At 32.8% G+C, this 132,645-nt stretch overlaps 10 protein-coding genes across 13 annotated transcripts; 7 read left to right on the top strand and 3 right to left on the bottom strand.

Moving 5' to 3' along the window:
* Window positions 1-8,461: 8,461 nt before the first annotated feature.
* LOC122581241 (methylcrotonoyl-CoA carboxylase subunit alpha, mitochondrial) lies at window positions 8,462-18,203 on the bottom strand. Of its 2 annotated transcripts, none has more exons than XM_043753422.1 (16): window positions 17,809-18,203; window positions 15,204-15,325; window positions 14,523-14,670; window positions 14,290-14,427; window positions 13,997-14,092; window positions 13,855-13,914; window positions 13,471-13,563; window positions 13,279-13,390; window positions 12,641-12,745; window positions 12,266-12,402; window positions 11,713-11,947; window positions 11,469-11,626; window positions 10,712-10,828; window positions 9,756-9,998; window positions 9,549-9,644; window positions 8,462-8,670 (listed from the first exon to the last, which is right to left on the bottom strand). In XM_043753422.1, the coding sequence occupies exons 1-16, from the start codon at window positions 18,148-18,150 to the stop codon at window positions 8,662-8,664; spliced, it is 2,211 nt and encodes a 736-aa protein (XP_043609357.1). In that variant the 5' UTR covers window positions 18,151-18,203; the 3' UTR covers window positions 8,462-8,661. The 2 variants fall into 2 exon arrangements, with proteins under 2 accessions (XP_043609357.1, XP_043609358.1); XM_043753423.1 differs by lacking the exon at window positions 17,809-18,203 and adding an exon at window positions 16,255-16,357.
* A 2,887-nt stretch (window positions 18,204-21,090) lies between these two features.
* On the top strand, window positions 21,091-23,484 carry LOC122583125. Its single transcript, XM_043755558.1, has 4 exons — window positions 21,091-21,556; window positions 21,700-22,220; window positions 22,301-22,550; window positions 22,631-23,484. Exons 1-4 carry the CDS (start codon window positions 21,091-21,093, stop codon window positions 23,482-23,484), a joined length of 2,091 nt encoding a protein of 696 aa, XP_043611493.1.
* Window positions 23,485-39,042: 15,558 nt separating this feature from the next.
* LOC122582914 (protein NETWORKED 1D) lies at window positions 39,043-47,791 on the top strand. The gene is made up of 4 exons (XM_043755344.1): window positions 39,043-39,331; window positions 40,152-40,367; window positions 41,018-44,892; window positions 46,436-47,791. The coding sequence occupies exons 2-4, from the start codon at window positions 40,265-40,267 to the stop codon at window positions 47,423-47,425; spliced, it is 4,968 nt and encodes a 1,655-aa protein (XP_043611279.1). The 5' UTR covers window positions 39,043-39,331; window positions 40,152-40,264; the 3' UTR covers window positions 47,426-47,791.
* Window positions 47,792-59,735: 11,944 nt separating this feature from the next.
* On the top strand, window positions 59,736-65,268 carry LOC122582613 (serine/threonine-protein kinase Nek2-like). 2 transcript variants are annotated; one of them, XM_043755031.1, is made up of 15 exons: window positions 59,736-59,849; window positions 61,033-61,156; window positions 61,246-61,312; window positions 61,556-61,621; window positions 61,714-61,760; window positions 61,849-61,894; window positions 62,013-62,093; window positions 62,190-62,232; window positions 62,311-62,360; window positions 62,459-62,540; window positions 62,613-62,662; window positions 62,837-62,910; window positions 62,993-63,044; window positions 63,138-63,557; window positions 64,401-65,268. In XM_043755031.1, exons 2-15 carry the CDS (start codon window positions 61,071-61,073, stop codon window positions 65,016-65,018), a joined length of 1,782 nt encoding a protein of 593 aa, XP_043610966.1. In that variant the 5' UTR covers window positions 59,736-59,849; window positions 61,033-61,070; the 3' UTR covers window positions 65,019-65,268. The 2 variants fall into 2 exon arrangements, with proteins under 2 accessions (XP_043610966.1, XP_043610965.1); XM_043755030.1 differs by having other exon boundaries at window positions 60,972-61,156.
* Window positions 65,269-72,008: 6,740 nt separating this feature from the next.
* On the top strand, window positions 72,009-76,180 carry LOC122581905 (VAN3-binding protein-like). The gene is made up of 6 exons (XM_043754222.1): window positions 72,009-72,383; window positions 72,893-73,015; window positions 74,574-75,006; window positions 75,119-75,334; window positions 75,403-75,510; window positions 75,832-76,180. The coding sequence occupies exons 1-6, from the start codon at window positions 72,075-72,077 to the stop codon at window positions 76,038-76,040; spliced, it is 1,398 nt and encodes a 465-aa protein (XP_043610157.1). The 5' UTR covers window positions 72,009-72,074; the 3' UTR covers window positions 76,041-76,180.
* A 456-nt stretch (window positions 76,181-76,636) lies between these two features.
* Window positions 76,637-82,356, bottom strand: LOC122581875 (protein LIFEGUARD 2-like). The gene is made up of 4 exons (XM_043754190.1): window positions 81,980-82,356; window positions 81,486-81,599; window positions 77,514-77,671; window positions 76,637-77,149 (listed from the first exon to the last, which is right to left on the bottom strand). The coding sequence occupies exons 1-4, from the start codon at window positions 82,233-82,235 to the stop codon at window positions 76,943-76,945; spliced, it is 735 nt and encodes a 244-aa protein (XP_043610125.1). The 5' UTR covers window positions 82,236-82,356; the 3' UTR covers window positions 76,637-76,942.
* A 2,051-nt stretch (window positions 82,357-84,407) lies between these two features.
* LOC122583982 (protein TIFY 4B-like) lies at window positions 84,408-91,628 on the bottom strand. Of its 2 annotated transcripts, XM_043756350.1 has the most exons (9): window positions 91,337-91,628; window positions 91,081-91,223; window positions 90,560-90,702; window positions 88,590-88,680; window positions 88,386-88,524; window positions 87,458-87,523; window positions 86,743-86,803; window positions 86,447-86,655; window positions 84,408-84,742 (listed from the first exon to the last, which is right to left on the bottom strand). In XM_043756350.1, exons 1-8 carry the CDS (start codon window positions 91,497-91,499, stop codon window positions 86,502-86,504), a joined length of 960 nt encoding a protein of 319 aa, XP_043612285.1. In that variant the 5' UTR covers window positions 91,500-91,628; the 3' UTR covers window positions 84,408-84,742; window positions 86,447-86,501. The 2 variants fall into 2 exon arrangements, with proteins under 2 accessions (XP_043612285.1, XP_043612286.1); XM_043756351.1 differs by lacking the exon at window positions 84,408-84,742 and having other exon boundaries at window positions 86,572-86,661.
* Window positions 91,629-100,337: 8,709 nt separating this feature from the next.
* Window positions 100,338-100,901, top strand: LOC122583123. The gene has a single exon (XM_043755557.1). It carries the CDS (start codon window positions 100,338-100,340, stop codon window positions 100,899-100,901), a length of 564 nt encoding a protein of 187 aa, XP_043611492.1.
* A 1,865-nt stretch (window positions 100,902-102,766) lies between these two features.
* LOC122581207 (ETO1-like protein 1) lies at window positions 102,767-109,514 on the top strand. The gene is made up of 5 exons (XM_043753379.1): window positions 102,767-102,989; window positions 103,425-105,143; window positions 106,020-106,311; window positions 107,249-107,558; window positions 109,013-109,514. The coding sequence occupies exons 1-5, from the start codon at window positions 102,865-102,867 to the stop codon at window positions 109,231-109,233; spliced, it is 2,667 nt and encodes an 888-aa protein (XP_043609314.1). The 5' UTR covers window positions 102,767-102,864; the 3' UTR covers window positions 109,234-109,514.
* Window positions 109,515-121,392: 11,878 nt separating this feature from the next.
* On the top strand, window positions 121,393-124,924 carry LOC122580843 (heat stress transcription factor A-7a-like). The gene is made up of 3 exons (XM_043752997.1): window positions 121,393-121,707; window positions 122,939-124,058; window positions 124,523-124,924. Exons 1-2 carry the CDS (start codon window positions 121,393-121,395, stop codon window positions 123,659-123,661), a joined length of 1,038 nt encoding a protein of 345 aa, XP_043608932.1. The 3' UTR covers window positions 123,662-124,058; window positions 124,523-124,924.
* Window positions 124,925-132,645: the final 7,721 nt, after the last annotated feature.

The following is a 132,645-nucleotide window of genomic DNA, read 5'->3' as shown; positions in this document are numbered from 1 at the left end:
AATATTGATTTACACATATAATATCAATGTTGACTACATAACTAAAGATAAATATTAGCTTATAAGAAAATATTATAAAATGATATATTTAAATGTCGTACATTGGTATCCCAATGCGATATTTATATGTCGTCCAGATTAATAATATATTAAATTAGAGATTTATAAATTATAAATATTAATGTTTAATTTAATATTTAATATGAACACAATATGAACATTAAATACATATCTCAAACATAATAACAAATAGTAACATCATTCTTATTCTAAACATAATAGCAATAACAGAATATGGGACAAAGCACGATTTATAACAGAGAGTTACTTGAATAATAAATCCAAATTAATATGAACTCCATTTAAGATTCATTTTTCTCTTAATAAAAAAGGTACAGAATTTTCTCTCTTTTAATATATTAGTTTTGCGTATTAATATTTAAAATTACAATTGTCACTCAAATTAGTAGTCCTAATTGTTATCAAAGAATATGAAAACAATCTTAATTGTAATCTAATTATCACAGGACATGTGATTGAAAATAAATCTATTCATGTTATGAGTCCGCATCAACTTGCAAAGTACAACACTTGAAAACATATAAATATCTAATATTGATAATATCATAACTCCCATGTCCAATATTGAACACTGCTAAAAATCTAGTTTCAAGGTATAAATCAATATCAATATCAATATCTCTAATCTTATAAAATATCAGAATGTGGTATGAAATATGAGGGATGTGGGTCGGCTACGACAACATTGGAGGACCCGTCTCAATGGGAACGACATTCAAATCTAAGTAAAACGTCAATTCAAAAAGTTGTACCTTGCGTACGTCCATACCCAAGATTCCAAATGTCAATGGCTTATTTTAGTTTTAAAACACCCCTCAATTATTCCTACTTTGTTTATGCATGTACTTTTTAATTTGATTTTATATATTTTTTAAATTAGGTTATTGCATCATATATGTATATAATATGAAATCATATTTATTAATTATATAGATTGAAATCTTAAAGTCAAGAAGAAAAAAATATATCTATCTTCAAAATCTACCAACGACCCCATTCATTACATAGTTTTCAGTCACTGTTCGATGTTAATTTTGACATGCAAGTTAGGATTTGAAAATCTTAGCTTGAGCAATGGTTATGTTTATTAATCTAAAAGGTAACTGCTCAGTGCCGCCTCTCGCGGGTTTTGAGCTCCAATACCTTGACAGTGTATGGGGGAGGTTAAGATGTAGGCAGACCTTACCTCTACCTAAGTAGAGAGGCTGCTTCCAGTTTCTACCTAAATGGTAGAAAAGGCCCTCCAACCTTTGCATGGGATGAGGATCGAACCCATGACCTCTGTCTCCAGAGGCAAGGATGTTTACCATTGATCCAACCATGCTGTAATACCTAATAAAAAAGACACCTTGCTAAAATGTTACATGTTTATAAACTATCCCTCCATATAATACATCATTAAAGTACCAATTATACCCTTTTAACAAATTAAGGTCTCATTACATCGATTCTTCACCCCACACACACACTAAATCATTGTTTCTAACTCTTTATAACGACTACTTTATAACAATACTGTCGCAACGTGATGTGTCATATTTTATACCATTTCCCACGTGACTTTAGAACCAATTATTCGTCATTTTGATAGTTTTATATCCAACTTTTGATGCTTTGAAGGTGTGTTGAGTGTTTTCAGGTTGGAAATTGATTAGACGAATGAATTGGTCGATTTTGATGAGTTAAGGAAGAAACGGGAGAAAGATTCGGGTGAAATCACGCGAAAGATGAAGAAAACGAAATCTGGAAGTTGTAACTGCCGTTAGCCCAGTAACGGCCGTTACATAGGCGGTTTGTGGTTTCTCCTGTAACTGGCAGTTAGGGAACTAACGGCCGTTAGTTATCAACTGAAGAGTAACGGCCGTTACCCCAGTAACCCCCGTTAGACCTCAAGTATAATGCTAACGACCGTTATCCCACTAACGGCCGTTAGACGCGTGTTTTGTACAAAGGATTAGTTAGGGTTCTGCACTTTTTGGACGAATTGATAACACAATTTCATTAGTTTTCATATTGTTTGGAATACTTTGGAGCAAACAAGTGATTAGGGTTTCACCTATTTTCAAATTGGGATTGTAATCATCATTGCTACCGGATTATCGTCATTCATTTGGTATAATATGATTTCCTTTCTATTTGTTTGTTCTTGTGTTTTTAATATGAATAGCTAAATCTTTAGCACCCGCTTGGGTAGTAAGCATGTCATAGGGTCGAATTGATGTTGCTTGTGAATGTTGAACAAGGTTTATATGTTTAATCGAAGATCCACATTTATTTGGATTTAAATATCGTTTTCAACTTTTATATTTATTGATTGATAATTGTAATTAGAAGTTCGGGAGAAATCTATGTCATTGTCAATTGATTTATGAAATGGTTAATCGGTCTATAATTAACCTGAAATCGTTGGAGTTCGGGAGAAATCAACGATAAAGATTAAAAACAATTAAATTCATTTTGAATGTGTAGACGTCTATGATAGAGGGATCTGATTAGGCGAATAAGCAGTTCGGGAGAAAGCTTTCAAAAGATTAAATCATAAAATCAACTCAGGAATTTAATGCTTAACTGTTTAGAGGAGAAATTAAGTGCGGGAGCAATAATTATCTTTGAGCAGTCAAAGTTTCAAGTATAACGGGAGTTCATCTTGTCTACTTTTTGAGTCGTTCAACAAAAGCAAGTAATATCTAGACCCGATGATTGGCATGTGAGCTGATCCAAGTAGGTGTTCATTTTTAAATCTGTGTTAAGATTCAATCAATCAAATACTCTTTGCGATTAATCCTACGGGATTACTGACTTTTCTCACTAACTTTGCAACGTGACAATTCGGTCACAAAAAACCCCCTTTTTAATCTGGATCATTTTATTGTAACAATTGCTTATTAAGTCCTTGTGTTCGACCTCGGTTTACCAAGTCAACTATATTGCATACGAACGGGTTCACTGCCCGCAAGTGTGTAGTAGTTAGTAGCTAGGTATTTCGTGTTCATAAATTTAAGACTAGAAAATACACATCACAACGCGCGGGTTATAGACTAGTATTACTTGAAATATAATACCTAATTTATTCATATATTTGTCTAGATAGTCTCATGTTTATTAAGAAAGTAAAATTCTATAATAGCCTTTGCGTAAAAGATCCTAGTTAGCATAAGTGCGTAAGTAACACTCAATACCGTCTTTCACGGATTTTAGATCCTTGCACCGTATTGAATGTGGAAGTCGCCTTCATGTTCTACCTAAAGTTGAAAAAAACTTCCTGACTGGATATGAAGATTAAACCCTAAACTTTTATCACCAAAAACAAATGAGCAATGGTGCAAGTTTCTTCCCTTTTGTGTGGAGAGGCATTAATGACATTTCACACTTATATATAGGAGACAAAGTTTGTAAAACTAAAAAAAGCTTTGACTCAGCCATTTTATTTGTTGTAAAGAAACACTCATTTTTCTTTCAATCTCGTTCTTACTGAGTCACTGTTTGTTAAAGTTAATCTTGACTTAAGGTTATTAGTTTGAAGTCTTGTTATTTGGATGCATGAAATAAGTTTAGATTTCAAGTTCACGTAGATGGTGCATGCTATGTGGCTGGAACATGAAGTCTAAAGTAGTTTGTTTTATGGTTTAATCTTTAGTCTAGTCAATTTGAATTGGTAAACTTTGACCGAGTATTATGGAAGTGTACGTGGATTTGACTGTACACGTATTAGGAGAGTGGGTCAGTAAACTAGTGCCTATTTTATAGGATTATGAGTAGTTTCAATTGGTTAAGTTGTTTTGTATGTTGGTTTTGTAAGGCTATATATATAGCCCAAGTACTTTATGAATGAATTTTTTTTTAGTCTTAGATTTTCTTTATTATCTTATATTGTCTTTCTTATAATAAATCACACTAAGTAGAACATCAAAAGGGGCTTGATATCCAACATTTGGTATCAGAGCTTCGGCTCAAAATAAGAATCGTGAAGGGGTTCTATGTGGCCAAAGGAGAGTTTAGAGAGGTCTGAACAAAGCTCTGAGTGAGCCGAGTTCATGTGAAGAAGCAGAAGTCGAGACAAAGCTGTGTGTTATAGGCGTGAGTGGGCTCATCAGTGTAGTCAGAAACGGAAAAGAGAAGCTGTGAAACTGATCTGTGTGATTCAACTCGAGTGAAGGGAGGTTGTGTGCGTGGACAAAAGTGAAAATTGTGAGAAAAGAGAGAATTTTGAGTGATCAGTGGGAGTTTTGAGAAAGAAAGAAGAAAAAAAAGGGTTTTGGTGGTGGTTTGTTGTGTGCAAGAAAAACGAACAACAATTTTTTGAGCATAATTTTTTTTTTGTTTGGTTGTGTTTATTTTGTGATCAGGTGGTAGAACAAGATGTCGGGTTCTAGTGGATTTGGTGCTATTGTACCCGTGAGCAATACAAGCGGTAGCATTCCATTGCAATGTCCCAGGTTGACGGCTACAAACTACACAAGTTGGTCAATTATGGTGGAGTCGATCCTACAAGCATATGGTTTGTGGAAGGCGGTTAAGCCGACGGAAGGAGCAACGGTTAATGCAAAGAATAACTTATTGGCGAGAGCATTCGTGTTTCAAACTCTACCCGAAGATGTGTTGATTCAAGTGTCAATACATAAATATGCAAAAGATGTGTGGGAAGCACTTCGTTCGCGGTATTTGGGAGTCGGAATAGTTCAAAAGGCGAGGCTCCAAACCCTTAGAACCGAACTAGACATGTTGAAGATGAAAGATGGCGAGACGCTTGATGATTTTTCGGGCAAACTAGGTGAAATTGCTACAAAGTACAAAAGTCTTGGGTTTAGTTTGGAAGATGAGGTGGTGGTAAGGAAATTTTTCAGTAGGGTTCCAAAGAAATACTTGCAAATTGTTGCATCCATTGAGCAATACTCAAAGTTAGATGAAATGACACTTGATGAAGCGGTGGGGAGGTTGAAAGCATATGAAGATAGAATTAAAGTTTTTGACGAGGAAGAAAATGATCAAGGAAAATTGTTGCTTACAAGGGAAGATTGGGAAGAAAGGGTTAGACGTGGTGATTTTGATCAAGGCCAAAGTGGACGAGGTCGTGGTTATGGAAGAGGTCACGGTTATGGTAGAGGTAGAGGAGGTCGTTTTCAGCCTAATGAAGATCGAGGTGGGTATAGAGATAAACGACACATCAAATGTTACAATTGTTAAGAGTATGGTCATTACGCGGCGGAGTGTACCAAGAAGAAAACGAAAGAAGAATAGGCGAACATGATCGAGGATGAGGAACCTTTGCTTTGATAAAGTGAAGTCAAGATTAAAGGGGTGTGTTGAAAGTTAACCTTGACTTAAGGTTATTAGTTTGAAGTCTAGTTATGTGGCTGGAACATGAAGTCTAAAGTACTTTGTTTTATGGTTTAATCTATAGTCTAGTCAATTTGAATTGGTAAACTTTGACCGAGTATTATGGAAGTGTACGTGGATTTGACAGTACACGTTTTAGGAGAATGGGTCAGTAAACTAGTGCTTATTTTATAGGAGTATGAGTAGTTTCAATTGGTTAAGTTGTTTTTCACGTTGGTTTTGTAAGGCCATATATATAGCCCAAATACTTTATGAATGAATGCATTTTTTTTTTCTTCAACAAAAATCTCTCTTAGATTTTCTTTATTATCTTATTTTGTTTTTCTTATAATAAAGCACACTAAGTAGAACATCAAAAGGGGCGTGATATCCAACACATTCGGACATGATAGGTATTTGACTTGGATATACAATTACACATAGCTTTACCGGGTTTCCATGATATATATATATATATAGGGGAAAGATAATTTGAGACCAACTAAAAAAAATTCAAAAAAGGACCATTGATTTTCGTAATTTACACACCACCACCATCATCTACTACGATATACAAGACTTTTTTGTAAAAACACTAAGACTTTTCAGCGACGGGCCCACAGAAAAATCATATGTAATTGAATTCCATTCCTTAGTGTGTTTGGTTGGTTAAAGATGGAGGAATCACATTCCCTCATTTGATGGAATCTCCATTGCTTGGGGATGGGGGAAGGAATCTCATTCCGTCCCTTACTTGAATTTTCAAAAAATCAAAAACATTCCGTCAAATTCTATTCCTTCAGATTCCAATTCCTTTGAAAGATTCCATTCCTTCCAAAAAACATTCCGCGAACCAAACGCGCCATTAGTGTTTTTACAAAAAAGTCTTGTATAATGATGGTGTATAAAAATCAATAGTTCTAGTTGGTCCTAAAATAAGAGGTGGTCTCAAAATATCTCATCCTTATATATATATATATATATTGCTAACCTTTTTCATTAGATTCTTTTAAAGTGTCATGACAAAATTTGATTGCAATTTGAAGAAATGGTTAGTGAGTGGTGAGGGTAAAGGAATTACGACGTACACCCACCAGCCACCATCCTTATTCTTTACTCCTTAGGGTATGTTCTTGAGTTTTGTTTTAAAAGGAAAGGAAAAGATTGTAAAGGATTTTAAGAATATTTGGGTTCTTGAGTTTTATTTGAGAGAAGAAGAGAAAAGAAGGGAAAAGATTTGGAAGGAGAATTCTATAGAATTTGTTAAAGATATTTTCCTCCCACTTTTGGGATGATTTGGAAGGAAGGAAACTCCACTCCTTCTCTTCCATTCATCCCTCTTCTAATCTTTCCTCTTCCTTTACATATAAACTCGAGAACACATGCTTAGTATTACTTGTTAGATTTATTAACGGCTGGGTTATTTTTGAAAGTACTGGTTGTTAGAATATTTGTGATTATTTTTGCATTTCAGATTGACAACATGATCTTAACGGAAATAAAACTCAACGGATAAATGCATGAAGTCACCTACAAGAACTTGTCAAACCTATTTGTTTGGTAAGATCCATGATGCAAGGTGTCAAATTACAGCTAACTAATTGTTATTATAAGAGAATTATCTAGTTTATTTATGGGGATAACTTATATGATGTAAAATCATATATAGTTATATAATGTTTTCTTCACAAACCTTAAATTCAGGAGTTGTTTAATATGTATAAATTAGTTAAAATTCAGTGGGTTGTTTAATATCTTAACGTCATTTAACATTTAAATTAGTTACACGACTTTATTTATTCGATATGAAGTAATTTAAAGACACTGTTTTATTTACAAGTACGACAAATTGAAGGTGTCTTATTTTTGCCCAAAGATTGAGAACAATAATTTCTTTAATAATCATTTCATCCTACTTTATGCCATTATGATTTAAGAGTAATGTATTTCTCTGTTTTTACTTTTATCATTTCTCCCTGCAAACATTCTCTTATAATGTTTGAACTATGGAAGTACTTGCTCTATGTTAGATTTAGGGATGTTTGAGATTGCTTATATTTCTATTTATCTGGTTATTGCTGAAAGGGTGTTTAGGACTGCTTATTTTTTCAGCTTAGTAACTTATCGCTAAGTTTTATAAGCAAAAACACGCACGCTACCAAAAACTACTTATCTGTTTAGTTTGGTAGAAATAAACGCTCAACTTGCTTAATTTTTAAAACATATAAAAGCTTATGAAAAGCAATTTCATACACCCCAAAATTTACAGTTAGCTCTATAGCATCCAAAAAGTATAGTTAAATATGTATTGTTATTTTCCTCTTATCAGACATGAAACATATTAGAGTAAAAGTTAGATATCACTATTTATTCTGAAACGTAAACAAAACATATTTTTCATATTCGAATTACAGGAAACACAGGTATTTGACTCTATGTGACTCGTTAGCATGGACAACACTAAAGTTGCATTTTAATGAAAAATGACTCCACAAGAAATCAATGGATGTAGCCTTTCAAAATAAAAGGTAAAAAAAAAACCAATGGATGCAGTTGACCTTACAGTAGAGCTTGTAGCATCTGTCACACGATTGTGACAGATAAAGCGACACATGCCTTATGCCGAAAGTGGGAGTGGGGACTGGGAGGCTAAGGAATTTTTTGCTTTCAAAACTCATCCTCGAGATTATAACAAGTAACAACTTCATAAGCCCCACAAAAAGCACAAAAGCCATAAATGGTTATTCAAGAATTTGGCTTATGATCAAAAGCTTTTATCAAAATGTGTGCATGAAGTCAAATGTTGTAACTGGCATGGGGAGAAGTTGAGTGACAATTCCGGATTTCCGGCCAATATACCTCTGAATAAGATTTGCCAATTTGGGTTATGTTTCAACAAAAATGAATAAGATTAGGATGCGTATGGGTTGGGACTTATAAGGCATCTAAGAGACTGGTTTTCATGAATATTATTCTTTGAATTGAATGGGACATGTTCAAACCCGACCTATTATCCAAAGCCACCTCCAAGGCAAATAAAGTTTGAACACATACAAGAAGTAAATGGATATATCAATAACCTTGGAATTAAGAGAAATTAAATAAGAATACATTATTCAGGTAGGAAATGTTGTTATTTGTTTGTAACTGTACTATGTATTACACTCTTTAATAATAATATACAGCCACGTAGGTCTTTACCTCCATAGTAATCGACTGCTGCATGGTCATCTTATGTTACAGTTATCTGGGTGATACTCAAGTTTATGCAGCCTGCCCAAAAAATATTGATAGGTTACGTTAGTTAAACCAAGTAACTGCATGTTTTTGCAAGAAAGCTTAATCTTTTATCCTGCTAAAAAGAGTTTAGAACCAACTATCAGGAAAGATGGACGGATAGCTAATACATTGACCACAGAAAATATATAGTTTTTAACCAAGGTATGCCACACATATTTTCAAAACATAATTTGAATATATGGTTTTTTTTAATGTATCGACAATACCTATATATTCTAACATAAATTTTAGAGGCGGCCATCAGACCTGGTTACTTATAAATGGGCCAATTTAGGTTATGTCTTCGTCTCTAACAGGTCAATAAGATTATCACAAAAAAAGTTGACTACTAATGAAACATGTCAAACAAGCAACATCAAGAAAATGGGCCATTCGGGAAATAGAATGCAAGTTCTCCAAAGTTAATTTTTCATGCTTCTAGATAATATAACTTAAATACAATTAATGAAATACTATGATCTTTGTATTCATACATGACACTATGATTTTTGTATTCATACATGACACGCAAACTATTAATAATACTTTTTTGGCAAGAGTGTGTGTTATGAACCAACCTATACTATCATATGTGAGGTAGAAGAATGGCCCAATGACCTCTGTCAACTAAACCAACATAGAAAGTTATATATGCAGCCCATTACTAACAACATACAACTCATACTGTACAAATTAAGTGGAATGGAATGACACTTGGACACGGGTGGATGCTCAAGATGGAAAACATTAGGTAGTCTGATTACTGTTAATGGAAGGGGGTTGATAAGAAATATTCTGAACATGACAATTCCAAATGAATCTTGATGCCTTGATTATAAGTACTGAAATAAAAAAGATAAGAACTGCCTGACCTTGATATTGAATAGAACACTATTGTCAGAAACTTGTTGGCCAGGAGTGACTTGAAGCCCACTTACGAGGCCAGAGGCTGGTGCCTTGATCACATGCTATTTGATAACCAAGAAAATAAATTTGAAAAATATTAGTGACATAATTAAAATTGAATTATTAATTCTTCTCTAGAGTTTTATTGCAAGTGGGATAAATTAATTTCGAACCTCCATTTTCATTGCTTCCATAACCAACATAGGTTGACCTTCTTCGACGTCCATTCCATCCTTGACCAGAACCTTAACCACTAAACCAGACATCGGGGCAACAACCGTCCCAGGAGGATGTGATGCCGATTCATGATTTCGATGTTGATGGGTTTCAAGGTTATCCAATAAATCAAGTCCTACTTTTTGCTTAAAGTGATGATGGTTTGAACCATGCCAAATGTGAATGTGCTCAGTCTTATCCTGCAAGTTGTAGGTGAGAAGAAAGTCAGATACTTGGTTAACAGACTTGTAAAGAACCCATCTAAAAAAAATAGAGTATCAGTTATTCAGTAATTCAGTTAACAAACCTGTAAAAATATCCATCTAACTTGCTTACCCCTTTAACTAGTATACCTTACTTTTGGTCTCACTCTACTAAAAAGGGTGTTTGGTGTGCCTTATAAAACTGATTAAGATATCAAATCATCAATAATCGCATAATCAGTTGCAACAAAACATGCTCAAAAAATAGTACTTGGATGTGCTTCTGCTGTTTAAAGTAGTATAACAATCACTTGTCTGTTTGGGAAATCCTGATTATCAAAGAAACTAATAGATAAATGACCGAGATTAAAGTATTAAAATCTAATGAGCTACACCAAAAAGAAAAGAAAAAAAAAATCTAATTCAACAGTGAACTTTATATAACAATGTTATTAACGAAGAAAATTTGGGTGAAAAGTCTTGATCAAATACTCAAATCAAACTTGGAATAGCTTGATTCAAACATGAAAACAGGTCTATTGACTAGAACTAGATAATCAGTTTCTTAAAGCTCATCCAAACACCCACTATTACTCAGACTCAAGCACTACATAATTGCTCTTTCAGTTACCTGACAATGCAAAATATAAGAATGAAATCCAGCAAAGAGACTTGTATTTATAAAAAGAATATAGAAAGAGGTAGTGCACCGTAATATAACTGGCCAGATTCACATTCTTGCTTAGACCATCAGCCTCAACTCTGAAATCATGGTCACCCATGTGTGTTACTGTGACTTCAAGAGCAGGAGAGCTGTGTTCGCCCATCTGTAAATACATGCATAGCAGTCTTGGTTAGAACTTACATGTACTTCAAGTTTAATATTTCAGATAAAGGTAGCAAATTAGAGTAGGCACCGTGCAAAAAGGAAAGGGAAAAGAAGCTTCGCCAAAGTTAAGACTGTAGGTCTTGGGTGATTATGACTTATCACTGAATAGATCAAGTTAAAGGATTTAAATCGAAAGCAAATGGGCCAACGGGTGTTGAAAGCTCTGAGGTGAATCAGGAGTACAAAAACACCAGCAGGAGTTTAACCTAGTGGTATCAAGGTTGCCCACCAACCAAGAGGTTGTGGGTTGAAATACAACTTGGGACATGGGGGCACGAGTATTTAGCATTGTAAACACCCTCATAAATCGTTTCATTATCATACATTATCATAAGTTAGATAGTGTTTTTTTTAATAACAAGTCTATAATAATAAGTAGCACATTTACTATCGTAAGTTTTGAACTACTTGATCATAAATTGTTTGAGGGCCGACCCACCACACAAGTTTTACCCCAATCCGTTTTGACCCCTTACAAAACCCATCTAGGCCTATCTGGTCCCACTAGATATAAAACTGGACAAAATACATATGTAGATAGATATTTATTATATTTAACACTAATCCTACGATATCACCTTTACGAGGTAATTTCCATTTGGCAGATGACTGATGGAAAGAGATAGGTGCTCTGAGTTGTTATCACGATATTCATTCTCCCACTCTAATTTTATTGTAGTTGTAGCATGATGATTGAGTCTATATGGAGGATGTGTATACCACAGAGACAATCCTCCTAAAGAACATGTAATAATGATAATTAGTATCACTTATTTAGCAACATGCACATCTTTCTGAAAAACAAAGGTCTATAAGTTTTACCAGGAGGGCTTTTTTTCAATAATGAATGCTCCTTTTCACAAATGCAAGCAGCTACTAAAGCTGCACTGTATGTAGCAGCATCATATGCTGCCTCTGCTGATACTGAATCATTTGGTGTCACGAATAAGTCATCTTTGAATTGATCAATAAAATGAGTTTCAAGTTCACCATTTGCAAATGCCTTGTGGTTAGCAAGTTTGTAGAGGAACTCAATATTTGTGGGCAAACCTGCAACCTACAAAAAAACAGTACATATGAAATTACAGAATTACAAAGAATCTCAGAGATATCATAAAATCCAAATGCTAATTGAAGGTCTCATGGGTCGGGATGGCTGCACAACCCAATCTAATTCAAACTGGACTATTTTGACCTGAAAACCCAACACAGTCTGCTGACAAGTTACCCTACACGCATATTTTGCTACCTGTAACTAACACCTTAATGATACACAAGTTCCAACCCCCACCAAAGTTGATACGTTGGAGAGTCGGGAGAAATGAACATTGTTTGAATTAATTTATTGTAGTAAAATTTCAGTAATACAGCATACCTGAAACTTGGATAAAGAATCCTTCAACTTAACTAATGCTGAAGCACGATTCTCTCCCCACACTACAAGCTTAGCAATCATAGGGTCATAATGCATGCTTACAGTGTCCCCTTCTTCAACTCCCGTTTCAACTCGAACTGAAATGTAGTTTTTATGAATATTAGTTTGCAAGTTTATGAATATTAACAAACTAAATAACTTATTCAGACAGATTGGCCTTTGATTTGTCAATATTAAACATCGGCAGAACCATTTAACTACTATTTTAACTTTTAAGAACTTCACAGACTTATCCACAAGTATAATGCTTTTCCTTCTTTACTATCATCCACGTCTTTAATGTTTTTTAAGCAGATTAATATCGGAGAAAAATACCGCTTTCTGAGACTGGAACGGGACGGTAGTGTTGAAGAACACCAGTTGCGGGCAGAAATCCTCTTGGCACATTTTCGGCATATATTCGGGCTTCGAAAGCATGGCCTGGAAAACGCAAATAGAGCAAAGTAACTATTAGACTGAAAGTCTTGGTGAAATGTTAAAGCTGAGATACAATACAGGTGGAAACACGGGCAGAGTGACTAACAGGTCAAAACAAAATCGGGTTGAAAAGGCCATATTTAGTATCGCTTAAAATGGGCAAAGCTTTGTTGTGTTGACTAGCGTCTAGCAATCACTTTTTTGGTCTTTTTTTTTAATAAAATTTCTTTAAATAAGCAATGTCTTAATTAGGATTGTAAAAACAATATTATTATGAATACATGAAGCACAAGAATAATCTGAATTTATGACGTGGTGGGTGGCTTTTTACCTGTTTGACCATTTTGCCTTTTAGCTGCTATTTTCATTTGATCCATTTGATATAGAAACAACCAAAATCAACACATTATTTTGTAAATGAATTTAAACTGGCAAAGTGCCACCCTAGTTGTAAAAAAAGGTAGACTTGAAACAAGTACTAGCAGCTATTTCCTAAAAAATATAAGAGCAAAAAATCGGCACAAGCACCAACTCACCTAATATAGGAATCTGTGCTTGATCAAGGGGGAGCGATTCTCCATTAGCAACACGAATTTGCCACTCTACAAGATCTTGACCAACAATCATCTCAGTCACAGGATGTTCAACCTGTAAATGAATGGAGATAACACCTGATTAGTTACCATACATCCTTCACTTGTGAATACGAAGTGATGGCCAGCAAGTACCTGAAGACGTGTGTTCATCTCCATAAAATAAAATTCCCCAGAGAGAGTATCAACAATGAACTCAACTGTGCCAGCATTGTGATAGCCAACTGCCTTACATAACCAAACACAAACTGATAAGTCAGTCAAATCACAGATCATATCTTGCTGTCCATTAATAAAAGCATTAATGATCGAGACTTCAAGAGTCGAAATAAAATGACAAATAAGACCACGCTGTTTTTGAGTTTTCCACAAAGTATACAGCCTTGCAAGCTACAATATCTTAGCAAAATCCAGATATCCATTTTAGTTGGAGATATTTAAAAGACTCCATTAAAGTAACTTGCTACTTGTACCAGCAACAATTATTGCCTCTCAGAGGAAATAATAAAAACTTCTTACCTTGGCAGCAGATACGGCAGCTTGACCCAAGCGAGATCGGAAGTCGCTAATGATATCTGGCTGAAGAATAAAGTTTTGTCACAATTCTAGATAAGAGATATACAGATACAATAATAATAATCTGAATATGAGTATGAATTACAGCTGGGGCTTCTTCAATTATCTTTTGGTGTCTTCTTTGCACACTGCAATCTCTCTCGTACAAGTATACAACATTGCCCTTCTTGTCCCCAAATACCTATCATTATAAAGTTATTTAGATAACAACATATTTGACATTATCACCGTAGTAAAATCAGTTAAAGCTTGCATGAAATTCAAAAAATGGAACTCCGTAGGAATGACTAACTCACTTGGATCTTACTTGCTAATTATGAACTTAACTTTTTATAAAGGTAGTTCTAAAAGTATCTTGTAACCAGGTAAGATTATTACCTGAACTTCTATGTGCCTTGGCCTTGTTATATATTTCTCCAACAAAATTGTGTTTACGCCAAAAGAAGCAGCAGCCTCTCGTTGTGCTCCTAAAAATGAGTCAACAAATTCTTTTGGATTTTCCACAATCCTCATACCCTAAAACTCAACCAAACAATTACACAGATATGAGATACGTTTTATCTATGTGAACTGATTTAAGTTAAAGCTGTTATCTTCGATTGAAAGAATACCTTTCCCCCACCTCCATGGGTGGGCTTTATTAAAATAGGGTATCCTATCTTGTCTGCTTCTGACTTCATGACATCGATATCTTGTTCATGACCATGATACCCAGGCACAAGTGGCACACCTGCTGCACCCATTATTCTCTTTGATGCACTAATGGATACATAAAATCATCTAATGAGAAGTGTTTAATAGAAGAAACCACATAATACATTTTGTAAAGAAAATGAAGTAAAGGAATACATGAATACAGAAATAGAGCTAAGTTTTTTTTTAGAACGGCATTCTAATCTACTCCTACTCCTAAATTACACACATGTCTGGGATGAGACCCGGGACTCTTGAAAATTCCCTATTAATCCACCCCCACAAACGTGGGAAGTGGGACTCGAACCCAAGTGAATCCCCCCAAAGTCAAAGACCTTACCGATGGGCCACCAACCCCATTATATACATAAACAATCAAAATCCCCCTAATTATATACATGACTATATAATTGTAAGGTGGCCTAATGACAGTAAGAAACATAGACTTTGGAATACAAAACTATGTTCGTAATTTAGCTCGATCTTATTTCTCCGCTTCTGTAAATCTTTTGCATGAACAGTGAGTGCCAAGAGATTAATGAACTAGATTAACATCCAGGAAAAATCCCTGAAAAAATAAAGTAGTAAATATGTGGTACCTTTTATCACCCATTTCACGTATTGCAGATGCAGGGGGTCCAACAAAAGTGAATCCCTCATTTTCACAAAGTTGAGCGAAGTCCGCATTTTCTGAAAGGAAACCGTAGCCTGGATGTATAGCCTATTATTAAAAGAGGATATCCACTCTGAGCTATGTCCTTAAATATGTAGAAACCAAAAAGTAAAGACTAACAAAACTTCTGATCAATGCATTCAAAATTTTCATCAACCATAACATCCATAATTTATAACCAGTTCATATATGGCTCTAACTATACCATCGTTAGAGTGAAGTTGTTGACAGTAATAGTACTCACAATGCATATTAAAATGACAAGACGGAACATACTTTTTTGCGATTACTTCAATAGTCTAATTATATCAGAAATTATGATAATTAATGAGTTAACTTGCTCAATAACATTAACCACACCAGAAATGCAGTCATAACTCATAACTGATCATAGTAGCCTAAGCATGAAATCATCAGAATTTTCAATACATTGCAGAGAGAGAACCAACACAGTATTCAATTGACAATGCACCATAACCTAGTAATCACAGATACATAATCCTTTGATTGCTGCGATATTTGTATAATCAACAATTGATGAAATACAAGAACACACAAATTGACAATAAGCCTCTTATGTAGAATCAATATCTAGACGTTACAATCATAAAAAGAAAGGAAACCCCATAGGTTTCAGCTCGTGACTCGTCATACTAACAATCGTCCTAGATATAACAGCTTATTATTTGAATTTTATTGCAGTCAACATATTTGATAGTAATCAAGATAGAAAATAACAGATTCTAAGAGGCTAACAGTATATTAGTGTATAAACTAGTGATAAAGTCATAAAACTTATCAATTTATATTAAATAAATAAATGTAGTATTTGATATGTAATGAAAAGACATAAGCAATAAAACTTTGTAGGAGTTTCAAGAGAAAAAAAAATGGCTGGTAAAGTTAGTATATAAAAGGATGCATTTATCTCGGTTTAATGGACAACTACTAACCTCAAACTCTCCAATAAGACTTACCATTGTTTTATTAGCACCAACCAATGCACCATAACACCGCTATACACTTGAATATTTTTATGGAAGCCACACAAAGATAACAGCCTTGATGATGAGGGAAGATTGCAGATGATTCCTGAATATAAATAACAGGAGACAAGGACCTTAAAGATGTAGTCATATATTGATATGGATGAATTATATGAGACCTCCTGATGGAATCCTACATTTGTGTATGTAACTGATTTTTTACCTTTTTATTTGATTTTATTATCTTTTTTATTAACAGCGAGTTAGTAGTTAGCAGTTAGCACTCGAAACACCACATCCAATTGGGCAGTATGTGGAGCTCGAACCACAGTTAGTAGTTATTTTACTTTTTATCCTCAAATCACACTCGAACCGAACCGTCAAACTTCTTCTAACAACCTGACTCGGACGTGTCTACTGAATTGGTGTGAGTCACTTCACAATTCGCGAGTCATTAACGAGTCACCATGTTTCAAGGGTAAATTAACTCGAATCCTACGAGTTGACTCGTGACTAGTACAAGTTTGACAACTATGAGAAAAACTCAGTAGAAATGTATCCAACTATATCATCTTTAACATTGTAGATATTGGAGTTTCAATTTTACATTTTGATGCAACAAACTTTCAGCTTTATACTATTGTAGGTGTCTGGCCGCTCATAACTTGTGATCCAATGATGTGACACCAATTTTGATGTTATATAGTTGCAAAGTTAGAAAAGAAAATTGAAATTTACCAGTTACTAAATACAAAGGTCACTGGATACATATGGCACATGACACATCACCTTCTGCTCCGCTATCTTCCTACACCACATTGTTGGACATCGTCTGCCAGCATCGACTATCAGTAACATTTGCTAAAAACTGTCGAAAACCGCCTAAAGAATTGATAAACTACTTGGAACTTTTCGCCCTCGTTCCATTGTGTGGGTACCATGTTTAGTATCATAACATTTGAAGGTTGGAACATATTAGAAATTTTAGGGAACCAAACAGCACCGCCATGAAATAGCAAGTACACCTCGCAAATCGGAACGAGTATATACATATTAGGAGAAACTCTGGCACCAAGTAACTACAAGGAATCTAATTCAACTTCGTGCCTAATACGCTTGTCAGTCATTTTTCTCACACTTGACCAATGGTCTTGAACCAAATCAATATAAAATTTTATCAATCCTAAAACTATGTAGTACGTCATAATAAAAATTCGCGTGTGTTCTATGCTCGCCGTGTCCTCTATATGTGTAACTTATATTTATCAACAATATGCAAGCAAATCCTATCCTACACATATATAAATAAACCTAACTCGACTTCTTGCCTAATACGTGTAACTTATTTTTCATAGTGTTCATCCAACTTCATAAAACTACATATATGTATTACATTATACGAGTATAGTACATTTATCAACAATATATAAGCAAATTCATATCCTATCCTATAGATATAGATATATAAATAATATATCTAACAATAACTGAATTTACATGCTAATAACAACAAATATACCAAAAATAGCCCTAAAATGACCATACCTGAGCGCCGGTACGAGCCGCAGCTTCAATAATCGAACTCGAACTCAAATAACTTAATCTCGCCGGCGCCGGACCAATACAGACAGCTTCATCAGCTGATTTAACATGAAGACTATATCTATCAGCATCACTATATACAGCAACTGTTTGTATACCTAACCGTTTGGCTGTCCGCATAATCCGGCACGCGATTTCGCCTCTATTTGCTATAAGTATTTTTTCGATTTTACGGCTGTTATGTGTGGCGGAAGATGCGGAGCGGATGTGTGTGAAAATGAAGGTGAAATTGTGGTGGTTAGAGGTCCGGCGAAGTTTCCGGTAAAGTAGGGAGGTTAGTGACATTTTTGATGGTTGTTGGAGTTGTCTGTGTGACTGTGTGTTGTGTGAGTGATGATTTGTTATAAAAGCTCGTGGTGTTCACGTGGCGATTTTATCATTCCACGTACCTTCTAAATGGATATATTTTGAACTTTGTCTTTGGATAAATTTGATTACTTGATTTTTGTTTTATGTATGTATGTATCCAACTCCAAATCAAATGAAACTCTCTCCAAATAACCAACTGGCCAACTAACCGGATATTATATGTATTAGTATTTTATTCGCGTAATGTCGTTATGGAAAGGTGATAGTGGTGACAGTAATGGCTGATAGTAGTGATGGCGTGATGAGTGGTGACTGTGTTGTTGTTGTTATAAAAATAATTGATGTAAAAGACATAATGTAGTTTTTTAGAAATTGAGAAATATATGTTGTAAATTATTTTATTAAGGATATTATAGGTATTATAAGTGAAGATATTTAAATCAATGAATAAAAAAAATAATTAATTTATTAAGAGTATAATGAACATTTCGCACAAAAATTTTTTCTAACATTTTGTATTAGTAGGGTGCAGGAATATGAATGCCTTTATTTGTTTTGTATAAACTAATTTGACTGAATTATAACTTCATTACTTAACTTGGTTAAAACTAATGTCTAAAGTTCCAACATAATTTTAATAGAATTAAGGTTGTTTCGATATTTAGCTTAAAATACAAGGGGAAAAAAGCATGAAGTCTTAGTTTTGATTGGAATAATACACCTGGACAATTATTCAAATGTTTATCTTGAAGTATCTCCCTTTCTTATTAAAGGAGCTTAGGTGATTGCATTACTTAAGCCTTATGTGTCAATTGCTTAAGCCACTTTCACTAGATTATACACATCTTATACACCTAATGGCTTATGTCACAATGTGTTTAGTGTATAAAATTTCGTATGTATATGTATATGTTTAATGTAGGATGCGTTTATCTATATGTATATACTTGAAATGGTATATTTGCATGAAAATATGTAGTTTCCTAGGTTTATTTTGCAGGGAATTGTAGTTAGTGGACGGTTATGTGTGTGAGCATTTAATGAATTTGGAGGGAAAGCCGAAAGCAAGTGTTACAGGGAGCATCTTTGCAGGGAAGTACAAGTTCACCACACAAATCACTTCCCTAATTAAATGCTTAATGGGATTCAAAATTTGATTTTAACTTTAATTGTCTCACATATAGAGTAAATCTATATATATATATACATATATTTTGAGCGGGATTAATTATGGTGCATAGGGATAAGGAATGGGAGATACATAACCCTGATTAGTATTATTCATACCTTATTATATCACAACCAAAAATCTGTAAACTCTCTCTCTCTACTTAATCTGTTTCTCTAAACCATGGCAAATGATAATAATAATAATGGCAAATGGTCCCTGTGGTTTACCCAAAACATCACCGTTCGTCCTTATGGTTCAATAACCTCACCGGCAGTCCTTTATAGGAGGATAAGGTTCACCTTTAGTCCTTTCGGATAACGATCGTTATACCTCTTCCGTTACCACCCCACGTGCGCTCCACATGAGGGGTAATCCAGACTTTTCCCCCTCCACTTGTGTCTACAGGCTCTTTCTTCTCTATATAAAAGTCACCGTTCGTCCCACTTATTTCTTTCTTTAATATTCCCAAAAAAAACTATCAAAAAACCCTTTCCATTCTTCCATTTCCAATGCTCTAAAAAAAACCCTAAAAAAGTATGAGTTGTCCATTGTATACTATTCGAGCTCGTGGAAAAGACCACTTATGGAACCTCGACCAAATATATCGTAAGTTTTTCACCATTTTCTTGTTTTTTGGGTTTGATTTCTTTTAGGGTTTATTTTTTTATTGTTGGTTTTTTTTTTCTTTTTAACTATTAAAGTAATTATTTTTTTCATTATATGTTTCATGTAGATTCTTATGCTGGGTTGTTCTCATTGATGATTCACCATGGAGGTTTCTTCACCGAATGGTCAGGTCTTTCATATGAGAAGGATAAGATTAACTATGCTGACTGCATAAATATTGATAACTTTTCGGTTCATGAAATGGACTCCATTATGGAGGATTTAGGTTACACTGGAGGACAAGTTATGTACTATCATTTTTTAAAACCAGGAAGTTCATTAGATGATGGTTTGCAACCCTTAGCAAGTGACCAAGATGTTAATAATTTGTCTAACTATGTAGAGAATGCCAATCTGATATATGTTTACATAGAACATGGCATGACAAACTTAGCAGATTATTTTGTGCCTAGAAAATCCAAAGTTGTGATTGAGGAAATCCCTGATGATGACACAGCTAGTTCATGTAGGCCCTTGCCAAAGCAAAAAACTGGACCTTATAGGAGATTATTAATTACTTGATTGGAATGAGCAACCTGATTTAACCCCTAACACTCAAGAAAACTTAGTCAGTGACAATGCCAAGGGCAATGTAGATAAAAAGGGCAAGGGTCAAGCAAATGTAGAAACTAGTGATAATGACAATGAAACTAGTGATGATGAGAGTGATAATAGTGAAGATGATGATAGTGATGACAGTGACTACATTGTGGATGAGGATAATGAGATAGAAGATGTGGAAGTGGTTATGAGACAGTTTAGATTGCATGTAGATGAAGATGTAGAGTTCATGGGGGGGAATGTAGGTAGACAGAAAGTACCAGAAGATGGTGAAGATGATCCAGAGATTGATGTAATACATAATGATCAATTTGAAAGTGCTTCAGATCCAGATGATAATGTCAATAAGATTAGGAACAGGCTGTTGAAGAAAATGGGAAAGAAACGACCAAGTGGGGATATGAACATATGTAAAACTGGATTTCCTTTATCTCAAACCTTTGGTTCATCTGCTGAGGTAAAAGAGTTGGTCAGAGCACATGCAATAGAGACTAGGAGATAGTTAAAGATAGTGAAAAATGACAAAAAAAAAAAGGGTAAGAGTAGTTTGTGAAGGGAAGCTACCAGTATTCAATCCAAATGGTGAGGTTAGGCCAAGTCAATTAGATGTTGGAGTTAGGCCACTCAATAATAACGCAGGTGGGCCTAAAGTTGGGACTAAAAAGAAAGTTACAAAATCAGTTGATGGGCCTAAAAAGAAAGTTACTACATCTGTTGATGGGCCTATTCAGTCCACTAGGTCAAAAAATAAGGCAAACACTGTGAAGGAATCATTAAATACAAGTGGATTGGCTAGTGAAGATTCCCCAATAAAAAATAAAGGAGGTAGAGGGAATAAGCCAGAAAAGAATGCATTTACTTGTCCCTGGACTTTACATGTGTCCAAATTGTATGGTTGTGAGACATGGATGGTGAAAACCTTGATAGAAGCACACAATTGCCTCCAATCCAGAACAAACAAGCATTTCACACATAAGTTCTTGGGTAAAACTATTCTGCAGTAGATTGAAGGTAATATATATATATATAAATATTTCAAGTATATTATATAATTGTTTTAAATATATGTAACTATTTAAAGTATTCTGCAACAGTTTAATGTTGTTGTTCTTCTTATATTGCTTTAGGAAATCCTGATATACCATCTGCAGCTCTACAAGGTGAACTACAAAGAAAATTTGCTTTAGGTTTGTCTCAACAGAAAGCACAAAGAGCTAAAAGGTGTGCCAAAGGGCAACTCAGAGGAGATTACACAAGGCAATACAACATGTTGAGAGAGTATCTACAAGAATTGCAGACCCAAAATCCTGGTACTACAGTGCATATAGAGGTTGAGCCACCCATGGATCCTGATTCCAATGAGAGGGTATTTAGAAGGGTTTATGTGTGTTTGGGTGCTATAAAAAGGGGGTTCAGAAGTGCTGGTAGGGAGTTGTTAGGTGTTGATGGTGCCTTTATGTCTGGTCCATTCCCTGGACAAGTGTTGACTGCTGTGAGTATTGACTCCAATAATGGAATCTACCCTGTTGCATATGCAATAGTGGAATCTGAGATAACAAGCTCATGGACATGGTTCCTAGAATGTTTGGGTGATGATTTAGAGATTGATGGGAGGTCTAACTATACTTTTGTAACTGACAGGCAAAAGGTAATATTTACTACATAATTACACTTCCAATATTTCATTACACTGCATCTTTTTAACTAATAAATATTGTAACTATGTAGGGCATTATCCAAGCTATAGCAAAAGTATTTCCTTGTGCTCAACACAGGTACTGTCTAAAACATATTCATGAGAATATGAAACAACAATGGAGGGGTACAGCTTACAAAAACCATTTGTGGAGGTGTGCCATAGCAAACATAGTTCAAGAATTTAACAAGTGTATGTTGGACTTTAAGAGTTATAATGAAGCTGCTTACAACTGGTTGGTGAAAATCCCACCTCAACATTGGGCAAGATCTCATTTCACAGGTATTTGACATGTTATATATATACAGTTATATTGTTTACCACATAAATTTGTCATTTATAGTACTCATTTGTGGAAACAGGAAGAGCCAAGTCTGATGTTTTGTTAAACAACATGTGTGAGGTTTTAAATAGCAAGTTAGTTAAGGGTAGGGCTATGCCTATAATTCACTACCTAGAGTTTATTATGGAATACTTAATGATAAGGATTGTGAATGTTGGAAAAGTTATAGCAAGATCCAAAGGGCCACTAACCCCAACTGCAACTAGGATGTTAGAATTGATCAAAACAGATGCAGAAGCTTACAAAGCTATATTCAATGGCACTGATAAGTATCAGGTTAGTGGGCCTTGGGGGGACCAGTGTGTGGTTAATATAGACAACAAGACTTGTTCTTGTAGAAAGTGGGAGATTACTGGAATGCCATGTAAACATGTTGTAGCTGTTAATTATGATATGGTTAATAATGGAAGACAAGTTGAAGTAGTTGAAGCATGGGTGGATCCTATATATAGGCTTGACACATGGAAGATGATGTACCAGTTCACCATTAACCCCATCACTGGTATGAGCATGTGGGCCAAATGTCCTGAAGAGTGGACAATCATAATTCCACCAAAATATCACACACCCATTGGAAGGCCTAGAAAGAAACGAAGAAAGATTGCAGAAGAGATTCAAATGAGCAAGAATGGTAAGCTATCTAGGAAACTTAGGTCTGTTGTTTGTAAAAGGTGTGGCACAATGGGTCATAACAAAAGGTCATGCAAACAAGGTGGTTCTAGTCAGAGTGCAGGGGGTCCTAGCCAGGCTAATTCAACTCCAAGTCAAGCTGCAGGTGGTTCAAGTCAGGCTAACCCAACTCCAACTCAAGCTGCAAGTGGTCCAAGTCATACTGCTACTGGTCCAAGTCAATCTGCTGCTGATCCAAGATAAGCTACTGCAAGTGTAAGAGCATCTACTAGCAATATTATTCGAAGTCCAAGTGGTAAAAGATGTAGGCTCAAAAGCAATGTCTCATCTACTAGCAATCAATAATGTCATGTAATTTGCTACTTATGTGGTTATGAAATGTCTCATCTTTTGGAACTTTAAGCTACTTATGTATTATGTCTTTGGCTACTTATGTATTATGTAATTTCATACTTTAGTCTTTTGGGTATGTAATTTGCTACATTGGTCACTTGGGTATGTAATCTGCTACATTGATCTTTTGGTTACGTAATCTGCTACTTATGTCCATTTTGTGTTGTTTATATTTGTCATGTTTATATTTGTCAAGTATATAGTTGTCATGTATATATTTGTCATGTATATCTTTGTCAAAAAACACAAATATGTCAACAAAATATTCTCAATTTATTGTCATCCAAACCATAAACTGACAATATCTTCCAAATACAAAAGACTACACACATTTGGTTTAAACCAACAACATAGACACGAGAAAGACAATTACAATTGTAGCAACCACCAACAGTGTCTTCAATTTCTTCACTTCCCAATCTTTTTCTTGGAGTTTTGCTTCTAATTTGTTCTTCGATTTTAGCAGGTCCTGGTATGATATCAGTGGATCGTTGACACATTGGTGGATCAAACCATCCTATGAATTTGCACTTAGAACCCTATTCAAGATAAAACCCCCAATTCAATTTTTGTTCATAGTAAAAACCTAATTGAAATGAACCGAAATCAAACCTGGTTAGGACAAGCATAGAATCGTCTTCCTGGGTTTTTGGGTGTCCATGATGTAATGATTATTTCTTGCTTTCCACACCCACAAAACACCATTCTTGAATTTGTTGTTGGGTTCGTATGAATGTGGGAGGGCGGGAGGGAAGAAATATTATTGCCAAAACTAATTTTGTTATGTAAAATGGTCGTTTGATTCTAATATGGGTGGAGTGGAGTATATATATATAAGACAAAAAAGAGCCTGTAGACACAAGTGGAGGGGGAAAAGTCTGGATTACCCCTCACATGGAGCGCACGTGGGGTGGTAATGGAGGAGGTATAACGATCATTATCCGAAAGGACTAAAGGTGAACCTTATCCTCCTATAAAGGACTGCCGGTGAGGTTATTGAACCATAAGGACGAACGGTGATGTTTTGGGTAAACCACAGGGACCATTTGTGTCGTTCTCTCTAGAATTAAGGTTGTTTCGATATTTAGCTTAAAATACAAGGGGAAAAAAGCATGAAGTCTTGGTTTTGATTGGAATAATACACCTGGACAATTATTCAAATGTTTATCTTGAAGTATCTCCCTTTCCTACTAAAGGAGCTTAGGTGATTGCATTACTTAAGCCTTATGTGTCAATTGCTTAAGCCACTTTCACTAGATTATACACATCTTATACACCTAATGGCTTATGTCACAATGTGTTTAGTGTATAAAATTTCGTATGTATATGTATATGTTTAATGTAGGATGCGTTTATCTATATGTATATACTTGAAATGGTATATTTGCAGGGAAATATGTAGTTTCCTAGGTTTATTTTGCAGGGAATTGTAGTTAGTGGAGGGTTATGTGTGTGAGGATTTAATGAATTTGGAGGGAAAGCCGAAAGCAAGTGTTACAGGGAGCATCTTTGCAGGGAAGTACAAGTTCACCACACAAATCACATCCCTAATTAAATGCTTAATGGGATTCAAAATTTGATTTTAACTTTAATTGTCTCACATATAGAGTAAATCTATATATATATATACATATATTTTGAGCGGGATTATGGTGCATAGGGATAAGGAATGGGAGATACATAACCCTGATTAGTATTATTCATACCTTATTATATCACAACCAAAAATCTGTAAACTTTCTCTCTCTCTCTACTTAATCTGTTTCTCTAAACCATGGCAAATGATAATAATAATAATGGCAATCTAAGCTTTGTTGAGCAACTTGATCCTGGGCAATCCTTTTGGAACATCAAAGTTAGATGTATTAAGAAGTGGAGACAAAGCTATAGGCAAGACTATATCTTCATCGACGAGAAGGTAACTTGATTTGTTCATATAATCTTGGTTGATGTATTCTTGGTTTAATATTCATAAAAATTCATTCTGTCTTATGCTTGATTTTAGGGACATCAAATTCAAGCGTGTGTCAGGAATGAATTAATTCCAAACTTTGAAGATCTTATTAAGGAAGATGGTGTTTATGTTCTTCGTAAATTTGGCGTGGGTGTCCAGGGTGATTTATATCCTGTTGTAGGTCTAAAGAAGAAGATCAACTTTTATCGTTGTACCTCTGTGACTCCTGTTGAAGCATTCAGTGGTGATCCTTATGGGTTTCACTTCTGGAAGTTTGATGACATTAACAAAGGCAAAACTGCAGAAGTTAAAATAGTTGGTTAGTGTTACTATTATAAATATTTCCAAATTAATTGTCTATATATATTTTGTTCAAGTTGTCATAATATGAACTACATTTCTGTATATATAGATGTTCTGGGTAGGCTTGCTTGGTGTGGTGATTTGGACATCTGGACAACTAAAGCTAAAGAGACTAAAAGACTCATATTCGATTTGCAGGACTTGGAGTAAGCTTTTTGATATTATTCTACATATGATTAGTATTTAATGCTACACATGATTAGTATATATGATGAGTATTTAATGAGTATAGATATGTATGATTAGTATTGAATGAGAAGTGTATTTATTGTCAATAGTATGATTAGTATTGAATGAAATAGATATGTATATGATTAGTATTCAGAAAAATTTGAGACCATCAATACTGGAGGATTACATATGCATATGATTCAGAAAAATTTTAGACCATCAATAGTATGATTAGTATTAAATGATTACATAGTTACTGAGTTGTGAAGTGTTTTCTGCATATTAACTCTAATTTTGTGTTGCTTAAATAGGGGTGTTGTGCTTAAATGTACTTTTTTGGGGGTGACTTTGCTGATGAATTTCATAAATATGTGTCTTCTAATACTCAAACTAATGAGATGGTGATTGTCATCCTGCAACATGTGAGGGTGAAACTGTGGAATGGTATGTGTACATAAATCTTTGTTACTTTTGAAGCCCTGTTTTTTTTTTTTGTCACTGATTGTTTTTTTTTGGTAAAATGTATGCAGAAATGCTTGGTGTTCAGAATGATAAGTTTGGTGCTCGAACTTTTTTCAATGAAGATCTTGATGAGGCAAACAAGTTAAGAAGGAGGTTAGTATCATGCTTTCTCAGTTAAACTTATACCATTAACATGCATTTTGTAGTTTAAAGCATCTGTTAATATTCTTATGTTGTTTTAGTCTGATAGCCAAAGGTGATAAAGAGGGTACATCAACAACTTTGACCCAATTGTCAACTCAAACTAATTACCCACTTCGCAATGATTTCTTGGTTGTCACTCCTAGAAAGTATGTGGAAGACATTCTTGAAACTGAAAAGGTAGTTACCTTTTCTAATAGACACACTCTTAGATTAAAGGTGGTTTTGATGCTAAATAATCAGGGTAGATATTTTAGGATTAGATTAGACAATATTTTCAGATTTAACCCACTACTTTCGGTGGTTTATAAAATCAGCACCAAATTTTAGTTTTCTAAAATTTTAATAAAACATATATTTGTTAATAATTTTTTGTTTTAATTATTTAAAATTTTTTCCAACTTTAGCCTGTGTTTTCACACGGGTTCTACATCTAGTAATCTAAGATAGACTTCACACGTCTAAGTGTCTAACTATATATAAGTGGGCCTAATATAATTTGAATATAAGTGGACCGACCCATGCAAGTCTTTAATTGGGCCTAGTCTAATTTGAGTTAGCTGGGCTGAACAAGAAATGAGAGCCTATCATGATTCATGACTCATGAATAATCATACTGTTCAAAAATCACAACCACACTTAACCATGCAAGTCTTGAATTGGGTCTACTCCAATTTTCATTATATTTTATGTTTAATTATTCTAGTTTCTTTAAAAAAAAAAAAAAAAACGTTAAAAAAGGAATTTATCTATCACACGACCCATCTTTGTAGATATAAACAATGAAGTTGGTGACCAAGGTTTTTGATTTTGAAAGTTTAAGGTTTGAGTCTCACCACAATTGTTGGGGTGGATTATTAAAAAAAATAAAAAATCTTTGGTAATAAAGATACAACGTATAATAATTAGTTTAATTTTTTTGAACAATGTTTTTTTACTTTTTTTTGTTCCCTTCAATTAATCAACTTTAAAACCACATAAAAATAATCTAGATAGCTTGATAAACAACTATATAACAACGTTTAAGGTGATTCATTATTCATTCAAGGCATAAAAGATACAATCTATAATGAATTTTGCATGACTTTTTGTTGATTTTTCTTTTGAGAAAGTAAAATATGTCACGTAATTTTAATAGACACTTGTATCGACGAAGGATAATGAAGGTCGCCTTCAAACTTTCACTGTCAAATAATCTGATTACCGTGACAATATATATAGATAAGATATATGCAATACGTCTACAAAAATTACCAGGTACATATCTATCACTGAAGTCTAAAGGTCTGAAGTATAGAGCAACCATTGGTTCACAAACTTTTACTAAATTTAATATAACTATTATACGTCATTTTTTATATATATCTTAGTCTTAGTAACAATGAGTCAATGATGGTGTACATGTTACGATTAAAATAAAATGTACGAATCAACTTTTATATTATGAAAAGTTAAGCATAAAAACATGAAAATGTTACTCATTATCCATGTCTCACATTCCTACAATTGCCTGATAGGCTGACCAACAGTATTAGCAATCTTACTAGACAACGTAAGCTAGATCTCCTGTTACGACCAATATTACCAGTTTTATATGCTGGAGGTCTCGAGTTCGAGACATGGGAAGGACATGTCTAGGAATTTCACAAATAAAATCCTCTAGTGAAGCATGTTTGAGTCATGCAGAGGGGCAGAATTTTATCCCAATTAAATGTCGTGTCTTCGGGTGGTTTAGTTGAGAGTTTCTCCTCCTACTAGGTATTGAGGGTGAAGGGGCTCTCTAGCGCGGACCCAATTAAGACAATGTTAGCTAAATCCCTGTTGCGAGCAAATGATTCACACCTTTCAAAAAAAAAAGTAATCTTACCAGACTTTAAGCAGCGACTTTTAGCAGCGATGTCGCTGCTTAAAGTCGAGTACGGACAAAATACATTGTTGAATATGACGGTCAACAGTATATTTTTTCTGTTATATACGATTTACGAGTTCGTTCATTTGCATTCTTGTATCGCTTTGTTCTATCGCTTTCATTGCTCTCAGTTTTTTCATTTGTTAATTTTGCTTCTTCATTCACTCACCAGGTATCCATACATACTTATAATATATATATTTACATATGGTAGGCACATATATGTTTATTAATATTGTTGATATAAATATATTGTAAACCTTTTACGTTTCGGATTAATTCTTTTGAGAATATGATTTGACTATGACATTAACGATTTCTATACCAAGGAGGTATAATTAAATGATGACGCTAGTAATTTGTACTTACATTTTTTAATATTTTTGTATAAATTTTCCTATTAATATTTTAAACCTTTTTATAGTTACTTTTATATAGACCTTTTTCTATTTATTTTTGTATATACTTTTTATACAAACTTGTTTATTTAGTTTTATACTTATTTGTATCTATATTTTTTTGACTTGTTTTTGTAATACTTTTTAGAACTTGTTTTTATACTTATTTTTATCTATATTATTTTACACTTATCTTTTATACATTTTTAATAATTTCTTTTTATCAAATTTTTACATAATCGTTCATTAAAAATACAAATATTCTAACAAAATTACTAAAACAATTATATGTTTTTACACTATTACCATATGGGCACTAACACTAACATATCGCTAACATAAAACACTACACTTTCCCAACGAAGTATTAGCAATGACCTATCTGGACTTTCAGCAACGACTTTTTCGGCCACCACACGTTTCCAGCCACGTACCACAGTTTGATTTTTCCGGCTCTCCCTGACTTTTCCGGCCATCCCATATTTTGGTATGTATTTTCAGGCTATTATCCCTTTTTGATTGTTATTATTTGTGTTTTTTATAGTTTTGTTAATTGATAATATTGATATGTTAGTATTGTTGTTGGTTTTTATTAGTTTTGTTATGGTTGATATGTTAATTTTTGGAATTTAATAGGTTTGTTAGTATTAGTTTTGTTGATAAATTAGTGACCTGATTGTAAAAATGGGAGAAAAAGGGTGATATGGCCGGATTTTTGCGGAAGAGGAGAGAAACAAGAATAAACTATAAGAAAGAGGATAAGTAATGGATGGATGGGGATGTCCCTTTATATTCGAATTTCGAAGAAAGTATTAGTAGCGACGTCGCTGCTTATACTTTGGTCAACAGGTCAAATAAATTAATGCAGTCGTTTGGTGGAAGATGACGTGACATAGAGTATTAGTAGCGATGTCGCTGCTAATGCTCTAGTCAAAGTGGTCACCGACGCGTGTGTTTGTCGTATGTGGAGACGTGTCAGTCACTTCCATGAGCGATGTCGCTGCTGAAAATGCCTAGTCGGGAATCTGAATATTTTCTGGTCAAGGCACGGGCGGCATATAATTAAAATCGCCAAAAGGGCGAAAATAAAAATTCAAAGAACTATACAAAACGGCTAAAAAAAGTATTCATCATAGTGGATGTTATGTTAAAGCATTTCGAGTACTATGAGATTTACCAAGCTTATGACATTGTCATGACTCATGTCATGTCATATAGGTTTCTATAAACCATCATTTTTGATGAATTTATCTGTCCAATTTTAATAACTTTTTCAAGTTTATAACCGGTTTCTCTAACTATTAATCATAGGGTAAATTACAAAAATCATACCTGATGTTTGTTTGAAACTACACTGGTCATACCTACAATTTAAAATATACGCGAGACATACCTATCGTTGTCAAAAACTTACACTGACCATACCTATCGCTGACGGTCGTCTATTTGACCGTTAAGTCAAGTCACCTGTCTTGCATGTGAGGTATCAAAATCGTAATTTTGCGTATACTTCAGGTATCATATGTGTAATTTACTCTAATAAAAAAAATTAAAATATTTATATTTATATTTCAATTATTAAAGTGGAATTTAAACTTCAATTGCCAATACACTACCATTCAAAGTTGTTTCAAGTACGACTAAAACTAACCATATCTGAATATTTCAAGTTAAATACAAGTTATTTTGACATAATGAGAATTTATGAGAAGTATAAAGTACATACATAACTATTAGTTTACCTAATTTTTTAACTATAATATATAGTTAAGAAAACTTTTTGAAGGCAGAGGAGGATAGTCATAGTTGTTTAAATGATGAGTACTTTTTAGGTGATTGACTTTATGGTTCACTTTTATCATGTTAGGGAAATCATATGTGTTTGTGTTAGAAATGTTGAATGAATACTAAAATGGTGATCAATTGTAGTTAGTGGACTAAACCATTGCATTTAAGACCATGAGATTGTTAGGAGTTAAGAGTACCCATCAATGAAGGGTACGTACACACAAGTCTCTATTAGGTGATTTGGCTCATCAATTTAAAGAAATTTGTTATATTGCATTAACCACTATAAAGTACTCATATAGTTATAGATCATCATATGTATTAGTTCAACTCAAGTCTATGTGACAATACATACCTTTATAGTTAAAAGTAACTAATCAAGTAATCCTGCTTATAATTTTGACGTATTTGGCTGTTTTATCCCTTCTACACTGGAGATAACACAATGTGAAAATATATATGACATATGACATATCCCTCTCGATCTGTTCGTTATATACTGTCATCCTGGATGTTACTACTTTTCACTCGATCCACCTGGTAAATTTTTTGGCTTTGCAATAGAATGCATATATCCATAAGTATGAGGTTATTGTGATCCTTGACTATGTGTTCAAGTATTCGCTCATTATGATAATCGAGAGCTTTGGGTAATCAAGTAAATATTGCCTTCAGATTCATCGTTCAACGCTTGTTTTTGTAACTTTTTTTTTTTTTTGGTAACCTTTTTTTCTTTAATTAGTAGAGAGTGAAGTTTGTCTCCTAAACACTAAAGATTATTAGTTTGTGTATGTATAGGAGAATACAATTTTGCTTTTAATATCCTAAACTATCCAAATATCATAAATTCATTCATCTCAAATATACAAGATCTTCTCTTTAAAAGACATCAGACTCTAACAAGTAGGCTAACCACACATTGACGAAAAGAAAAAATTGTATGCTTGATTGTTCGACACAAAACGTCCCATTACATTGTAACCTAATATACTGCCATTTTTAGACAACTAATTAATCGTCCACATCTAACATCCCAACTCCAAAAACATCCATCTAATAAACAAATGCACCAACCATTTTAGGAAATCATGTGAACACATAAATGATACTGATAATTTTTAAACAAAATAATGGACATGATAAAACTCATTAAAACATACACCTACAAACATATAGAAACTAAAACCAACTAAGAAAACATGCGATGTTTGGATCTGCATCTCCAATTATATCTAGATTCAATAAGTGTATATATAATCATTTATGTAAAGTAATAATAAATGTTTACAATAAAGTTTTTGAAATAATTAAATTTCAAACCATTCTTCTAAAAGATAAAACAGATAAATAACTAACAACATTTGCGCTGAACTTTAATAATGAAATTATAATGTTATGACAATGTCTGTTTTCCATTATTGACACGTTATTAGCCCTTTGTATAATTGAAAAGCTTAAAACATATTTAAAGTTACATTTTTCAAAGTCAGGATAATAATATATATTAAATTAGATCAAATCACAAATTATAATGTAATTTGTTTAATGTCAAAGAATGCTACCCAGCATCTGAATGTATTAAAGAAATGTAAAAGAAAAAACATGTGCATGCGAAAGAAAGATGCTATAGGCAGGCTGGGTTGAAGGGTACAATTGGAAAGTAATTATAGGAAAAAAAAAAGGATGGATGGACCTACCGGAAGAGTGTCGTATAGAGAAGGACGATGGTGGGACCACCGTCCACCCCACGCCACCCAGTCACTAACCACTTTTCCGACCGACCAACTCAATATTGGCCTAGCATTCCATTTTGTTTTCATTCATAAACTTAAATTATTTGATAGAAGATTACGTCGTTCATTCCTTTTTTTTTTTTTTGCCAATGAGTTACTATCTACATCAACGTCTTTTAACTCTACCGTATTTATAACGAGACTAGATATAGTTATTATGTTGTGTTGTTTATGTCTAATCACTTTATTTATTTATTTTGTGAAGAAAAACATTGTTAAAAATTAAAATTAATGCATGACTTAATGATTAACATACTGATATTTATAGAAGATTTCAACTGTCAAGTTACAATCTTGTTAGTTATACTATACGGATCTTGTAAAATGGTTTTTTTATATAAAATAAAGCTGTGAAAGGACTATATACAAAGAGGAAGAAATATAATAGAGGGATTAGTGCGCCGGAATGCAGTCAACTAATGCTCAAAAGTTATTGTGTGCACGAAGTCTAGGTCAACTTTATTGTGTTAAGGAAACTTGAAGTTATGGTTATTATAAACATAAAATGGGATTATGGATATTTGTAACCGGTTGACTCTCCACGTCATATGTTTTCTATGTATAACCTTTAAAAATATATACACCTATTCATAAAAATTATACACAAACAGATGATGATGCTGCTCTCTTCTATATATCTGCTATATATCCATCAATCAACGGTGGTGTCTCCGAAATCACAAATTCAATCTAACATCAACAAACCCATCAAACTGCATAAAATAAATCAAAGAGGGGAGCTGGTTTTTCCGGGGAAATCAAAACAAAAAAAGAGGGAAAGTTAGTGGCCGGGTGGTTGTAACAAATCCAAGAGGGGAGCTGGTTTTAAATCTTGATAACAAAAACATGATTACTAATCATCCAGAAACAACATTCAATATAATTAAGTACCGCCGCTACCATATAAGCTTTCACGAGGAATCAAGGGTTTTAAGTGGATCTTGGGTTTGGTTTGTTGTATCCTACCACCAACCACTGTTAGGGTCGCAGCTGCTGCTCCTCCTCCTTTCGTCTTTGGCTCACCTTCATTATCATCCTCCTAGTCATCCTCGTCGGCTCGCCGCCTTCGACGTCGTTTTGCATCGAATTATCTTGAAAATCATAAGGATTACTTCGCGAGAATATTCTGAACTTGGTGATATCTTCAATTTTTCTAATTGGTTGAAGGTTGTTGACGGTCACTGTTTCCGGCAAGAATCGTTTTTCCGGCAAGGATCTGATCGAGAATGTTTTCAGTTAGGATTTGTGCGACATCAATTTTGAGCAGTTTGGTGTTGGTTTCAAGTCGAAACTCGAAGAAACAACAAAGTTATGGTGATTTTAATTTTTCCGGCGAGTTGGTGAATTTTCCGGCGAGTCTCAATCGGTTTAACTTTTGTTGAGGGTTTGTTCGCGGTTGATTTTTAAGTTTTTTGGTGCGAATTTCGTGGTCTAATTCGAATAAACGAAGGTTTAATCGGATTTTTAAGTTTTCCGGCGAGTATTTGCAGTTTCCGGTGAGTTAAGTGAAAGTGGTGACTAGCTAACTTCTTACCCGGTCACTTTTGCATGCTATGGGACTGTTGAACAAGTTTCCTGGACACAATAAAGTTAACCTAGAGTTCGGACACACAATAACTTTTGAGCATGAGTTGACTGCATTCCGGAACACTTATCCCTATAATAAATACATTTTCTATCATAAAGCTATGACAAGTGTGTCACATGCTATACATGTGATAAATAAATCTTAGAAGAACCAAGTAGTAATTTAATAGGGAATACTACATTCTTCATCGTTGTCAAATTGATAATAATAAAAAATAAAATATATTTGCATCTAGAACAAGAATAACCCTCAATAACTAAACATATAATTATTCCCATATAACCATTTCAATTAAAAGCTTCCTATCGTTAAAGAAAAAAAAAAACCTTCTATTTGAACTACCAATAATGTGTTAAAAATATATATGTGAAAATTTTCAAACTATTAAGAGGTCAATAACTATAGTTCTTGTTATCTTTAGACATAATTAGTATCTTAGATAAGTCCCTATCTTTAACACATTTAAGTTATCAGATAATATCCTGTGTAGTATGTTGTAGAACATATATAAATAATCGCATAATAATGATTCACAATATTTTTTAAATCTAAACAAATCTACATATGGATTATATTTATACTAGATTAAACTCATGCGTAAGACAATTAGTAATGATAAAATTTTGTAAACAAACGACTCGCATTATATTGTCATACAAATAACAAATGCATCCATCAAATTTGAAGTATTAGATAACAATATATAATGACATTAATGACAATGTATAAAGAAAAAGAAAAGAAAAAACTGTTCATCGCCGCATTCCACGGGTTTTGAGTCTCAATATTTCGACGGTGTGTGGGGGAGATTAAGATGTAGGCATAGCCCTTACCTCTACCTAGGTAGAAAGACTATTTCCAGTATCTATCGAAATGGTAAAAAAGGACCTCTGGCCTTTGTATGGGATGAGGATTGAACCCATGACCTCTGTCTCTAGAAGCCATAGTGTTTACCACTGATCCAAATCACGTTACTTAATGTATACAAATATACAATTACATATTAAAATAATAATAGTTTTATATAAAATGTAGTTAATAATAGACTAATATAAAGGGAACTTCAATCCAAATGCATAAAGCTTAAACAAATTGGTTTTTTTATATAATTATAATAATAATTATTATTTTATTATCATTATTTCTTGATGTATCTAAGAATAACTATTATAATTAATTTAAACTGTTAAATATCTAACATATACAAATACAATATTTATGTTAGACCAAAAGACCAATAAATTACTTTTGCGATCAATACATTGATTTTTTTGACTAAATCGAGTAATAATAATATAAAGTTTAATAATAATATAAAGTTTAATAAACAACTAAAACTTAAGAAAAATTGACAACTAAGCTATAATCTGACGTGACAATCAACTAATAATGTCAACTAAGTTTAAAATTAATCTCTCTTAGTTTGATAGGGAGATTTATATACCTTTATACAATTATATAAAGCATCATCCTCTCTTTCTTTTCTCAAATTACATGTTTGATCTACCTAAAATACCTCTCGTCATTCAACACACCTACTTTCTAATATATTTGGTCTACCAATCATGTCTTTAATGAAAATTTTTACAACCTTCATACTTGAACTCTTAAAATAACTAAACTATAATAAAATAACCAAACTATCATTTTTAAATTGATTATCTTTACATTAATAACTTACACTAGTGGTTGTTGCCATCATTTGTTGTAGCAGATATCTGTCACCACCGCCACAACCTACAACTGCCACTATCGTGGTCGTATCGTGTGTTCATGAGTCCGTATGTCAAACACTTGTACCAAATAGTTGTTTGAATATACAATACCACTAAATTTAAAACTATACAAGACTTTATTTGAATGATTATCATGTTCGTATTTTGAACTTAACTGTTTAAACATTGATTTACGCATGAGTGGTGATTTGTATATCACGTAAATTTAGTCGTACACATATGGTGAATTTATTTTCAAGTGGGGTTATTTTTTTTAGAACGGCAATATATTATTAAAACATATAAGAATCTAGCAAAGTACTAGACATCAAATAGAAAATACAATTACAATTACAAAATCTAGGATGCTCAAAAATTAACAAAATCCTAGACACAAACTTGAGACTTGAACTACGATGAAAGCAAAAAGGGTCAAAAAACTTGTGGCAATTACGAAAATGAGAAACGAGAAAAACCCTCGCCAACAGAGGCCGAGCCACCGGTTTTCACTCTGTGATGTTCTTTATGCAAGCCCAAATAAGCCTTAAGAGAGCAAATCGATAAAAGACGCATCCAAATTACAAATAAACGAGTGGGTTTTTAAATCAAGTGGGGTTATAATGTTTTTACTATTTTCTTTTTGGGTAAAAGTTATTATCATCCAATGTAATTTCACTTTTGCTCTAACGTTTGCGTCGTATCATAGAATTTTGTTGTAGCAAAATTTTTTAAAAAAATATTATACATCGATTTTTTATACATATATTGTATGAATTGACTGTTGTAATTTTATTAAAATATTTTTCTTTTACTTATATCGAAATGAAAATGATACATCACACTATGGCTTTCGTACCAAATCATACATCACACTATGGCTTTCGTACCAAATCAAAATTCAGTAATCTAAAACAATAATGGTCAAATGATAACATGAATTCCAACTTTCTTAGCATGATTTAAAAATATAAAAATTTGAAACTTGATATCCAGTCAAACTTCATTAAAAAAGTAAAATATTGGTCCAAAAAACCGAACCATGATTTTATCACATGACCTAGTTAATGCTAACTACTATGAAAATTGGAAAGTCAATAGTTGACACGCTTTGTCATTGTAAGCTTAACATTACTTTTTTTTTTTAAAAGTGAATTTCATTCGAAATTTCGTGTCGTGATTTGATAGCGGAAGGTATAACATATGTTGTTTTAATCAGGTTCGCGCTAGAGAGCTTACTCGAAGTAGAAACACATATTTCAAATATCCGATGGGGGAAAACCCCATACTAATCCGCCCGAATGCACGATGATTAATATGGGTAAACCCTGTTCCCTCAGACTTGAACCTAGGTATACCCAAGCCAATGCTTCATAAAAGGACTTAATTAGTATGTCATCCCCAACTTGAACACAAGATCTCATACAAAATAGATTGTCTTTCAACAATTGAGCTAAAGGTCAAAAAATAAGCTTAACATTACTTAACCTTTGGGGTTGGTCAGGTTAGTGACTAAAGTGCGGCATCAGCTACTCCTTCTCAAACCCAGATTCTTGACTTCTTGTCATTATTGTACTAAACTTATTTAAGTTAAAATAATTTCTCTTTTAGCAACGCTTAATATTAAAAAATTTGTAAAGTGATTATATCTTTAATTGTAACATTTTTGTTTGTTTTTTTACGGCAAAAAAGAAACCATACTAAAATAAACATGTAAAATGCTAAATGAAACTCTTAGGCTTCACTTAACGTGCATAAAAAAGTTGTACCTTTTCATATTAAAAACTCACCCCTGAATTTTGTAGTAAATGTACAATTATATAATGCAGCTTAAGAAAAGCCCTTAGGTTAACCCAATAAACATTAGTAGAAAAAAATATAATTACAATTAGAAAATAAACAATTACACATTTAACCATGCTAAAATTTTAGGCCATTTTCTCAATATATGCATGTCATTTCTTTAGAGAAAATAGCCTAACTAACCAAAAATAATCTTTAATATACAAAAATATCCAACTTTTTTCGAATTCACTAAAAATACCCATAAAATCGCAAGACCGCAAGGAGGAGATGCATATCGCAAGAACTCCTTGCGGATCGCAAACGATTTTGACTTTTTTTTTACTAATGCATAAGTAAAAAATTCAAGTAAATCTCACAAAAAATCTTATCCATAAGTCTACAAACTCAAAATCGCAAGCATTCCTTGCGGATCGCAAGGCTTGCTTGAGAATCGCAAGGAGTTCTTACGATCCGCAAGCACTGCTTGCAATCCGCAAGGAGTTCTTGCGATCCGCATCTCCTCCTTACGGTCTTGCGATTTTATGGGTATTTTTGATGAATTGGAAAATTTTTTTGGGTATGTTCGTATATTGAAGATGATTTTTGGTTATTTAGGCTATTTTCTCTTTCTTTAAGTAGAGGTCATGTTAATTTTTCTCTTATCATTCCAACACAAATAGTAAATGGTTATTTCTTCATTATATAAAACAAATTCATCTATCTTTTTTTCAACATTCTATCTTTAAAATACTCAAAATTTTCATATTTTTAATGGTCTTTTTCTTTTTTAATTAACTCATATACTTAAAATATGTTTAATCAAATAATTTACAATTTCTATTTCTCATTTTCTAAAATAATTAAACTACCTCATTTTACATCAAGAACCAGGTCCCCCACCACCATCACCATCAGTCGCCACCGCTACCACTTATCATTGCCGTCACCGTTGCTACTATCATCACCGTCGCATCACGCTAACATTCGTCTAATAAACCATAAATATACATAGCTTTCTCAAACTCATCAAAAATCAGACCTATATAACATAGGAAAACACGACTACATATATCAAACATACAATTAATGTTGATAGTTTTACAAGAACACAAAAGAAAATTGTACTCGTAAATCAAGTCGAATAAAAAATAAAATAAAAAAGAAAGGAGTAAAAGTGTAAAACACAATAATACGGAGAGATAATTTGTCCTTTTTTATTGTACGTAGTAGTTTTAATTCATTTTGACACTTTATTTCTTTCTTTCTTGTCAAAGCCGACAGACAGCTCTCTTTTTCTTTCTCTCTCTCTCTCTTAACAACCAAAACCCACGCCAGCCAATCTTTGCCAAACAACAACAAAGAATCTAACAACAAAAAATACCAAACTCAAAAACAGTTTCACTTGTAATTATCAGATCACACATTTTGCTGGATTTAACAAATATACAAACAACAATATCATGGGCTGAATTCTAGGCCTTTCCACTTTTTATAAACCAAACACCTCTCCAAATAATATAAAAATTTAATTATAATTCCAGTATCTGAATCACTACTGAATTTCCATTTTCTTGTGAGTTTTTTTTTTTTTTTAATCTTTTTCTTTTCACAATTATATATATATATTTATATAAATATATATGTAACTATTTGTAATTTCTGTTACTTACATGTTAATTAATACTGTACTAGCTACTTGTTTAACTTTTTATTTTTTGGATTATGAGTTCTGTTATGATCACGTTTGATCAGATTAAGGTTTATAAATTATAACTTTGTAAGTTGTTTTTGATGATTTTTTGCTCATGATCTTAATGTTTTAGGGGTTGATCACTTTACTTTTTGTTTATTTTTTAAAAGTTAGGTGTGAATTTTGAAAAAAAAAAATGAATTATTAGTTTTAAGTTATAAATAATGGTCTTAACTGATGTTTTAGTGATTCAGATGTGTTTGATCCAAAACCAACGGGGTTGGATCAGTGGTCGGAGCCCTTGCCTCTAGATACAAAGGTCATGGGTTCGATCCTCATGCCCAACAAGGCCGGAGGTCCTTTTCTACCTTTGGTAAGCAGCCTCTCTACCTTAGTAGGGGTAAGGCTGTCTACATCTCAACCTCCCCAATACACCGTCAAAGACGGTATTTGGGACTCAAAATCCATGGAAGACGGCATTGGAAGTTACTTTACATTACTTTTAGATGTTTTTGATCCGCTTTCTATATCGAAAAATCTTGAGAATTCTTATCTATATATGTGTTTGTGTGTGTGTATATATATGCATATATATGTATAAGTACATCATATTCATATATATATATATATAGTGATCTGAAACTGATCATCCAAATGTGAACCTGCCAATGATGTTGTTATTGTCCTTTTTTGTGTTTTATAGGAAGGATACTGGGAAGTTAAGATTTATTGGTGCTGAATTGTGGTTTTCAGCTATACAATTTCCACATCTATCTTGAGTTTTGGGGAATTCAGCTGACTTGGAAGGTTGAAACCATGGCTTCGTTGTCAAAGGCAGACTCGAGGCGTATGTACTCTTGGTGGTGGAACAGCCACATTAGTCCCAAAAATTCAAAATGGCTTCAAGAAAATCTTACAGGTATATATATATATGTAGCTTTTTCTGACTCTACAACTATAGTTTTCCTTGCATACAAATTTCATTATATTTGCCTGTTGCCACATTAAAATTTCCTTCTACCTAAATACATATCGACTTTTTTTGTGACTCCTAGCTTTTCTTCTTGGCATTTAAGAAATGAACATTAATTTATTAAAGATCACTTGAAGTAAGCAGGATGAGGTATAATTAGCATGAAGAAATTAGTATACAGAATCCCTGGTTGTTTTTGTTACTAGACTTTTAACATCTTAGTTATTTATTATCTGAATCTTGTTAAGATTTTGAGAATCTTTCAGTTGATATCAAAGATAATATGGTAAGGCTACTTACGGCATCTTGTTAGTAATTACTCAGTTTAACTTGGTATTGAAATTGAGTTGGAGTTATGGTAACCTTAATTTCTATCTAGTGGTTGGATATTTTAGCATCTTAGGATACATTGAGAGTCGTTAATGCTATCAAATTGACCAAGTAGTATATAAGTTTTCTATTTTTTTTTTTGCATATTTACTCATGTACACTTGTTCTTTCTGTTATCATCTATTGGACGTAAGAACTGACTGTTTTCAAATCTGTCTTCATGCGATTTGGGTTTATTAACTTTTCCTCCTTGTGTTCATGAACAGATGTGGACATCAAAGTGAAGGCGATGATAAAGCTTATTGAAGAAGACGGGGATTCATTTGCTCGAAAGGCAGAAATGTACTATAAAAAGCGTCCTGAGCTTATGAAAATGGTGGAAGAGTTATACAGAGCGTATCGGGCCTTGGCAGAAAGATATGATCATGCAACCGGGGCACTCCGGCAGGCTCACAAAACAATGACAGAAGCCTTTCCAAATCAAGTCCCTGCAGGATGCGAGGACTCATCTCCTAATTCTCCCTATGATGTTGATCCTCAGACGCCAGACACAAGAACTACTTCAATTTCAGGTTTTAGTCCCGATGATTTACAGAAAAATGGGTTTACTGGAACAGCAAGAAAAGCCCTCAATTTTAGTGATTCACAAGATGGCAACAATAAACACAGGTCCCAGGACCGGAACTTATCTCAATTTGAGAGCGTGGGCACCAATGACACAGAAATATTACTTTTAAAAGAGGCCCTAGCCAAGTTAGAAGATGAAAAGGAAGCCGGCTTGAAGCAGTACCTTGAGTGTTTGGAGAGATTAGCCAAACTGGAATCTGAGATCGCAAATTCACAACAGAATTCCATAGAACTTGCTGACCGAGCTAGCAAAGCCGAGGCTGAAATTCAAAACTTGAAAGACGCTCTCCAAAGATTAGAATTTGAAAAGAACGAAAGTCTCGAGCTTTACCACCGAGCACAAGAGGATATAGTGAAACTCAATGAGAAAGCTCAAGAAAGTGAGAATGAAACTGAAAATCTGAAGGAAGAAATCTCAAGATTAAAAGAAGAACGGGATTTTGCTTATGATCAATACAAACAATCTATTAATATGCAGTCAGGTTTAGAGAAGAAATTAGTTGAAGCAGAGAAGGAAATTGAAAGGCTGAAGCTTGCAATCATTGCTTTAACTGAAGAGAAAGAAGCACAAACTCTTTCGTACCAGAAATGCCTGGAGACTATTTCGAGTCTTGAGCTTAGACTTGTTTGTGCCCAAGATGAGACCGAAAGGCTGAAAACTGAGATCGAGAATGGGCTTTCACTTTTAAAGGATGCAGAAGAACAACGTCTCATGCTAGAAAAATCAAACGGGACACTTCAGACAGAATTAGAATCCATGGGGGTGAAGATTGAGGCTCAAGATCAAGAACTTACAGAGAAACAGAAGGAATTGGGAAGATTATGGACTTGCATACAGGAAGAAAGATTGCGGTTTGTGGAGGCTGAAACCGCTTTTCAAACTCTACAGCAGTTACACTCCCAATCTCAAGAAGAATTAAGATCGTTGGCGGGAGAGTTACAAAACCGTGCTCAGATTTTGCTGGAAATCGAATCTCGTAACCAAGTTTTAGAGGGAGAGGTTCGGAAGCAACTCGAGGAGAACAAGAACCTCGCTGAGCTCAACTTGTCTTCCACCCTTTCATTAAAAGAGATGCAGTCCGAAATCTGTAGTCTAAAAGAGTCAAATGGGAAACTTGAGGAAGAGGTTGACCTGAGAGTTGACCAAAGAAATGCTCTTCAGCAAGAAATTTATTGCCTAAAGGAGGAACTAAACGATTTGAACAAGAATCATAGGTCGATTTTGGATCAAGTGGCTTATGTGGGGTTGAACCCTGAAAGCTTAGGATCATCTGTAAAGGCATTGCAGGATGAGAACTCTAATTTGAAAGAAGAATGGCAAACAGAAAAAGCCGCAAAAGCTGCTTTACTCCAGAAACTTGAAGTAATGGGTCAACTTCTTGAGAGAAATGTCGTTTTGGAGAATTCATTGTCAGATCTAGGTGCTGAGTTAGAAGGGGTACGAGGTAAATTAAAGTCACTTGAAGAATCTTATCAATCTCTTTCAGAAGAAAAGTCTAATCTTGCCGTTGAAAAAGCGAATTTATTAGGTCAGCTACAAGTAACTACTGATAACTTGAGTCAAGTTTCTGAGAAAAACACGCTTCTTGAGAATTCTCTTTTTGATGCCCATGTCAAACTTGAAGTGTTAAAGCAAAAGTCAAAGACTTTCGAAGATTCAGCTCAAGTTCTTGCCGATGAAAAGTCTGCACTTATTACTGAAAAGGGTACTCTAGTCTCTCAGATTGAAATTACCACAAAAACTTTGAAGGATCTGGAGGTAAAATATACAGATTTAGAAGAGAAGTACTCAGCAATGGAGAAAGAGAGAGAATCTACTCTTCGTAAAGTAGAAGAGCTGAATTTATCATTGGCTTTACAGAATCAAGAACACGTAACCTTTGCTCAGAAGAATGACAAACAATTGCATGCTTTGAGGAGCCAGATCCAGCTCCTACAAGAAGAGAGTCACAATAAAAGCAAAGACTTCGAAGAAAAGCTTGATAAATCTTTCAGTTCTGAAATCGAAATCTTCATCTTGCTGAAATGCGTACAAGATCTTGAAGAAAAGAACTTTTTTTTGTTAAATGATTGTCATAAACTCCAAGAGGCATCAAAGTTGTCTGAAAGTCTTGTTCATGTGTTGAAGCAAGAGAAAAGTGAAAACCAGTTAAAGATCAAATCTTTAGCTGATCAGAATGATAGGTTGAAGATTGGGATGCACCAGTTGCTGAAAGTTGCTGGGCTTTCCTTGCACCCTGGATTAGAAAGTGGTCAAGAACATAAATATTTCGATACTATACAGAGAAATTTTGAGGGAACAAAATGTGCCCTAGGTGAAAGTGAAGACAAAAACATGAAGTTTGTCCTCGAAATGTCGATTCTAGTTGCACTGTTGAAGCAATTGAAAACGGAAGTGGTGAATCTTGAAGTGGAAAGGAGTGGTTTACGACACGAGTTATGTGTCCAAACTGTGAAGATTCTTGAGTTGCAAAGTGAGGCCGGAAAACTTTCAGAAACAAACGAAGGGTTGAGATCGAAGGTGAGTGAAGGTGATATTACCGAACAAATGTTAAGAACTCAGCTGGGGAATTTACATTCAGAGTTGTCATTTGTTCAAGAAGCTTACACAACTTTACAAATGGACAATTCGGTGGTTCTTGAACAAAAGAAGTCTTTGTTGGACGATAACTCTCAGAAAAACGATAAGATTTGTCTTTTGGAAGAGGAAAACGACATCATACTTGGTGAGGTTTTAAGTCAAAGTTTTCTCTCACAAGCTTTAAAGAGTTATGTTGATGAGAAGCATGCAGAAATGTCAATGGTCGAAAAGAAATTAGAAGAGGCGAGAATGGAAAATCTTGATCTTAAAAAGACTCTGGAAAAATCCGAGCACGATTTGGAAGCAGTTATTTGTGTTCGTGATCAGTTGAATTCCGATTTAGTGAACAGGAATAATCTGTTGCAATTGAAAGAAAAGGAACATAAGGAGGCAGTTCAACGATTGATGATTTTAGAGAATGACAAAATGGAGTTATCTGAGATAGTAGCTGGTCTGCAGAGAGAAAACAATGAAGTTAAATTGACAAAAGATGAACAGCAGAAACAAAATGTAAAACTTATAGAAGAGAATGATCTTTTGAGCAAAGGAAACAGGATTTTGGAAGAGAAAATCCATCAGTTGACTAAAAATCAGGAAAAGGCAGAGGAAAAGGCTCAATTTTTGGAAACAGAGGGGTCATTAGTTTATGGTGATTTGGTGGCTTCTAATATATGTCAAGATTTATTAGAAGAAAAGATACGTGAGCTTACCAAAGTTTGTATGAGTCTGCAAGAAGAAATTACTTCCAAAGATGTGAATACTGAATTGCTCAAAGAAAAAACAAGCATTTTGGAAAGTGAAAACCGAGACCTTAAAGCTCATTTGGCTGCATATGGCCCAGCCCTTGAGTCTTTGAGGAATAGCATCATATCCTTAGAAAATCATACCTGTACCCGAATGACAGTCCCACAGTCTGAAAACGATGATGCAGAGGTAATGATTCATTAGCTTGTTGAATTCATGCTTACTATATGTGGCAAAAGGGTGGGGTAAAGCTCAAAACAGGTAATTTTGTTAAGTTCTTGATTTGGTTGGTTTGACCCAAAACTGCATCTTTCCAGTTCAGGATTTTTCGCATTGTTTTTGTCGTCGTGGTTGACGCGGATGGTTAGGTTGGATTGACGCAAAACACTTTTTGTCTAAAAATTTTATATGTTATATAAACAAATTTTGTGTCATATCTAATTAGAAAGACTTGGGAGGTTTAATGGATAAAAAATACGTATCTAGCAAGGCAGCAACTTCAACCAGGTTGACCCGTTTGACTTCTTTCCTTCATTTTGCATGTTTTTTGGGTTGAACATAACCTGAATTGACACATTTATAAGTAAATACGTCAAAACTCTTGCGTGTTATTAGTATAGTAAACATCACACCTTGTAATTGCATAAAGAACACGTGTACATGCTTATCCTTGTACGACAAGGATACAAAAGAATTTTTGTAGACAGGCCAAAATTCCCTCGCCGACCCTCTGAACATCTGGTACAATTCTAGAATTCTTAATGTTAGAGGTGGGAAAGTGGACGTGGTGGGTAACTTGTCATAAAACGGAAAAATTCTATGCCATTTGATACTGGTCAAGACCCTCGAATTGTCATAAAACTGGGTTGGATCAGTGATTGGAGCTCATGCCTCTAGAAACAGAGGTCATGGGTTCGATCCTCATGCCCAGGAAGGCTGGAGATCCTTTTCTACCTATGGTAGAACCTGGAAGCAACCTCTCTACCTTTGGTAGGGGTAAGGCTGTCTACATATCAACCTCCCCATACACCGTCGAAGACGGTATTGGGACCCAAAACCCGTGGAAGACGGCATTGGGAGTTACTTTACTTTTTAGTTATGCTATAAATAGTTAGTGTCTCAAATATGATCACAAATCACATTATTTCATCGATAAATAATTTAAGTAATAAAATTTACAACTTTTAGGAGGCATTAGTCATTAAAAGCATACCTTGGGTGACATCAAACTGTTTCCCTCTAACTATATTTCTATTATTCCCACTTGACCCGTTAGTGATGAAAAAACATAAGCTATATCAACCAAAAGTAAAGGGGGGCTGTCTCTTTCTCATTGGCATATTTCATACGGTTATCCAAGGTAGTAATTACCGATCTGTACACCACCAGATTTTGACAATACACCATCAAACATGCTTTACATTGTGGTACAGTACAACACTGTAAAGTATGTTTGGTGGTGCATTTCCAAAATCTAGTGGTGCACAGATCACCTCCGCTCTTTCGTATTACAAGTGAATCTATACTTTTGTATCGTGGCTCCCAAACTTGACTTTGTTTGAGCCTTTAAGGGGTACGTATAGTTTTAAGGCTATTTAGTTTGACAAGCATTTGCCATAAAAAACAAGTGGTCCATTGTAACCAACGCTTTTGGCGTTAAAAAAAAGTGAAAACTCTAAGAATGGCGTTTTCACATTATGTCAGAATTTAATGATTTGTACTGATTTTGCAGGGTGGCGAATCTGTAACCATGATCCAAGATCCATTTGCTGAGTTGCAGGATCTGCAAAGTAAGGTCAAAGTTATTGAAATGGCGGTAGTTGAGATGCAGATGCTTTCAACGAAAGAGAAGTTAGATGCAGATGCAAAGCTGGAATCCGCAATGAAGCAGATAGAAGAATTAAGTCATCTAAAGAATTTCCGCAGCAGATCAAACAGTAAACCAAAATCAACATCTGAAATCTTAGAAGCAGATCCAAAAGACATCATGCTAGATCAAGCCTCTGAAAGTTCATCATACGCTGTAAGCAAAAGAGGACTTATCGAAGGTGAGATTTGGGAAACTGCAGATGATCCCAAACTTATGTTCAGACATCACCCAACTGCTTCAGATGTGTCTCTTGATAGCGTGGTTGATAAACTGGAAGTATCTAAAAGATTTAAGGAGCCCAATGAAGACAGTAACAAAAGGAAGGTTCTTGAACGACTGAATTCCGATGTTTTAAAGTTGACCAACCTTCAAATAACCATCGAGGATTTAAAGAGGAAAGTCGAGATTACGTTACAAAGCAGAAGAGGAAAAGGTATGCTCGAGTGTGAGACATTGAAGGGGCAACTCATGGAAGCCGAATCCGCCATCCAAAAATTATACGAACTTAATGGGAAACTCGTAAAGCATATCGAAGGTAGCTCTGACAAGTCATCGGCATCAGAATCGGGGGAAAGTGAAAGTATGAGAAGGAAAAAGGTATCGGAACAAGCAAGAAGGGTTTCTGAAAAGATTGGTCGTTTGCAGTTAGAGATACAAAAGATACAGTTTGTGCTTTTGAAATTGGACGACGAGAATGAGCCTAAAGGAAAATCGAGGTTCATCGATACCAAAAAGCGAGTTCTTTTGAAAGATTATCTTTATGGTGGTGGAAGAACAAAGACAGCAATCAACAACAGGCGGAAGAAAAGCCCTTTCTGTGCTTGCGTCGAGCCTTCAACTAAAGGAGATTAATCAATTTCTTCATTTGTAAGTTACAAGTAATTTAGAGAGTGATTTTATGTACTTATGAATAACTTTGTGGTTTTTCAGTTTAGAGAGACTATAAGAGGCCTATATTCCCAAATGATCTTGAAAAGCTATTTTTAGAACTGGTTTCCTTTCAAATTTGGCATTAGAAGTTCTATGGGAGGTTGGTTGCACACTGTAAAATGCTTAAATAAGTGGTCGTTATTTTTGTTATTTACTTGGGTCACAGAGTTTGTGCACAACCCGAGCCTGATATGTTGGTTGTGCACTACTCCTTGAGTATGCGCTTGGCTCGTGAAAGAATGTGACTTCATACCATTTACAATGACACGTTACTATTTTCTCCGAATACATAAGAATGTAATACATTACTTTCATTCCTGCTCCTTTACACTACTATCATCCCCTCCACTACACCTTTACCATGAAAATCTCTTTGCATAACATTATTACCTTTGCTACATTTTCTTTGTATACGACATACGTTATTGTTTGGCCTGTCATTAGTTTCACAGTTTTCTTCATGAATCAACACTTTTTAACCCTCTGCTATTGGTACGGAAAATATAACATCCATGACTCCATACCAGATGCTATGTACTCTTTGTTTGCTTCCTTTATTTATAATGTTAGTGTAATCGTTTGGCTCCATCAGACGACATTGTTTGGCTTGTCATTTCAACACGTCTTGTGATAAGACATGCGCACAACATGGAGATAAGAGGGTTGAAGTTATAGAAGGGTTGGTCAGGAGTTGGCTGTTAACGTCTCACATTACGAAGATTGTTCTTCTCACAAATGGTGAAGTATCAAATCCATCATAAAATTTTGGCTTTCATGTATTGTATGAGAAATATAATCATCTTGAGTTTAGTAGCAGTTTACGTGAAATACAGATAATTTTTAAGAAAGCATTTGTTGTCTTAAAAGAGGGAAAATAACAAGAGAAATAATCAGATAACTTCTTTGTATACGTTATGGTTATGGGTCATACTCTAGAATTAGTCAAAAAACTGTTAAGACTGTTTCGAGCCCAATATCACCCAATTAAGGTTCCATTTCAAAACTATATGGTGATAGATGGATTACACGAGTCAAATGGGTTGGCATGAAAAACTTGGTCAGTAATTAGGCTCAAGTCGGGTCAAATATGAATATCCTATATGACTTGCAATCAGTTTCATGTTTTTTTTTTTTGTTTTTTTTTTTTTTCTAATACAATATTCCTTGTTTTCCCATGACACTTGAATGTCATTGATCAATCTGTATGGCATTGCAATGAAACCAATAACACCATCATGATCATCACTTTCACCAAAGCAGCCATCGAGTGTAACTTCTTTCGGGAGCAGCCATCGCCACGAGTCCTTTCAAGTTTAAACGGTCACCACCAAAAACAACCCCTAAAGACAATATGCTTGAAAAATATAATGATGGTGTTAATACAGTAAACTTGTGCAAAGTGACAAACACTATTTAACTCATAAAAATAGTGTTCAAGAGATGATATGGTGGTGGAGGAGGAGGCGGCGGCCAAAGATAATATGGTGGTGGCCGGAGAAAAAGGAGAGAGGAGAGAGGGTGTGGAAAAAAAATGAGTTATTGAGATTTGAAAAGGGAAGAAAAATGAATGGTTGATATTTGGTCTCAATGGTCCTAATTTAAAATTAGTCCTAAAATAACTTTTTCATATCTACCAATAAACTAAAACATGATTGATATGTTCTTGAACTGACACGTGGCGTAATCCTTGATCGACACGTGTCATTTTAATTTATTTATTCTGTTAAATTAGCATTTAATTTCTAGTTGTATATAAATTTAATTTTCTTATTAGACTTAGAACTAAAATCTAACTCTTGGCTTATTAATACAGATTAAAGATAATATAACTTTATTTGATTTTCTCATTAATAAATTGTCTCTTTTTCTTTTTTAATTTCTCAACTTTTATTACTTACGTTAATTATAATAAGTTATTAACATGAATACTTCAAAATTTTGAGTTTACAATTCGAAATCACAAGGCTATATATCCATTATGTTTACAAGTTCCGATTTTGAGACAACGGCAGAAAAGCCTAGGTATAGGTAGCGAAAGTCAAGGTACGAGACTGTGGTTTTAAAATTTTAAGGTAAATCCAAAACTCTAACTAAACATATATTATATTTATCATTACTTTTTATTATAATTTTGCTTCGCTCATCGATTTATTTTAACCACAATTTATTTCATACTCACGAATCATGTATGAGGCATATTCAAGTTTCTTTATGATACAATCTATATAACTACCGTACATCGTACGTGTATTAGGACTAGTTATATTATCTAATAGTATCTTATAAAACATTTTGTTTTTTTTTTTTTAAAAAAAAGATGATTTGAACTACCCAAAATACCATTATTCTTTATTCACTAATTTAAACATCTCTACCTAATATACCTATAATAACCTTAAATCTCAACCACTCATTTTTTCTCTCCTCAAATCTCAACCATCCATTTTTTTCCTCTGTCATCCATAAATCATTTTACTCCTTTAATTCATTCAAAATTATTTATCTCAAAAACCGTATATTGATAAATTATAAAAATTGTATGGGTGTTCTTAAAATTTCATGCTCTTTCATGAGAAATGTCATTTGATATACTTTCGACGAATTTTAAAATCCGAGGGTGGAGACCGTACAGCTAAGGCATTTGGCTATCATACTGTATGACTTGACCTATCACCCCACCATCTCACCACCGAAACGCACGGATACTGTATCTCGTAAACAAATAAAGCATGTTTGTGAGTTGTACGTTGGTTGCCTACTCATAAAAATCGCATGATCCCTCCGTTAACATTCATCTATATGGGCTATTTAAAGCATAGTGCAACTATTAAAATGATTAATATAAACTTAGGAGGATATAAAATATGCTATAGTAACTTTTCTTTTTTTATAAATAAAAATGGATTATTATAGTAAGATACACTAACTTGTTTATTTTGTGTATGTTTTATAGTTTTAGATAGCTGTTTTTTATCTTTTAAGATTAGAATGGCCGGGAGTGTGTAAATGTTGGATAGATTATACTTTAAGGGGTAGAGTTACAATACTCGGTAGATTGATGTGTGAATACATCATTTATGGTTCAAATGTGGATAACACATACTCGCTTTTTCCGTTCAATATTCTGTATATTACTATTCTCGATTTATATTTCTATGTTATGGGTGATTATATTTAATCATCCTATTGATCATTTTGATCAACTATTCACTGTTGTAATAATAAGATTAATAGCTCATTCATATAATAAAAGTATCACAGAAAATTGGATCAACTAATTAGTTTATATTTTTATTATATGAATGAGTTATTATACAATAGTTGATCAAGATGACCAATTATAATAAAAATAAAATAAATTTCAAGAAATATGAGAGCCGAATATATAGAAGATAACGAATAAATCGAACTGTGAGTTATTTGCAAATGATCCCTAATTGATGTATTAATACATTAATCTATGAAGTATTCTCACTCAAGCCTTTTGAAGTCTAATTTATCCAGCAACTAGCTAATTACTCGGGTTCAACCCGGGCTTATAAATAAAAGTTTTATAATATTAAGTTGCGTTGATGTTTAAGAAATATGGGATATTTCAACCATACTCATAACCTCGGAATAATATACCTTATATTTCGAATAAATATAATTAGCTGATTAATCCGCATAATATGCTGATAACTTAAAAATCTATTATGATAAAATTATTCAGATAATTGAAATTTAAAAGACCGTGTATAAAATATTATAGTGCTCAAAAGAAAATAAAATTTTAATTTTTTTTATAGAAAAAGACATCATAAGTAACAAAAAAAATGAAATAAATTTAAGAAAGTAAAATGCTTATGATATCATAAAAAAATTAAACCAAAAATATAAACTTTAAAAAAGAATTTAGAGATGAAAAATAAGTTATACTTGTGGGGCTCGGAGGTGAGTTTTTCCCAAGGTCTCGGGTTCGAGTCTTAGGTTTATCATCTCAAGATATTTTCCATGAGTAGAGGATTGGAGGTCCAGCAAATCGTTGGTTAAAATTGTCTTCAGCACGCCTGAATCAAAACTAACTTTACAAAAAAAATAAAAAAAATAAAATGATGATGTCATAACAGTTGTTTTTTATTTAATATATAACAAGGTTAATTGATAATATTTAGACGAAAAGATATGGTGATATTATTTTTGAAAACTTACAAATAATTTAGATAATTTCATTTTAATTTACATGATACTTAAGCGAGAAAAGATATCATAAATCAATTAAAAAATGATTTAAACTTTAAATAGGATGATGTCATAAATCAAGATAATAAAAAAATTAATTAATATGAAAAATTCTAATAATGACAAGTAAGCATTATTTAGAAAATAATGATGTTAGAAAAATTTTGTTTTATTTATTTAAGAGATGCATTATTTTAGCCTTCAATTCTTGAATGATATAAAACAGCTACCTAAAACTAAAAAACGGACACAAACAAAACAAGTTAGTATAACATAGTTTACTCCTAAGTTTTATCGATTACGAACCTGGATTTATGTCACAAAAATTATGTAATATATGCTAGAATTTAGATAATCTTATTTATATAAGAATTTATTATGTTATATGCAATAATAATCATGTTGAAAAATTGTCCCGATATTTTGTGGGATCTTACGATTTCAATCTTACAAAGTGAAAACAATCTTGGCTAAGATTTCGATCTTGATAACCTTGATCCAAATAAAGTTTTCCTAAAAATATACTTTCCTTTGAGGATCTCGAGTTTGGCTAGGGCATCAGAAACCTTATGACCAGGCACTGGTGAGGAGTCTATAAACTTTGGTTGAATTGAATGGCCTAATGCGGATGCAAATTAATTAAACCAACTTTTAATAGCCTAACTAGAAGGGGAAAGGCTCTATGATTTATAACTTACAAATTAAAATTCAAATTAAAATTAAAAAAGTAAGTCGTTATTCTAGATTAAAAATTTAAAAGAAAACCATTTGAATAATCAAACAAAACTTGTTAATTCATTGGCATTGTCTAAACTCACCGCGGGCTCTTTTTTGGAGTTGCAAAGTGTTGCCAGCCAGAAGTGCTATCGAAATAGTACTCTAGAATTTCACGTTCTTTGCAACTTAACAAATTCTAAGAATGTATGCCATTGCAGCGTATATCACAGCGTGTTCATGGTCATATATAGCAGGCGACAAAAGACTCGGTTTTAAATAGAAATGGATGAATTTCACAATGGAAATGTACAAGTTCTGCTCATAGGTGAATCACAATAAGTTAAACCTTAAAAAAAATTTTACCAACTAGTGAGCTACTAATTTGACAAACTTGGTCACTAAGTAATGAAACGTCGCAAGTTTTTCCAGATTTGAGGCTCCTAAATCAGTGAAGTTTATGCACCGAAAAGTTAGGAATTGGAACTCAACATTATATAAATATTGCATAGCACCCCGCAAAAAATTTGTTGTTAAAAAATGTCAGCCAAGTGTTCAAGTGAGGTTGTTGATCGAGGTTGTCTAACACTTTAGAATTTAGATGACCTTAAATTAAAGGTGACATTTTGGCCCATTATGGACAGTACTGGGTAAACTTGGGCATTTGTTTGATTGTTTCTGTATCTTGTTATGTTGTGTGGGTATTTGGGTAAATAACGGGGGTGAAATGGTTAAAAGGTAAAATAGCTTCTGCAAACTTGGCCGATGTAAATGGGTTGCATCGGGCCGTGTTGACCCGATAGCATTTATTTGTTTTATCGATTAAAATGTTTAGGATTACCAAAGTGTAGATATGATGAGTTTATGCCAAAACTATGTCATCTAATATAATTCCTTTGAAGCATAACCCATTACATCGCCATTGTAATTAGCTTAGTATGGTACAATTTAAATATGAAGTATTCATTCAGTAATTACTATATGAAAGTGCATATAATGTATTGCTAATTATTATAAATTTATAAAAAACACATATTATTACGAATAACCTTATACTTACATCACATATTGTGAAAAATATAAGTCTTATAGTATAGAAAGATGAAGTTTAGTATGCAATCGAGCATAATGTCGAAATAAACTTTTAACGCTTATATATTTTTTGGTATAACACATTGAGTCTATTAATACTTGATCCAACCCAAAAACTGCGCGAAAATAACCAGGTTATACTTGCATATTTTGGACCTTCTAACCCGCCAAATAGATTTTTTCGGACTGGTTGACCATTCCGATTAAAAGGTCAACCCGTCAACCCGAAAATATTTTAAACTTCTATAATCTTTTAATATGTCGACCCACGATCCCATATGACCCATAAACCCACAACTCGTTTAACCTAAAATCAATCCACTAACGTACGATCCCACCAACCCATATAACCTGTGTGAACTAAAATTAATCTACTAACCCATTTAACCCGCCATCAGGTCCTATTTGCTATAGTTTTTTTTTTATAAAAAAAATGAAACTCAGGCATTCGGGGAAAAAAAATTACTTATAAAATAATAAATGCTAAATATTTTCTTTCATAGTGTTGGGATCATTAGAAACAAAATCACAATAATTGATACGACTTTTGCACGGATTTCAGATTCTGTATGGATTGGTTTGTTACACCGACAAGGCGACAAGCGATAGCTGATAAATAGCTTAATTAATAAATTTGGAGAAAGATAAAAAGAATTTGGTTCTTGCAAATCACCGCATTATAAAATTAGTATAAGTATTGGTTGTACCAATAACTAAAGTTAAACAATTGAGAGAATTTTCTCGGGAAAAATTCATTAAAAAGTTATCCTTTTCTCCTAACGAATTGAATAATACACGAGACTTTTAGATGTGTAGAATTTTGACTCAAAAAGACCAAGATCATTTGAAAATGTAGTCATACAAAGGCATCAGAGTATTTAATTGTCATTTATTTACTAGTTCATGCTTTTTACGATGAATGTTATATTAGATGATAGATTGATAGCTAGTGGTGAACACGAAGCACAAAAACAAATATTAGAGATTCAAATCTTGGTTACATTTTCTTTAACTATAGTATTACTCGGTTAATATCCTCTTATCTATATTATGGAACTAGCGACAAGGAACCAAGCTAGGATGATTCAATTCTCCATTTTTGTAGTCTATGTTTTTATATTTAGTGAGAAAAAAAGAAAACAATCTCTTCTAACTAGGCATCGCCTTAAGACAACAAACCTAATTTAAAGAACACCAAAGTTGTTAACTTTAAAATAGGTAAAAAAATAAAATGATTGAATGGTTACTGGATTTGATACGTTCTTTCTTGTAGACCATTTTAGTGCTACGAAAGAATACCACTTTGCGTGTATTATGATATTATTATTATTATTATTATTATTATTATTATTATTATTATTATATTATTATTATTATTATTATTATTATTATTATTATTATTATTATTAATATTAAATGTAAAGCTTTAATAATTGATTTTTATTAAATAAAAATAAAAATAAAATTGCAACCCATACGTTAAGATAGGTAAAAACACATGTTATTTATAATTTATTTATTTAAATGTATATGTATTATATTAGAGCACTGCCTTCCTTTCTCATAATTAGCTTTTTTTTTTATGAAACTAAATATTTTATTCACTCACCCCGGCACAACACCGGTGGTATAATATACAACAATTTATATGAGTACAAAATTACACCAATTACTCCAAGAAATACCTCTATGTTTCGTTCTACTTCTAAACCACAAAAAACTGAGTGATCTAATATTTTGAATGATTTTCATGGTGCTCACTCTAATGTTATCAAATTTCAACTCATTTCTCGTTTTCCAAATACACCAGCAGTTGATTATGATCAAATCCTAATTAGCTCACCCACGAGTGAATCTGTGAATGAAAATATTATTTATAAAAGATAGCTCATATGTCATATCATGCGACCCCTTGTAATAATCATTGAATATTTATAAGGAAATAGTTAACTTATCCATAAGAATTGGGCGCGTTTGGTTCACAGAATGTTTTGGAAAGGAATGAAATCTTTCAAAGGAATTAGAATTTAAAGGAATGGAATTTGACGGAATGTTTTTGATTTTTTGAAAATTCAAGTGATGGAAGGAATGAAATTCCTTCCTCCATCCCCAAGGAATGTAGATTCCATCAAATGATGGAATGTTTACATTCCTATGGAATGAAATTCCCTCTTCTTTGTGCAACAAAACGTACTAAGGAATGAAATTCAATTCCAATTCCATCAAATTCTATCATATTCTGTAAACCAAACGCGAAGTATCTTTGTTTGGTAAACCTTATTCCAAATATTTCTTTTAGTAATATATAAGACTATCTATCTCTAATGGTTTTTCCAATTTGTAAACTGGTGAGCAAGTTGGACATTAATTTGCCATCATTGGAGTATCGGCTTGTTAATCATTTTCTAAACTTAATTTGCAAATTGAGATCAAGTAGTTATGAAGCGGGTCAGATCTTTTCCATCCTAGTTACGGAGTAATATAATATGCTTTTAGTTTAAGATGGTGTGTCACGTATAAACAAAATTTCAGTTTGTTAAATGAAGGCAAAATGAATTTAGTTTGCTGATCCATTGACGTGTTGCTAAGGTGACCAGTTTAACTTGACAAATTGATAATATCATTGAAGATGGCCAAATGTATATGAAGAAAAAAGTAAAATATTTATTTTCCAAGCTAGAAAACTTTACGCTTATACACTTGTATTTCAAATATCCTTTCCTACACCATTTTCGTTTTTGCTATAGTTTTTACATGGCTTCCGACATTTGTGCTTGAAGGAGGTCGTCCTCATTGATATCAGTGGTGGTAAGTGTCTTCATCTCATCGGCGGTCACACGGGGTTTGTAAACATTGTTTGAAAAAGAAGTCATTTAGGAAAATAAAATATATAGTGAAAGAATAAAGATGTTTGTGAAATTTTAGTGAAATGTATGGTGATATGCATTGTACATTTGTACTTATTGAGTGGAATCAAATTTTTGCATTTTGATCGTTTGAAGGACTAAAAGTGTAACTATTTTAAAATATATTCGCTCAGATTTAAGAGTGTAAAATTTATTTGCACATTTTGACCAGTGTTTTAAATATCGGTACGTACCGGCTGATATTACCCGGAATACCGGATACCGGGTGGTACCCCGGTATAACTATCCCGGTATTTTGTCCGATATTTTCACTATTCGATATCAGCCGGTATTTCAGGTATTTTCTGGCATTACCGGAATGGTAATACCGTTATTTTGATTTTTTTTTGATACTTTAATGTTATGTTTTGTTATTTGTAAACTTTAAAACTTATATTTTGTTATGAAATATCTATTTGGTATTATTTTTGAGTGGATTGTACTTGTATTTTGACTATTTTCGTTAAATTGTAACAAGTTTTGTAAAAATTCTATAAAAATAAAAATACAAAAATTAAATTACCGCCGTTATACCGGTACCGGGTACCCGGCCGATACGACCAAAATACTGGTATTTAAAATATTGATTTTTGACACTACATCATACTGGACACATTTTGGTTTTATTTAGGAAAAAAACGAAAGGACAAATTGTAAGTTACCGTTGGTAAAAACTTAAGCTAAAACTTACTAAATCGTTACCTCTATAAATCGTATAAACTGAAAGAATCTTTGGTAGACCAAAGTTGACCACACATAGGCACCTACGACCTACTGGCTATGGCTTTTTAATTTTGATTCGAAGGGTCCATCATTGTCAAGACTCAAGAAGATAATGACGATTATATCTTAACAATAATAAAATAAAATATAATATAATAATAATAAGACTAGCTATTTTATGTTATTACTAGTCCTGATACCCATACGATTTACGGTAGCTATATAAACTGTATCATAAAAAAAATTCAAATATGTCTTATGCATGATTCGTGATTATGAAATTAATTGTAGTTAAACTTAACCGATAATTGAAGCTAAGTTATAATTAAAGGTAATGATAAATACTATAATACATGCTTAGTTAAAGTTTCGAATTTACCTTAAAATTTTACAATCATATCAAAATCAGAACTTGTAAGCATTATAGATGACGACAAATAGCCTTATAATTTCAGATCGTACACTCAAATTTTTGGAGTTTTCATATTAATAACTTATTATTATAAGTAACAAAAGAAATTAAGAAATAAAAAAATTCAATGTTATTAATGAGAAAATGATTAATAAAATAAGGTTATAATGTGTTTTGTATTTATTATTAGAGTTAAAGTTTAGATCTTAGTCTAATAATGAAATTGAATCTATATACAATTAGAAAAACTAATTTAATAGAATTAAATAAATTAAAATGACACATGTCTATTAAGGATTACGTCATTTCGAGAACATTTTAATCTTGTTTTAATTTATTGGTAGATAAATTTTAAATAAATTAATAACTTCCAAAAAATTTATATACTCCGGTCATGAATTGGTCATTTGGTCGGGTCTGCAAAGTAGTCCTCCTATAATAATTAAGTATTTAAAGAATTCTAGGAGAGATGGCGTTATGTCTTTATAAACATTCAAGGATATTTAAATAAAAAAACTTTTAAAATTCAATGAAACTTTATTTTAGCTGTTAAAAGCTGGTAGCAATACGGTTACGAAACTTGTTAATTTGTTATATATTGTCTTCCTTATAACATGTTTGAGATTTCGAATAGGTATTTGTCTCTTTGGGGCGTCACATTCTTTTTCTCATGCTATCATGTATATAAATTGATATTTCTTCTTGTGTTATCTTTATTGGTTTTTGGTTATGGTTTGAGATATTATTTACTCGTTATTTAGTTTGTGTCTTTAAAGACTAGGGCGGTACCTATGTGTTGCAGCGGATACATTTGACATCACAAAATATCCGATGTACACCTATTCTCTCCCCCCCCCCCCCCCCCCCCGAATAGAGCGTTTAAATCTCAATGCTATACGTATACTAACAAGGGGTGAGTTGTGTTTTCAAGGGGTAAGGAATAGGGAGGGTATACGTGTAATTTCTCAATGTGTAACTATTAACGTTTAAGAAAGAGGGTAACTTTTTTTTTATAAACGTGTATAGATAAACTTGTGCATGGTGATGGTGAGGAGATATACCAGTGTTAATCCATAATTTCATATGATAAAGATCTAATGAAAAGGAGAAAAGAATTTGTGTATGTATGTAACTTGTTTTTGGCTACTATTGTAGGAAAAAAAACTTTGTTTTGATTCATTGTATGTAAGTTTGTCTCAAAACTGAACGAATGTTGTAAGAAATCGGCCGGATACTAATGTGGCACCATCAAACATCTGATATGTGGCCCAATAAGAGACCACCACATCAGCATTTAACAGATTATTTATGCGATTCATTCAGTTTAACAGGTTACTTACATACAATGAACCAAAACAAAGTTTCTATCCTACAATAGTAGCTGAAGACAAGTTATATATACATACAAATTATTTTCCATTTTTACAAGTACTTTTATAAGACTTGATATGAAGTGATATTTTCATAACACATTTTAGATGATTTCAACATTTTTATATGGATAATGATATAAATGTTTAAACATAGACCTAAAAACATTTCTAATACATTCTATAAGTGACATATAAGATTTCTTATTCTCTTTATTGATCTACACCTTTAATCATGTCAACACTAGATTTTTAGACACATCTTTATGCATATTATTTAGGCATATCAATCATTTTCCTTTTATATACGTATCAAAACATTAAACCGTGGTTAGAAATTTATCTAGCTCACACTTGTGAATAATTGCACTTCCTATAATTTGTGATTACATGTATGTAAACATGTAAGTTTAAAGCCTTCGAATAGTTTAATAACCAAGAATCACTACTTTATTTGTATCATCCTCAAACAGTTACTCAACATTATCTACTACGAATATATTAAGAAAAAAGTAACCACTTTTAATTTTTAAAAGTCTAATTTATTTAATTTTTAATAAAGGAAATTGATTCGGAAACTCCCTCTCAAGGCCTCAACGACAAACACTTAAATGACATATTTGACTTTGTTTATCCATATCACGAGATAAAATAATCTAAAATCTTAGGAAATACATAATCAACACACAAAAATATGTGCGCACGTTTTGAAGTTTGAAATACACATAAAATAAAATATTAAAATAATATATATTCCTTTTTATATAGATTTTTTCTTCCTTCAAAATTCCAAAAAATTTCTAACTCTTTTGCCGCCCCCCACACATCTCTCTATCTTTTCTCTCCCCACCTTCCACGGCGATCTTCACCGGCAAAACACACACACAATCATTTCTTTTTGTTTTCAGGTATCATTAAACACTATATTTACTACTTATTTCTTTTAAGTTTTTACATGCAATCTTTTTTTCTTTTTTTAAATTTTTTATTTTTTTTATTTTACAGTTCTTGGTATTTCACCATTTGACGGTGGATGGGTTTGTTTATTTTCAAAAGTCACATTTTAAATAAAAAAATAAGAAATTATGTTACTTTTAGTAACTTATATTGGACTAATTTTCAAATTTCAGCCAATTTATTGTTTTAAAGGTTAAATCTTTCCTTTTTGAAGTATATATATTTCTTGTTTTTTAAACTTTGAGTTGTTAAAAATTTGTGGGTATCTATTAAAATTTCATTTTAACTTCTTTTAGATAGAAAGTTGAAACCTTTAATTGACTGCACAATTAATTAGTCAACAAAAGATTGATAAAGATAATCATGGATTAATATATAATATTTTTTTTAAGGGGAAGTTTGGTAAAAGTTTAAGGGTGAAAATCGTGAAATTTTATTTAAACCAGTATATTATGAATGAGAAAATAATTAAATTTTATATTATTATTTTAATTTATATTATTATAGTACTAGTAAAGAAAGGTTTATGTGACACCACACATAAATTTATAACTTTTTCCACTTTTTGGACTGATTAAGAAGTGGGCTCTAGAGATAAATATAATCTTTTAGTTATAAGCTATAGTTTATACTTTTAATTTATTTTAATGTTCTTTGTGTATATGATAAAAAAATATATATATTAGTGGTAGTGGTAGTATTTTAGTAATTAGTCTTTATCAACTTATTGAATTTTATGTAGAAAAATATGAAAATCTTGAGTAGGGTCAGTGTTTTTTTTTGAGACCCTGAGTATGAATTGATTGAAGTAATTAGTCTCATGTATATGTGAGGTATACTTATTATTCTCTTGTATATTTATATGTATGTGATATAAATATATATGTGTATATATGTGTATTTATCAGTAGACAAGTGTGAAATAAGTTCTTGCCAACCTGAACTCTATAGTACTGTCTTTTTCTAGTTTTTTGTTATTGAGTGTAATGATCATCAACTACTTAAGTAGATGAGCTATTTGTATCATCAATTTTTTAGTACTTTAAAAAGTTTTATTTATTTTGAATTTGCAGGTTGGTTTGTTTTTATTGGTGACCAATTTTGAGTTTTTGATGTGTGTATGTGTATGCTTAGTGTATGTTAGGAGGGACTGATCGAAAAGTGTTCATAAAATGGAGAACTACGAAATACTTGAACAGATTGGGAGAGGTTCCTTTGCTTGTGCTTTCCTTGTGAGGCATAAACATGAAAAGAAAAGGTCAGTTTTTTGTTTGTTTGTATTGGGTTATCTTTTGGTATTTTGATTATTGTTGGTTGTATGTATTGATTCAAGTTTCATCTTTTCAGGTATGTTTTAAAGAAGATTCGACTTGCTCGGCAGTCTGATAGGACCCGTCGATCTGCTCTCCTTGAGGTTGATATTTCTTTCAATATATTGAAATTTTTTCGCTTTGTATGACTTATGAAGATATGCTTTAGTTAGTTCAAATGGTAACCATGTTTGCATTTGTTGTTAATTGTAGTGATTGCAAATCACGTAACATAATTAGGGGTCTAGTGTCTAGAGCTTAATTGATTTGAAAACATCATTTGAAGATCCACCTTGATAGAGTAACATAATTGAGTATACAAGCTAATATAGTTTTATTTTATGCAGGTGGAACTTATTTCCACTGTACAAAATCCTTATATAGTCGAGTACAAAGATTCATGGGTCGAAAAGGTTTGTGCTCTGTTGAGTTTTTTGTGCTTCACTTCAATTTTGATGTTTTGTCTGCATTTTAAATTAGTCTATCCAACTTTTTATTTTGTCAGGGTTGCTATGTATGCATTGTCATAGCATACTGTGAAGGAGGAGATATGTAAGTTATATTCTTCACCGTTTTAGCACTTGATAGTATGATGGTCCTTCCTCCAAACTATTACAGTACTAATTATATGTTCAACCAGGGCGGACGCGATAAAGAAAGCCAATGGTGCTCATTTTACAGAAGAGGTTTCAGTTTCTCCTATATTTTGTTGTTTATTAATTTCATTTGCTATGCCTTTTGCTAGGGTCTCGTTAAACTTCACATCACTGACCTTTATTTGAATACCTTTAATTGTGTGTGCAGAAACTCTGCAAATGGCTTGTTGAACTACTAGTGGCACTCGATTATCTGCATGTTAATCATATAATTCATCGTGATGTCAAGGTTAGTCACATCCCTAAAGTCTAAACAATATGATGGCCATATTTATCTTGTGTATCTAAATATGTATTAATATGACAAGTTCCCTTTTTGCTTCAGTGTTCAAATATATTCCTAACAAGAGATCAGGATATCCGGCTAGGTAACAATTGACCATCTTCTATCTAAATTCTTGAAACCGTAGAGTGATTTTAGTCTAAGTTTCTCTTTTTCTCTTCAGGTGATTTTGGTCTCGCAAAAATGTTGACTTCTGACGATCTTGCATCCTCGGTAATTAACGTTCTATCTGCATTTCATTTTCTAGATTGAATGGAGTTTTAAGTCTGAGCAATGGTCAAATATCTCTCTTATAACTTTTTCATTTTCAGGTTGTGGGAACTCCTAGTTATATGTGCCCTGAACTTCTAGCAGATATACCATATGGTTGTAAATCGGATATCTGGTCATTAGGTAATTTCTAAAACCTTTAGTTTTTGTTCTTGTGATGGTGTTTAATGTGAATTGTACATACAACTTGCGCAGGATGCTGTATGTATGAAATGGCCGCTTTCAAGAATGCATTTAAAGCTTTTGTAAGTTGATCATGTGCTTGCTAGAAACGAAGGAGTTGTCTTATTACCATATTAAAATTAACATCTTTCTATTGTGTAGTATATGACATGACATATGTGTCATCATTTTATTACATCTATATGTGAAATAGTCAAATAGTTAATGATCTACTTCTAAACTTCATTTTTGAGCAGGATATGCAATCTTTGATCAACAAAATAAACAAGTCTATAGTGTCTCCGCTTCCAACCATGTATTCTGGCACATTGTGAGTTATTTGATTTTTGTCATTTTGCTTAATTTCTGTCCTCGCCGATTGCTAAACTTCAACGTCTAATTTCTGTTTGTAGTCGAGGGCTTATTAAGAGCATGCTGCGTAAAAACCCAGAAATGAGACCAAGTGTATGTACAGTCTTTTTCTTAAAGGCCAAAAATCTTAAACTTTCTGCAACATCTACTTTTGTTATTGAACCTTATATGGGACTCAATTTCCAGGCTGCTGATTTGCTTAAACATTCTCATCTTCAACCTTATGTATATAAACTCCAACTTAACTTCAACGGGCCTAGACGCCAAACACTTCCAGGGCGATGGTCAGATTGCAACTATGAGAAGAAAACGACATTCATTGAGCCCGAGCCCCGTACTTTTCATCATTACAATGAGAAAAGGCGATCTATTAATGGTGACAGGGCTTTGAATCCTAGTATCTCTGAACATGATCAACACTCTTCTTTCTCTCAAAGTTCAACTAGAAAGCTATCCATTGGTAGTGTTGAAGAATATATACATACTGAGAAATTAGTTGCTGCGAAGATATCAAATGCTGTCAGAACTCCTAGATCGACTTTGGCAAAAACTTCTGTTACTACTCCTAGAAGACAAATAATCAGACGGAGTTCAAATCGCGATTTGGTATGTTCTTGTTAACCAAATAATCTCTTTTTATATTGAAATTAGTACATGTGCAATCAGTAAAGAGGCTGAATGATGGGTCAATATGGAGTCTTTTGGTAAATGCCAAAACGAGTCTTACAGGGTTGGCCTGAAACTTCTTTGTCCAGTTAATTCCGATAATTTTACCTTTGTATAGCTACATTCGAATCAGGCTTTTTGTATAAAACTATGGAGGATGTTGTATACATTTAAATCAACCTTTAGGCAACTTTTGAGTTTTGACCTAAATTGGCCCACTTGACTCGTTGAGGCTAAACGTAACCAAAAGTCCAAAAGCTATCCATTTACAAGTAAATTGGATGAAATCCCCACCTCTAGAAATTTGATTCACATGTAATCTTCTAGATATGGTCCAGACTGCAAAATCAGTTAACTAAACCAGGACCAGGCCAAATTGGGACAGAACCAGACACATTCAGTTGGTTATAGATTTTTCAAAATCAGCTTTTATTAGGTTATGGATTTAATATAAAGTTGGTTTTTGGTTAGGTCTAGTCCAAATCAAAACCTAACTGCTTTTGTTTTCAAACTTGAAATGATGTTAGATTTTACATTAAAACAAACTCATGCTGTCATGCATGCACTTATAGTTCATGTTACTGTTCTAAACCCAAACTAGTCGGATCAATTCAGCTGGTATAGTGGTATGGTCTAGTCCATCTTCACGCCCTTAGATACAATTAACTAATTAAGTCACACCCTAGTGGGTTTTGTTTTTCACCCAACTTGGGTGGGAGACAACACCACCTTCGCTTCCCCCATATATAATAGTCATTAAGCTCATTTATGTTATGTGTTCAGCTCCCAGTATCACAATCTCCTGCCAGCCAATCATCACAAACAACTCGTAGGACGTCGTTACCCTTGGCAGCAAGAGCCAGAAATCCCTACTTGGGTTTTGAATCCCCAGACGTATCGGTCAATGCTCCCCGCATGGACAAAATGACAGAGTTTCCTTTAACCTCTACACAAGAACCCTTAATCCTGCCTGTTTGTAGAACTTCTACAACATCAGCTCAGTGTTCTTCCAGTACTTCTCCAAGCCCCATCCTGGACCGATCAGTTACAATAGACATGTGTACAGTCAAGACCGTGAACCCCATTCAAAGTCACCAAACATCTGCTAGTGGGGCACATTCTACAAACAACAGGAGTGATGATACATCTTCAGATTCACGGGGGGATAGGCGTAGATTTGACATGTCATCATATCAACAACGTGCCGAAGCATTAGAGGGGTTGTTAGAGTTCAGTGCGCAGCTAATGCAACAAGAACGGATAGAAGAATTGGCAGTGCTATTGAAGCCATTCGGGCCTGAAAAGGTGTCTCCTAGAGAAACTGCTATTTGGTTGTCAAAGAGCTTCAAGGTCACCACAGCTGCAACAGGAAGTGGAGCTAGTGTTGTTGGGAATTCATAGTCCATATATGTATCTTGCCACGTTTTGGTTCTCGTTTTTGTTGTCGTGTAGAGCGGAGTTGGAGTAACGTTAGTTGTGGTGAACTGCTTGTTCATACAAACTATGCAAACTAGGAAGAGACTATGTAAGCTGACAATGTCGACCAATTTACTTGTGAATGAGTCAATTTGGGTCGTCTACTTTTGTTCCCTCTTAAGTTGGTCAAATAGACTCTTACAATGAAACTATTGTGTGCGTTAAGCCGTCTAAAGTCCAAAACCTATTTTTAAATTCTTTCAACATCCAAATTCATAAACGGGAAAATCCTATAAGCTGTTCTGGTGCTACCCTCACACTATCTTCTTTAATTTGACACATGATAGAAATAAATATCCTGCCCCCTTGAATGTGAGGTGCATCAGAAAGGTTAAATAATGTTAACAGTATTTAAGCTAACCCTTTCATAAATAGCTCTATCTAGAGATTCAAATTATTGATTAAGAAATAATATTGTTATTGTAATTAAAATATAAGTTACTCGGAGTATTTTTTCAGCATAGGGGGGAGGGTATGGCTGATCTATATAAGACCAGTAAGAGGACTAGATGTAACCTGAAAAACCAATCTATCATCTCCTTTGAGCTGAGTTTTGATTTTGGCGGAAATATCCATGTCAAGAAGAATTATTCGCCAGAAGCTATTGGGCTTGGTTTTGAACCATTCTTTACCCCTTGTGGGCTTATGGCCCTTGCGAACATCACACATTATAGTTATAATCGAACATGTTGATCAAGTGACACTATTGATCATTGGTCTAACCAACCTAGCAATCGTGTGCCTTTTGGTCCATTCGTATTAATACGACTTACCTTCTTCATAACATATTGGTCATGGGTTCAAGTCCGTATTTCAATGAAAAAGCTTCACGCTCCTATAAATACTTGACAGGTGTTTTTAAAAGTATGATTCGGTTAATTTCAAGTGGATATATATTCACATAAACATATTAAATTTTTTTTTGATGTTCCTGACTTAGTACGTAATATTACTCTTACAATACGTATACTGACTTGATGGTTCAATGCTTTATCATTTGTCCATAAGTACCTTATGATTTGATTGATGAAATTGGACAAGTTTTTCTCATTCCTTTTGATAAAGGAATGTCATTTTACCCCATGACAAAGTGAAAGGGAAATATGCTTTTGTTAGTGTTTCTTTTTCTCAAACAATTGAAAAATTATTATTATTCGAACTTCTATCACATTTGTGTTGTTATAAACTTCAAAGTTATCGGGGACAGACCAAGTGGTCGACTGTCTATTTTATATTATGTTAATTTGCTTTATAAAGTAAAACTAATTCGTTCCCGTATTATGTTAACGTTAATTTGCTTTGAATTATAAAGTAAAACTAAGTCGTTCCCATATTATTCGGATTTCTCAAAAATGAACCACAATAATTCATATGTAAAAAATCTTGTGTTTGAGATGTTTATAGGACTTGTATAGTACTCCTACAAAAATTATTGACTGAATACAACTTAGACATGGTCTAGGCATTAAATGACATATTTCGAACCATCATTTCAAACATAGGTAAATTTTGTTCTTTTTCAATTTTCAACTAGGTATACAGTTTGCTAAAGTTAAAACATATGAATTATGCCAATTTTTTTATATTCGACCAGTCTAAAGTCATTCAAATTCAAACTATTCTAACCTTACAAGTTACAAGTTAATCTATAAGTAAACTACATGATTGTTCCTGTGGTTTGCACGAATTTATTAATCATCCCTATTTTAAAGAAATTACATCGATAAACTTATAATCACCATTTGGCTTCATAAATGGTTCAAAATTGGATGGTCATTATTTCTGGTCCATTAAGTGCCCACATGAGTGGCACGCGATGAGTTTTTTTGTACCTTCGATACTTGCTCTTTGACACTATGTAGTTTGCATAAGTTTTACTTATGCACATTCAAAAACAACAGATCAAAAAGAAAAAGTAAAATGATCAATTTGTTTAATATGTAGGCCTAAAATTATGCCTAATAAAGAGAGATTAACATATGACCAATTTAATGGTAAAGATTATGAAAGAAAATATGTGGATTTCATGTGTCAAAACTTGAATGGATTATGCACACTTTTAAGCACATTTATATCATTATTCAAAAAAATATCATTGTATCTTTGTTATTTCTCTCTAGACATTTGGGAGTAGCTCAACATTTTTAGGCTACAAAATTTAAAGTGTTGTCTTAAATTCCAATTATTTATTGGTCATGTTATTTGAGTTCCAGTTTATTCACAATCTCAAGTTCTCAACTATGTACAAAACCTATTAAGAATAACACATGTTTTGGGTTGGATCAAGTTTAAGACCCGTTCACCCAAACTAATTTGCTTTCATCTTCCTTTTATCTCAAATAGGATTTGGGATTCATAAAAGGCTAAAATGTAATCATAAAAATTTATATAATTATAAGTCACCAAGATCTTTCCAAAAAAGTTAAAATGCATTTAGCACTTACATCCCTCCTTTACCTTTTCTCGAATCTAGACAAGTATGTAAATGATTTACGTTTGTGTAATAGTTAAGCTTTTTCTTTTTGGTATTTCTAAAATAAATGTTGAACATATTTAGAACGGCTAAACATAGCTGCAAGCCTTTAATTTTTTTTTAAAAGGTAACTATTGTATTCACATTCATCATGACAAAAACCGACGGTATAAATATACAAAGATTTACAAGTGTTTGAAATTACACCAATTGTTCCATGTAATACTTGTTTGCTTCATTCTACTTCTAAACCACAAAAACCCAAGTGATTTAATAGTTTGAATAATCCTCATTGTACTTACTCTAGTATTATCAAATTTGATATCATTTCTTGCTTTTTAAATGTACCAACAACTAAGTATAATGATACCCTTTAAAGTCTTTTTCTCTTCTTTTCTCTTTTCTCTTTTCTCTTCCTTGAATGCTCGTGAAACTTGAGTAGGTCTTTGATGTGGAAAACAAAGAATGGTGTAGTTTTGCACCACCGGCTGATGAAATGCCGCAAGCCTTTAACTAATATTAATGGTTATTAACCATACTAAAGACTATATTTATCAAAATGTTTTGTGTCATAGAGTTATCCAAATTGAGCCCGATCCAATTTATGATCAACGTTGTCGGGTATTTAAGCTTAGGCTTAAAACACTCATGCATTGTTTTTTTAATCCATAAAAATCATGGGGGCCCATGTATTTATTCATTAAACAAGAAAGAATAAAATATTAGTATGTGAGGGGTTCCACACATAAGCTTAAGTGTCGGGCATCCTTGTATTCCCGTTATATATCAATATATCAAATATATGCGTGAAGCGCAACCAAACAACATATCCAATCCAAAACCTAAATAAAGTAACACGAATTGTTTAAATCAAATACATTCAGGTCAAGTCATCTTTCAAGTGTGGATTTCTTTAGCACTTTTGCATTTTATCAGATTTTTTTAACAACAAATCTACTCTAATCTTAAACTATTAATAAAACTTTAAAATTTATCCTAAAAGGTAGTAATAGATTACCTCTACATTAACATTTGCACTAAATCACATGACATAACAAACATAGCTTGGAAATCACAAGTTTTCATAACATAAAACTTTGTGAACTAGTGGAATCGAATACCCCCTTTTTCACATATTTGCTTTTACCAAAAGAAAAAAAAAAGATCTAGATCACATTTTAGTGACCAAATTAGTGAGTACAGAAACACATGGCCAACCCCCTTTGAAGTCACAAATTTAGAGGTAAAAAATTTTTTTGCTTTTAATTTTGGGCAAAGAGAAAGTGAAAGTGTGATAGTGATGTTGTTCTGTAAATATTCTTGATTTCTCTTATTGGTCAGATTGATTCATTCGAGACTATGATCATGACGTCATTAGGCACGCCTTGTTTTACTTTTACTGACCATTTTTTTGGTTTTTGTTTATAGATCGAAACATAGTCAGTAATAACAGTCAGTAAATCAGAGATGGTCGTCAAAACAGGACATCGGAATCGTTGGTCGGCCGGTGGAAGATGTTTCCCTATCATTATTATTGTGTCTTTATGTTTAGTCTACAAAACTATACATATGCATAACAAGATCGTTGAGTGGAGCCAAGTAAAATAAAAATAAATGAATACATTTGTAAAAGGTTGAGTTGAATAAACATGTTAGTCTACTAAAATTATAAATCTTTTTATCATTGCTTCAGTCGATTAGCAACGAATATCACTATATTCATCAAGGAATTATAAGAATCATAGTAGGACGACTACTACTAAACCGAGAACCATGTTGTTCTAGGTGTGGTTTCAGACCAAAATCCGGCATGGTTTCATGGTGAAGTCGTTTTCTTTGGGACCAAATGAACCATTGTCTTAAGAAATCAAACCACATTGTTGATGGATATATGGACAAAAGTTTCCTTCAACAAATGTCCTATCTACTATCCTAGATAAAACTAATTATAACAATATCTTTGTTTCTCGTATAAGTATTATATTGATCTTTTGACTCCCAATTTAGATTATGCTAATATCATTATCTTAAACATAACGACAAATTTGTGTTTTTCATTCTGTTTTTATAATCTGAAAACCAATTAAAATCCATTAGGAAAAAGTTTGTTGGCAAGAAGAGATAGCCATTGAAAGTGTAATGTAGACCCATTTCCCGGAATGGTGTAAACATAAGACTAACAATAATATCAGATTATCAAACGCTTTATCATTGTTTAATCAAAAGTAGCCGCTATCATGACTTTAGTCAAGACCTTCAATTCACTTTTGTGATGTTAGAACGGCTATGGATTTTGTATGTTTCCACTTATATCAAAACAATGCTACTAGACATGCATTTATTTTTTTTAATATCTAAAAAGGCTCCTTAAAACTACTCTAGTATTTAACTCTTTATCTCAATTAAATAGATAAAATAATGAAATTTGTGTGAATATTTTGTAGTTAAAGTGAGAAAACACAAAACAACAACAATTTTGATGCATAGTTTGTTATATAATGATAACAATATCATCATATGTTGATATAAGTTGATTTTTGTTCCAATTTCTAGCAATGTAAAACATGAAACATAGAAGCACATGTCAATACTTTGAAAGTTGTTAACATGTGATCAATATGTCATTGTGTTACACAATTTAGCATTCTTGTATTACCAACAATTCGTATACAAAAATGTGAAACAAATGATTAAATAGTTATTATAGCTAGATAAAGGGAAGATGAGAAACAAATGATTAAGAAAGTTATTATGACTATATAAATGGAAGATGATGGAGCCAAAATTAGTAACAAAAGACATAATCGTGTTGTGTGTGTAATGATTACGCAACAACATGTGCCTTTAAAAATTATATCTTGCGAATGCCATGTAGATCTTACTTAAAAACTTCGGTCCCCTTCTCATTAACTAATCAAGAACAACCGTGCGTACAATAATGAAAATGCAATAATGCATATTCAATGTTCATAACTTTGAATAGATTTATAATTGGATGCTATATTTTAATAGATAGATAAACGGACTTTTTTTTTTCTTTTCAGGTTCGTCTGGAAATGTTAGTATTTGATTTGGATGTACGCATCTTCATGGTGAAACTTTAAGGGATCTTTTCGAACATTTTTCTTGACCATTGTGAAATTTTGCTAGCTACTCATTAAGATGCGAAATTGAGAGCTTTATTTGCATATCAAGTCACATGACAATGGTAATCATGTGATGGACTTGTGATGCATCACACCATTAACGTCGAGCACATATCATTGTCTGTGACTCGTGGTTGGATGGCTCGTGATACCTACCAGGCGAGATCAAAGCGTTAGTTCAAGATAAGAGCCCTTAATCTTTCCCCTTCTTCACGTGCACATTTGTCTCTTTGCTGAATTGCAAGGGGATGGAGGGCAGCCGTCCGGCAATTGAGGAGGCTACCACGAATGAAATTTGTTTCTTCTCTCTCAGTTGTTATACATAGAAAAAAAAAAAAAACTAAACCGATTAGTGATATATTGAGCCTATTGTATAAGATTAGTGGCTAAATGTGGTTAGGGAGAATCTTTTAGACCGTTAATGTAGCTCTGGCAATGATTAGTGGTAGTTAATGGTGGAAAACCGGCCTACTCTTGAATGCCCTAAAAATATATCATCAATAAAATCGTCTTAAATTCATACATAATGTGAGAGCCTAACAACATTACGGTACAAAGCAAAACAGACTTACTTAGATTATTTTACTTTTACAATAATGTTGTTTAAGAAAAATTACTAGACATCAAGTAATAAGATCATGCGTATAACATTTTTACTTAGAAATTAAAAATACGATGATATTGGTTTATGAAACCAATCTTTTTTAATATGATGGTTATTGTTGTACATTAAACAAATGGTTGGTGTGTGGTGACTCTGTTGAACGCTTCATCAAGGTGAATTTGTGAGGATTGAGGTAATTCATTGGTGATTCTCTTCCGGTAAAGACTTTGCTATGCCTCGAAATTGTTTGTACACGACTCGTTGTATATGTGTACTATGTTTATATAGATATCAGTACAAGTGTTTTAATTTGTAAGAAAATATGTTAGTTATTTGGAAAACTTTTATATTTCTACACAATGGAATTTTTCATCATGTTATTTTAAATAAGTAACCATAGTCCAACACTTATTTCCATGTCATTTTCATGTTGAAATTTGAAATTAGAACCAATCCATATAAACATAAAACCATATAAAGTAAAACCTTTTCTTACCGGATCCAAAAATCTGTAAAAGTAAAAAAAAGAGAGAGAGAGAGAAGAAATACAAAAGGAAAGAAATAGAGTAACTTTTACCTGATAAAAATGGTAGACCCGACCCGAATACCTAAAGTAGTGTTCCAACTTCCAAGCTTCTATTGTTAAATAGTGTCTATATAAAGTAACCAAAATAATAACATACACACATACACAGTCACACAAACTACCAAAAACAATCCAAGAAACAAACATAAACTTCAAAAAATAAAAATAAAAAATGGACAGTTTATGGCAGGAAAACAATCCAACAACAGGATTTCATCAATTACCTGAAAGTCCAAGAAAACCAATGGAATTCTTGTCAAGATCATGGAATGATGCCATGATTAATAAAACCATGCAGCATTCCCCTCCTTCTCCCTTGGTTTCAAAGGGTGCCAAAATTTCCAATGTTGCCCCGGAGACTAATGAGGCCCCCGATGAGCCGGTTTTGGCAATGGGGGCCTCATTGCTTTCGGGTCATACATTTTCTTTTGCTTCTTCGGCTACTTCACAACTTGTCCTCGAACGAATTATGTCTCAATCGGTAAGTAATTTGTTCCTTTGGTCTTTCTTGGGCTTAATTATATACTACTTATTATTTGGATTTTTCTTATCTTTGATATATTTTGTTTTTGTGGCTTATTTAATAAGTTTGTAACATGATAAAGATAAGTATATTGGAATTTTGAAATTTTAATATGCCCATCAGCTAAAATGAAAGAAAAAATTTATAATTATTACGAGAAATGTTGTTGAATCCAAATTTATGGTAATAATAATTTATTGATACTATAATAGATGTTGAGGCCACACGGTCGCATATCTTGCAAATGACATGTCTATAACGATATATTTTTGGGAAAGATACTAAAGAATGAAATAATGATAGTTATAATAATTGTATAGTTGGTGGATCATGTCATTATTATGTGGTGCTAACATAATCATGTGATATAGGTGGTGAATGTATAATGTATTTATTATTTTAGTTAATGTTTTCTTGTATGATATTTATTAAATTAAATGTAATGTAATGGGGACATATATATGCAGGATATATCACCATTAGCTTCAGGGAGGCTGTCACATAGTAGTGGACCACTGAACCCATCGCATATGGAAGAAACCGATAGTCCACATATTTCACCTTCCGATGAGTACGACGACGTCGTTAAGGTATTTTACTACTCTTAATTATTAGCTATCTCAACTTGTATATACATTTCATAGTTCAACTTCAATATATAAGATTTTTGACAGAAGTATTTTTAAAAACAGTCTTTCAATTATTCTGGAAACAGTTTCTCTACCTTTATATAAAAATAAAAATGTCTATATTTTAAATCCTCATGTAAAGATTGGATAAAGTTGTTTTTGAAATATATGAGATGTTCATAGATATATGTGTTGTAAAGTATGTGCTGTTGATACACAGTTAAATTACTTGTTCATTTTTTTTTTGAATTTTTACTGTACAAATATTGTTACAATAGGTGTGGTCTCAATCAATAGTGCAATGTTTGTTCGAGTAAAGTGGTTATCATTGACTATTGAGTAAAAAGAACTATTTTCTAGAGATAAGCAATTTTGTGATAGACTTATATACTTATATAAGACTAGAGTTTGATTATTGCTAAACAAAGTAACAAACATTACAGTAAAACTATAAGGAAGAACGAAAGGATAACATGCGACCATTGTGTGTCAAATTTTGAGTATATGATCCATCTTTCTTTTTTTCTTTTTTCTTTATATATATATATATATATATATATATATAAACGTGATGTATATACACACGTCAAATTTTAATGTGCGAGCGTGTCATGGTCTCTTACTTTCTTAGGTTGTATATAAATGATTGTATTACTTGAATTAATCTCAAAGTAACTATTACAACTTTAAGGATTTGTAATTAGTCTATATTTACACAATGACACCAAAAAATCCTATAAATGTTAAAATGTCATTAAACATCGTATGTTATATCACTTATATGGGAGGTGTTTTACACATAATGTGAATATCATGATTTCACATCTTAATCCAACCTTCAAACAGAGTAACATGTCAATAAAGAATGAATTTTTATTATACAAATATCACTTTTTCTTATGTATAAATCACTTTAGTTATTGGGTAATCATTAATCCCAAAATATATATATATATATAAGAAGAGAAGAAGATAAACTTTCAACTTTGTGTTGGGATGCTAATTATTATTCTTTGCTTTTTTCCTTTTAATATGGAATGAATAGTAACATAGAAGACAAAGAAATCATTTTTGCGATCTGTTTTTTCTGTTTAGAATCCGAATGAAGAAATATAAAATAAAAAGTGAGAGCTTACACTCACCTATAACTTTAACTTTATAATCCATATTCCATCCACCAGACAATATTTCTTCTTTTTGTTTTTGTGCAGCCTTTTCTTTTTGGTTTATTTTGACCATCAAACTTATTGTCATTGTCAAATTATTTGCCAAATATTTCCTTTTACATTGTATAATTACAATTTTTAATGACTAATTATTTTCAAGTCCAATGCATATAGCAGATTTATTAAACATTGATGTGGGCCAAGCTCATTGAAGTATTGAACTAATCTAAAATGACTTACAAAACATACTCTACAGTAATACAAGTACAGATTACTCATGATTTATATTGTACATTATTGTTTTATTGCTTGTTATATTCAGAATAATGTATAATTTAGTATGGTACATACAGTTTTTGCGTGCAAACAATACTCTACAACCACTGTTTGCCAATGGTCGGAGTGGATATGGTGCGGGCGGGTGTAGCACCACCCCTGCTGGAAAGACGGTAGGACGTTGGTTAAAGGAGAGAAGAGAGAAGAAGAAAGAAGAGACCCGAGCTCACAATGCACAGCTCCATGCAGCTGTTTCAGTTGCTGGAGTGGCTGCGGCTGTGGCCACCATTGCAGCTGCTACTGCAGCAGCATCAGCGTCTAGTAAAGATGAGCAAATGGCCAAGACCAATATGGCTGTTGCCTCGGCTGCCACTCTGGTTGCTGCTCAATGTGTGGAGGCTGCAGAAGCAATGGGAGCTGAACGTGAACACCTTGTTGCCGCTGTTAGCTCTGCTGTTAATGTCAAATCCCATGGCGATATATTAACTCTCACGGCTGCTGCTGCAACGGGTAAATTCTTAGCCAGTTCATTGTTGTAAACTTGTAATCATACGGAGTGTAAATTTTGACTCTTTTACCTTACTAGATGGTAAAATGTGCTATGTGTTTCTTGTCTTTTTAGCTCTACGTGGTGCAGCAACGTTAAAGGCGAGGGCGTTGAAGGAAGTATGGAATATTGCAGCAGTGATACCGGTGGACCGTGGGCTTAAAGAAAGCAAAAGCCAAGGAAAGAGCAGTGGCTATTCTGAACATCCTTCCCCTGAAGAGAATTTTCTGGGCATATGTAACCAAGAACTCCTAGCCAGGGGGAGTGAGCTTCTGAAACGGACCCGTAATGGTAAGAACAACTAACTTACCATTTCAACCAAGCCCATTTATTAACTACTGATTGGAATTGAAATGCAGGTGATCTTCACTGGAAAATTGTGTCGGTTTATATCCATCGAACAGGTCAAGTAATGCTAAAGATGAAGAGTAAACATGTTGGTTCTACCATCACGAAAAAGAAGAAAAGTAAGTGATAACACAAGTCTACAACGGGTTAAGCCAGGGTCAAAATGGTTAGACATTTATAAGAATCGGGTTGGGATGACACGCAGCACTTTTTGACTACATAAAAATTATATTGCAAATATCACTTTTTCTACACAACCCATGAGAATTGATAATTATAACAAGTAGTACATCCAAACACTAAATGCTATACAAAGTAGAATCATTAAATATCAGATAATAATCACTGTCCCTGAAAATGCAAATCTATAGTTCACCTAATATAACCCTGTACGCGATGAGATAGAAGTTGTAAATAATTTTACTTTTGGATGGTTGCAGATGTGGTATTGGAGGTGTGCAAAAACATGGCAGCATGGCCAGGTAGGCATCTGTTTGATGGTGGAGAGGAACGGCGCTATTTTGGGCTGAGGACTATTGGGCGTGGGTTGGTGGAATTCGAGTGCAGGACACAAAGAGAATATGATATGTGGACTCAAGGTGTCTCTAGGCTTCTTGCCATTGTAGATGAGAGGAAGTTCACCAAGTAAAAATAAGAACTAGAACAAGGTGTGGAGGTATATTGTCATAACCAATGTGTGCTAGGTAAATTATAAAGCATCCGTTTTGAATGGCAAAACTTAGCTTTGTATTCCTAGATCTTGTAATATAATGCTAGCTCACAATATTATATGTTAGTTTGTTTGGTACTGTTTATTCTCAAGTTCTAAAATGCAATCTGCTGTGACACATTTACAATCGGTTTATGTCAATTCGTCAAACTGCGTAAACAAAAGGAAATGCGCCAAACAGATTTATAGGCAGAAAACCTCAAGTGATTACAGAAAACGTTAGTCATTCACTTTTATAATCATCTATGATATAGTACTTATTTGCAAAACTGAAACATTGTGTTGACCCACTCATCATCCCACAAGTAAATGCGGCCATGGAAAGGCAAGAAAACAACATGTTATGGTCGAATGTAAATAGAAGGTAAGCAAGGATTTGATCACACATCTATGGAGAGTTGAAGGAGACAACAATATTAGGTAACAGCTTTTAGATAATGTATGAGGACAAATATCAATATCACTGAGACATTGACCTCACTTGATATGTATACACATATAACAATGACAAGAGGTAACCAAATCACATAACCTTATTTTTATTTCAATTCACATCATCAAAACAAGGGTTCATTAATGTACGAAAGTCACTTCCTATACAGTTATGGATTCTAAACAGTACCAATAGTATCACACTTAACCCACCTTGACACAAAAACACTTCACCTTAAAATAATGAACTATAGAGTGTTGATAAATGAATCTGGTAAGGATGAAATCCATTCAAAGATGTAACACCTAGGTATCAAACTCTTTAAGAAGAAAGTTCATGTACCTATGAAATATGACAGTATGAGCTGATGGTGAAGACCATGATCATTTCAACTGTCAGCAGCTCGTAAAATTGTAAGCAACGAAATGAAAAGGTTGATGATATCCAAGTATAGAGCAACAGCAGCCCATATGTACTCGTCATAGGTGTATCGCTTAATTAGATTGTCAGTATCATAGACAATGTAGCCACAAAAGACTATTGCTGATAAACCCCCATACACCATAACTGAAATTTTGCCCAGAGGAAAGAAAATCTGCAAATAGATGAACACAGATGAGCAGGACATCAGAGAGCAAACCAAGAATAGGTTATTACTTAAAGTGGGTCGCTTTGAGTTATGGGCAGCTTATAAATAAATAGCTTGAAAGTAAACAGGTTGGGTGAGGCTTAACCCAAAGTGTACCTTCAATGCATAAGATCATTTTATGATTTTATCAAAATATTATTACTACTTTTGATATAATATATCTTTTATAATCATGTTTGAGAAACTAACCATCCAGAAATAAAATATAAACTTAATAAAATTGGAAATGTTAGCATGGGTCAACCCCACCCACCCTAACCCTCTAAAATAAATGAATGAATGAGACCACTTAGAGTGGCAATTCACAAACCTGAATGAACGAAAAGACAATAAGCACCATAACAGCACCAAACAAAAAAGGCCCCAAGAAATTGAAGTCGTAGCCCCTCTTTGCAGCCCAGAATGTGAACAGAGTGAGACTCACGACTACCACGGCTGTCAATATAACTGCTTCCAATATGACTTTGCCTGCATAAATTTGATTAATAAGATGTTAACTCTAACCATTGAAGAAACTTATAGCATCCCCTTCATTAGATAGTTGATATCTATGTACAACCAAAAGATAAGTAACATATGCATAGCAATCAAACAACTGCCCTTAAATGAAATGCAGATTTTACTGACAATATTTTTCGAATTACTTAACAAAATTCTCATTGCTACAAAAGAGTAAGAACTAAACGTATGTCGTATGGGCTAAGGCAAGCAGAATCTTTCACTATGTGACTCTCTTCTTCATACTAAAAGCTAAACTAAACCCAACTTGTAAGCGAAACTTGTAAGTAATTTCAGATATAACAGTTAGGGGGGTGTTTGGGATTGCTTATTTATAAGTGCTTATCTGTTGGGAAAATAAGCAGGTACTTACCTGCTTATAAAAGTGCTTGTTCTTTATAAAATTAGCTTATAAGCAATTTTTTCAAGTGTGTTTGTTTTTGGCTATTGCTTATCTGCTTTATAAAACAAGCAACAAGCTGATAAGCTGCAAAATAAGAAATCGCAAACACCCCTTAAACTAATGGAAATAAGATACAAAGTGTTAGACCATCCCCATCGATAGTTTGTTCGTTTAAGTCGGTCACACATATAATGTAAAAAATTGAAAATATTCTTAAAACAACACCGAACAAGTCGGTCCAACGATCAGAAGTCGGATGATATTATAATAAAAGCTTTCTCCTAGCACATATGTAGTAGTATGACTTTTCTGACAGTAGCTATATATTTAATATATTTCTTAATTCTTTTTTAATATTTTAATGGTTTTGAGTGTAGTCAGTTTTGTTCGATGGAGTGTAAAAGTGAATTTATTTTAAAAATATATATATTTTGGTTGGGTTGTGAATGGGAGTATGAAAATTAAGTTTAGTTGGGTTGGATGAATATAATAGAGAGAAATTAATATTATAATGAATAGTATTGTTGGGTTGGGTTGGGTTATGAACGGGGATAGTATTATGGTCATAGATATGAACCATGAATTATATATAGCCTGGTTAAAGAAAAAAGAAAAAGATGACATCATAGTATCATACAGTAAACGTCTAGAAACAAAACCAATTGCGACTTCTATCAAAAAACAAAATAGAGTTAACTACAATTTTCGTCGACCCTTACTTGCAGGTTTCATCCCTAACTTTCATTTACTACAGTTTTAGTCCAAAATAGTTTGCTTCGTTTGCACTTTTGGTCCAAGTCACAAACCGACGTTAAAATACCCATCACATGACCTGCACATGATGGGTATATTAGTCTTTTCATTAATAAAAGACCAAAAAAAGTAATTACTTTTGCTAGTTTTCTTTTTCCACATTTTCCTTCATCACTAACAACAAATCAATCATACTTTTTTCAGATTTTCTCACCAATAACAAATCATTATACTTTTTCTAGATTTTATTTCATCACTATAAACAAATCAATAATACCTTTTCCATTTTTTCTTTCATCACCAGCAACAAATCTATAATTCATATTTTCTTTCAACACCAATAATAAATCAATAATACTTTTTTCAAAAAAAAATTTCATCACCAGTAACAAATCGAAAGTTCTTCTTCCAGATTTTCCTTCTTCATCACCAGTAACAAATCAATAAAAAAAATTTCCAGATTTCCTTCTTCATCAACTAGATATTCTAAACTACCAAATAAATCCAAATCCACTATTTGATTAAAAAGGCCTAGGTTCATGTGATGCATCACAGATCACAACACATAAAACTATGACAATAGTTTAGACACATGGTCATAAACTTGAAAGTTATTGTCTTCATGGGTAATCTTTCGTTGTAACAATATAATATTTGGTGGGGATGTCGTTCAAGAAGATTCGACACACGCATATAGTGTGTAGATCTAGAGATACATATAGAGATGGTAGTGGCGGCATTGGCAGTTGTGGTAGTGGTTACCATTCATGGTGGTTGTCGGCAAGGAAATGAAAAGACTAATATACCCATCATGTGCAGGTCATGTGATGGGTTTTTTTAACGTCAGTTAATGATTTGGACCAAAAGTGCAAACGGAGCAAACCATTTTGGACTAAAACTGTAATAAATGAAAGCTAGGGCAAGTAAGAGCCGACGACAGGGACGAAAATTGTAATTAACTCAACAAAATATATATCGGTTTTGGTAATTAACTAACAGCTCACTCAACATTTCCATGCTAGGGAATAACTGTTTTCATCCGAAACTTATACAGGATCCTATCGATTAAAGAACACTTGCCAGCAAACCACTATATTATCAATATTGTGAAGCTCACTGATTAAAAAAGAAATAAAAGTGTGTCAAAGATCGCTTTTTGCACGCTACAATGTATTTCATGCATTTTCAAGTAAATTGTTGTTAATTTGTAATAAAACGAAAGCCTTTTTTGACAAGTCATTAATGCTTTCCATGGTTTTGATCTTATGAAATTGATGAGATACACTTAACATACTCCAATTGACAGATGATAGTAATTCGGACTGCAAATGTGCCAAGCCAAGCTTGATCTAAGCTTGACAGTCTTAACTCTTAGGCTGAGCTCAAACTCGGTTTAATGGCTTAAGGTATGTTTAGGATTGCGTTTTCAAAATAAATTTTGAATTTTTAAATCCGAGTTTTGAAAACACATGTCCCAACCTGATATTTCAAAACTGTGTTATCTTAGAGAAGTTCACATTACAAATGTGTTTTGCTGATAATCAAATAATCTCTTCAAAAAGCACTCCCTCACATCCCCTTAGTGAGGGTTGTTGATGCAGTTTTTGTCAAACTCAGTTTTAGAGCTTCAATAGCTCAAAACATATATCAAAATATGTGTAATGGATGGAAGTATGAAACAAGCTTATTAAAAGCTCCACCCGAAAGCAATTACCAAAACTTTAGCATGTGTACATCCATATCTACATTATTATATAATTCATCTACTAGAGGGCCTACTCATGTGTAAGAATAGGGCCTTAAAATTGAGGGTAAGCCCTTGGATATCTTATTTCTCATCATTGTAACCAGAACACCACCACAATTTTTCGTTACATACTAAGTAGTTAAGGACCAAAATTTCGGTGTTTCGGTCAAGGACCGGTACAGGAAATTTTGGTAATTTCGGTGGTATTTCGGTAAGTTTAATATTATGTAAAATATTATATATAATTATATATATACCAAAAATATCACAATTATACACAAATAGCAGTTATATTAATTAAATACTTAATCTAAATATCAAAAGTCAAGCTTAAAAGTGTCAATACTTGATAGATTAGTGTTAATACTTGCAAAAATTAGTGTTTCTTATGTTGTATTTAAAGTTAGGACAAAAATAAAAAATAAAAAATAAATAAAATCTGAAAACCGGTATACCACCGAAATTTGACCGAAAATCCCGGTAGCGAAATTTTGGACAGAAATCTTGACTGGAATACCAGTGGAGGAACGAAAACCGAAATACCACTAGTATACCACTGGTATACCACTGAAATTGACTACATCGGTTATATATAAACAAACACAACTCAAACGTATCAGTTACTACATACCTATAATCACACACACTTTCACCATCGCATTGTGCAGCTACAATGCTAGTTATAATATTGTTCAGGAATCATTATACTCAGATAAAATTTTGAGCCTAAATATTATAAACTTTAATTATACTTCTTTTACATTTCGAGCTCAAATTTGTAGTCAGATTAGTTGGATCATAACCTAATTCATTTGCATCACTAAAGATAGTAATATCCAATACACAAACCATATAAGATTAACTTAAAATTAATTACTTACCACTAGTATATGCACATGTCAAACCAACCGCAAAAGCAAGAGAGACAGTAAATATCCCAAGTAGCAAGTAGTTAACCGGATGCCGCTGATAGTAATACGACAATGGGCACAAAGCTGCACAAAAAAAAAGCAACCAACAACACCAAAATCAATCGAAATTTATAAAACTAATAGTTAAGGAAGCTTAATGTTCAAATGTATCCACATATACACACTTTAGCATTGTATCGGTTTTCATAACTTAGGTGCATCCGTGTCGATCGTTTCTATAGCTTTACAAAAATCAAGCCTTCTACTTCATTACACATTTATCTCTAAGCCATAAAATTTAACAAATTCACTTATATATATATATATAAACGCATTCTAAGTTAAATACATACGATATATTTAGGGGTTATAATTAAATTCATTTCCAAACCTATACATACAATACAAATATAAATGATAACTAAGAATTGTAAAAACGACATCGTTTTAAGAAAAATTCATACTGATAAAGGGAGCAACAATCAAAAGTATATAACAAGCGAAACCGGCATTAGTAGTGGTTAAAAAAGTAACAATCGGATGATAAGAAATAACCACGGCGCCAACAACGGCGGTTAAAAGTAACTGTACGGCCACGATTGAATATATTTTACGGATGAAAGACCACCGGAGCTCCGGTGACTCCATCATCATCGGATATAGCTGGGCCGATGACCCGGATTCGATGTCTCCGGGTTTCATAAACGGTTGGTTAAACATTTTTTTGAATAATTTGTGTGATTTGGGGAAATAATTTGTTAAAAGGTTCTGGAGTTGTATTTATTTTTGGTTAACGGAGTTGACGATGCAAAAATTGGGGATGAGGTTTAGGATTGTTAAAACATATTTAATATTGGGATTAGTGCGCCGGAAATCCGGAATGCAACAAATTATGCCAAAAAGGTTATAGTGTGTACGAACTAACGTTTTTTTCTATTGTATGCATAAACTTAATAAAAATGTTCAAATTATGCAATGTGTATGAGCTGCCAAGTGTAAAAAAAAAAATTTTGAACAGGTCACATGTAAAGTTTTTATTGATCGGTTACAAAAAGTTGCATGATATAAACTTTTTTATTAAGTTTATGCATACAATAAAAAAAACGTTAGTTCGTGCACACTATAACCTTTTGGGCATAGTTTGTTGCATTCTGGCACACTAAACCCTTTAATATAATAACATGGTACTCACGTGATCAAGCCATTATGCGGCTATGTCCGCGATATGATAACCGTTGACCTGGCAGCATTGTCAAATGATAAAGGTGGTTTGGTAATTTCGCATATATCTCATTTTTTTTTAACTTTGAACATTAGGTTATAATTTTTATATAGTAGTATAAATAAGATATATAAAGAGAGATCAAATGAAAGTTTAGTTTAAAAATAGAAGGGAAAGAAGATTGATTTTTAATTTATTTTTCATTTTTAAATTATATTATTATTATCTTTTCGTTAAAATCCATTTTCAAAAAATAAAAAGATTAAAAATTCAAAGGGGAAAAAAAATTCCCTACATGTATAAGTTTTTATACCTTGCGTGTAGATATCTACACATGTGTAAGTTGTATTTATTATTTTTATTTTTTAAATTTTTTTGGTTTAAAATGGATTTGTGTCAAACACAATTATAAAAAAAAAAAATTTTAAAAAAACAAGCAAAAAAAATTAAAATCGATCATGTCTCTTTAAGTTATTTTCTTCCAGGATCCCTAACATACATATATATGGATTTGTTATCTACAGTTTATAATTCTATAAATTTATACTATATTATAAAGAAAATAACACTTTATTTATAGAAGTGTTGAAAAGTATGTAATATTTTCATTTAACACCTTTTGAAAAAAATCCTCCTATACTGTCATCTTAACATTAAAGATTAAATTACACTATCAATCTTTCATCTTTTAAAATATTTCCATTAACCATTTCCATCAATTATTTTTAAATCGATTATCTACATCACTCTACGCCTTATCTACCATTAACAATCTCCCCTGCCATCACATCGTCGCTGCCACGACTACCACCGCATTATGCGGGTAACATGCTTGTATATATGTAGTATAATAGAGTTCTAAATTTTTTATGAAGAAGCAAAAAACGTTATATGAATTCAGACTTTTAGTTACAACCTTATATCAATATAACTAGATTATTGTCCCGCGTAATACGCGAGTAAATATATTTTTATCTTTATATATAAAAACTGAAAGTTCAATTAAAAACTAAAAGTTCTGTGAAAATTCAGATAACGGTATGTTTCGATCAGTTTTCATTAAAATTTTAGTTTTCAATTGATTATAGCTCATGCCAACAATATAATTTAGTAACTAATTAGCAACCAGTTAAAATGTTCATTCACATAATTAACATTTATTTATATTTGACTTCAGGAAATCTTTTGAGTTATAACTAAATTCGTGGTCACATTTGACTCGAACAAGCAATTTTGGCTCAAAATATGTACACGATGCAAACTTTTAAATCTCGCATAAATATAATCTTCCTTAGCTCACAAAAAAGTGAAATTATATACTCCAGTTTCAATCTAAATAAATTGTTTTTAGTTTTCTGTAATAGATTTTACCCGCATCCACCTATGGGGTGTCGGTTCAATTAAACTGGGGTGTCCACTGCAGTACAGCACATTGGTAAACAATGACGGACCAGAAATAGAATTTGAAAATGTATTAAAATCAACTCATAACAATTCCGAGTTTCCGACCATCTATATAGGCTGTTTATAACTCTATACAGGGTTGTACTCCAATAGTCCGATCCACCAAATGAGGGCTAGAAAGATCAAAGCCTGGAGCATCTGTTGCGTGTAGGTCAAAAAATGATTGACCAGAAATGGAAATTCAGTTTGACCAATGATACACGCAATACAAAATATAAGATGACATGTTATAAAGATATTTACGGATTTACCCTTTGAGAACTCTATTGCTTGTGTTGCAGCACGACTCTCAAATGCCTTAAACAACCACCAACATTTTACAAAACCATTGCCGATGAACATAAACATACAACACTACGAAGCACCTCAAAATCCTAACATTCTCAAAAGCGTTATACTAAGAATCCTCCACTCTACTAACTAGAGAACTGCAACCGATGCCTACTATATCTTAAGTTGAATATACCTGCCTTCAATTAACACTTTATGTTTCTGGCATCCTTCGTCATCTTCAAAGAAATGGGTTCTTGCAAGTCCAAACCTGCAGACAGTCCAAAAATTGCCGGAGGCAAGCTGTCGACATTATCTTTCTATATTTAGTTTATGAAGAAGCCAAAAGAGGATAAAAAGCTTTGTGCTGTCAATCGACCGACCCATTTGAACCCGTACAAGAAGTTTTCCAAATGAATCTAGAACAGTAGAACTATTGTTAATTACCCTGAACGTTCAACCCAGCCACTGTTACAACTATCAAAATCTTGTCACCTTCTCATAACATTGAAGTATTTAACACTAGTTCTTCTATGAAGAAAGGAAAAAAAAAGGGGTGGGGGCACAAATCACCACATACCAAGTTTTAAACAAAAAAAATGATTAAAGATTTGTAGAGTGAGAGCCACGGTCCATGTAACAAAAACTGGGTTGTTTTGATTAATATATTTTATCACCAACAGGCAAATGGGCAAAATCTGTAGGTCATATGGGTTGGTTTATATTCTTTTATAACCTCCAAAATATAACATTTTAGAAATAGCTATATTATGGTGGTATTAATTTATTTACCAGATTTCATACATCAAATAATTATAATATTAAAAAAAATGGAGATTAAGTGTTGACAGGGAGTAGCAGCAACCCATACTTTATAAATTCTACCAGTTTGGCGTCCTTGACTAGTTTGCCTAATTTAGAGTTGTTTGGAGTAGGCATTAGTTAGGAATGCAGGTAAGGATGTCATTCATGTTCAAGAACCCCGAGGGGTTCAGCTAACTATCTTCGTTGTGTTCCATACTCTTTCATTAACTTCAGCCTATCCTAGCTTAACTTGAAATAGGATTTGTTGGATATTAACTATATTAATAATAGTAATAATGAACTTATAAGATAAAATCCCCATATAAGAAAATTATAGCATAAAACAAGCTTTTGTTGTATGAAACGAAGCTAACAAGGCCCCATCCAGCTATAGATCTCAGTTCTCAAATAAAAGATGACAAACATTCTATTGCTTTTGAATCAAGGATATTGTAAGGTAGGAGAATTAAGAATAGGACTTGTATAAAAAAGGTTGTTCAACATATGTTAACAACAAAGACCCTCAGATCAATGTGTCCAAGTCTCCAAGTTGTAAACTTTCTACTGGTGGGAGTTCAACGGGATGGTATTAAGAAGGATTTAAAGATCTATACATATGATGTGCAATAGTTCAGAATAGAAATACGATAAGACACCTAGGGAGAGTAAATGTTGGGTTCTCAAGAATATTGAGAGCACCTCTCTTTAAGTAACTAGCAAGTTGAGCAAGATTAGAATAGTTAAAGAAGTATAAGTTATATGGCAAGCCATATAATATCATGTTAATAACACTAGCAACGAAAGTGTGGATTAGAGATGGCAAAATACGTCGAATGGATTGGAAACAAATCAAACAGGGTTCAGGTATAAATAGGGTAATAATTTTGTACAGGCAGGTCAACGCAAAAACTTTGCCCGGTTTTCTATAAATAGTGTTAAATATGATTACAGAAATCACATAAGCTCAGCTGTACTATAACCTTTTCAAAAAATGATTTGGAAAGTTTTAAGCAATACAATTATACTTCATTACTTTGCACAATGATTTGAAGAGCTTTAAGCACTTCGAATCGTAGAGCAAGGTGTCAAAATTTTAAATTCTGAATATTAAAACATTCAAAATCATACATAAAAAGGGATGACGTGTAGAACATGCTAATTACTATGTTACCTTTAGTCAGCAAGGATGGCAGATAGACTTGAACTCTTCGATATATGGCTCAATCTTAGCTAAACCCATTAGGGGTGTTAGGTGGTCTGAGAGAAGGTGGTGAGCAAGTGGCACTCCTACTCGACTGAGCATGTAGGCTGTGATTCCCAATCTGATGGTTTGCATATACATCAAATCCTGCAGCTCCTGATTTTCTCTTGCTCTTAAACCTTCACCTAACATGAACGTGAGAAGCAAGACAAAGGAGCAATCCAAATGATGAATATGCTAACTATTGAAGGTTAAGGTGAAGATACCTGTCCTTCCGCTTCTCTAGGTATCTTTGAACTGACGCTTTTCTGCTTGCCGAACATTCAGCTTCAAAATACAGTTGCACAAGAAGATAGACTTGTTAAAGGAGAAGATGGTCATCATGAAATAAAATGCATAGCTCATTATACATCATTATACACAAGGAGATAACTTTGACATTTTAACTTGATATTAGAGGTAGCTAATCAGCTGGACAAGCAGGTTGGTTAATGGGTCAAAACTGGAAGCTTTTAGCATGCATCTAGAAAAGGTACGTTGGTTGACCCCCAACATTTTCCAGCCAAATTGTTTTTCTTGTAATAATTAGTTTGTAAATTGTAAAATATGAGTGCAAACATCTATTGTTTTATTAGTAAAAAATGCTGGTAACCAGGTACACGCTTAAAAAAACAGAAGCTCTAATACATTTTCCCTTTTACTTTAATGTACAGAGCATGGCCGTTGAGACTACCGATGAGAAGGGAAAATATTGACCCCATCATGTGAAAACTGGCCAACTTAGGTGACTCGACATTCATAATGTCTCAAATGATAACACAATATGTTTTAAGCTATGCAGAAACAAACAAGCCAAAACGGTGTTCGCATTTAACATGAAAATAAAAGAATCATGAGAAGAAAAACACATCAATGCTACAAAAATAGATTCTGAGGCATATAGACCCATAACAAATTTGGATATCAGATATGCATAATTACCAGAGTTCTCTTCACGTGATATGTAGCTTTCTTGTATGTGCAGTTGATGGTTATCTGCCATTCTCACTATAGACCATACATATAACACATCAGTATATTACATTTCCAATAGAATGCCCTATTAACAATATTGTTTACCAAGACATTAATTTCAGTTATTTGACTACTCAATCAAACAAGCTATCTGTTTACCAAAATCAAGATCAAGAAATAACAGACATCAACACAAAAAGGGAATTAGAATATGAATGTCCCAAAAACGTCTTAGGGAATCAGACTATCTCTGCCTAGCAGTTTATTGAGGTGACCCACCAGCCAAGAGGTTATGGATTCTAAACCCACTTGGAACAAATGTGCGGTAATAGTGTGAAATATCAGCCAAGAGTTAACATTCCAATTAAACCTCCCTGTTCCATTTTGAGCACTGGTTCTGCCTGAAAAGCCTACAAAGGTATTTTTAAGACCTATATTAATGAAGAGTTCCCCAATGCAGCCACTATGTATACTGCTACTGCTAAACCCACCAAAATGACTTATATCTGAACCAGCCAGATTATTCCAATCTTGGAAAATAAACAAGCATTTCTTTTGAAAACAGAAACCCTTGAAAGTCAATCCATCTCCTTTCACTAAGCTGTGTGATTATGAGCCAATGTCATTTGGTATAGAAAGCCACGAGAAGTAAAGGGTGACATATACTATATGCATTATTTCATGCATAAACTAGCAACAAAAGCAATTACAGGCTCTTAAGTAAAAGCAGAATGGGTTAATTTCTACTACAACCAACCTTAACTTAGCAATACTTATATGGCTTCCAAGAAAATGAACACTTCAATTACTGAATACCTATTGTTTCATTATTCATTAATTAAAAGTTCCACAATCCGCAATCTAACTATTGCATACATTTAATAAGTTGACCAACCTGTTTGCATGACTGGCGAGAGCCTGGCAGAGAAATCTGGGGACACATTGATGCTTGGAGCTTGCAACACGTTTCCATCAAATGGATCTTCCTGAGAAAACTGAAGTGGGCTTGCAGCAAGCTGCAATAGTGCCTGTGCCTGAAATTGCTCAGTTAGTGACATAAGAGTGTTAGAAGCTGAAATGTATAAGATATATCATATACCTTATCAGCTGGAATATCATCATAGACATTCACCTTGCCACTATAAAATATTGTCATTTGTCCTTTTGTTGCTTCTGACCCACCACCAATCCTGAAAGATTCAGGGAAATGGTAAGATAATTTGGAATACACATCTATAAGTGAGATCTTTAATCAGCGATTTTTGTGCTCCCTATGGTTAAAGTACTAACTTATCTGGCATATATCATTAGTGATGGTAACTGGATGCTGCAATTTGTAATTTTTGTAATTTTTAAGGTTATGTATATATTTGTGTATCTTAAGAAACTTGCTTACCATGTATAACAAGTCATTATTCCTTGAATAATATATGTGATATACAGTGTTCACATGCATTTGAATACAATGTGATAATCCTTTTCAAGTGATTTTGTTCTCTGCTCAACTTATATATAAACAAATCTAACATAGAAAGCAAAGAACCACATATAACATATCGAACAAAATTATGAAAACTGATACTCTCTAATATTTGATGCTCATACTCCACTACATGAATTACCAACCACTTAAATGTTCAGTGCAACCATCGAGTAAATAAAGTAAGATTCAAGTATAAACTTAACATAATCTAAATTCTTATTTTTACCAACTGCTTAATTTGCCTTGGCTGAAAGGTACATAAAACCCTTAATGGGTAACCAGTGGAAAAACTAGTAATATAGCACAACTTCTAACACGCGCTAACACCTCGATCTATATATACGAAACCCATCAAGCTACATAAAAAACATCTGTCATGGCAAAATGCCAAACGAAGATACTTTAGTTCTACTTTACCACAACATATGGCATTTTCATATGGAACCAACACACTATAGTACAATCCCTATAAGACTTGCCATGAATAACGAAGTTCCAAAAGTGAGGAAATAGCCTAACACCAGATACTAGTGTACTGTGTCACTAAAATCTCATATGTTTATAGAGTGCAAAATCGACCCACAAACTAAAATAGACTACAAAAACAGGAGCTGCAAATAGTGTTCATTAGATTCACTGAAATGATTGGGCACCAAAAACAGTAGGCGGTTTATGTATTGGCATTGAGTATGTAGAATCTGAAAACGCATCGACACCGACACTCAGGGATGCAATGGGCGGTGGACAGGAACGTGGTGGTATGTCTAAGACTTTAAGGAAATAAGAGTGGGTTTTGTAGCTCTATGTGGTGTGGTTTGGAAAAGAATAGAAAAGAGCTTCAAGTGGCATGTATATTCAATAATGAGTATGGAACTATAACTTATAACTCATTATGTTGTTAAAACTTATGCCACAGCTTTAAGTTCATTATAAACGGCATCATAAAGCGTAATAAAGTATCATTACGAGTTTACGACATCAACTGACGAGACTACGAATATGTGGGCAAAAGTAGCTAGAGTTGCAAGTGGTGGCTGGGGTTTTTTTTATTGTTAATTGCAGTACTTTCTGCTTAAAGGTGGGGGCTTTCGAGAGCTTCTTCCTAGAAGCTACATCCAAACATGGTTTTTTATTCAATAAGAGCTTCTTTTAAGGCCATGAGCTTTAAGCTGCTAGAACTTCCTTGACAACACACTCTATATAAGTAATTAAGATTCTTATCTCTCAGGTCTTAACTATGAGCCATAAAATTGGAAGCACAACTTCATAACGTAAGAAGCTGCTGAAGAATTTGACACATCATTTGATCCAATATTAGCATAGGGTTTAGAAGCATACTCTTCAAATTAAATACTTTATATAGCATTCCTTTCACTAACCAACAACCAAACGGATAAAAGAAAAAAAGAAAATGAATACACATTACTACAAAACAATGCACATGACATTCCATTGTATACGTAACCCAAATTCATACAATATGCACAAAACGATCAAATACAATATAGACTAGAGAGTACAAAAACTCCTCATTTTGAACAGGGGATAATAGCTTAACTAATGGTCATGATCCAAAAAAAAATTACCCATGTATAGGAGGAGGAGAAGGATCGGCATTAGCAGAATCATTATCACCCAAAATATCATTCTTGTCGGTATCATTTCGGTGACCTGGTGATTCCTCGGCTGAAAGAGAGATCTCTGTATCTGCACTTGTTCCTTTCTGGGCCTACATTTCACATTTTCTTATTACTTTAATATATAATACATCTTAATCAATATTATCTTCTAACACGGTGCTAGTAAACAAATCAAGTATCAAACACTATAGTATTATTATTATAATCATATATACTAAAAAAAAGCATAAAGTATAACTTTATTACATTATCTTATTACAGCTTTACCTAATTTCATTATCATAATAATAAAGAGTTTGCTAAACATAGCCCGATTCCGACACGCATAGAAACGCGGTGCTAAGCAGTTTAACCTTATAATTAGAGGGCTGCTAATTTCAGTAGCTAATTTATTTTATATATATATATATATATATATATATATATACAAAATTAAATAAATGAATCCAAATTAAATAAAATCGTACGGTTAGGGTTCGCTGTTGGTGGCGAGACGCAATGTACGATTTCCGGCCACTGTCATCGGTATCATGCGGCGGTTCAAGTAACGCTTTTAACATAATAACTTGCTGGATCGCCTGTGATTTGTTCCATGAAGGTCTTCTCATACCTATACATATAGATATAAATACACATATATATACATATATATCAGAATTTCATTTCATATAAATAAAATTAAGTATAGATAGATAGAGAAAGTCAAAAGGAGGTCAACGGGACCTTTGAGTTTAAGAAAGCGACGGCAATCTTCACGAGTGAGCTGAGAAATGTCGTCTTCAGTGAGCTGATGAAGAGGTTTATCAAGTGCGGCGGCAGCTGACGTGGCGGTGGTTGTTGACGACGACGGCGGCGGTGGTGGTTGTTGTGGTTCTGTTGTTGACATTTTGGGAAAAATTGTTGAAATTGAGGAGAAATCTAAAAATTTTATTTTATATAATTTGATGACCTGATTTCATGATTTTTAGAGAGAGTGGGAAAATTGGGGGTGGAAATGTGTGTGTGTGGCGTTTGGGGGAATTATTTTTGGTTAGGTGGTGAGTCGGTTTTTTTTTTATTTAAGGGGGGAGTGAGTGTGAACCAATAGGAAGGATGCAAGTTGACACCCCACCCCATACTGCCACGTACACTTTTTTTTCTTACGTAACTTTTTCTTATAATTTCTTTCATTCATTTTACATAATTATACTTGATAAAAAAATTTTTTTGAAGGGACTTAATTCATTTCGAAAGCACAACGATTAATAGGGATAAACCCTGCCCCGTCAAAGTTGAACCTGAGTATATCCAAGTCAAGTCATCATAAAGGGACTTAATTCTTATGTTATATATGATTATATGTGATTATATACATGCTACACATGATTATATGTGATCAAACATGATTGTATGTGATCAAGATGTATACTTATTCAAACACAAGTTGCATACACATGCTACGTACACATGATTATATATGCTTATCTTGTGTACACATGTTTTAGTTGTTTTACCTCTTGAATATTAGATTTTATTTTTTGATTAACTTTTAGATCTATATGATTTGATAACACTGATCTTTAATGACAGTTTAATGTCAATAACTTCATGACGTTTATGCCCCAGCACGAGTTCTGCTCCTTTTTTTGTTTAAGTTAATTACAATGTTGCCACCGTAATCATGGGTCGTAGATCATTAAATTTCAATGGGTGGGATTTATTTAGGGTTCTTCAAAATTCTTGTTATTTTTAAGGGTTCTCAAATTAACCTTTCCATATATATATATATATATATATATATATATATATAATAAAACTGCAGAATAGGATTTAGCTTTGCATTATGCAGTAACACACAAATCATGGAGAGTAAAATAACTCACGTGTAAATGTTAATTACACATAATTTTACAATTGTTGTGTAAAGCATTAACTTAATCCGCTGCAATTTCACTCAAACGTTTTCATTTGTGAAAAATCGGTATCTAATGGGTATAAAACCGAAAATCCCGTACCGAAACCGATACCGGGATTTCAGGACGGTATTCGGTAAAGAGTTTTAAGTTTTTTCGGTTTCGGTATTTTCGGTATCGGTACGGTATTGGTACCGATACCATCCCTATCTCCACCCACTTGTTACCTTTTCTTTCGTTTGTCCAGTCATGTTGGTGGGTTTTGTTTTTAGCAGGGTTCTTGATGTGTCATATTTTATATCATTTCCCAATAGATTTTTGAATCAGTTATTCGTTATTTTTATAGTTTTATATCCAATTTTCGATGCTTTGAGGTTGTGTCAAGTGTTTTCAGGTTGGAAATTGATTAAATGAATGAATTGGTTGATTCTGATGACATATGGAAGAAATGGGAGAAAGGTTCGGTCGAAATCAAGTGAAAGACGAAGAAAACGGAGCTTGGAGCATGTAACTCCCGTTTCCGGAGTCACACCCGTTACAAAGAGATATTCCAAAATCACCTGTAACTTGCAGATACTGATGTAACGGTAGTTAGAATTTCAAAGGAGGGTAACGGCCATCACTTGAGTAACAGGGGTTACACGCGTAGACAAACGTAACGGGAGTTAGCCAACTAACGGTCATTACACGCGTTTTTTGTATATATAGACGATTAGGGGTCTGCATTCAGGGACGAATCTCTTACATTATTTTCTTTAGTTTCTCATTATTATTAGCACTTTGGAGCAAACGAGTTGTTAGGGTTTTTCCATCTTTTCAACTTTGGATTGTAATCATCATTGCTACCGGATATTGTTCAATCGTTTGGTATAATATGATTTCTTCTCTATTCGTTTGTTCTTGTCTTTTTAATATGAGTAGCTAAATCTTTTGCACCCGCTTGGGTAGTAAGCATGTCATAGGGTCGATTTTAATGTTGCTTGCAAGTGTTGAACAAGATTTTTATGTTTAATCGTAGATCCACATTTATTTGGGTTTAAATATTGTTTTTATCTTTTATATTAATTGATTGATAATTTTAATTAGAAGTTCGGGAGAAATCTATGTCACTGTCAATTGGTTTATGAAACGGTTGATCGGTCTTTTATTAACCTAAAATCGTTGGAGTTCGGGAGAAACATAAAGATTTTAAACAATTAAATCCATTTTGAATGTGTAAACGTCTATGATAGAGGGATCTGATTAGGTGAATAAGCAGTTCGGGAGAAAGCTTTTAAAGATTAAATCATAAAATCAACTTAGGTTCTTAATGCTTAACTGTTTTGAGTAGAAATTAAGTGCAGGAGCAATAATTATGTTTCTAGCCGTTAAAGTTTCAAGTATAACGGGAGTCCATCTTGTCTACCTTTTGAGTCGTTCAATGAATGCAAATAATGTTTAGACCTGATGATTGACATTAAGGCTGATCCAAGCAGGTGTCCTTTTTAAATTATTGTTTCAATTCGACAAAAACTCATCTTTTTGATTAATCCTACGGGATTACTAACATTTTCTTGTAACTTTAGCAACGTGGCAATTCAGCCATAAAAACCCCCATTTTCTGAATCACTTTATTTTTAACAATTGCTTTACAAATTCCTTGTGTTCGACCTCGGATTTACTGAATTTACTATACTACATGCGATCAGGTTCACTGCCTGTGAGTGTGTTGTAGTCAGTCTTTTCGTAATTCGTGTTTATAAATTTTATTACTCGATTTAACACATCAGTTCCTTACATACAATAAAGGTTCTGTAAGTTCATACACACAATAATTTTTTGGGCATAATTTATTACATTTTTATGTACTAACCCAACATAAAAGTCAAAATGATAACCTGCTATTTATACAACTGGTCATTTTTGAACTCTTTAGCATTTTTTTTCCAAGTTAGTTACATACAATACAGGTTTTGTAAGTTCATGCACACAATAACTATAGGTCAGCTAGCATTTCGGAAAGTTGATTAGTTGAACTTGAAGTTTTTTATATTCGTTAGTGTTCGCAGTCTGATGTTGTAACACATATAACGCTAACTTTTTGTTTGATCGTTTTATTATCTATGACTTTATGATTTATGGATTGAGATTTTTTAAAGTTGTAGCAACTTTATTAGCAAAGTTAAGAGAATCTTGACTTTTGGATCAAAACCAAAGGCTAAGATTGAATCTAAACCATTAATTTTAATCTAAGAGTCAAGATTTCTTTAACTTTAGTTATACAGTTGTTATAACTTTAGAGGAACCTTATTCATGATTTATAATTTCAGTAACATGAAAATATTAAAATTTCTGGAATGTTAGCCTATTTTAACTCATGAGTTAAATTCTTTAATTTTCACTTATAATATCCTAATTAACTAACCTTATATGATTACATTCTATAAATACATAAAGTTTTAAAGCAAAAACTTTTTCTTTTTTTAGCATGATGTAATATAAAAGCACCTTTCTATGTTCATACCTACCTTGTCTCATGTCCAAACCATTTCTTATCTTATATTTCAAATATATCTTTTACGCATATTGTGTCATATTAGTGGATGATGTATGACCCTTCATAAGGATGGAACAACAAATGTTTTGAGAATTTAAATAAGAGTAAATTATCTCAATACCCAATTTTTTAAAAAAATAAACTAATTTACCTACTTTTTTTCGGATTTTCATAAAATACCCATAAAAATCGCAATAAATTTCTAGAATCGCAATGAGATTCAGAAGATCGCAATGAGATAGTAAGAATCGCAACGAGATTTAGTATAATCACAATGAGAGACTCAGAATCACAATGAGATTATCTTAATCGCAAGTTCTTTATGCGATTATATGTTCTGTATGCAATCACAAGTTCTTTACGAGATCATAGGTTCTTTATGCGATCACAGGTTCTTACGAGATTATAGGTTCTTTATGCGATCACAGGTTCTTTATGAGATCATATGTTCTTTACGCGAACATAGGTTCTTTCTGAGATCATATGTTCTCGTTGCGATTCTTAGTTTTCATTGCGATTCTTGGTTCTCATTGCAATTTCTTGCGAGATTATATGACAATGCAAGTACCTAGAGTTAATAGAACATCCATTTTCACTTTATAACATGATTATTTCAAAAAAAATTCATTTTTCTCCCAATTTTTAAAGTTCATTTATGATGTGACCAATTTATATAGATCGTCCACATCATTATTGGCCTTTTTCGTATGTGTTTTGAGTTAACTTTGTATGCATTGGGCGCGTTTATGGTGTTTGTTAGTAGGAAGGATGATGCCCCACTGCGCCGCAGTCACATGGTAGATGACAATGATTTCCAAGGTTATTGACTGCGCCGCAGTGGGAAAGATGATGCTCCACTGTGCCGCAGTCACAAGTAGAACAAAACAAATTCCGTGAATTGTCACTGCGATGCAGTGGAGGGAGCACAAGCTCACTGCGCCGCATTCAGAGGACGGGCAAAAGGAAGACGTCTCACTGCGCCTCAGTGAGAGTGTGCATGGCTCACTGCGCCGCAATGAGTGCACGGGAAACCCAACTCTTCAGTTTTTTAGCAGTCTCACTGCGCCGCAGTTCCGTTTTTGGAGGCATCAAGCTTTCTTTCTAGGAGCTGTTCTATAGAAATTCTTACAAGGATCATCTCTAATTTCATCACTGGATTCATTGAAGATTCAAGAACACCCATCTAGATCGTATCTACTTTTCTGTCTTGCAATTTTTATTCAAAACTCACTAGTACAATATGTTCTATTTCTATTTTGCTATTTACTTTCAATTTAGCATGAGTGACTAGATTTTTAATCATCCAATTTGATAAAACTTGACGAATGATATGATTGCAATATTTTAATTCATGAGTTGATTCAATTATCGTTGTGTCGTGATCTTTATCAATTAATTCCTTGTGATTTATTCTTTGATGTTAATGGTTTATGTGTTCATCGTTAGTGGTACTAGGTGAATATGTTTATCGTTTCAATTCGATTGTCTATGGTCGGTTGTCATAGGTTCATGGTATGACGGTGAATGTCAATTCTATAATAGGAATTAATCGGTAAACGTGTTTAGAAACGGTTGGTGGTACCACGTTTTAATTCATATAGGCACAATTGGTAATTGGATAATCAAGCAAACTAATTGTTGGGGAAATTTTCATGGCAGTACCGGCTTGGGTAATTAAACTAGCAATTTAAGTGTTTGGGTGTTTTGCGAGCGGTTGGTGGTACCACGTGAGCATTTTTATCCTTTCACGATTATCTTGTCAACTCTAAAGAATTTGTCCTTAAACGTGTGCAATCATAGCTGAAGTCAAGTGGATTCGAAGTGGATGATCTTTATCTGCATTGTTTGAAATTTCTTTACTTTTAATCGTCTTGTCATTTCAATTTCTCTAATTGCAAATTGTCAAAGTTAGATAGCAAATCGGCTACGGTTCCATCCTGTTTCTAAAACTACTTTAGCAACAATTACTTCAAAACCAATCCCTGCGAACGACCTCGGACTTACTTTTTAGCTATACTATATACGAACGGGTCCACTGCCCGAGAGTGTGTAATAGTCAGTTTTAGGGTATTTCGTGATTATAAATTTAAAACTCGATTTTGCACATCAATTTAATTATTCCAAATTAAAAATATATTTTTTATTTTAGTGGTAATTAATTTGTTATTTAATGTTTTTTTTTTTTGAAATAATCATGTTATAAAGTGAAAATGGATGTTCTGGTAACTTTAGGTACTTGCATTGTCATAGAATCTCGTAAAAAATCTTATCCTAATTGGATAAGATCGCAATAAATACAAATAATCGTAATGAGAACAAAGAATCACAATGAGAACCAAGAATCGCAACGAGAACTAATAATCGCATAAAGAACCTATGAACGCTTAAAGAACATATGATCTCATAAAGAGTATGTGATCGCATAAAGAACCTATGATCTCGTAAAGAACCTGTGATCGCATAAAAAACTTGCGATTATGATAATCTCATTGCGATTATACTAAATCTCGTTGCGATTCTTACTATCTCATTGCGATCTTCTGAATCTCATTGCGATCTTCTGAATCTCATTGCGATTTTTTGATATTTATTGCAATTCTTATGGGTATTTTATAAAAATCAGAAAAAACTTAGGTAAATTATTTTATTTTTTTTAAAAATTGAGTATTTAAGTAATTTTCTCTTTAAATAATGATAATGAATTCACTATAAATTACCCAATCCAAATATAGTGAGTATTTGAAAGTATCTTTTGTAATTATTTTGCTATAAGGCTGAATTTTGATGATGACTATTATATGATAAACGAATGTGCTTAGTTAATGTTGACTTACAAATCACTATATTAATATGCAATAAATTATTGTATTGTAGGTAGAAAGTTGATTAATATACTTGGGGATGGAAATATAAGGGTGTTAGGTATCTAAGTTAAGGTATGAAACATTCACATATTATTTTTTTAATCCATAAAATTCATGGAAGGCCATGTGATTTAATTAAAATTCAACAAATATTAAAAAATTAGTATGTGAGGAGTTCTACACCTAAGCTTGTGTGCCGGACAAGCTTATATTTACTTTTCCCAATATATTTTTAAGGAGCGATTATTTTTTATGTATGAGTTACATGCCTACACAAGGTGGTGATGGCGGCGGTGTCGGTAACAGATGACGACGAAGGTGTCAACATGTGGTGGCAGTGGTGTCAACAACGGTGGCGGTGACGGTTGTTAGAGGCGGCAATGATGATAAATGTAAAAGTAATTGATGTTAAAAGGAGGTAGTGTAGTTATTTTAAGGATTGAAAAATTTATGTTATAAATTATTTCATTAAAGGTATTATTGATATATTATGTAGAAATGTTTAGATTAACGAATAAAAAGAGAAGAATATTTTTGGTATATTAATTCATCTTTTGACTTTTTGGGGAAGAGGTTCTCTTTTTATAAAATAATAATAACAATAATAATAATTATAGATGTGTCGTTTAAAAGAGACAAGAGAAATTATGTAGTACCTAATATATAACTTTTATTATATGTTAATATTAATTATATTAGCTTTCAAGAATGTCTCAAATATATCTCTTTATATATAGCTATTATTATGAGAAATGATATTAATATCATATAATTTAATTAATTCATCGTAATTATATTAAAACTATGTGTATAATATGTTGTAATATTTATATCATATGGTAAGTTAATTAAATTGTGTGGCACTCGTATCATTTCTTAAACATAAATGAATTTCTTTATATTTGTATATATAACAAGTTTGAAATTAGTATTAGTATATTAGACGGATACCTGCACGATGCGATGGTGACAGTGGTAGCAACGAAGGTCTAGCGACATCGGCAGTGGCGGCGGCGATGTGTCACGGTGACGGTGGTGGCGGCAGCGTGGTGGTGAATGTAAATTAATTGGTATAAGAAGGGTTAATATGGTTCTTTAAGAGTTTGAGGATCTATGTTATAATTTATTTCATTAAGGGTATTATAGGTAAATAGGTGAAAATGTTTAAATTAGTGAAAATTGAATAGGGGTAATATGATCATTTCAAAATCTTAATTACTTGAATAGGAGTGGACATTTTACTTTATCTATAATATAACTAAAAGAGGAGGTTGAGGGTACACTTGACACCCCTAATCCCTCTTCTTTATCCTAATACTCCCTCTTTATTAATCATCTATTTTTTTAATATTTATTTAATAAAAAATGATCGACCTTTAATAAATAAAAAATCTTATAAGCCAACACATGTTAACCATCATCTACGACTCCGTGTTGTGAACAACTCGATGAAAGTTAAAACGTTCGAGATGGTCTTTGTTGATGAATTTTTATGTATTTTTCAAATTATATACTCTACGCTTTTTGTTTCTCTTTTTATTTAACTAAAGTTGGAAAAAAAAAAGGTAAACTGGAATCAATTTTTATATGGAGTTAATTTTCATATGTTTCTTCTTTATCTTTCGTATTAATTAAGTTGTGATATTAGTCATACACTTTTTGTTTCTCTTTTTATTTAACTAAAGTTGAAAAAAATGGGTAAACTAGAATCAATATTTATATAAAGTTAATTTTCATATGTTTCTTTTTTAACTTTCGTATTGATTAAGTTGTGATATTGGTCATACACTTCTTGTTTCACACTTATTATAAGATTTATATATCTTGAGACTACCCATCTAATGGACGGGTCTGAGCACTACTAGAGTAATATAGATAAATATAGATGTTACTTTGAGAATTTGTTAAATGTTACCTTTTTAACTCTTGGTCACAAGCATTAGGGGAGAGGAGTGGTCACGACATGGGTAACGGATTGACCATGCCGCTGAAGTAACATCGCCACCATCAATGCGGCATCAAACCGGGCTGGGGGCTGGCGGGCTTAAAGCCAGCTACGGCTTGGAGTGGTCGACCGTTGGGGGGAGCGTTTGGGTGTGTGGGAGTTTGTGAAATTTGACCGTTGAACACATTTATAAAAAAAAAATCCCCCCTACTCATCACCTATATATATACTTCATTTTTAACCAAAAAAATCACCAAACAAAAGCATATCTTCACACTTTCACCAACAAAAACACCACATTACTAAGAAAAATGGATTCCTCTTCCTCATCTTCTTCATTTTGTGTTCCACCGGAGTTAGACGATTCGTCTAACGAGAGTACTTTTGAGTTTTTAATCAAGTGTACGTCGGGCTTGAAGATACCGGCACCTGTTCCGACACTCATAGGTATATCGATCGAGACTGAGAAGAAGCTCACGCGATACTAATGTGTGACTACTTCGTTGAAGACTCAAAGTTCGACGAACCCATTTTTCGTCATCGTTTTCGCATGAGCAAGGGGTTGTTTTTGAAGATTGTTGGTGATATTAAAACTAGATTTAGTTACTTTCAAGAGGGGTACGACGCATGGGGTACTATTCAAAAGTGCACATTGGCGATCAAGCAACTGTCTACGGGTGAACCTTCAGATGCGTATGACGAGTATTTATGTATGGCTGCCCGAATGGGACGCGAGAGCATGGAATACTTTTGTGATGTGGTCATCAATTTATATCAAAAGGAGTTCTTACGTAGGCCGACATCTCATTACATTGCTCTCATGACAAAAGCTCATGAAGAAAGACACCACATTCCAGGAATGCTTGGTAGTCTTGATTGTACATACATCGAATGGAGGATGTGCCCTAAATACTTAAAAGGGCAATACATGATGGGTGATCACAATGTACCTACTATTATGATTGAATGTGTTGCTTCGTATGACTTGTGGATTTGGCATTCATTTTTCGGTCCTGCTGGATCGAACAACGATGCCAACGTTTTGCAGTAGTCGCCATTGTTTCAAAACGAGCGTAATGGATCTGCGCCAGATAGTCGTAAATGGACGGAATTACAAGCGTGGTTACTACCTTACCGATGGAATCTATCATAGGTGGGCTGCGTTTGTTAAAGCTTATCCGCATCCAGTGGAACAAAATGAAAAGAATTATAAAAGACTACAAAAGGCTGCAAGAAAGGATATTGAGCGGGCGTTTGATGTTCTCAAGGGAAAATGGAAGATTTTGGATCGTCCCCTCTGGCTATGGATTAAGGAAAAGATCGGAAAAGTCGTCACCGCGTGTACAATACTACACAACATGATCATAAAAGACAACGGGCGGGCAATATTACCAGTTTATATTATGAATCCACCGGTGCCAAGAGTTTATAACCCGGAAGCAAACTGTGAGTTACAGGTCGAGGACTTGTATCATTGGCTCTGATACGATCTCACGACGCATATATCGGCTTTAGATTTATCATACCTTGACGATCCAGCGTTGTAACCACCATCAGTTGCGAGTTTGATTTAGTTGTCTTTATTATCATGTAGAATTTAAATTTCGGGTTATGTTGTTATGTACTTTTTAATTTATGTTTATGTAATGTTTAGTTTAATTTTAGCGAAATATTTAAGTTTTTATTAAAAAAAAGTGTTTGGTTAAATTAAATAAAAAAAATAAAATAAAATTTAGGAGAGTTGTGAAAATGATGAATGTCATTAAAAATGGGGAGGACTGAAAAGGAAAATTAAATTGAATATATTTCATTCGAAGGATTTAATAGAGATGAGAACTTAAGCTACACCAATCCTCCCCCCTTGCATTTTATACCCCACCAATCACTAAAATGTTAAAAGGAGATGAGAATATAATGTTGTTAGGTACCTAAGCTTATATGTCGGACTCTCACATATTAATTTTTTAAACCATAAAATCATAAGCCCAGACATTATTCATTAAACAATAAATAATAAAATATTAATACGTGAGAGTTTCATACCTAAACTTAGATGTCGGACTGACTTATATTCTACTTTTCCATGTTAAAAACATACACTTTCAACAAAGGAGATCATTCTTGATATCATTAAAAACAAAAGTAGTTTTGTTTTGTCATTTCACAAACCCAATCTTGATTACTTCTTCAAGTTGTACAACACGCATCATCACTTGTACACATTGCTGGCACCAAATTACTTTATGATTCCCCTCAACACCAACAACATAGCATGAGCTGCAAAAATCTTTATGTTTTCCCAACGGGAAAAAAGGAAAGTGGGAAATTGAATAAAAAATAAAAGTGCAAACTTTTTCTTTTGCCAAGATAAAAAAAGCTGAAGATTGAATTTTTCTCAAAATTTAATCTTGTGGGTTTTTGTTCATTTAATCCACTAGATTAGTGGGAGTTTTTTATATATAAATAATTAATTAGGTGTAGAAATTTTATATCTTATTTGTGGATCTTCCTTATTCCAAACAAGGTTAGTACTTTTTTTTCTTTATTAATTTCTATTTTTTTAATTTTCAAATATTTGGTAAGTTTAATTGTGGTTTTGGTTGATTTTTGGCAGGGATCTTGTGGAATATATCTACTTTTTTTTTTTTTTTTTAATATAATTATCTTTTATGGTCTATTTAAGTGAAGATAAAAATTACATTTTTTTCGTATATTTTCTTGTACCTATATAAAAAAGCTTAGATCATCTTGATATTTAGATAGCCCATCTGAAAAAATGGGATCTTTTTAAGGTTCTTATGCTCAAAATTTAATAAAGTTGGAAACTTTGCTCAAAAATTATGATTTTATTATAAGTTGAAAAAAAGCCCATTTTGAAAAATTTGGGATTTTTGAGTGTGTGAATAATTTTGTTAATTTTTCAAAGGTGAAGAATTCATCAACCAAAAAAAAAAAAAAAGAAGGCTAATTGAGCTATTGTGGAGATCTGGGATATATTGCATTTGTTATGCCCAATGAGGACCTTTTTTCCATCTGAATCTTGTAAAGAAACACATTTAAATGCTTTGAATCCACAATCATGGCTGCAAGTTGAAAGAGGAAAGCTTTCGAAAGTCTTGCCTCACTCGCCATCTTCTTTGTAAGCTTCTCCTTTTGTTATTTTTGGAAGGTGTTTGGATATGTGTTTTGAAAGTGATATTTTAAATCATTACTCTCGTTTCTAGTGTTTGAATATAAGCTCTTTTTTTCTTTGCATATAGTTGTTGATTGGTTAGGTGTCAAAGATTCATGTCTTATACTAGCTGTGACGATGTTATGATTAGTTAGATGTCAAATTGTCAATTTTGAACAAGCTACAATTCGTTTAACTATTTTGTAATGTTATCCTTAGTTTATTTTGTTAATTGTTACAATTTGCCAAACACTCGAGTTTCAACCACAGCGAAATTTATTCTTACAACTTTAGTTTATAGATACAGTCTGAACATTGTTGAAAGGTGGTGTTTGAATGTCCATTTTGAAAGTGTTTACCACTTTACCGTTTTCTAACTGTTTATACCTGTATTGTTTGTAGAGAATCTTTAATCAAAGTGCCCGATCCACCTATTCTCCCTTTTTTTAAACCGGTTGATTATGTAGAAGTTTTAGCTCAAATTCACAAAGAACTTGAATCATGTCCCTCAAATGAGCGCCCAAATCTTTATTTGTTACAATTTCAAGTCTTCAAAGGTCTCGGTGATGTTAAATTAATGAGGAGAAGCCTTAGGCTGGCTTGGCTCAAAGCAAGTACGGTTCATGAAAAGCTCGTTTTCGGGGCATGGTTAAAGTATGAAAAACGAGGTGAAGAGCTGATATCCGATTTGCTCTCCTCTTGTGGTAAATGTGCAAAAGAGTTTGGAATGATTGACATCGGTTCTGAGCTTCCATCTATAGTAAACCCTTGTTTTTTTGATGGGGCAGTGATGAACCAAAATAGTTATTTATCGGGTACAGTCTCATTTCAAATAGGGGATGAAAAAATAACGTGTGATAGACAAAAGATGGCGGCCCTTTCACCTCCATTCTTTTCTATGCTTAATGGGTGTTTTCTAGAATCATCTTCCGAGGACATAGATTTGTCAAAAAATGATATTTCATCAGAAGGTATGAAGGTGATTCGTGATTTTACCTCAACAGGCATTTTACCAGATTTACACACAGATCTTTTACTAGAAATCATGGTGTTCTCAAGTAAATTTTGTTGTGAGAGCCTCAAAGATTCTTGTGATAGGAAGCTCGCGGGGCTTGTTTCTTCAAGAAACGATGCGGTTGAACTTCTGGAATATGCTCTTGAAGAAAATTGTCCAGTTCTTGCTGGTTCATGTTTGCAAGTTTTCCTCCAAGAACTTCCGGATTCTCTTAATGATGACCGCGTTGTTGACTTGTTAACTAGTGTTAACGGTTTGCATAGATCGATTATGGTGGGATCCGCGTCATTTTCACTTTTCTGTTTATTGAGTCAAGTTTCTATGGATCTTGATCCAGGATCTGATAAATCCGCTCTATTTTTGGAACAATTAGTGGACTCTTCAGAAAATAGTCGGCAGAAAATGGTGGCTTTTCACATGTTAGGATGTGTGAAGTTACTCAAAAAGGAATATGACGAGGCGGAAAGATATTTTGAGGCTGCATTGACCGAAGGGCACATTTATTCTGTCACGGGGTTGACAAGAATAGGTCAGATTAAGGGCAAAAAGCTCGAGTCTTACATGAAACTTAGCTCAGTTATTTCTACTTACACCCCCCTTGGTTGGATGTACCAAGAACGATCTTTATACTTGGAAAACGATGAAAAAAGATGGGAAGATCTTGAGAAAGCAAGCGAATTGGATCCTACGCTAACATACCCCTATATGTACCGTGCAGCTTCTTTAATGAAGAAACAAAATGATCAAGATGCAATGGCAGAAATAAACAAGATTCTTGGTTTTAAACTCGCTGTTGAATGTTTGGAATTGAGGTTTTGTTTTTATTTAGTTCTTGAAGATTATCAATCGGCCATTTGTGATGTTCAGGCAATTCTAACTATTAGTCCAGATTATCGGATGTTTGAAGGCCGGGTGCCTGCTACACAATTTCAAACTCTTGTTCAAGAGCACGTTCCAAGTTGGACAACTGCGGATTGTTGGTTACAGTTGTATGATAGGTGGTCTGCTGTCGATGATATTGGATCGCTTTCTGTAATATATCAAATGCTCGAGTCTGAAACGGCTAAAGGGGTTTTATATTTCAGACAGTCTTTGCTACTCCTCAGGTAACTGTTTTAACTATTTATATTGCTCTCTTCATTTACAAACTAAGTCTATGCTTCATTGCATAATTATGCTCTGTAAAAGAATTAGCATAAATCCATAAAATAAATAATACTCTCCCTCCCACCTCAATGACCAAGCATGAGTGGTTGTTATGAACAAAAAGGTAGACACTTGATCTTTGTTATTAATTTTGCAAATGCCAATTAACGAATTTAAAATGGATCTGGTGATAAGTTTACGCCAAAAATTAGAGGTTGCACAATTGGCTGGTGGGTAGCGTTTTTGGTGAAAACAAGGCAAGTCACGTTGATCCAAAAAAACACTTTTTCTTTTCCATTTCATGGTTATGCTTTTAAAACTACTCTATATCTTCAGAATAAGGATATATATATATATATAGAACGTCATTCTATCCTACTCCTACTCCTAAGTTACACGCATGCCTGGGATGAAACCCAGGACTTTCGAAAAAACCCCTATTAATCCACCCCACAAATGTGGGAAGCGGGACTGAAGCTAGGTGGATCCTCGCAAGCTCAAAGCCCTTACCAATAGGCCACCAACCCCATTAGCTAAGAATATATTGTTTTCAGTAAACATTACAAGAGGCTGTATGCATTAGAGAGTAGAAACACACTTTGGCCTAAAAAACATTGCAAAAGATTTTATTTTAGTTTATGTGCTTCTGGTCTTCTAAGGTTGCAAACTTTTGAAGCTTTTAAAGATGGGTGGTTTTTATGACGGTTTCCAGGGGCAGTGTATTTGGTTTTCAAAAGTCAAATTTTACATCTTCTTGTGGGACAGAGGGATTTAATACTTTGAGAATTGCATGCTTGCATTCATCATTAGTCATAACTAATCATTGGTAATTTCAGGTTAAATTGTCCGGAAGCAGCAATGCGAAGTTTACAGTTAGCTCGCCAGCATGCATCAACGGAACATGAACGGTTAGTTTATGAGGGGTGGATATTGTATGATACGGGCCATTGTGACGAAGGGTTAACGAAAGCTGAAGAGTCCATTAACCTGAATAGATCTTTTGAAGCCTTCTTTCTGAAAGCATATGCCTTGGCTGATTCTAGCCAGGATCCTACTTGTTCTTCCATGGTTGTAGCACTTCTTCAAGATGCCCTCAAGTGCCCTTCTGATAGGCTTCGTAAAGGCCAGGTGTGAACAAATTTTACCCTAAATTCATCCAAGTTACAAACATGTAAGAGTTGATTTCATTATGCTTTTGGAAAGTAGAGGTGGTAATTTTGACCCAATTATATTTACGGATTATGGTTAAATTTTACCTCTACTGGGCCAAATGCCTTGAGCTAAGGGCATCTCCAATGGTAGGTTGAAGAAAAGCTTTTTTTGAAAGAAAAAGTCTTTATAAAGGTTTATGTTATTGGAGTGAATAGCTTATTTGATGAATAGGTTGACAATCCTCAACCTTTTGATCGAAAGCTTTTTCCTTGTTTAGTGATAATAAAAGCTTTCCATTGGAGGAGATGACTTTTTAATAGGTTGAAGATGGTGCATTGATTATTTGTCAATATAAAAAGCTTTTTTGTAGATGCTGTAAGGAATTTAATCGAAAAGTAAATGTGTCAAGTAGATGTGGATTATGCTGGTTGAAATTTGGAAGTCATCCAAAGTGTATATTAATGTACAAAACTTCCTATATGGCTTTATTGGAAAATGGTTGGATTATAGCCCCTAGTTCCTAAGAACAATGATAATATTCTCCATACCTAAACACGGTGCCTATGCCCTTATTTAAATAACATAGACTTCTTAACCTAACTTGACCCACAAGTAATAATAATTATAATAATAACTAATAATACTATTAATAACAAATTCACAGCCGGCCCTTAATCTCCTGACCCATTCGGCCCATTAACCTCTTCAGCCTGATTCATATCACATTTATAGCACAATAAGTTTTTTAAAACTAATAAGAAACATTGGATAGTGTTTGTGGGTCGGCCCAACCTGAGCCAACTCTCTGTAACTGCACTAAGCCCCACTAAGTAGTTGTTTAACAAATTTGACAAGTAGCCAAACACTAGAAATGTGTATTTTTTTTTTTTGCTGATACTTGAAACTTTGGTAGGCATTGAACAATCTTGGAAGTGTTTATGTGGATTCTGGGAAACTAGACCTTGCAGCTGATTGTTACATTAACGCTCTTAAGATCAGACACACAAGGGCCCACCAGGGACTTGCTCGCGTCCATTATCTGAAAAATGACAAGCCTGCTGCCTATGAGGAAATGACAAAATTGATTCAAAAGGCACGGAATAATGCATCTGCTTATGAGAAGAGATCAGAATATTGTGAGCGTGAGCAGACAAAGATAGATCTTGAAATGGTTACTCGTTTAGATCCTCTTCGGGTTTACCCTTACAGATATCGTGCAGCAGGTTAGTTATAATTATTTCTAGTTCTGTTAAGATTTTCATAGGATCTGTTAGAGGTGACAATTTCGATCTGTTTACTTATGAATATATCAACTCTGGTTATGTTTTATAAATAATGGTTCAGACTGATTAAATACAAGTTTATAAAAAAAAACAGTCAAATGGGTGCCCCAAGAGTATAGTTTATTTAAAAAATTGATTACTGTATTTTTGAAGTAATATCTTTGTGAATCCTATTTGACATGATAAAAATTTATAAACAACGTTAATTTTTTTTTGGCAAAAGACCAAAAGTTGTTTCGGGTCTATCCATTGATATGATCTGTCACCTGACTGCCTGACCCACCCATTTTGCTGTATTTAGGATCTATAATCATTAATCACATACCCATTAATGGTTGGATTTAACAAGAAATAACAGTTAGTATCTGCATAGTTCAACAATTTCCCTACATCCTAAGCCGTTGCTAGACTTCAAGTTATCTAAAACCTACTTGTTCTGGATGAAATTATATGGTTAGGATGACTGTTTTTGTGTGTTATTTATCTTTTGATGGGTTCATTTTCTTTTTTCACATATACATAAGAAGTTGGGACCAGTCTTTCTTTGATATAATTGTACTACCGAAAGTTTATGAAGATAACTCACATTATATGTAACAAATGTATGTATAACCAAGGTCTTGAACATTGTGTCATAGTGTTTTGATTTTATTTAGATTTCTTAGTGATGGTTGTTTTCATAAGTTCTATATTATCCTATATACACACCATCCGAACATTAGCTAGCTGGCAAACGGGTAACCGGATGGAGCTTTCCTTGTTCAGGTTACCCGGGGAGGGCTATCTTTTTTACTCAAATGTAAACATTCTAACGGGGGTACCCTTGCGGCTGTTTTCAAGCTCTATCCGTAGCCACTCCAAGATTATTAGTAAGATTCGAACCTTAGACCTCTATTAGGTTTCCTGACCACTAGGACACCTTGGTGATGGTTAAAAAAACAGGGTGAATGGAGGGAACCCTAGCATCGGTACCACAATTGGATACTTATCGACTAACCCCGTATGAGCCATATGATGTCAGTACCTCCATCCTAATCCCCACATGATCTGGGCATCCTGAAGGATCGAACCCGCGTCTTTAGAACTTCACATGTAAGTCTAGGCTTCATTGATAACGGGTACGTTAAAGGATTTGTTTTTTGTGTCAAGCGGGGATCGAACTTGGGACCTTAAGGTCACCAAATGCTTCCCTAACATGGCATTTGTTAGGCCAACTGTATATATGTATATGCGTGCTAATATTATACTAACATGTCAGGTTTACCTTTTTAGCTTATTTTGTTTCTATCTTAATCCCTTGATCCAGCATTTAGTAAAAAATCCTTAAAACTGCTTAAAGATCCACTATATTCTTTTAAGGTTTACATCTCATTCGGTTTGTTGTCAAATATCAGTCTTGATGGACAATCACAAGGAGAAAGAAGCCATAGCAGAGCTTTCAAGAGCAATCGCATTCAAAGCAGACCTGCATCTATTGCATTTACGTGCAGCATTCCATGAACATATTGGGGATGTTGCAGGTGCCATGCGAGACTGTCGAGCTGCCCTCTCCTTTGACCCGAACCATCAAGAAATGCTTGAACTTCGAAGCCGTGTAAACAGCCAAGAACCCTAATTATGCAAGAATATTAGAAAAGATTAGATGCGAAGTGTTACACAAATGTTGAAGAAAAGTGATTTTTTGAGTTTGTGTCCGTTGCAATTGTAACACTTCATGACTATTGTAATCATTCAAGTTTGTGCCTTATTAACAGGTCCCTCGGATTCTTGTCAACTCATTAATCTTCCTAAAGTTGTAACTTTGTCCAAAATTTTGGAGGTACAATTCACAGCATGTGAATTAATTGTATGGTGTAATTTTATGAATATAATATGAAGCTTTGATATTTCAGGGTAGGTTTCAGATTCTTTACAAATGTAACTAGTAAAATTAGGCCCCGCTATGTGGGGCTTTAACAGTTCGGTTGAAACACCTATTATATTAATGTAATTAAGTTTAATCTTAAACCGTTTAATTAAAAAATATTATGTCATTGATGTGTTTGTTTCAAATATATTTATAAGGGTAAAACTACGTTAGCTTACTTATGTGCATTAAGTAGTATTAATTATTGTGGTGAGATTTTGTTATTGATAATGTGTCACTAGATATGCTAGTAAAAGCTTAGACATATGAAATACATATTTATCTAAAGTCAATAACACAAACGTTTCTAAAAGTTTATAGTAACGAATATATTAAATTTATATGTTGTCAATATATTAGTTAAAACCACAAAGAAGAAAAGTGCGATTGAAACAAAATAGTGGCACACAATGGTATTGACCAACAACTAAAAACATAAATATAAGAATATAAATATATGTTTATGTTTGTTATATCAAACATAAATAAATATAATAAACCCACTTAAAAGTTATAACTAAAAACATAAATATAAGAATATAAATATATGTTTATGTTTGTTATATCAAACATAAATAAATATAATAAACCCGCTTAAAAGTTAGCATATTAGATGCATATGTTTTATTTATTAAAAAAAAGCAGATTGACAGGCAGCTGCACAAGAAAAACCAAAAAGGGTTGCAACGTGGTAAAATCCGAACGGTAATATGGGGTGAGACAGAAACCATTATAAAAAAATATGGATAAGTCAAATCAAAAATAGAGATTGACGAAATCCTTTTTTTTTAACGGTGGGTGGGAAGGTCGTTCCATCGAGCCGAACAGTGACATCCAAATGGGCAGTATTCTCAGGGTTCGAAGCACTTTACACCGCTGGTACCCCCAAAGGGAGCCTATTTTGTTTTAATTTAAGATTTTTTAAGTTTGACGAAATCTTAAAAAATCTTAAATTAAAACAATATGATAAACCCACAAAAATGTTTGACATATTAAATATATACGTTTTTTAAAAAAAAATTAAACAGGCAATTGCGTACCTACCAGCCTGTTACATTGTTCATCAATTTTACTGTTCATAATTCGTTACCTCTTAATAGAGGTATATAATGGATGCCTTGTATAATTTGAGTTGTACACTTTATTTTTGGGCTAAGTGCGACGGAATGCAGTTAACTAATCCTGAAAAGTTATTGTGTGCACGAACTCTAGGTCGGCTTTATTGTATTCAGGAAACTTGTTCAAGAGTCCCATAGTAAACAAAAGTTACCGGGTAAGAAGTTAGTCGGTCACCACTTTCACGTTGACCCGTTGACTGCTTACGTGACATGCACACATTAACGTTTTGGGATTAGTTTATGCATACAATAAATAATATATGAAAATAATCAAGTTTTATGTGAAGTAACCGGTCCCACATCCGTTTTATGTTCACAATAAACATAATTTCAAGTTTATTAAATACAATAAAGCCGACTTAGAGTTCGTTCACATAATAAATTTTGGTGATTAGTTCATTGCATTCCGACGCACTTAGCCTTTTGTTTTTGTATATATATGTTTTAAATGTTATATGTTGTGGCACATGGGTCAACATAAGTAGTTTATATATATGTTGTGGCACATGGGTCAACATAAGTAGTTTATTTATCAGAGATGTTGTCTTGCTTTACACATCGACTCTATAAATAAGATATGGTGGTTCATTGGAAAAGTTTTGACCTTGAAAGATCTACTTAAGTTTGAGTCTCACTTTTTATATTTTTAGGATGAACTAGTAGAGGTTTTCAAGAGTCTTAGATTTCATTCTAAATATGCATATAATATAAAAACAAGAGTAAGATAGAATATCGATAATAAAAAAAAGGAAAAAAAAAATCCCATCAATAAGGTTGTCAAGAAATTTTTCTTGAATTTTCAATTCTCAAGAAATTAAAAAATGTCTTTTCATTTCTAAAAGAGTTAATTAAAAATGACTTCCACTTGCAGCTTTCGTCCTTAAGTTTGATAAATTACAGTTTTAGTTTAAAAATCTTTGCTCCATCAACACTTTTGGTCCTTACGTCCGTTAAAAAGGAGGTCACGTGTCTGACACGTGATGGGTAATCTCGTAATTTTGCTTAGAGTTAATAACAAAAATCGTCCCTATCGTGCACCACCACTTTCAACTTTGGTCCATAACTTTTACAGTAATAATTAACTTTAAGCCAAATTAGTTAAACTAATCTTAAATTCCAATATATTATCAACATATATTAAATTAAATTTTATATACATACTTCTAGATATAATATATACAAACTTTTAATGAAACTGCTCATGAGCCACGACAAATAAAAAGGAAATGAGATGTGAATATGTGAATGCTACTATAAAGACATGTGTGCGTGAGGAAACTAGGAAAACATGAAACAAACCAAAGTTCTCGTCTTCTAACAAGTAACAACTTTGAAATCGGATTCAAATGAGTGATGGGGTTATTATGGAAGTTATGACATATTCCGGGTTTAGGGGAGAGGGGGGAGTTACCGGGTTTGGACTCACCAGAATGGTTAAAAAACAATAAAAATAAGTTTTTAAAAGTATAGTTCTAAATTAGGAAACCAAATTTTCTATTTTCAAAAAAATTGTTTATAAGCTAGAAACACATTAATTTTTTTTTTCTTTCAGTTTTTAAGTTTCCAAAAAAAATCAATCATAGTCATAGTTTTCTACAACTAAATGCATGCTTTTTTTTCTTCTATAATTCTTGTAGTTAATTCCTTCTTCTCTTATACCAGGAGGTCGACTTCATTAACTTCTTCAGATTGGGTTTATGGAATCAAAGAATGAAAGAAATGTAAGGTTGTAAAGTAATTATCAGAGAGGTGTTTTCATGTCTTGTTGAATGATGATTAGTGATTGTTAATGGACAAGTTAAAAAAATAAAAATAAAATAAAATGGTATTTAACTTCGCTGACCATCGGCATGATGTTGGATGTAATTGTGGTACAAGAGAAATGAGATACAAGATGATATAAATGCTAAATTAGTTTATCTTTATCTTATCAGTACTTCACAATATATATATATATATATATATATATATATATATATATATATATATATATATATATATGGGACAATCAAATAAGAACAGTTTTAAAATAAGAACGGTGAGAAGACCTTAAAAACATCATTTTGATGCATTAAAAGTTCATAAAACTAATATAGTGCAGAACTAATTATCTTTATTTAAGTGTTTAACAACAATTTGATTCATCAAAATCGAAAAAATCACGTTTTTTGTTGGATGCATCATTTTGATGATTATGCATCCAAGATGGATGCACAAAACAAAAAACATGATTATTTCGATTTTGACGGATGAATGTGTTGTTAAACACTTAAATAAAGATAATTAGTTCTGCACTATGTTAGTTTTATGGACTTTTAATGCATCAAAATGATGTTTTTTAAGTGTTCTCACCGTTCTTATTTTAAGATTGTTCTCACTGGAATGTTACCCTATATATATATATATATATGGTAAAGTTATTTTGAGAACCTTTTTTTTGTGAGAACCTTTGAGAACTTTTCAAAATCAAGCCCAACCGATGATTGTTCTTTACATGAAAATTATTTTTTGATTATTTTATGAATAACTTATATGTAATTTTGATGTTTATAATTGTGTGAAGCATGAATTATCATCCGTTATACAATTATGTGGAGATTTGGATTCTTGATCACATGTACACGAATATTGTTATGATCACATGTATGCAAGTCGATCACATGTAATCATAGCAATATTCGTGCACATGTGATCAAGAATTCAAATCTCAACATAATTGTATAACGGATGATAATCCATGCCTCCACACAATTATAAACTTCAAAATTACACATAAGTTATTCAGAAAACAATCAAACAACAATTTTCATGTAAAGAATAATCATCGGTTGAGCTTGATTTGAAAAGTTCTCAAAGGATCTCGCAAAAAAAGGGTTCTCAAAATAACTTTTCACTATATATATATATATATATAGGTTTTAGGTAAAATAAAACAAGTATTAATGTAAAACAAATAAAACAATAGGTTTTTCTATAGTGATAATCACCATGCATCATAAAAATCATCGTACATCAATTGTTTCGTGAATCTTCGTGCATCAATTTAACCATGATCTAAGGGTCAAGATCTTGTCTTATTTGTTTTACTTTAATACTTATTTTACAATACTCAATATAGGGTAACACTTCGGTGAGAACAATATTAAAATAAGAACGGTGAGAACACTTAAAAAACATCATTTTGATGCATTAAAAGTCCATAAAACTAACATAGTGCATAACTAATTATCATTATTTAAGTGTTTAACAACACATTGATCCGTCAAAATCGAAAAAATCACGTTTTTTGGTGGATGCATCATTTTGAAGAATATGCATCCAAGATGGATGCACAAAACAAAAAACATGATATTCTTGATTTTGACATGCCAATGTGTTGTTATACACTTAAATAATGATAATTAGTTATTCACTATGTTAGTTTTATGGACTTTTAATGCATCAAAATGATGTTTTTTAAGTGTTCTCACCGTTCTTATTTTAAAACTGTTCTTATTTGATTGTATATATATATATATATATATATATAAACATTCTAAGCTGAGTTCTTACCATTATAGTAAAATTTATTCTTAAATTTTTTGTTAAATACATAACTATTTTATACACTTTAATTACCGTCCTTAAAGTTGTTTATAACAAGACCTTATCTATATATAAAATCCAACCCATGCAAAAACACATCTAATTGAAAATTTATAACGATATTGATTATTGATATTTTTAGTGTAAGGGTTTTATAAATTATTTGGATAAATTTTCATTTTGTTATGCAAGAATAGTTTTTAATATATAAAATCTTATTATTTTTCATGCGTGTAATAAAGTACTAATGATAACCCTTAAAGTTGTCGTTATTAGATGCCCTAATTTAAAGAGAGTTACAGATTATTTAATCATCCCGATAATATCTCACCATCCAATGAAATGTTAACAAGTTGAAAGATAAAACAAATATCTTACGCGTAAAATCTTACTCACATAAAATAAAATTAAATAAAATACATAACTAAATGGGCTAAGTGCACCGGAATGCACTCAACTAATCATCAAAAGTTATTGTATACACGAACTCTAGGTCGGCTTTATTGTATTCAGGAAACTTGAAATTATATTTATTGTGAACATAAAACGGATGTGGGACCGGTTACTTCACATAAAACTTGTTTATTTTAATATTTTTTTTTATTGTGTGCATAAATTAATCCTAAAAAGTTATTGTGTGCATGACACGTAAGCAGTCAATGGGTTAACGTGAAAGTGGTAACCGACTAACTTCTTACCCGGTAACTTTTGTTTACTATGAGACTCTTGAACAAGTTTTCTGAATACAATAAAGCCGACCTATAGTTCATGTACACTATAACTTTTCAGGATTAGTTAACTGCATTTCGACGAACTTAGCCCTAACTAAATATCTTAAAAATGAATTCAAAACAAACTGAAATTTTACACATAATAAGGTAAAGTCTATTTCTACAAAACTTCGATATTAAAAAACGTATTATGTTTTCTTCTTAGTGCTTCACTTCTTTGTGGCATTTCCGAGTATTTTGTATGCTTTGAGGACTTTTAGTAACCGGAACTTGACTCAAATTTGAAAAAACAAGGAGTTTTTATTGTATTGGATATTATAATAATCTCTAGGACCTTAAATGTTCGTATAAGAATTTGAAAATAAAGGATTTATAGAAAAAATGTGTAACGAAAGAATATTATAGATCTATAGATAGAGAAATGAAAAGGATATGAAAGTTTGCATATATAATGCAGTTTTTATAGATACCAAAGCTACAACCTTTGATTATGTTATTAATATGTAGTATAGTAATACATGACATATAAGATACACAAATAACTTTATATTTTTGTTTTGAATTGAAACTATGTCAATGTTCATAAAAGAAAGTTAAATAGCACGGAGTATCATGTTTAATACTTTTGTAAAAATTGATAATAAAATGTAAGATATCGATGAATAGCTAATAATATTTAAATTGATTATTGATTTGATAATATATAATAAAAAAAATTATAAATCGTTAACTAATACTCGTATGATGATCGTGGGTTGATTTGGCCGTTTGATTGTCCAATCGAATGATGTGTGTGTGCGTTTTTTTTTTCTAATTTAAAATGTGTAAAACTATTAAATGTGTCATCCTATCAACTAGTTGGAATTTTCTTATTCTCTATTGGTATAAAATCACTAGTTGCCTTAATAAAAAAATATTATTACTACATCTTCTATATAAAAGTGATGAAATGCGGTGGTTTGAAAACTATAGCCCAATGTATTTGTTGGGTTCAAGATAAACTAAAAATAATAATGTCACCTCTTCATCACTTGGCAGGAATCCAGCCCCACCATTTTGTTTCTATTTAATGACTTATTTAACCAATAACAAAATTTACATAAATAAAAAACATATGGGTGTTGTTTGAAAAATACATTCGTATCTAAATAAACTAAATTTTAGACCCGTGTCCAACACTGGACAACGGGTTTACGATATTATAGATATTACATCTTCATACATTTAAGTCATAAAAGCTTATAGTTTTGAAGATATAGGGTTTTAAGTGTTACACTTTGCAAGTAGTAGTACAATAATCATATGTATGTCACTGTCATTATTAGCTGAGACATATTGATGAAATTTGTTTGTCGTATTCATTTCACAAGGCACACGTTATAGTAAAATTTCTAATGTGATATTATTATGAAAGATAATTAAAAATTAAAATGCAAACATACTTTTGATCATGTATTTGACATTCAAGTATATGTATGTGATCATGATGCAGAACCATAACATGCATAGGTTTATTTTCAATCATCTCTCCTATGATAATTAGATAACAATTAAGATTGTTTTCATACTCTTTGATAACAATTAGGTCCCTTGATTTGAGTGACAATTGTAGCTTTAAACATTAATACGCAATCCTAATATATAAAAAAAGGGAAAATTATGTACCTTTTTGATTTGAAAGATGTAATGAATCTTGAATAGAGTTCATATTGAATTCGATTTAGTATTCAAGTAACCCTGTGTTGTAAATCGTGTTTTGTTCTATGACCATCGCATGTTTTGTGATTTCTATTGTGTTTAGGATAAGGATGTTGTATATCGTCATCTGTTATTATGTTTTGGATATGTATCTAGAGTTCAAATTGTGTTTATATTAAATATTAAACTAAATATTAATATTTATAATTTATAAAAATCTAATCTAATATGTTAATAAGTCATTAGGTTTTGAAATAATTTTTTGTAGACAATATTTAATATATTGAAATTTTTTTAACTAATTAAATGATTATAAAATTTAAAAAAATTTCTCTAAGTTGATTGTTAAAACTAAATATAAATTAAGTATTTAGGGTTAAAAAGTGTAAATCATTGATGAAAAACAAAAAAATATAAATTAATGAGACTTTTTCTATAAAATAATATAATACTAATATAATAATATATTTGGATAATGATTATTGGGATTTTTAATTTATAGTTAATCTAAATGATGATATAAGCGAAAGTCAATTTGATGAAATTAAACGATTTGATTGATTAATAAATCATTAATTCAGCTATCTTATAATATATATTAAGATTAAGATACATTTAGCATCGAATAAAGATTATACTTGGACATATACGACGACATACATGTCTATACTTGATATATATATATATATATATATATATATATATATATATATATATTAGTCTTAATACACATATGATGTACAGATTATATATATATATATATAACTAGGTGTTTTACCCGCACGATGTGCGGTTATTCAATTTATTTTTTGAAAATAATTTTGACACGGATAATAAAAAGAATTGGTTTAATGATAAAAAATTTATTTATAAATTACCGAGTATAATTTATATGTGTGAGTAATAAACAAACTTACATATTAATAATTTTATTGAACATGATTAAGTTGACTATACATGTAAAAATCTAAATAGTTTTTTTTTTTTGTCAAAATCAAACGATGACCATAACAAATTCCATAAACCCCAAAATAGTTTATTAATATTTATATTTGATGTGAACTTATTAAAATATCTTTGCCATATATAGAATTTTTAGAATTCATTAAATATGTTTAAATAAGATAATAATTGTTATAAAAATTTATAAAAATGACACATGGGATAAAAGGTTATGTGTCAATTTTTTAAAATAGCTTTAAATTGAAAGAAGTTTTAAAATATTAGGATAACTACTATTTTAATAGATATATAGATAGATAATACGTAGTCAAAAATCGAAAAAATTTTTTATGAGAGTATAGGTTAAAGTTTAATTTAATATTACTTATTATATTCGTAATGATACAATTTGATATATAATCATGATGATAAAACATGATTAATGTTGTCTTAAAATTTCTAACAACGTTTAGTTAGCTTAGTACAGGGAAAAAAATTACTTATTAGATAATAAATTTGAAACATACATATATAATATATTATTTATATATATAATTTAATTAATTTCAAACATGTTTTATAGATTAAAATAAATAAGTTTTATTTTTATATTTTACAATTAACATCATGCTGTAAATTACACTTTTTAACATATTTAAATTTTGATGATGGAAATTGATAATTATGATTACAATATAGATCGATAATAGTATTTTTAATATAAGAAATCTAATTAAATTAAAAAGCTAAGTTTATATATTAATTATATTATATTAAAAAGTAGGATTATTATATAAATTTAAACGATATGTGTCGGTTAAATAAAGTACTATGTGTCGATCAAAGGATACTACAATCATGTTTTACTATATTGGTAGACATCACAAACATTGGAAAATTAAATTAATATATTTTATTTATTAAATATTGCACAGTTATTTTTCTCCATCATGATCTAATTATACCATAATAACAGTCATGCTAATAATGTTTCATAAAGTTTCATAAAGTGGGTTAGAGAATATACCTTTATAAATTGATGTATAATTGTAGAGTGAAAAGTAATTCAATACTATGAATTCTTTGCGGATAATCCACATAATCACGCTTCATAAAACCCCAAAAATCGTCCGAAGATCAAATTCAAAAACTCATGTTTTTTGCTCTTGTCTGAATTGAACAAAGTTTTGTTTATTCCTTATTTTACCTACTAAGAAGTTCATCAAACCAAAATAATAAGTGTTTCTTTCTTATTACTGGTTTGATTTTATGAATAAAAATAATAGAACCAAAACTCTTATTTTTCTTTTCCGTCATGAAGAACTAAAAAGCTAATGGAAATCTTTCTATTAAAGTTTGGGTTATCATTATTGATGATATATTTGGGATTTGCTAACTAGTGCCCCTAATGCACTAGTTAAGAAGTATTTATTGAAGTTTAACTTTCCTAAAATATAAAAATATGTATTAATTATTCAATTAAAAATAGAAATTATTGAGTTAAATTAATACACATTAAATAAAATTTTTGATTAATAAGGAAATAACAAGTTCAATAAATGCTTGTTAACTAGTGCACTATGGGCACTAGTTAGCAAATCCCTTTCTATTTTTAAATGAATAATTAATACATATTTTTATATTTTAGAAAAGTTAGACTTCAATAAATACTTCATTAAGTTCTTCTTAACTAATGCACTAGGGGTATTAGTTAGCAAATCCCATATTTATTATAACTTTGGTAGATAGATATTACACACTTATTAGTTGGGATAGGAATAGGAATCCTACATTTAAGATTTATACATATTATAATTAGCAATATATATTTTCTAGTTATTATTATTTAAAAAGATATATTTTAATGTTTATAATTAAAAAAACATTTGTCACTAACTATAACGCCATGTGTCATTTAGTGGAGGCTACAATCTGTTTTAGTTTATTGGTATATATATATATATAGGGGTGGGTTATTTGTAGTACAAAGGTTTGAAAAAGTACAAAAGTACATGGTATTTCCTCATTCTTTTTCCTTCTTCCTTCCATTTCCGACCATCACCACCACCACCATCATCATTTCCGACAACCACCACGATCCTCCGGCGACGACGACCATCTCCGGCGAGACTTACACATGTGTAAGTACAACATACACATGTGTAGGTTGAATAAAAATTATGATTCGGAGCGGGCTTTGCCCTTAAGGATATTCATAAACCAAAGCTGGTGGGGGTGATAGGTCATTGAGGGTGATAGGTCATAGAGGGTGATAGGTCATAGGGGTGACCGGTGATGGGTGATCTACCTAAAAAAAATTGTACTTACACATGTGTAAGTCTCGCCGGAGATGGCCACCGTCGCCGGAGGATCATGGTGGTGGTCGGAGATGATCATGGTGGTGGTGGTCAGAGATGGAAGGAAGAAGCAAGAAAAAAAGATAAAATACCTTGTACTTTTGTACTTTTTCAAACACTTGTACTAAAAATAACTTTCTTATGCAAACGACCATAAAAATTATTTTTCATAAAAATATATAGGTTTTGCTAAACAAAGCCCTAAGGCTTTCGTTAAAGTGCATTAAATAATTGTACACTTGCCATAAAAATCAAGGGTGGGTTTTTGATATGAAAACCTACAACCTTCTTATGCATGTTAAGTAAAGCCCTAAAGACTTTGTTTAACATTTTCCATATATATATATATATATATATATATAATACGAGCATGATACCCACTCAATGCGGCGGCGGTAACGGCGACGACGGTATAGTGGGGTTGGTGATGCATGGTGATGACATCGATAATTGGTGTCGAGTGGTGTAAGTTGATGTTAAGATAATAGAACTATTTTATAATATAAGGACTTAGAATGTAAATTAACAAAATAAGGGTTTAGGATGTAAATTAATTCATTAAGGGCAAATTTGGTAATTTATAAAAACCCTTTCATGGTGGGGTGTTTATTAAAGACATTTTGATAATTTCGCATGTGACATTTTGGTAACACTTTCCATTTTGAGGAAGGTGTATAATTTTTAATAAGGAGTATATATATATATATATAAATAAATGAGGTGTATATAAATATACAATTGAGTAGGCACAAATATTTAATTAAGATTATTGAAGAGAAGGTTCTCTTAACTTCTTAAAGTAGTCTAGAAACTTCTTCCTTCTTTAGCCCTCAATTTCTTGCTTCATATAACATTTTGTTAAAATTAGAAAGCTTTCCTAAAGAAGATAGATCAGTGCCAGCAATGCTTCTGGCCAGCAATGCTTCTGGCAGGTGCCTAAATCTTTTCCTATATATAATTTTGTCCTTGTTTAGATTCCATTTTTGTCAACTGTAAATTTTACTTTACTAAGCTAGATTGGTCTTTTTGTCTCCGTGAGATAAATTTTTTTCTTTCTAAAAATAAACATTTATTGGTTTTGCTGCAAATAATGAATCTTCAGGAAAAATATTCTGTTTATTTTAAATTTTGCTATAGTTAATTAATTTGTTTGGTGTTAAATACAAACTCCATTTTCTTTTTCTTTTTAAATATCATTATTAATGGGTTTTGCTTTAAATCTTGATGAACTAGTTTGAGTTTTCAATTAAAAAAAAAATGTGGATTTTTTTTATTAATCTTAGTGTCAAGTTTATCAATTTTTTTCTGCATCTTCTAAAAAAAGAATATAATTTTTCACGGTCAAGTTAATTTTGAATGAATCCATATAAGTTTTCAAATATATGATTATCAATTTGTGAGAGAAAGAAGAAAAAAAGAAAAGAAAATTATAATATAATGAATCCTTTTTACTCAAATGTCAAAGAAGAGTATCCATCAAGTGATGCAAGTGGTAGTGGGGTTAATAATAACCAACCAATGGTGTTACAAGTTCCACAGCCAAGGGATGGTCTACATGATGTTGGGCCTCCACCTTTTTTGACAAAGATATATGATATGGTGGATGACAAAACTATTGACCATATTGTGTGTTGGAGTAGAGGAGGTCAAAGCTTTGTTGTTTTGGATCCACAAGCTTTCTCTACTAATCTACTTCCAAGATATTTTAAGCATAGTAACTTCTCTAGTTTTGTGAGGCAACTCAATACTTATGTAAGTCCCCTTTTTCTCTCTTTAGCTCATTATGGTTTATGTGTATGTATAGATGCCGTTAGATTGAATCAATCTGTAATAGGTAACCAGGTGGCCTAGTGTTTAACACCATATGTGATATGGCCTTCTTTACAACATATTGTTGGTTCAAATCCGGCCTATTGGGTACAATCTTGGAAATGAACAGGAAAAAGGTTCAGAAACGGTCACGGGATATCCCAGTTAGGCATCCTACGTTAAAATAAACCCGCCTTTCTCGATATCTGGAATAGAAAGAATCTCATCCGTTTCAATATCTAAATAGGTAGTTGATGAAGAATATGTTTTATGCCTAATAGATGCCTGTAGATTCGGTTTAACTATTAAATGATGTAAAACAGTGAAGTTCCATACAAAACATTTATGTAAAAAAAGTTCTTGAAAATTTGGGGAATTTAAAGTGATGGATTCAGGCTAGTCTCATTAGTATGAAATATTTGAAGCTTTATAAGTACATCTGTTATATGAGTGTTTGCTACCTTGATATAATGTGAATCCTTAGGTGCACTTACCTTCTGCTTATGGGAAATTTGGTCTTTAATGCATTTTAGGATTTACATGGACGATTTCATAGATTGAGGTTGATATATGTTAATAACCATAATGGATAGCCTGTTTCGATTTCTTCTGTCTGCCAATGCGATGCATACCTTGTTCCGAACTCAATCACTCATGTGTCCCTGTTTCCTGATATTAGATTTAATTGGTTGGAAAAGAGTTGTTTCTGTTATTAGTCGGTGAGAAGAAAAATAACTGCAATGAAAGTTAAACATGGTTGTTATTTGTTTACCTGTTATTAGGAAAAAAATATCAAATTATCAATTACTCTTCTTTGAAAATTAGTATCGGAGTATTATGAACATATATGTTTTGACCGCTTTACATTTCCATTTTACGAGTTTCATTATGCAATACATGAAGAAAAAGATGTGATAATGGGTTTGTAATTGGCAAGAGATGGCTATCAATTGTTGAATGAAGAATAGCTCAAGATGGTATGCGCGAATAAATTATATCTGCAACGGGTCATTTACACGGAAGTCAGGGTATACAGAAAGGAAATGATGTAAAAGATACTAAATATTACTATTGTTATGCACCCCCCTTTAAAACTTTTGCTATGGTAGTGCATACCCTTTGTCAAAAATTATAAAATCCGGAATTGTCTTAGTGGTTTGGTTTGTGAGTGCAGGGTTTTAGGAAGATTGATCCCGATATATGGGAGTTTGCAAATGAAGCGTTTGTGAGAGGCCAGAGGCATGTCTTGAAGAGCATCAAGAGAAGAAGGGCACCTAATTCTCAGCCTGCGGTTCCACAACAGAATGTCAATCCCGCTAGTGAACTTGGAACGTCCAGTTTAGATGACGTTGGTCGGTTGAAACACGAAAAACAAGTTCTCAAGTTGGAACTAGTGAATCTAAGACAACAACAACAAAACATGCGTGCGCAACTTCAAGCCATGGAACTAAGGTTACAAGGAACTGAGAAAAAGCAGCAAAAGATGATGAAGTTCTTGGCAAAAGCAATGCAAAATCCTGATTTCATCCAGAAATTAGTTGAACATGGTAAAAATAATGATCTTCAAGAAGCCATGATGAGCCAAAGGGGTGAATCAAGCCGAACTGGTGGTGGGTCAAAGCTTATTAAAGCCGAACCTGAAGACTATATAAATCAACCAGTACAGTTTCAAGTGTCTGAGCTGGAGGCACTGGCTTTGGAGATTCAAGGGTTTGGTAGATCTAAAAGAAACCTAGAAACAGAACGTAACGACCGTGGTGAATATGAGGGTGGGGAGAAAGACCTTGATGATGAATTCTGGGAAGAGTTATTTAGTGAAAGACCTGATGAACAAGCGGTTGATGATGTGAATTTCTTAGCTGATAAGTTGGATTTCTTGGGTTCAAGCCTGAAGTAAACGCTAACTGTTGTTAACGCATAAAATAACCATTTATTGATGTTCCATTGATTTTTATTTTTGATCTTTGTAGTTAGGTACTCTGGTCGTGGTCGAAGACATAACGATCTTTGACAGATTTAAAAGCTGGTTTCGGTTGGTTAATTTTATTTAATTCTGTGTGAAAGACTAGCACTTATTACAGTAGATCTTAATTTAAGATTCTATTGTCATTCTCAGGAGGAGATATCACAATCGCCACTGGTTCCCCAATTATCTGTCCAGAAAACTGTTCTTGTATAATTGTTTCTTTAAGTTTTGTACATCTGATTCTCTGATATAACTCTTACTTGATCATATCAGATTGGAAGCTTTTTCCTGGACTGAAATGAAGTCGCTTGTTCTGATAAATCTCAAGGTTACTGTTACTGTTTCTTGAATTGTTAATGCTGTTACTCGTAGAGGTGGCAAATGACATGGTGGGGGGCTTGGGTCAATATTCTAAACATTTATCTTTTCTTTCAAGGAGTCGAGCAGGGTTGATACCAAACACATTCTTTTCATCTATTTTTTTTTAAAAAAAAATGGGGGTCTCAATCATGGTCAAGTCAAGGATCAAGTCATTTCAAATTTTAATGATGACCCTTTTGTTTCAGAAAAAAAATTTAGGATCATATATGCAGTTCAAGTTCTGTTTCGTGCTTTGGCAACTTTTGGCCCGTTTGACGTGCTTCCCTTCGAGCTAATCCGTTTTAGTTACCACCTGACCTACTAACTCATTCATTGGCAAATGAGTTGAAACAGCCACCTTGGCGATGTTTGTCAATTGATATTAGTACAATAATAATTCATCATGAATTCTATTTGCTGCTTATAATGTAGATTTACCTGAAGATATTGAACCGGTGCTTTCTGTTGCTGCAATTTTTGGAACTCAACTAGCCTATAGACTATAGTAGCTTCGTAGCTAGTAATGCACTAATGCCTTTTATTACTCGTATAAATAGTATTATCTAGAGGCTAAAGGGGCAGATGTTAGATATGATTATTTTGTAGTCTGTTTAGTGGTTTATGTGAGCTACTTGTGCAAGTTGTGAGTCAGTGACAAGAGTGGTGGGTTAGCTTTTGTAGCTGTAGAAGTATCGTAGCATTTCATTTTGATGTTTGCTCTCTATCAAGACAAACATGTCTTCATGACTTGTAACTTATGTTGTCATGAGAGAGCAATTTTAATGGCTGTAAAACGGATTTATCAGTGTAAGTTGATGGTTAATATGTGTAAAACTGTCTTCCTATATCATGTGTTTCAAAATGTAAAAGGTGTATTCCTATGTCTTATCATTTCATCCCTAGAAAGTATGTTCTGCTTGTCGAGACTCAACCTTGCTACTTGTTTCGGCTACTTGGGACTATTTACATTTGAGCTTGGCTCGAAGCTGGTTTCAATCTATCTTACAAAACCTTCCGAGGATATGTTACATGAGCACCGGTGACCCCAGTTCATGTATATTCATCACAAGTCCTTTTGACCCTTGGTAATACATTTCCGGCCAAAGTGTTATCATTATGATCTACTAGTACGATACCTGCACTATACAGTGACGATCTGGCGGTGGGTGGCGATGGTAGCGCCTATTGGTGGTGGTGGCAACGTCAAGTTGTGTAGGTTGATACAAATGTAATTAGTGTAAATGTGATATTGGGGAAATTTTTAAATGATAAGGGTTGAGTGTAAATTAGTAAGATAAGAGTTTAGAGTGTAAATTAGTTTATTATGAGAATTGAGTAATTTGCTACTAGTTATATATGCGGTGGTGTAGTGACAACGACGTTGGTGGCTGTTGTGGCGGCGGTGGTGGTTGTAGCGGTGTGGTTATTAATGTAAAAGTAATTGATATAAAAGTCTAAGAAGTAGTGTAGTTACTGAAGGTTATTATAGGTATCTTAAGTAAATATAATAAGTATTTAAAATGAAGATATTTAAAATAGTGAATAAAAAAGGATAGATATTTTGGGATTATCAATAACTTATTTGGAAAAAATGAAGAAAATAAAATGTTTTATAATGTAGTTAAAAGAACTATAAACTATTTTCAAAAAAATAAAAATAAATAAGTGAGATAATATAGATGAACTAAAATATAGGTATAACCGTATACGGTATGTGTAGAAGTGCATATTTGAGAAAGTTGCTAGATTTTATAAGCCCAACAAATAAGGCCTGTACTTTACTTATGGCATGGTATGGAATATGGATAGTTCTGAGCTCGTGGGGTCAAATATTTGGTATCTGAATCGTATTTGGTCTCGGGCCAGTATTTTAGTTTAGAATTATTTTATGGAGAAATGATCAAAAGAGTAATTAATTTAAAATTTAAATTTTGACAATAAAAGAAATCTAAAATCTATAAATGCAAAAATTCAATTTATAAATTCCAGGGAAATATCATCACATTTTCATAAGTTAATATATTTTAATGTTTACATTATTTAAAAAATTTGAAAACCGTCACAGGAATATCCGGCTCATATACACATATAAGTTAAAGACTTGTTTTCCTTGTATAACCTACATAATAAATAACTTTAATTACCATACATATGAAGGTTTTAGGTAAAATAAATCAAGTATTAAAGTAAAACAAATAAAACAATAAGTTTATCTTTATTGAAAATCACCGTACATCATGTAAATTATTGTGTATCAATTGCTTCGTGAATCTTCGTACATCAACTTAACCATGATCTAAGGGTCACGATCTTGTCTTATTTGTTTTACTCTAATACTTATTTTACAATACCCAACCCCTACATATGAATCTACAAATTAGGTAAAATATATAAAACAAGGGCATATTTTTCTTGGTATAACTTTTATTTCAGTCATCGGCAGTTGGCACATTAATTTTGGAGTTTTCATTTTTTCTTTTCCGAACATTTTTTGGAGTTTTCATTTAGTCTTGGAGTTTCGAAAGAAGTGATGAACTAATTAAGATAGTGTATATTATACCCAAAAGCGAAACTTGTCAAAACTTGGCGTCATTATGCATATTTTTGTTAAATTTTTATGAGTGGATTATTAGGAGGTTTTCAAGAGTCTTGGTTTCTATCTCAGATATGCATGATTCGAGCCCTACATACTGTCACACTGGATATCACTGTGGTGTCTCGAATGTTAATTGTTAACTACTAATTACTAACTCGCTATTATATATATATATATATATTATGGGGTTTATGATATCTGAAGTTAAAAAAAAAGGGAAAATTAATTTTGCGACAACGATATATCATCTTGATAATTCTTAACTGGCTATGATTCCTACAATGAATTAAAGATTTTGTAGACCATGGAATTATATGCGATCAATCGTCTTTATTCAAATCAATGTTGATGATCAAGAATGACTATACTATACATTTCGTGGACCACACTTAATTAATTGCGAGAAAATATGTATAGATATTATTTGTTAAGTAAATGAGTATATATGCAACTATGCATTAGCTTAATTTAATTATACCGTAATTAATTTGACTTATAATTTTGCGGAGAAGATACATATCGTGTTAATCAGCTTTGTTAGTACAAACCAATCAATTACGAAAATGCAATGCATGTACAACGATGGAATGCATCACTTTGGGCTGATTAACACGATATGTAATGATAGTCAAATCTCAGAAATTAACAATAGATAGAAAGAGATGTATTTAGATTTTAGAGAGAATGAATGTCAAGTACTCAAGTGGCAAGAATAATGCTTTTATGCTTACCTAAAGTTGAATCACTCATATATATGAAACCAACCTTATCCTAAAAAGTTAAGGAAATTGAAGCAAAACTAAAGCTATACTACATTGGATTCCTCATTTGTGCGGAAAAGTGTCGAGGTCAAGAGTGAGTTCTTTCGAACCACATTTGAGGGTGAATTCAGAGATACGTGTTGGTGTTCTTGTCATAGTAGGCGGTGCGCTGTAGACAAGAGATCAAATTTAAATATCCTAGCAGAGCTAAATTGATACACTTAAAGGTACGTAACATTATATGGAGTCAAGTATAATTTGACACCTACATACCACATATATTGACCATGATTCCAACTTAGCTGGTTTTATATTTTAGTTTTTTCTCAAACACGAATTACTACAAGGAAAATATCGATTAGTGACGAAAAATATTTGATCACTAATTTATCTTAGTGAACAAATTTTCGTCACTAACAATCAAATTTTGAGTGGTCACTTTTCGTCACTAAAAGTCCGTCACTAATATTGTTTAGAGAACAAAAAATATTATTTTTTGGGCACTAATTTTGTTTAGTGACCAAATTTAGTGACTACGTTTTCTTAATGGTCACTAAATAAGATTATTAGTGACCAAATTTTAGTTGTCACTAAGCAAAATAATCACTAATCTACATTTTTGTTGTAGTGATTTGAGCATTGGTTGACGTGTTTTGGTGGGGTTTTCTCCTAGGAATTCATTATGTTGTGGTGCAAGTTGTCCGATTAAGACAATGTAGTCTATACTGAGTAGCCTTACCTTTATATGGTGAGTTTGGAGCGATTCAAAACACGTTGTTCCAAAAAAATATATCAGAGTAATATACATTTTTCAGTTCTGGATTAAGAAAAGACAAGACTTTTTGGTTACTATTTAGCTTTAGAATATCTAGAGTAAAGTCGAGGCAAAGAAGGCACCTTCCAAAATCAAATTCTGGTGTGGTGGGGATTGGGGAATGTATGTATAATTATATAAGATCAACTTTTACTGTGTAACGGGGATACGAGAATTATTAGCAAAAGAATAAGGATGGAGAGATGAAACAAATCTTGATGAAAATTATTGTATACAAGAAAGCAATAGATTCCCTATTACAGCCTATCAATCAATGTTTCTTTGTTTCAAATGATGATCATGTATCATATATATCTTCACATGACTCGTATCTAATAGTACGTTATGCCCCTTCAATTTTGATGCAACTTAAATGGAACATGTATAGCTATTCAAAAATATCCATATGATTAAGATTCAAACCCTTAAACATATTCTATAAGAAAATCAAAGGTTTAGTGCGTCGACATGTAATAAACTATGCTAAAAAAATTATAGTGTGCATGAACTAAGTCTGACATTTATTTTATGCACGAACTTGTAAAAAATGTTTATATCATGCAAAATGCATATGTGACAACTCATATCAGCTACGTGGCACCCCATATCAACTGTCACATACAAGTTTTTGATTGGTCGACCATGCTTTTTGCATGATATAAACATGTTTTACTTAGTTCGTGCATAAGATATGATAAAGGTTGGACTTAGTTCATGCACACTATAACTTTTTAGGCATAGATGGTTACATTTCGACGCACTAAACCCAAAATCAAAACATATGACAAGATTTACGGTGAAGATGAGGAATGAGAAAAGAAATAATAGAATTCACATGTCAACAAATGAGTTGATTAAACGTGTTTAGGCTTATAAGTTTGGGGAAGTAAACATGGAGATGTTACACACACAATAATTTTGGGGATAACTCATCACATACTCGATTTCAATACATAAAAACATGAGGCTCACTCATTATTCACAATATTAAAAAATTAGCATGAGATAAGTTTTTCATCCAAATTAAATGTATAATATTCTTATATTCACTTTTTCCTATAAATATGTCTAGAGCTGGAGTTTGGGGCTAGAATTTTTTTTTCTGGCTCTTAATTTGTTTAGACTTTAAATTTCTAAAAGCCTTTCAATAGTTACGTGCCAGACATACAGAAGATAATGTACCATATGCAAATCCGAACCTTGGATGATTATTCATGTGTAGAAGTATAATTAAGATTGAGTCTGTTGTCTTATTTAACCATCATATTCGAAAAAAATTAGTAATTTTAAACCATAATGTAACCCGAAATTGATAAAGGAAAACAAAATTTTGTCAACGAATTCTACATTTTGGTACCATATTCCCTTCTAAATAAGTGTCCTTGATCTATGTCCTAATCTCCCCCAAATCCCCAATGTCCCTTAACTCCCAACGTCTCTTATCATGTGTATCAAAACATAATATCAAACCCACAAACAAAGATGGATCTTAGTTTGTGCTTCCTTGTCTAACTTTGTATGTCGATTTACAAATTATATTATTTTTTTTATTATAAAAAACTTCGATTGGCTCCTTCAAATAGAAGTATTTGCATTTTGATCCCCTCGAATAAAATAGGACTAAATTTCGTCACTGTCTAGTGTTCACAGACATAATGGGATTTCCAAACCTATTATCATGAGTGGGTTTGGGGTTTAGGTAATGATTTTCATTTTGTCTTCTTTACTTTATCAAAACAATACTTATTTAGTATAGAAGTCGACTACAAACTAAACAGCATACGTCCCCTACTAGTATGTTATCGGGTTAACTATTTCTGCGTATAAAAATGACATTTTTTATTTGTAAGTTTTACCTTGTGATGGTGTGTATGAAAGTGTGATGTGTGTAGACAACTTAGGTAATAATGTATTTCAAATTGATTCGTCTAATGGTGTAGACAAAGCGTACTTGTGACATTGCCGTCTTAGATACATTAACAAGAAATGCATGACTCAACTCCCCGTCCATGTGAAAAATTGTCGGACAGGAGGGAGGGGCGTGTTAAATTAAAGGCTATATCTCACCATTTCAAAAGTTAAACCAAATTGCTTACCCCTTTATATATAGAATATTTTCGCACAATTTCATTCCTTTATTATAATATAAACATACTTCACAATTAAACCATTTCTTTTTCATTTACAAATTCAAATGGTTTCCACATGGGATTAGAAGATTCACATGACATTGAATTGTGTAACACCCTGCCTTACTACAACACAATATTGTCCGTTTTGTACGTAGCCTCATGGCTTTGTCATTAGTTGCTTGGGCAAATTTTCCAAAAGGGTCACCCAATTGGCATTGCTTCCGTCCGAGCACGCTTAACTATGGAGTTCTCCTCTCATCCACAATCAATACGCCCAAAACGTGTTGTGTTATATAGCCAGAATCCACCTTGTATGTTAGCGATGTATGCTTTTGGTACTAGAATTCGACTCTCCGATCATCCATTAGGGTACTGATTGAAATATTTGTTCAATATCATAACAACAAAACGGATTCAATTGATCAAGACCAGCTTTGAACGAATTGAATAGATTAAAATGATCAAAAATCAGTAAGTATTTCAATCATTACATTTATGGATGATTACGGAATAAAAAACAAGCCCTAGATCGCTCCGAATCTAACCGAAATTGAAAGAATTAAGCAAGAAATGCGAAGGGAGGCACACCTCCAATTACACACTTAATTCTAAAAAAAAAATAAAGGATTAGGGCCGCCTAATTCCCCTCAAAATTTTCCACCCGTTTGCACAATTACCAAAGTGCTCCTAACTTAAATCTAATGGTCGTTAAGTCTCAAGCTAACGAACCAGGAACTCAAACGACCGAACGAACACCTTAATTATTATCCGACAATATAATAACATCTTATGATCCTTAATAACTATTTCAAGCATTACATTTATTATTCAAACATCAATAGTTAATTACTTAAGCATTTAAGCAACTAACGGCGTCAAAGTCAATTAATGGACAAAGTCAAAGTAAATGATAGAAAAGTTTAGGATGTTACAGATTGGATGAGGTGAAAGAATTCATTCAAGAGATATACGATCAATACGATGGTCGGGGCGGCCAAATACCATGATCAGACAACAATACACGACCTATGCAAGAGAGCATCAATAGAATGAAATTGAAAATGGAATCGAGTGGTGAAAATAAGATGTTGCGGGCTCAGAATCCCGGTTCAAATTATGGACCGAAAAGGTGGACGAAAATAAGACGGTTTATCAATTGAAGTGAAATCGGCAATATGAACTTAATTTTTGAGAATCGTGAGAACTATGTAATCAAAAGAGTGTAATGTTTAAATAAACTATTCGATTGTATTTTCCTTGTTCTTGTTGATGTAATATTTTACTATTAATATTAATGTAATGTTTTTATTTTTACAAAAAGTAGTAGTTTATTTCGTTTTCGTTAAAATAAAATGGAAATAAATGAAAAATGAAGGGTGGAGGATGACGGGCTTTTGATAAGAAGGAAACGTTTTAAAGGTGTTTTAAGAGAAAGAAAAAATGATATGATAGTTAAAAACAAGAGATTACGACATCATGATAGGACAATCTTAGGAAAATATCTTACAAACACGTACACTAATTACTAAAGGACTCCTTTAAAAAGATATTTAAAAAAAAGCTAGGAAATTTACATACAAATTCTTACTACCGTCAAGACGCCAACGACTCAACCATGATTAATGCTTTGCATGAACGAACACAAAAATTTAAGTTGGATTTGTGGGGTAAAAGGAAAAGGTCTAAATTTATGGGGTCTCTCCTCACATCCCCATTATATCTAATATAGGGGGGAGAACTTTAGCTTTTAGGCTTTTTGCCCTAGCATTCAGCATAATTCGTTTGATTTATATATTGTTTTGTTAACTATTTCTATCCGTATAATACCGTGAGATCGCACATGTAGCATTCAGCATAATTCGTTTGATTTATATATTGTTTTGTTATCCCTCTGTTAAGTGTAATGTACCATTGCCAACTCGTCAAAATTGCTAACGTGGCCTTTGACTTTGATTAAAAGTACATATATATACATCGATACCACCACCGTTACCGCCGCACGCCACCACCACCAACGTCGCCATTACACCGTCGCATCGCACGAGTAGTAACTATATACGTAGAATTGTTTAGTTATTTAAGAGTATAAACATCTATTTATACATCTTAATTTTTTTTGTTGTCAGTCATTATTTGACATAATGAGACACTTATAATGGTGATGTCTTATGCATACTCTAGACTACGAGATATAGATCATAAGTCGTTATTGGTGATTTACAAAAAAAAAAAGGCTACAGATTTGTCACTTC

The sequence above is a fragment of the Erigeron canadensis genome, chromosome 9 (assembly GCF_010389155.1).
Source record: "Erigeron canadensis isolate Cc75 chromosome 9, C_canadensis_v1, whole genome shotgun sequence".
Lineage (NCBI taxonomy): Eukaryota > Viridiplantae > Streptophyta > Magnoliopsida > Asterales > Asteraceae > Erigeron > Erigeron canadensis.
Note: the sequence above shows the minus strand (reverse complement) of the source record. Positions and strands in the feature narration are given on the sequence as shown.

Coding starts and splice junctions, on each gene's coding strand:
- LOC122581241 (XM_043753422.1), bottom strand. CDS start 18,150: ATGTCACTAACCTCCCTACTTTACCGGAAACTTCGCCGGACCTCTAAC. Junction 15,326..17,808: donor CGGCTCGTACCGGCGCTCAG/GTATGGTCATTT, acceptor TTTTAATAATAG/GCTATACATCCAGGCTACGG. Junction 14,093..14,289: donor CAAGGCACATAGAAGTTCAG/GTAATAATCTTA, acceptor TTATAATGATAG/GTATTTGGGGACAAGAAGGG.
- LOC122583125 (XM_043755558.1), top strand. CDS start 21,091: ATGACAAAAAAAAAAAGGGTAAGAGTAGTTTGTGAAGGGAAGCTACCA. Junction 21,557..21,699: donor TTTCACACATAAGTTCTTGG/GTAAAACTATTC, acceptor ATATTGCTTTAG/GAAATCCTGATATACCATCT. Junction 22,551..22,630: donor GGCAAGATCTCATTTCACAG/GTATTTGACATG, acceptor TTGTGGAAACAG/GAAGAGCCAAGTCTGATGTT.
- LOC122582914 (XM_043755344.1), top strand. CDS start 40,265: ATGGCTTCGTTGTCAAAGGCAGACTCGAGGCGTATGTACTCTTGGTGG. Junction 40,368..41,017: donor GCTTCAAGAAAATCTTACAG/GTATATATATAT, acceptor GTTCATGAACAG/ATGTGGACATCAAAGTGAAG. Junction 44,893..46,435: donor CTGAAAACGATGATGCAGAG/GTAATGATTCAT, acceptor CTGATTTTGCAG/GGTGGCGAATCTGTAACCAT.
- LOC122582613 (XM_043755031.1), top strand. CDS start 61,071: ATGGAGAACTACGAAATACTTGAACAGATTGGGAGAGGTTCCTTTGCT. Junction 61,895..62,012: donor GTGCTCATTTTACAGAAGAG/GTTTCAGTTTCT, acceptor TTGTGTGTGCAG/AAACTCTGCAAATGGCTTGT. Junction 62,663..62,836: donor AGAATGCATTTAAAGCTTTT/GTAAGTTGATCA, acceptor ATTTTTGAGCAG/GATATGCAATCTTTGATCAA.
- LOC122581905 (XM_043754222.1), top strand. CDS start 72,075: ATGGACAGTTTATGGCAGGAAAACAATCCAACAACAGGATTTCATCAA. Junction 73,016..74,573: donor AGTACGACGACGTCGTTAAG/GTATTTTACTAC, acceptor TGGTACATACAG/TTTTTGCGTGCAAACAATAC. Junction 75,511..75,831: donor CATCACGAAAAAGAAGAAAA/GTAAGTGATAAC, acceptor GGATGGTTGCAG/ATGTGGTATTGGAGGTGTGC.
- LOC122581875 (XM_043754190.1), bottom strand. CDS start 82,235: ATGTTTAACCAACCGTTTATGAAACCCGGAGACATCGAATCCGGGTCA. Junction 81,600..81,979: donor GATTGTTGCTCCCTTTATCA/GTATGAATTTTT, acceptor TTTTTTGTGCAG/CTTTGTGCCCATTGTCGTAT. Junction 77,672..81,485: donor GACATGTGCATATACTAGTG/GTAAGTAATTAA, acceptor AAATTTATGCAG/GCAAAGTCATATTGGAAGCA.
- LOC122583982 (XM_043756350.1), bottom strand. CDS start 91,499: ATGTCAACAACAGAACCACAACAACCACCACCGCCGCCGTCGTCGTCA. Junction 91,224..91,336: donor TCGCTTTCTTAAACTCAAAG/GTCCCGTTGACC, acceptor CTATATGTATAG/GTATGAGAAGACCTTCATGG. Junction 88,525..88,589: donor ATGATATTCCAGCTGATAAG/GTATATGATATA, acceptor GAGCAATTTCAG/GCACAGGCACTATTGCAGCT.
- LOC122583123 (XM_043755557.1), top strand. CDS start 100,338: ATGTGTGACTACTTCGTTGAAGACTCAAAGTTCGACGAACCCATTTTT.
- LOC122581207 (XM_043753379.1), top strand. CDS start 102,865: ATGAGGACCTTTTTTCCATCTGAATCTTGTAAAGAAACACATTTAAAT. Junction 105,144..106,019: donor CAGTCTTTGCTACTCCTCAG/GTAACTGTTTTA, acceptor TGGTAATTTCAG/GTTAAATTGTCCGGAAGCAG. Junction 106,312..107,248: donor ATAGGCTTCGTAAAGGCCAG/GTGTGAACAAAT, acceptor AAACTTTGGTAG/GCATTGAACAATCTTGGAAG.
- LOC122580843 (XM_043752997.1), top strand. CDS start 121,393: ATGAATCCTTTTTACTCAAATGTCAAAGAAGAGTATCCATCAAGTGAT. Junction 121,708..122,938: donor TGAGGCAACTCAATACTTAT/GTAAGTCCCCTT, acceptor TTGTGAGTGCAG/GGTTTTAGGAAGATTGATCC.